Here is a 144,179-nt window from a genome sequence, read left to right as displayed (position 1 = left end):
TAATCTGAGAGCTGAATGGATTCCTTGACTGGTTTTGGCTTCCTTTACCACAAATAGAAACATAAATAGTCCTGCTTTTCTACCTCTTGGGCAGATGTTGAATTTGTAGTCACCTTCATCCTTCTCCATTCTTGTTCTTGCCCCAAAGTGCCCCATCACAAGCTTTACTTCTTTGAGATACTTAAGGCAAAGGTAGACATTACTGTCTCTTACTTTACTGGCCTGATTTAACTGAATTTCATTTTCTTTTCTTTCTCAAAGACCCATTTCAAAAAATCTAATTCCCAATATACCTTAAATATGTGGAGGTATCTGTGGAAGGGTGCCCTTTCTGTTACTACTGCATAAAGGTAACAATCAGACTCTCAGCAATGGCTGATTCTGTTTCTTTCACCTGACAATTTCTGCAAATAAAGAAGAACTAAGATGTGGAGAAAAGAGGCTCTTTTCAGAATCCACATTCAGAATATTCTATTAGTGTAGCAGTGTGATATAGTAGGAGTGCTAGACAGAAAATACCTGAGGTCTAAGTCTACCTTTGATGGTAGACTCAAGATGAAGAATGACACATGCATTTGGAACCTGGTTAAGACAAGAACTTGCCTTCCTTCACTATGCCTATTTGTTGCTATGGTTTTTGTTTTCTTTTTTTTTAATTGTTGTTGTTCAATGTTGGATGGATGAGAAAATTAATGCTGTTAATCAAAACAGAGAAAACAACATTTAAAATAACAACAAATCCTCTATCTGACATATTCTAATTACAAACAGCTAGATTGCACAGTGGTTAGAGCACTAGACTTGAAATGAAAAGTATTTAAGTTTACATCTTGCCTCAAATCAGTCCAACTAGACTAGTCTAGACTAGTCTAACTAGTCCTAATTCTCTGCATGCTGATTGCTAGATATATTTTCTCCTTTGTTCAACCTAACAAAATGAGCTTTTGTAGGTTCCAATAAAATAAAACTCAAAAAACCTCTTACAAACACTAGAATAAGCTAGAGCACTCCATATCTTACTTAAAACAATTATCAAAATCCATCATTTGAAAATAACCTAAAAATTATAGTAAATGTGTCTTAGGAGACAAGAATATGAGACCAGGACCAAGTATTTACTTGTGTCCTGGATCCATTTTATTCCTCTTTCTGTTAGAAATTAGCTCATTCAACCATCTATTGTACATTTTTTATCTCTCCCAACTACTTATTTCTTCCCTGCTACCTATCTGCCTAGCTATCATCCTTAAAAACCCTTCGTTCATAGCTGCACTCTTTGTGGTGGCCAAAAATTGGAAAACGAGGGGATGCCCATCAATTGGGGAATGGCTGAACAAATTGTGGTATATGTTGGTGATGGAATACTATTGTGCTAAAAGGAATAATAAAGTAGAGGAATTCCATGGATACTGGAACAACCTCCAGAAAGTGATGCAGAGTGAAAGGAGCAGAACCAGGAAAACATTGTACACAGAGACTGATACATTGTGGTACAATCAAAGGTGATGGACTTCTCCATTAGTGGCAATGCAATGTCCCTGAACAATCTGCAGGGATCTAAAAAATACTATCCACAAGCAGAGGATAAACTGTGGGAGTAAAAACACCGATGAAAAGCAACTGCTTGACTACAGGGGTTGAGGGGATATGACTGAGGAGAGACTCTAAATGAACACTCTAATGCAAATACCAACAACAGGGAAATGGGTTCCAGTCAAAAACACATGTCATAACCAGTGGAATCGTGTGGCTATGGGAGAGGGAAAGGTGGTGGGAGGGGTGGTGGGGAGGAAAAGAAAATGATCTTTGTTTCCAGTGTTTTCCAATGTTTGGAAATGACCAAATAAAATAATGTTTAAAATTTAAAAAAAAACCTTCATTTAACTCTACTCCTGTTTGGCTTATCCCTTTCAAAGCCAAACTCCTAGAGAAAAAAGTTGTCCATGGTGCTTGATTATGATATCGTTGATCACAATCCTTTTGAAAACTATATTATCTCATATAGGTATATCCAAGTGGAATTGCTTGTCAGCTCCAGGATGGGGGAGACAAGAGGGGAGGAAGACAAGAAGAATCATATAACCATGGAAAAAAATAAAACTAAATAGATAGATAGGTAAAATTCAAAAAGAGAAGAAAAAGGGAAGAAAAAAAAAACTATATTATCCCTAGGTTTGGGAAACATAGTTCTCAATAGGTTTTCCTCCCACCTATCTAAGCTTTCATCAGTCTTGTTTCAAAGATCATAATCAATATTCCATTTCCTGCACATGAGTGTATCCCATTGTTCTGTCTTGGGCTCTCTTCCTTCTCTATGATTTCTTTCTCTTGGTGATCTCATTGTTTTCCATGATTTTGATTGTGATTTCTATGTAGATAACTCAAATCTGCATGTCTACTCTTTATCTCCATCTTGAGCTCCAGTAACATATTGATTACCTGCTAAATATCTCCATCATAAGGGTGCATATAAAACTCATCACCTCTCTTAATTGGTCTCCTTGCATCCAGTCTCTTTCCTCATGAATTCATTCTCCATTTAGCTGCCAAATTGATATTCCTAAAGCAAAAGTCTAACTCCATCTTTCTCCAGCTCAAGGAGCTCATTTTTATTTCTCAGAAGCAATGAAACTCCTTTGTTAAAGTCTTCACAAAATGGTTCCATTCATATAATTGACACTGACCCAAATTGGTCTACTTGTTGTGCCCTGTACAGAATATTCCATCTCATTGGTGTCTGCTTTTGTACAGGCTAGTCCACATTCTTTAAATGTTCTCTCTTCTTGCCCTTGGCTCCTTTTAAGATAGCATAAATGCCTCCTCCTTCAAGAATGCTTCCCTGATTCCCCCAGATGATAGCATCACTGCCCTCAAAAATCACCATAAATAAACATACCTTCTGTGTAGAGGCAGTGTTGAGTTATGGAAAGAGAACTCTGGGGTCATGTCTTGTCTCTGATATATGTAGCCCTAGGCAAGTCATTCCACCCATCAGTACTCTTATGTAGGTTTCCAAGGCTATATAAGTTGCAGAGAAGGTAGTTACTATACTCTTAGCAGTTTCCTCACCCAGGAGGTTCCTTTACCAATGAAATCACAGATCCAGTCTTTATCCTCTATCCCGTATTTACTTCTTTGTGAACAGACTGTATCCCTCCACAATGGAAAGCTCCCTGAGGACAGAGAAATTAACTTTTCTGTTTTTATTCTCAATATCTAGCACAGTACTTGGCAGATGGAAGGGCCATTAAAATAAATACTTGCTTGATTTATTATTTTTTCCTTTAGGGATTTTTAATTTTTTTTGAAATTTTTATTTAATCAGTTAATTTAGAATATTTTCCTTGGTTATAAGAATCATGTTCTTTCCCTCCTGAAACCAACAAGCAATTCCACTTTGTTTTACATGTGTCCTTGATCAAAACCTATTTCCATATTATTGATATTTGCACTAGGGTGATCATTTAGAGTCTATATGCCCAATCATATCCCCATCTACCAATGTGATCATTGCTTGATGTATTATTGATATCCAAAAGGGATCTCCCCAAAACATATCCTACCTCTTAACTTTCTTCTCTTTCGAGAATATGACCATCTTTTAAGTCATCCAAGTTCACAACTCTAAGACTGTCATTCTCCCTCATCTCCATATCCACTTGCCAAGTGTTGTTAGTTCTATATTTATAAAATCTCACATCTGTCCCCTCTCAGAGACCCATCACCTCTGATTGGGTTCATTATGGTAGTCCCCTAATCTTGTGACTCTTCTTAGTCTCTCCCCCTTTCAATCCATCCAATATTCTAAAGAATCCTCCAAAAACACAGGTCTAACCATGTCACATCTATTCAACAGGCTTCAATAACTTCCTGTTGCCTCTACTATGAAATCCAAACTCAATGGCATTTAGGTCCCTTCACAGTCCGATTCCATGAGCTTTCTATACTGATTTTATCTTAATCTCCTTCATATATACTATGTTCACAACACATTGGCCTCTTATCTGATATTTTATTTTTTGACTGCACACATGAAGCTGTCTGACTGACCTCACAGGTTGCCCCCACCCCTATATTTTAGAAAAATTTAGAATGTTCTCCATTTATATCTCAGTGAAAACTGAGCAGTTTTTCAAAAAACAGCCCAAGTGCCACATCCTCCATTATTCCCCCAACTCTTGGTCCTTTCCTCTCCTGATTACTGAATTTTGACTTTGAATATATATATATATTAATCTGCTGTTTCTTTCCCAGTAGCATCTGCTCCTTGAGAGTAGCAGCTAGTTAGTGCTTGTCTTTGTATCCCCAGAATCTAGAGCAGTACCTTGTACAAAAAGAGTGCTCTCTGACACTTCTGTTATGTTTCTGATCTTTTGTGTCATCTTGACTATTATGAATATCACAACATCCTTTGTTTAATCCCACTTCACGACTCCTAGGTGTTCCATCATGCATCCTCCAGTGCTTTCAGCCAGTGCCTTGAAATACATTTCAAGGGATAAAGATAGAGGGGAGAATTGAGACTCTGGCTACCTGAGATCTGTAGGCAATAAAAGAAAAAAAAACTATCTTCTCATGAAGGAATGAACCAAGAAGATTATCTGTTTTTCATGAAAACTTTGGAATCCCTAAATACCTTACCCTCCCCCTACAGTAAACCTAATGGGAAATCAAGCTTTGTTTTGGACAACTACACATCTAACATAGATAGTCAAGAAATGTGCTGTCTCTCTGGAGCTTGTATACAAACATAGATGGAGTTCATAGATATGAGTTCCACACTCATAAAACACATTGTTAATCATTTCTGAAGATTCATCTGGAAATAAGAGATGAAGTCAAAAAGGAAATTAAAATGTATTTCTAAGAGGGAGAAAGGAAATTAATAGATGGCTACATTGAGGGATCTGATTTTCTGGGCTTATGATATCAAGAGAATGGGCTCTCATCAAAGGGAAAGAGGTATAGTAGAAACAGTAGAGAAACAAGTTTAGCAAGAAACTCTATAACTTGGTCAAATGAGCTTTAACCATATTTAAAGGGATAAAGAAAATGCTTAGATAAAACCATATGACTAGACACTTATTAAGAAAACAAATGTGATAGAAGAAGAGCAATAGTAAAAGATGTGCCCAGTAATTTATTGAAGAAAATAAGGACAAAGTAAAAGGGAATAGAGAAGAATTTAAAAGGGAAAATAAGATTCAGGGCAATACACAGTTAGTAATCATAACTCTCAATGTGAATGGGATGAACTTACCTGTAAAATGAAAGTGGATATCGGAAGGGATTAAAAACCAGACTATGACTGTATGTTGTTTATAAGAAATTGATTGTGGCTTGAACACACTTATAGTCTCAGACCTTTACATATCAATGCACAGGGCAACAAACAAGATAAACTTCATATTTTACTTCATGAAGTAAATATAACCCTAAAAGTCATCACCAAGATTTAGTAGGATTAGATCTTGCTATCTCACAGCACTGAAATCATTGGTGCACAGTGGTTAGACTAGAAAAGAGAAGACTAATTGAGGATATGATCCCTAGTTGTCAAATATCAGAACTATACTTGAAAGGGGATTTACATTTATTCTGTCTTCAGAAGAAAGAACTGGGACCAAAGTATAGATGTTCTATGCAAACCTGGATAGACTTCACATGAAAATCACAAAATTATAGAACCTCATTTAGAAGGCAAGATGTAGTTAAAGCCACACCTAAACTTACCTAAGAATCTTTTCTATAACATTCCTAACAAATGGTCATCGATCCTAATTTTGCAAATGGGGCTTATTCCATTCATTGTATTTATATCTCCAACACCTGACTGGAGATACTTAATAAAAGATGCTTAATAAAATTTGTATTGATTGATTTAAAGATCTCAAGTGAAGATAAACTTACTGTCTCCAGTGGTAACCATTCTACTTTTGGATAGTTCTAAATGTAACAAATAACATTTAGGGCAGCTAACAGGCACGATGAATGTTCTGGACCTGGAGGAAGACCTGAGTTCAAATCAAGTCTCTGACATTTACTAGCTATGTGACCCTGGGAAAGTCATTTAACTCTGCCTCAATTCCACATATGGAAAATGAACTGGAGAATGAAAGGTCAAACCATTCCAATGTCTCTGCCAAGAAAATTCCAAATGGGATCACAAAGAGTCAGATACAACTGAAACGACTGAATGAAACAACAGCAAATGTAATGAATTTTTCAGGAAAAGGAAACTAGTTGACTGTCCATCCAAGCACTTGTTCCTGACTCAAAAAGATGCTAAACCAAATAAATCACTTTTAATATATGAACTGGGGGACCTTTAGGTGGCTCGGGGCAATGAGAGCTAGGCTTAGAAACAGAAGGTTCTGAATTCAAATGAGGCCCCACATACTTTCTAGCTGTGTGACCCTGGGCAAGTCACATAACACCCATTGACTAGCCTTTACCATTCTTCTGCCTTTGAACCAATACTTAGTATGGATGCCAAGACAGAAGGCAAGGGTTTTAATAATAATACTAACATATGGGCTGCTGTAAATCCTAAAGTACTTGTCCTGAGACCTAAGAGTGACCACATGAATGAAGTTGCATATGCTCCTGCCTTACGCTTTTGCAGTAAGCATGGCTTAAATGCACTGGTTCAATCCCTATGAGCCAAATTTTCACAAACTTTTTGGTCCACTCATAAATTAAGATTCTGCACTTAACTAAAATAAGGGGCGATTTTATTTTGGAGAGAAACCCTCTACTAAGAACCACGGATATGGAAATGATTGAATTGAGAAAGAAAGCTACCTTCTCCATTCAACAGAACAACAAAAGAATCCTTTCTTCTTTAAATGGGCCTTCTTTTATTATGAAGTTCAATATATGCAGTTCTACTCTTTACAAAAATCAGATTTTGCCTTTTCCTTTATTTTTTAAAAATTGACATGACAATTAGCTCTGATCCACCTGGACAAAAAGTGTGATAAAGTGTGATAAACGTAGAGTTGAAAACCATTTAAAAAAATATCCCTGCAGCCTTGGAAAACATCCTTTCTCCATTGTTTGTCCATAGTCTTTACGTTAGATGTTCTGGAATCAGAGGATTAACACTGTCTGCCATGAACGACTGCCACCGAAGATGGGATTTTGCAGTGAAGGTGGTTTTGAAATGTTGAGAAACACAGCCACCTGTTGGGCTTAGTCTGGTATCACAGATCTTTCAGTGCAATGGAAAGTTTTCCCATGTCTTCTCAAGGAGAAAACGACTAAAAAGCTTTCTTGGTCTGCACTTCATTTGAGGAGTGAGCAAAAACAAAACCACAGAGAGGGGCTTCAAGCAAGGGTGGCATTAAAATGAATCCAGGAAGTCTAAGGCTTTTAAGTGAGCTTAATGATACAATGGATTAGAGTTAATGCAGCTTGGTTAGAGATAAACCTATGGTAGAAAAGAAATACAGTAATCACTTGATCAACCAAGGTTCAGCCAAACAAGAAACAAATCCTGACTCCAAAAGAATGCACAGAGAAAATAAATCAAAGTTAGACATCCAGATGTTGCAACATTCATCTTAACTCAACTTCATTTGAGAAAGAGACTCCAGATAAGTAAACTGCTCCAGAGGATGAAGTCAGCCTGATAGATGGATGCTAAAGACCTGAACAAATCTGACAGAGCTGATCACACTTGTCGCTGTAACTAAAAGCCGTGAAGGTAGCAAGGAGTGAGGAGGACAATTTGAGGCTTTGCTGCTTCCTTTCAAGACAGACAGCATTACCTCTTTTAGCAGTTTTCATGAAGCATTCAGAAATATTGACTAAAAAGGAGTTTCAGTGATTCAGCACTCTTTTAAAGTATTGATCAATCATTGAATAGCTCCTATACCCTTAATACTTGGCTAGACAGTTATGTACATTCACCATTGTAACACCATCTGCCTTCAAGGGGCTCACAATCTACTTGGGAAGATGACCTATATGTCAAAGTAGAGAAATATTCATTGCTAAACTAAGTAATACTGACTATAATGCAACAAAAATTCAGAGAAAGGAAAAGTCTCTAGGCTACAACAGTTGAGAAAGTGATGGAAGGACATGAGATTTGAGCTGAATCTTTAGGATATGAATAAGGGAAAAGGGCAGCTAAATGGTACAGTGGATAGAGTCAGGAAGTCAGGAAGATTCATCTTCCTGAGTTCCTATCTGGTCTCTGACCCTTACTAGCTGTGTGACCTTAGGTAAGTCATTTAACTTTGCCTCAGTTTCTTCATCTGTAAAATGAGCTGGAGAAGGAAACGACAAAGCACTCTAGTATCTTTGCCAAGAAAACCCCAAAATGGAGTAATGAAGAGTTGGATACAACTGAAAGTTTGAACAAGAGCAAAGTAAAAAGAAAGAAGGGCAATATACTGAGCAAATAAAGGAAGATATGTCATAAAGCTGACTGAGGAGATTGGTTGGAGGGTAGATGTTGAGAGCTAGTGGTAAATAAATGAGACTGTTGTTTCTATAATATTATTTTGTCTCTTTGGAGGTTCAAGGGCTTCTGATGTTACACAAAAGGAAACAGTTTGTAAGCCACCATCAGAAATGCAAAAATTGTTTCAATCTTAAAAGAAGGAGAATGGAGAGGAGGGTGGTCCTGGAATAGATGGCTTGTCAGAAAGCATTCTTGACTCTAGAGATCAGGAGGTTTTCTTCTGAGGTTCATGAACTAGAGCAATACAGAGACTGGGAGAGAGAGACAGAGAGGAAGGGATGGGGCAAGGAGAGAGGAAGAGAAGAGAGGGAGGAAGGGAAGGAAGGAAGAAAAAGGAAAGGGAGAGAGTTATATTCAGTATAATTAGATAATTGTTTTCTTTTGTAATGCTAGGTATTTTACTTTAAGCACTTAAAACATTACTCTTTTTGCACATTATTTTATTTTTTTTAGAATAACTATCTATGGTTACATAATTCATGTTCTCTCCCTCCCCTCTCCTCTCCCTACTCCCAAAGCTGACAAGGAATCCCACTGGTTTATACATGTCAAATTACTCAAAACCTACTTCCATATTATTCATATTTTAATAGAATTATCTTTAAAAAAACCACAACCCAAAATCATATACCCATATAACCAAGTGATAAAATACATGTTTTTCTTTTGCGTTTCTACTCCCATAGTTGTTTCCTTTTCCATAAGTTCCTTGGGCTTGTTCTTGAACATTGCATTGCTTTTAGTAGCAATCTATCACATTTGATCATCCCACAATGTTTCAGTTACTGTGTACAATCTTATCCTGGTTCTTCTCATTTCACTCCACATCAGTTCATGGAGGTTCTTCCATTTCATATAGAAATCAAGCAGTTCGTCATTCCTTATAACACAATAGTATTCCATCACCATCATATACCACAATTTGTTCAGCCATTCCCCAATCGTGGGACACCTCCTTGTTTTCCAATTTTTGCCACAACAAAAAGCACAAATATATATATGTATATATATATATGTATATATATATATGTATATATATTTGCACAAACTTTTTCTAAATCTCTTTTGGGAACAAACCCAGTAGTGCTATAGCTGGATGGCTGGATCAAAGGGCATGAAATCTTTTAAAGCCCTTTAGGCATAATTCCAAATTGCCTTCCAGAATGTTTGGACCAATTCACAATTCCCAGCAACAATGCATTAGTGTCCCAATTTTGCCACATTCCCTCCAACATTTATTATTTTCCTTTATCGTCATATTGGCTGATCTGCTAGGTTTGAGGTGGTGGTACCTCAGAGTTGTTTTGATTTGCATTCCTCTAATCAGGAGAGATTTAGAACAGCTTTTCATGTGATCATTTATAGTTTTGATTTCTCCATCTAAAAATTGCCTATTGATATCCCTTGACCATTTGTCAGTTGGGGAATTAAAAACATTATTCTTTTAAAGTATCTGTAGGCTTCACAACTGAAGGAGTTCATGACACAAAAAAGGGTTAAGAACTCTTGTCCTTGAGTCAGAAATCCTGGATTCTCTGGTATTTTATACTTATTTGACCAGAGGCAAGCCAACTAAGCTTTAATTTCCTCATCTATAAAGTGAAGGAACTAGACTAAATAGTCTCTAGGGTCCCTTCTAGCTATAGAACTATAGTTTGATAGACAGAGATCTATATATTGGACAGGAAGTCCCTAGAAACAGTGGAAGCACAAGAGCAGGACATAGGAAGCATCTAGGATTGAGGACCTTTTTCCTTCCTCCCACTGATATTGATTTTAAGACTTGCCTGTGGTAAGGTGGAATGTTGAAGTAAGATCAGTGCTATATTGAACCATTGGATTTGTGGGTTGTCATGCTCTCCACAGGCAAGGAAATTCACCTGCCACAGGATTGAGACTCCCAAGACACAGGGAGGCAACAGGGCTACCAGGGTTTCTGTAAGCAGAGACTGCTTACAAAAACAAGTCAGGCAGCTCCAACAAGGGAGTTACCTAACTCATTCTCTGATTTGCCTGGTATACTCCAAGATACAGACCTAGAGTTCTGGTCACCCATCTCCCTCATCCTATTCCCTGTCCATACTCTGTAAGTGCATATATGATTCACAAATTCCCTGGTTGCACCTGAAAAATGAAAAGGGCAAACAGGAAGAGGTCTTAGAAGATGGACTGATACAGATGGCCCTATGAAGCAACAATCAATTTTTTTCTGTTTCTTCCAGTTTTTACTATGTTCAATAAACTATGTGACTGCAATACCCATTGAGTATCAGAGTACATATTATAAATTATTGGGAGGTAGAAGAAAGGGAACATGACAAAAGAGGGAAAAGAACATACAGGGTGGATACTCTAGATTTATAGATTTCTTAATTTTTGTAATATAATATATCCCTTGGGCAATTTGTATGACTCTCCTCACACGTGGAGATTGATTACTCAATGGTCTGAACTTGGGGAAGGAGCCCATTTGATGAGAGCTTTAAAAAAGATTCTGGGCCTCTGGCTTCCAGAGAGGTCACTCTGTTCCAAATTTTCTTCAGAGCCATAAGAAAAATATTCTGGGAAGAAGCCAACATGCAGAAGACCCAGCACATTGATCATGTAGTTAATTCCAGTTTACTACACTTTAGACTTTTGAGAGTTTCTCCTTGGATGAGATCTGAGATTCTCTCTCTCTCTCTCTCTTTCTCTCTCTCTCTCTCTCTCTCTCTCTCTCTCTCTCTCTCTCTCTCTCTCTCTCTCTCTCTGTCTGTCTGTCTCTCTCTCTCTCTCTCTCTCTCTCTCTCTGTCTCTCTCTCTCTCTGTTTCTCTTTCTCTTTCGCTCTCTCTCTCTCTCTCTCTCTCTCTCTCTCTCTCTCTCTGTCTGTCTGTCTCTCTCTCTCTCTCTCTCTCTCTCTCTCTCTCTCTCTCTCTCTCTGTCTCTCTCTCTCTCTCTGTTTCTCTTTCTCTTTCGCTCTCTCTCTCTCTCTCTCTCTCTCTCTCTCTCTCTCTCTCTCTCTCTCTCTCTCTCTCTCTCTCTCTCTCTGAGTTATTTCTCTCCCAATGGAACAGTTCATTCTTTTCTTATTTTTTTAAACCTTACCTTCCATCTTAGAATCAATCCTGTATATTGGTTCCCAGACAGAAGAGCTGTAAGAGCTAGGCAATGGGGGTTAAGTGACTTACCCAGGGTCACAGAGCTAGGAAGTATCTCAGGTAAAAATGTGAACCCAGGACCTCCCATCTCTGGGCTTGGCTCTCAATCTTCTGAGCCACCTAGTTGCCCCTTCATTTCCCTTTTATGTTGTCTTATATACTTTAATTTCTGTTTTGCTTTGTTTCAATTTGCAGAAATAGGTTTGATATTTACTATGTGTATTCATTATAGAACTGGCATTTGGTGACAAGCCTTGGGTTTAAAGCTTGGGACACTCCTCTGTTAAACAATAATAATCAGGTGCACAGCTTGAACCTAAAAATTATTTCCCCAAGACTAACAATATTTAAGGGAACATATAGATATAATTCTGCCTAAATCTGACCCCTCTCTCTGAGGACAGCAAAGCCCAATTTCCTGGCGGGAATTAAAACCTCCCCTGGGGAAGAATACAAGAGAATTCTAAAGATAGCTTTTCTTGCTTCCCTGTGAACCCCATATAAATAGATTTCATGTCAACATACCTGGGCCACACAGCACAGCACCCACACGTACCCTTACCATAATACTCCATTTCAAACCAAACCATACTGGATTTTTAATCGCTTCTTTCGAAGAGGTAATAGGAAAGAGCTGGAAGCAGCCTAATGCTTGTAGGTAAGCACTCTCTGGCAACCAAAGGATAAGCAGAAGCCTTTAAGAAAGTTATAACTCACATGTGCCAAAAAAAAAGGACTGAGGTGACTACTAGGATGAATGTTCAAGGAGGGCACCAACTGTTCAATTACTTAAATAATACAATTCCATTGGATATGTAATATACCAATATGTTGCATTTCTCTAGAGCAGCTAGGCAGTACAATAGTACAACAGTGCAGGGCCTGGAGTCATGAAGATTCCTCCTTCATTCAAATTTGGCTGCAGACACTTACTAACTGTGTGACTCTGGACAAGTCCTTTAACCCAGGTTGTCTGTTTTGTCATCTGTAAAATGAGCTGAAAAGAAAATGGCAAACCACTCCAGTGTCTTTGCCAAGAAAACTCCAAATGGCGTTCCAAGGAGTCAGACACCACTGAAAAATGGCAGAACAACTAACATTTCTCTAAGCTAAAGGAAGGCAGTGAAGACCAATTTTGAACTGTTCATATGACCAAAGGCCACTAATGTGTACTCCAAGGCACACAAATGTCACAAAAGGTTGAAAAGTTAGAACAAGACCCTGGAGGGAGTTGAAAATCAGGCTAAGCAGTTTAGACTTGATACAACAGCAGAACAAGAGCTTTTCTAAGGTCTTGGGCAGGGGACTGATGGATGCTAAGTATAATAATTCTCTTCCATCCCCTGGTGCCTAAAAGAAATATTTTATTTTTCAAAAAATGTGGAGCTCTGAGCTCTTCAACTCAGTGTACACTTGTGCATTTGCCTACCCCCTAACTCCACTCTTCTCTCTGTCTCTTTTTCAGTCTCTCTCTGTCTCTCTCAGTCTCTCTGTCTCTCTATCTCTCTGTCTGTCTCTCATTTAAACTTGCAACTTCTAAATTTACCATTGTGGATTAAAAAATTAATAATCCATAACTACATATTATATTTTAAGAGTTTTATTAATAATAACTATGGCCAAAGAACTAAATAACTAGATATCACTTATGTCACTTTATTTCTCTAAATTTCAGTTTTCTTATCTATAAAATGAAGGTATTGCATTAAATGATGCCTAAGGTCTTTTATACACCTTATACTATTTGAATTGATGCAAGAGACAAGTATTGGTTTACTCCTAATAAAATATTTTCTTTAGATAAATTCAGAATGGGTGAATGACTTGAATGTAAAGAAGGAAACAATAAGTAAATTATGTGAACACAGAATAGTATGCATGTCAGACCTTTGGAAGGGAAATATTTTAAAACCAAGCAAGACTTAGAAAGAGTCACAAAATGTAAAATAAATAATTTTGACTACATCAAATTAAAAAGCTTTTGTACAAACAAAACCAATATAACCAAAATCAGATAGGGAATCAACAAATTGGGAAACAAACTTTATAACAAAAACCTCTGACAAAGGTTTAATTACTCAAATTTACAAATAGCTAAATCAATTGTAAAAAAAAAAATCAAGCCATTCTCCAACTGATAAATGGGCATGGGACATGAATAGGCAGTTTGCAGTTAAAGAAATCAAAACAATTAATAAGCACATGAAAAAGTGTTCTAAATCTCTTATAATCAGAGAAATGCAAATCAAAACAGCTCTGAGGTATCACACCTCACACCTAGCAGATTGGCTAACATGACAGCTATGGAAAGTAATGAATGTTGAAGGGGATGCGGCAAAGTAGGGACACTAATGCATTGCTGGTGGAGTTGTGAACTGATCCAACCATTCTGGAGGGCAATTTGGAACTATACCCAAAGGGCAATAAAAGACTGTCTGCCCTTTGATCCAGCTATAGCACTGCTGGGTTTGTACCCCAAAGAGACAATAAGTAAAAAGACTTGTTCAAGAATATTCATAGCTGTGCCCTTTTTTGGTGGCAAAAAACTGGAAAATGAGGGGATGCCCTTCAATTGGGGAATGGCTGAACAAATTGTGGTTTATGTTGGTGATGGAATACTATTGTGCTAAAAGGAATAATAAAGTGTAGGAATTCCATGGAGACTGGAACAACCTCCAATAAAGTTAGAGGAGAAGAACCAGGAGAACATTGTACACAGAGACTAATACACTGTGGTACAATCGAACATAATGGACTTCTCCATTAGTCTCAATGCAATGTCCCTGAACAACCTGCAGGGATCAAGGAGAAAACAAACACTACCCACAAGCAGAGGACAAAAGGTGGGAGTAAAAATAGGGAGGAAGGACAACAGCTTGACTACAGGGGTGGAGGGGATATGATTGAGGAGAGACTCTGAATGAACACCTTACTATGGAAACCATTAGCATGGAAATGGGCTCTGGTTGAGGATGCATGTGATACCCAGAGGAATCATGCATCACCAATGGGAGGGGTGGGGGTGGGGAGGGGAAAAAAAAGGTGATCTTTGTTTCTAACCAATAAAGTTTGAAAATGACGAAATATTTAAACCAAAAAAAAAAAAATCCTCTGCATCAGTTTTCAGATATATATATGTATATATTTGAAGATATATTTAAATTAAAATATATATAAATCAATATATAAAAATATGTGTGGGCATACATATGTGTGTATATATTTTACTTTCTTTTTTTAGAAAAGCAAATTTCTGGTAGTTTAAAAAAAATTAAATAAATGATAAAAAGCTACATCTGTCTATCATTTCTGCTCACCTACCAAATCTCAGATGTCTTCCCAGCTATATTTTAATGACTTAAAATACAGCGAATCATGAGTGAGTCAGCCATTGGTAGAATTTTCATAATTTCAGAGGCTATATCTATTTAGATTTGTTTTAAGGTTACACTTTGTAAACCTTAAAGTTCTATATAAATGCCACTTATTGTTCATTCTTGGAGCCTTCTAGTGCACTCTTCCACAACTTAAGCAGTGATTATAGAGTAATAGAAGATGCGCTGGTAAGTGTTTAACAACCTAGTTGCTGGCAATGGTAGTGGTCAAATATGCGCACAGATACTTTAAAATGTTCCCTGCATTATTAATACTTTCTTAAGTCTCCATAGTAAATAAAACAATAAATCAAGCCTTGAGCTTTAATCCAGTTGTTTTTAAGATATTAACATTCACCCTAAACATTTAACAATGGGTTTTCCAAACCATTTAGTACAGTACATCCCAAGATTCTTATTCATTCCAGCTGTTTCTAATCAGATGCCTTCCCTTTCCCTCAGAGAGGAACTCAGTATAGCCAGCCCTTCTTTGTTTTTATTTTTTGCCTAACAATCTCACATTATGTAATGTGAATCCATTTTCTCTTGCTCTAACTACAGAGTAACTGCAACATACCTGGTTGGTTTCCTTTGGATAAATATCTTTCTTTAAAAAAAAAAAAGTCTTAATGATACTTTTTGTTTTTGTTGAATCCCTCATTTATCCCAATAAAGAAAAAAATGAGCAAAGACAATGGATGCAGTTACCACATATGATAATGCAAGCAATATTCTACTCTCATAGATCTCCAAATCTCAGCTGAGAGTCAGGAGACATGTTTGACTATTTTGTTAGTTAAGATTACAGGTGGTCTAAAATAATTTAGAGTTTAGCTTCCTTTTAGTGGTATTCCTTTTCATTTACATGATTATGTACATATGTTGAATGATTGATCAACACAACAAAAAATGTATACATTCGTTTCCTAGTATACTTTTATATGTTGTTTTTCTTATTCTAGTTATTTCACTCTATCAGTTCATACAGAACTTCTTATATTTCTCAGAATTACTTCTATTTGTCCAGTCTCACTACGCAAAAATATTTCATTGCTTTTCTATTGCACAAGTCCTTCAGTTTTTCCCCACTATAATGTAACTACATTATATTTTTAGAATATCACATTTTCTTTGGTGGTCCTGATATGCAAAGCTGGCTTAGACAATATACTGAAGTAAGAGCTTTATCTTTTGTCCTCTCCAGCCTCCCTTTTCTAGACCCATCTCACTCATCTCTGTCATCCTAACTCCTGTCTTAATTCTTCTTCCCTTTCAGAAAATAAAACTCCTGGATCTAGCATTTTAAAGCTCTAACAAACAGGTTCTTATCTACTTCTCTAAGCATATGACCTACTTTCTTGGGGGAAAAAATGGTCTGATCCATTGTTGTCTAAATATATTTTTAGGTCTCTGACCAGGCCCTCAGTGCCTTTGTTCATCGCTGAATAGTAAGGTCAAAAGATCTATGATCTACCCAGACTAAGTAGTCCTATCCAAAAAAAAAAAAAGAAAAGAGATAAATCTGACCTGACCTATTCTTGATGCAGTCATATTGGCTCTGCTTCCTTTTCTAAATACTTATTAACAAGGGGGCAGCTCAGTGAATTGAGAGCCAGGATGGGAGGTCCTGGGTTCAAATTTGACCTCAGACACTTCCTAGCTGTGTGATCCTGGGCAAGTCACTTGACCCCCATTGCCTAGCCCTTACCATTCTTCTGCCTTAAAGCAATACACAGTGTTGATTCTAAGATGGAAGGTAAGAGTTTTTAAAAATAAATAAATACTTATTAACCAGCCTTCCAATAATATCTTCTGGAATTCTGCCAAGAATTAGTAAAATCCTACATAGGCTTAGATCTTACAGGTTCTTTTCTTTGCCTTTTTTAAAAAAATTGGGACATTTTCCCAAGTCCAGTCTTTTTTAATATTTTATTTTTGCCAATTACATGTGAAAACAATTTTTAACATTCTTTTTTAAAAATTATTTTTAGTTCCTAATCATTTCCTTCACTCTCTTCCATCTCTCTGCTCTCCCTGAGATACTAAACAATCTGGTATAGCTTTTACAGGTACAATCAATAAAAACATTTTTCCATATTAGTTATTTTGTGGAAGAGATGACAAATGAAAAAGAAAAGAAGAAAGAATATAAAATATACTATGTTTCCATCTGTATTCAGATTCCATCAGTTCTTTCTCAGATGGCAGATGGCATTTTTCATCATGCCCTGGAATTGTCTTGGATCACTGTATTGCTGAGAATAGCTAGATCATTCACAATTGTTCAACAAAAATTATTGCTATTATTGTATATGGTGTTCTGGTTCTTCTCACTTCACTTTGCATCAGTTCATGACTTTAGAGATTTTTTCAAAATCATCTTGTTTATTATTTCTAAAAGCATAATAGTATTCCATCACAAACATATGCTACAATTTGTTTAGCCATTCTCCAATTGATTGACAGCCCCTCAATTTCCAATTCCTTAATACCACAAAAAGAGTTAAAATAAATGTTTTTGTAAAAATAAGTCCTTTTCCTTTTTCTTTAAATGTTTGAGATACAGTGGTGGTATTGCTGGATCAAAAAGTATGTACAGTTTTAGATGCCTTTAGGGTTAGTTCCAAATTGTTCTCCAGAATGATTGGATCAAATCAGAACTCAACCAACAGAATATTAGTATCTCAATTTTCACACATCCTCTCCCACATTTATTATTTTCCTTTTCTGCCATATTAGCCAATCTAATAGTTGTGACATAGTATCTCAGAGTTATTTTAGTTTTAATTTCTCTAATACTTATTATTATATTTGTTCAGCCTAGTCATAGCTTTCCAGTCGTTTAGATCTGACTTTATTAGTGTGAAAAGTGTTGTATAATTAAGTTCATATAATTCCGGTCTTGGCAGGTAGATTCCCAAGTATTTTATATTATTGAATGTTAAATTAAACGGAATTTCTTTTTCTACCTCTGCTTGCTATGCTTTAATAGTAATATATAGAAATACTGATGATTTGTGTGGGTTTATCTTATATACTACAACTTTGCTAAAGTTGTTAATTATTTCAACTAATTTTTAGTGACTTCTCTGTGATTCTCTAAGTATACCATCATATTATCTTCAAAGAATTATTATCTTCATTTTTTCTAATTCCTTCAACTTTTCTTTTTCTTCTATTATTGCTATAGCTAACATTTCTAATATAATGTTGAATAATAACAATAATAATGGACATCTTTGTTTCACCCCTAATCTTATTAGGAAAGTTTCCAGCTTGTCCTCTTCATAGATAATTCTTGCCAATGGTTTTAGATAGACACTACTCATCATTTTAATGAAAGTTCCTTTTTTCCCATGCTCTCTAATATTTTTAATAAGAACGGGGGTTTTATTTTTTCCAAAGAATTTTCTGCATCTATGGAGATAATTATATAATTTTGTTGGTTTTGTTATTTATATAACTAATTATACCAATGGTTCTACTTATATTAAACCAGTCCTTCATTCTTACTTGGTATAAAGTTCCCTTGGTCATAGTGAATTATACTTGTTACATATTTCTGTAATCTCCTTGCTGGTATTTTATTTAAAAACTTTTCTCATCAATATTCATTACAGAGATTGATCTATAGTTTCCTTTCACTATTTTTGCTCTTCCTTATATAAGTGTCAGCACAATATTTCTATCACAAAAGGAATTTGGTAGGACTCTTTTTTACTTATTTTTCAGAATAATTTATATAGTACTGGAATTATTTGGTCTTTAAATGTTTGGTAGAATTCACTTACGCATTCATCTGGCCCTGGCAATTTTTTCTTAGGGAGTTCATTGATGGTTTGTTCAATTTCTTTTTCTAAGATAGGATTATTTAAGTATTCTATTTCCTCTTCTGTTAATCTAGGCAGTTTATATTTTTTAACATATTTATCCATTTCACTTAGATTATCAAATTCATGTTATGTAATTGGGTAAAAGAACTCCTAATAATTGCTCTACTAGTGGCAAATTGACCCTTTTCATTTCTTATGCCGGTAATTTGATTTTCTTTCCTTTTTAAACCAAATTAACCAATTTTTAATTTATTTGCCAGTTTATTATTCAATCTATTTTTTTCTTCATAAAACATTGAGTTTTTAGTTCAATGTTTTTCTTACTTTCAATTGTATTGATCTCTTTCTTTTTCAGGATTTCCAATATGGTGTTTAATTAAAATGTTTTAATTTGTTCTTTTCTAACTTTCTGGTTTCACATCCAATTTATTAATCAGTTCTTTAATGTATTGATCTAAGCATTTAGAGATAGGAGTTTTCCTCTAAGTACTGCTTTGGCTGTATACAATAAATGTTGGTATGTTGTTTCATTGTTGTCATTCTCTTGAATGAAATTACTGATTGTTTCTATGATTTGTTTTTTGGTCCACTTATTCTTTAGAATTAGATTTTTTTAGTTTCCAATTGATTTTTAATGTCTTTCCATGGCCACTTGCTGAATGTAATTTCTCTGCTTTTCTTCATTTGTTCATGATGTTTTTATGCCCTAATAGAAGGTCAGTTTTTGTGTAGTTGTCATGTACTACTGAGGAAAAGGTATATGCTCTTCTATTTCCATTCAGTTTTCTCCACAGATTGGTCTATCATATCTAATTTTTTTAAAATGCTATTTACCTCTTTAACATATTTCTGGCTTATTTTTTTAATTAGATGTATCTACTTCCAAGTGAGGAAAGTTGAAGTCCCCAAGTAGTTTAGTTTTACTGTCTATGGCCTTCCATAAGTCATTTAACTTCTTTAAAAATTTGAATTCTATATCATTTTGGGCATAATTATTTAGTACTGACATTATTTCATTGTCTGTAACACCTTTCCTAATCTCTTTTCATTAGTTCTATTTTTGCTTTAACTCTGTCTGAGATCATGATTACTGCCCTTGCTTTTTTTACTTCATTTGAAACATAAGAGATTCTGCAGCAGCCCCTTACTATTATTCTGTATGTGTCTCCCTGCTTAAAATATTTTTCCTGTCAACAGCATATTGTACATATAGTAGGATTTTGATTTTTGATCCATTCTGCTATCTACTTCTGTTCTGTGAGTGATTTCATCTCATTCACATTTATTGCTATGATAATTAACTAACTCTTCTTACATTTACCCTTTATTATTTCCATTTTCTCCCCTTTCACTTTGTTCCTCCTAATAAGTAGTTTATTTCTGAGCACCATCTCCCCAAAAACATTTTTCCCTTCTAGCACTCCCTCTGCCCCTTCCCTTCTCCCTGTCCTTTTTTACTTTCTCATATAGGAAGATAGATTTCTCTGTGCAACTGAGTGTGTATTCCCTCTTTGAATCAAATCTGATGAAAGTAATATTCAAGCATTGTTTGCTACCTCTTCCCCCCTATTATAATAGTTCTTTCATGTGTCTTTTATTTGAGATCATTTACTCCACTTATTGTCCACCTTCCTTCTTCTCCCAGCGAAGTCTTCTTTTGCCTCTCAAATTTTTTTGGATAGCATCCCATTGTAGTTAATTCTAACAAGTATCTTCTCTCTATGCATATTTCTTCTAATTACCCTAATATTGATAAAGTTCCAAAGTATTACAAGTATTATTTTCCTGTGTAAGAATATAAACATTTCAGTCTTATTGAATCCCTTATGATATCTCTTTCATGTTTGTCTTTTAATGTTTCTCTTGAATCTTAGGTAAGAATGTCAAATTGTGGGGGCAGCTGGGTAGCTCAGTGGATTGAGAGCTAGGCCTAGAGACAGGAGGTCCTAGTTTCAAATCTAGCCTCAGACCCTTCCCAGTTGTGTGACCCTGGGCAAGTCACTTGACCCCATTCTGCCTTGGAGCCAATGTACAGTATTGACTCCAAGACAGAAGGTAAGGGTTTAAAAAAAAAAAAGAATGTCAAATTGTCCATGCAGTTCTGATCTTTTCCATAGGAATATATCCAATTTCATTAAATATCCATTTTTTCCTCTGAATAATTATACTTATTTTTGCTGGGTATGTAATTCTTAGTTTTAATCCTATCTCTTTTCCTCTCTAGAATATCATATATGATAAAAGCAAGTAAACTTGTGTTATCTTGATTATGTCTCCATGATAGTTGAATTTCTTCTTTCTGACTGCTTAAAGTATTTTATTCTCAACTTGGGTGCTCTGAAAATTGGCTATAACATTCCTGAGATTTTTCATTTGGAGGGGTCTCTTTCCGGAGGTTATTGGTGGATTCTTTCAATTTCTATTTTACCTTCTGATTCTAGGATATGAGGATAATGTTCCTAGAGAACTTATTGAAATACAATGACTACATTCTTTTTTGGATCATGGCTTTTGGGTAATTCAGTATTTTTTTATTTCTCTCTCTTCAATCTATTTTTTTAGATCAGTTGTTTTACCAATGATAAATTTCTCGTTATCTTCTTTTGGTTTTATTTTATTGTTTCTTGATATCTCATGGAGTCTTTAGCTTCCAGTTGTCCAGTTCTAATTTTAAGAAATTACTTTCTTCAATTAGTTTCTCTAGCTTCTTTTCCATTTGACAAATTCTACTGTTGAAGAATTTATTTTCTTCATTGAATTTTTGTATAGCTTTTCCCATTTTTGTGCTTTACTTTGCCAAGCTAATGACTCTTGTTTCATGATCTTCCTGCATTGCTCTCATTTGTTTTCCCAATTTTTCTTTTAACTCTATTATTTGATTTCTAAAGTTCTTTTTTATCTCTTCCAGAAGTTCTTTTGCGACCTGATTCCAATTCATATTTTTCTTTGAGCTTTGACTTGTAGCCATTTCTGACATTGTTCTCTTCTAAGTTTGTGTTATCACCTTCCTTATTACTATCAAAACTTTCCATAATTAGGCCCTTCTTTAGATTTTTGCTCAATTTTTTTATTATGTAACTTTTCACTCTATATTAAAGTTCTGCTCTATTTCTGGGTTGGAGAAGTCACTGTTCCAGGCTTTTTCTTGTGGGGCTCAAGTCTTTGTTTCTTGTCTGTAGGACTGCCTCAAAGTCTGGTTGCTGACTTGAATTGGTGGAAGAACCTTACTGTTTACTTGCATAGTTGAGGGCCTCACTGTTGGCTTACAACAGTAGAGGGTCCTCACTGCTGGCTTGTACAATGGGAAAGGGGGGGAGTCTCAGCTAATTGATTTGGATGGAGGGCAACCTCATTGATTCCTAGAACATATGGGGGCCTCACTACTTGGCTTGCCCTGGAGGTGAGGCCTCACTGGAAGCTTGTGTGGGGGTGAAGCCCCACTGCTTTGGAGGTTGGGTTGCCCTGGAAGTGAAGCCTCTCTGCTTATTTGTCCTAGGGGTAGGGTTGTACTCCTGGCCAGAACAGTGTGAGAACTATGCTGGTAGCCTGTACTGGGTGGGAGAGGTGGCCCGAATGTAGGCCAATGTTCAGTTGAGACCTCCTTTAACTGCTCTGCTGCTGGCTTGCTTTGGATCAAAGCTTCTCTGGTGTGGGAGAGAGTTCTTGTCTTTACCCTGCTGAGATGGGGGCCTGCCCTTGCTCAAGCTGCATGACTCAAGGAGACAAATCTTCTCCTGCTGGTTTTCTGAGCTTTTCTGTGTTGGAAAACTGCCTCACTGTTCCAAAATTCGGTAAGAGGTTTTGTTTTAAAGAGGTTTGAAAGGGAATTTGAGAGAGATGGAGCATGTTCCCTCCTTACTCCTCTATCTTGGCCACCAAGTCCATTATTACAGCAATTTTCCCATCTTCCATGATTTTTCAAAGGTCATTGACAGTAGCTTAGCAATGAGATCCACCACTTATTTTGGTGTCCTGGAATATAGATCATTTGACCTGGCAAACTGAATTCACTGAAAACTGCTAGGTAATCATTAGTTCCATAAAAGCAATGTCTCATGTTGCTAACCATATTCTTTTAAAAATGCAGTTTTCATTAAAGCAAGTTGAGAATTTATTAACTGATCTCTTTGTGGGGAGTTGAGAGAGACAGAGATAAAGTGATAGAAAGAGTGTCAAAGAAAATAAGAGAGATACAGAGACAGAGAAAGAAAGACAGAAACAGAAAGAGAAAAGCAGAGAAAGTGACAGAATATATTTAACTCATATCTGAACTTCATTATCCTCACCACCCCCCAAACTCCCCATTTTTCCATTTTTTAATTTCTCTATGACTGTCATGAGTATTATATCCTCCAAAGCATCATCTAGGGTCATGATCTAGTACACTCTCTCTCTCTCTCTCTCTCTCTCTCTCTCTCTCTCTCTCTCTCTCTCTCTCTCTCTCTCTCTCTCTCTCTCTGCCTCTCTGTCTGTGTGTGTGTGTGTGTATGTCTGGTCTCTCTCTTTCTTCTCTCTGTGTCTTTGTCTGTCTCTATCTCTCTGTCTCTCTCTCCATACATAATCAATTGCCAAGTCCTGTTACATAAGCCTTCTTTTCTTCTCTCTCTCTTCTTTCTTCTTTCTTTCTTCAAACACTGCTGACATGTGCTGCTATGCAGACAGGTTGCTAGGTGGATGTTTATGGGCTGCTATAAGGACATAGGCAGGAGCTCTGTAACCAGCCAATCAGCATAAAGCACAGTGCACTTGGGACTTCCCTTCCCTGGAGCTTGCCCAGAACTAGGCAAAATGTGACTGAAAGTTATCCCAGAGAGGCTAACATATCATCCTATTTTCACTGTAGCTTTTCACCCCCCAACTGAGTAAATAAGGTGACCTTGAGTTAATGTCAGTTCCTTGGGTACAGCAAACAATTAACCCCTTCAATGACAACCAAGCAAGATCCAAAGCATTCCTGAAAACCCCTCAGGGCCTTTCCATTGCCATGGCCAAATCACCACGTGCTCAACATGGAGATTGTCTGAGTTGTGAATTCCTTGGTCAAGATCCTGGTCTTGCTGCCCACATCACTGCCATTGCCTACTATGCTGCTACTGCGCCCCTCCCATCATACCTGTATTATTTCAATAGACTGCTGTCTGGTCGTCCAGTCTCAATTCTCCTCCTCTGTGATCTGTCCTCTACACAGCTACCAAAACAAGCTTCTTAACATACAAATCTGACTTCAAGAACCTGGCTCACTTGTTTTAATTTTGATTATTTATAATACTTATTTATCATGTATTTGTTTAATAATATGTTACATTATTACCTCCAGAATCAAATATGAAATTCTCTGCTTGGTTTTTAAACCCCTTCCTAACCTGACCACCTCCTACCTCTCCAATCTTTTTAGACCTGGTTTCCATCCACATACTCTGTGAACCAGTGGCACAGACCTCCTGGCTGTTCTTCATATTCAGCTGTCTTTCTCCTACCTACTAGGCCATTTTCCCCACCTTCCCCCCATAAATGGAATTCTTTCCCTCTTCAAATTCATCTTTTGGCTTACCTGTCTTTCTTCTGATCTTGGCCAAAATCCTACCTTTTGCAAGAAGTCTTTTCTATTTCCCCAAATGCTAGTGTGTTCCCTGTGTGCTCATAATGAATTTATTGGGGTTTTTATGCTATACATATTTACATAGTGGTTTGTGTGTCTTCTCCTTTATCTGATTGTGAGCCTCATCAAGGCAGGAACTGTTTTTGCCTTCCCTTGCACCCTGAGTGCTTAGATTAGTGCCGGTAATATGTTAAGTGCTTAATTAAATGATTGGACATGAGATTGTTTGGCACTTAGATCTCTTCACAAACTTGACCTTTTCCTTTCTTTTCTGTCTTCTTTATTTACTTCTCCCTAACATATGCTCTATAATCCAGTCATACTAAGCTACCTCAGACATCCTATGAAATTTGCTAATCACATACAACACCCCATACCTCACCCAACACCTTTCACTAACTATCCCTTGAATACTTCTTACTATCGTCTCTTCAAGATTTCAAGATTCAGCTCAAATGCCACCTGCATCCTCACATATATACTTACACATGATAGGTACATATGTATATGTGTTTATACATATATGCTGTCTCCCCTGTCAGAATATAAGAAAGAAAAGGCTGATTTTTCTTTTTCTTATTATCCCTAATATTTAACACAGTGTCTGTTGATTAATTGATTGAACAACAATCTACACATTTTGTTTCAAAATTTAAAATTCTAATCTTTGGTATATTTGAACAGTCATTACAATGGGAAGAATAATGGTTCTAGTCAGAAAATTTTGGTTCAAATCCCACTTCTGCCACCTACCCAATATGATCCTTGAGCAAATCATTTAGTCTTCCCATATATATTCTCTTCTATAAAAAAAAAATGAGGTGGAGCAAGGAAGCATCTGAGAGAAAACTGTCCACAGTAATAGCAATAAAATATAACGTCTTAACTATTACCAGAAATCCAGCTATTTTGGAATTACACACAAAGTATTTAAACTGTGTGTACCTTTTGACTCAGCAGTAACTTATTGAGTTTATTTCCTAAGGTGAACAGGAAAAAAAGAACTTAAAATATTTATAGCTATTATTTTTGTGGTGGTAAAAAACTGGAAAGTAAAGGGATGCCCATCAATTTGGGAATGGATAAACAAGTTGTAGGCATATGTTTGTGATGGAATACTATAGGTCATAAGAAATGATAAGCAAGTTGTTGTTTAAAAAAACATGAAAAATCCTATATGAAGTTATGAAGAATGAAGTGAGCAGAACCAAGAAAACATTATAGACAACATCAGAAATTTTATTTGGAGAATGATTTGTGTATATCCACCTCCAAAGAAAGAACTGAGAAAAAGAAATAAGTAAAACATAGTTTTATGTGTACATTTATCTGTCAAATGATGCTTTAATGGGGGAGATAGTAAACTGGATATTTTAGGGAAACAAACGAACTAATTAATTACATCTTTTAAAGAAAGAAATGCAAGGATCCAGGACAATCTCATGCAGCTCATGATGAAAAAGACTAGGTACTACTATAGAAGGAATTGATAAAGTCTGAATTCACATTGAAGCTTGCCATTCTTAACATTTTTTTCATTCATGAATTTTTCTCTAGTATAAGATATATTATATGTCTTCTCTTACATGAAGAAAGAAAGAAAGAAAGAAAGAAAGAAAGAAAGAAAGAAAGAAAGAAAGAGAGAAAGAAAGAAAGAAAGAAAGAGAGAAAGAAAGAAAGAAAGAAAGAAAGAAAGAAAGAGAGAGAGAGAGAAAGAAAGAAAGAAAGAAAGAAAGAAGAGAGAGAGAGAGAGAGAGAGAGAGAGAGAGAAAGAAAGAAAGAAAGAAAGAAAGAAAGAAAGAAAGAAAGAAAGAAAGAAAGAAAGAAAGAAAGAAAGAAAGAAAGAAAGAAAGAAAGAAAGAAAGAAAGAAAGAAAGAAAGAAAGAAAGAAAGAAAGAAAGAGAGAAAGAAAGAGAGAAAGAAAGAGAGAAAGAGAGAAAGAAAGAGAGAGAGAAAGAGAGAGAGAAAGAAAGAAAGAAAGAGAGAAAGAAAGAGAGAAAGAAAGAAAGAAAGAAAGAAAGAAAGAAAGAAAGAAAGAAAGAAAGAAAGAAAGAAAGAAAGAAAGAAAGAAAGAAAGAAAGAGAGAAGAAAGAAAGAAAGAGAGAAAGAAAGAAAGAAAGAGAGAAGAAAGAAAGAGAGAAAGAAAGAAAGAAAGAAAGAGAGAAAGAGAGAAAGAAAGAGAGAAAGAAAGAAAGAAAGAAAGAAAGAAAGAAAGAAAGAAAGAAAGAAAAAAGAAAGAAAGAAAGAAAGAAAGAAAGAAAGAAAGAAAGAAAGAAAGAAAGAAAGAAAGAAAGAAAGAAAGAAAGAAAGAAAGAAAGAAAGAAAGAAAGAAAGAGAGAAAGAGAGAAAGAAAGAAAGAGAAAGAAAGAAAGAGAGAAAGAAAGAAAGAGAGAAAGAAAGAGAGAAAGAAAGAGAGAAAGAAAGAAAGAAAGAAAGAAAGAGAGAAAGAAAGAAAGAAAGAAAGAAAGAAAGAAAGAAAGAAAGAAAGAAAGAAAGAAAGAAAGAAAGAAAGAAAGAAAGAAAGAAAGAAAGAAAGAAAGAAAGAAAGAAAGAAAGAAAGAAAGAAAGAAAAAAGAAAAAAAGAAAAAAGAAAAAAGACTCTGTTCATTTGTGGTTCCTTCAGCATCTAGTTGTTCTATGTAACAGGTACCTGATAAACATTTGATGAATGAAGGAGTGAACAAAGCGCAATTTCATTTTGTGCCCAGTACACCGTTCATGCTTAATAAATGCTTTTTTTAACTTATTTACTGTTATGTCCAAAGACCACTCAAGTCACATACAACAAAGGCACCCCATCTTTTCAGATACATTAAATGACCTATTTTGTTTACAGAAATAGAAGATCAGACAGAAAAGAAAGGATCAAAGAATCATAGAATCCTAAAACTGGAATAGACGTTAGATATAACCTAATCTGACCACTTCTGATTGGTGAGGAAACAGACCTAGAAAAGTATAGTGACCTGTCCATGGCTACTCAAGTTAGGAAGCTGTAGAACTAGGATTCCAAGTGAAATGCTTTGACTTCATACAGAGCATTCCTTCCACAGCACATTCTCTCTGTGGCCCTGCCTCAGGCATAAGCAGAAAGCAGCAAATCGATGGTACCTGAGTGGAGTTTTTTGCCTGGAAAACATACCTTTCTTATTTTGAATTGCAGACCTATCTAAAAAAGCAGTTCCCTCATCTGGTGACTTGTAAATAACTGCCAAGCGAACAGAAATGATTCAGTGACTCTAAATGCATCCCAGCAAATGCCATTGTAAGCATTAGTCAATAACCTCATTCTGACTTTGGTACTTTGACAAACTGTTAAAGAAAATGACAGTAAACTTGTCTAGACTGTGAAAAGGCCACCTGGTGTCCTCAAACAGTGCTACACCATGGTGGCTTTTTCAGGAAACACCACAAGTTGGAACTCTGAACTGAATGGCAACAAGGCCAGCAATCACTCAAGGGGATGGAGGGAGAAGAAACATTCTTTCCCTTGCTGGACAGTTGGCAAGGCCAGGCACTAATCACTGGTAATGCTAGGCCAGCTCCATCTGTAACCTCCCTGGGTGTTCCTGGGGTTATGTGTGCATATTTGCTCGCCTCTGTAAGACTCGTTAGAAGCACAGCTCCTCAGTCTCATGTCCATATTTGTTCATGGAACATTCTATTACTTTCAGCACCTCAAACAAGAGAGGAAAAAAATCCTCTGCCTCTGGGACAAGCCCACAGTCTCTCACTGAGCAGGAAACTCAAATCTGAGAGGGAGTTATTCCTCTCTGACAGAGAAATGGTAATGATAAAGTCTTGCACTTTGTTTGTCTCACAGTCATCCAAAGTTTATCTCCTCCACTGCCTGAGAAAAAAATTGACAGAAGAAAAAACAAAACAAAGCAAAATTAAGTTTAAGTGATTCACAGTCAATGAACCAGGTATAGAATAAGAAGGCTAAGGATTTATTTTTCCTCCATCTTTAAACTGAGAGTACTGAAAAGGACCAGATTATTCAAATACAGGGTTATAATTTAAGGATTATATATAAATTTTCATTTTTCTTGAATGAATAAACTATATGGGAGGGAGGCAGTGTGATACAGTGAAAAAAAGCACTGACTCCTCTGAAGTCAGGAGACCTGAGTTCAGGTTCTGAATCTGACTCTTAGAACTTGTGTGACTTGTGACAAGTCATTTAACATCCTTGGGCTTAATTTCCTTATGTAATAATAATAAGTTTGTAAAGTATTTTACAATTATCATTTCATTTTATCCTCACAATAATTCTGGGAAGTAGATGCTTTTATTATCCCCACTTTACAGATGAGGAAACTAAGGCAGAAGTTAAGTGGTTTGCCCAGGGCCACACAGCAAGTAGGTGACAGAGGCTATATCTCAGATTTTACTAACTCCAGATCTAGTTCCCTGTTCATTGAACCACTATATGCTTCATGTATAAAATGTTGGAGTGGAATTAAATGACCTTCAAGATCTATGATCCTATCTATGTTCTTTCCACATAGCTCTTTAAATAGAATCTACTATGTGAACATGCTATTATTTCTCAGAATACTTGAGATGGTTCTGGTTGAATGTGTGTGAATAATAATACATCAATATTGGTTTTGCTGTCTAACTAGAAAAGGAAAAGAAACTATATAGTATTATAGTTCTCAAGAATTGGTCCTAAGGTATCCCTAAGCAGCATAGGGATCATGGATAAGGGGCTAACTTTAGAGACAGGAAGATTTAGATTTGAGACCTACTGTGATATATACAGGCAGAGTGATCTTGAATAAGTCACTTAACCTAAGTTAGTTTTCTAAGATTATAAGTTACAGGTGAATTTCCAGTCTACACTGGTAAAGGCCATTTACAGATTGGAGTTCTGAAAACATATGAAATTACAGGTTTGAAAAAGGGAAAATAGCCCCCCTAAGGTATCCCTGGACAAGCCCATCCTCCATATGACCACAAGTCTGAGATTTCTTATAATAATTCTGAATACAAAGGTAAATCAAAACTTTAAGCAAAGAATTATATGTAGACCATGTGTCCTCATTTTTTGGTTCAGAAATTTTGTTATCGAATCCATGCTTTACATTAATATTCATCAAAAGAAAAATAAAAAAAATTCTGCCATGAATTCCATACTGATGAAAAGGGGAGTTTTGTGAGTTTTTGAAAAATGTGGAAAATATGAGATCTCATTACACTTACTTTTGGTTGATTATTTTTCATTGATTTTGTAAAGCAAAGCTTTGCCCTAAAGCCTTTCTTTCCAACAAGGTATTTCACATCCATACATCAAACTTATTCAAGCTTGTAGAACAGTGGAGATGACCTTGATGTCCAACTCTTAGATCATAAATATCAGGTGATACATAAACAAGAAAATCAAGCTGGTCAAAAGAGTTTATCACTGTCATGGAGATCTAGCAGAGGTGTGGGGATGGTGAGGTCCTCCTGATACTCCTGTTTATGGGTACTAGTTACATCCTGCCCTGGAACATTCAAGGAATTTGTGGAAGAGACTTAGCTACTTACCCTATAACTGGGAGAGCACAACTCCTTAATATACTTGGCTCTAGGAATGCCACTAAACTCACTTTGAAAAATGCAGATCTGGTCTAAATATCTAATTCCATTACGTGTAAGTTAATGTTCTCTAACCCTGTAGATTTATTGAGCTAATAAAGCATATAATGATGCTCTAAGAACTATTTATCTATACTTGATTATGCCAGAAAGGTTTTGGTCCCAGGAGTTTCATTCCTTAGTTCCTAGTTATATGTTTATCATAAAATAGACTTTGGAGAGCTAGTATCAGTAATATAAACATCATTCTGTAAAAGTAAGTAATTGAACAAATGAAGAACTACTTTTTATCCATATGAAATTTAGAATAGAATTAAATCATGATAGAATATAAAAATAAAGTAAGATAGAGTCAGCCTCTCTTTGGCTGGCTTACCAAAATCAGAATTCCTACTTTGTGACACTAAAACTACCTTAGTCTAGCAGAAGCTACATGTGTGATTTAATATCTTGGATGAGATACTTTAGATTTCACTTCTAGTAATAATAATCAAAGACTGTACAATAGCATCCTCATCTCTTGGCAGAGGTGGCTCTGTCCAAGATTGGGAAGGGAGTCAAGTTTGTCTTTGTCACTTAACTCCTGCTTTATCTTGTCTATCCTATGTGCCTCGGTCTCCACATCAAAAGTTCTGCCTGATTGTGCAGATACTTTCTGTAGCATACCCCACCAACCACTGATATATGCATATGATAATTGTGGACTTTTTCTTATCAAAATTTATCTACCCAATATATCCTATCTCCAGAAGTTTCTGCTGCTTAACTGACAATTAGTGGTAATTGGCAGCTTTTAGTAGGATATAAGCATGACTGAATACCAAAAACACTTATTTGTGAATATCTGTTTGCCACATTGTATAGTCTTTCCCATTTTTCTATATCCTTTTCCAATAGCAAGACCAGTAGATTAAGGAGAGGGAAGTAGACTGGAAATATTTCTCAAAAAGAATCGACAACAAATCTATATTTAGAGCTGGAAGGGACCTTAGTGGCAATTCAATCCAATCTTCCCATTATACTGATGAGGAAACTGAGGATTAGTGAGATAGATAGTAGCAGATGTGGGTTTCAAACCAAGATGATGGAGTGAGTTACCCTCCCAGTTTTTTTCAGTCCCTTAGAGAGTAGCAGCCTTATATTGAAGGACTAAATAAATTAACTATGGCCCTTCACTAAAAAAGTAATATTGACTGACCATTTTCAGTAGCTGTCTCAGCTTCTTGGAACTCTCCCTCTCCTCAGCTCTTCCTTTTATCATTCCTGGCTTCCTTCAAGTCTCAAATAAAGGTCTATTTTCTACAAAAAATGTTCCTAGTCCTCCTTAATTTTAATGCCTTTCCAGTGAGATTATTGCCAATTTATCCTGCATATAACTTATCTGTGCATAGTGGTTTGCATGTTGTATCTTCCATTAGACTGTGAACTCCTTTAAAACATTGGCTAGGGTATTTTTAGTAGAGAGGAGAGGTCCAGATGATATTAGAAATTTGAGGAGCTGGATAACAGATTCATCTGGGGAGGGGTATTCAGGGAGGATTGTGTGGAGGAGATGATATTGAACTAGACCTTAAAGGAAGGGGGGATTTCAACAAAGAGGGAGAAGTGTAAGGGAGTCCATTCCAGGGATGGGGAACAGTATGTATCTTTGCATGGGGATGAAAAAATGTTGAATGAGAGTGTACTACAAAAGGTAGTCTAATTTGGCTGAAGCATAGAAGAAGGCAAAAAGGGGAATAATATGAGAAAATGGTGAATCAGGGACAAATATTGGAAGCTCTAAATGTCAAGATTAGAAGTTCCTAATTGTTTTTAGTGTTTAAGTAGCACCATGGTGAGATTCCATTTGGAAGATGTAAGGTAGAATCCTGCCTCAAACATTCACTAGTTATGACAGATACCATGGGCAAAAATACTAGAGGACAGTGTGAAGATGAAACAAGAGAGCAAACGATTAGACAGATCTTCCCTGAATCAATACTGAAAGCTCCACAATTCAATCCATAGTCAAGAAAGTACCTGGGGAAGGCATTCCAGAACATTAGAATTCCAAATATTATTTATTAATTCTGCTCATTTAATAACTTTCTTCCTTAAGGTCTGCTGGTCAGTCTCACTTTTTTAAATGAAAAAAAAAAGGTCCACATTCACCTCCTGAACTCTAATTCCACCCTTTTCCTATCTGAATTTATCCCACGGTGTCTTTGGGAACCTCAATAAATTCTCAATTAATTCCTCTATGCAGGTAGTTGAGTGGTAGAGTGGAGAGAATACAGATCTTGGCATACATTCACCACTTCTGGGGAAATGAAAGGAAGGAAAGGAAGTAAAGGAAAGAAGGGAGGGAGGGAGGAAGGGAAGAAGGAAGGAAGGAAGAGAGGAAGGAAGGAAGGAAGGAAGGAAGGAAGGAAGGAAGGAAGGAAGGAAGGAAGGAAGGAAGGAAGGAAGGAAGGAAGGAAGGAAGGAAGAAAGGAAGGAAGGAAGAAAGGAAGGAAGGAAGGAAGGAAGGAAGGAAGGAAGGAAGGAAGGAAGGAAGGAAGGAAGGAAGGAAGGAAGGAAGGAAGGAAGGAAGGAAGGAAGGAAGGAAGGAAGGAAGGAAGGAAGGAAGGAAGGAAGAAAGGAAGGAAGGAAGGAAGGAAGGAAGGAAGGAAGGAAGGAAGGAAGGAAGGAAGGAAGGAAGGAAGGAAGGGAGGGAGGAAGGGAGGAAGGAAGGGAGGAAGGGAGGAACAGAAGTTGAATTGATTAGAAAATATTTTGGAGTAGAAAGTATGAAAGAGAATCAGAAATTCAGGGTTAAATTGAGGAACTCAGTGACTTGGTTTTATGTAACATTAAAATTTAGGAAATGCTTTACATACATCTTTCCTACCTCTGTGAAAGTTCAGGACAAATTGATTCACCACCACCTCTTTCGACATCTATTTCCTTTTCCAGTAGGCCTGGAGCTCTATTCATTAAGCTCCTTGAGAATAAGTATTGTTTTATTCTTGTCTCTGTATCCCCAGCACCAATCACAGTACCTTGTACATGGTAAACACTTCTTATATTCTTGTAGAAATTAGTATAATCTGAATTAGATTATTTCTAATTTAGAATTTCCTTTAATTAATTTATTTGAAACCTTATTTCTAAATTTTCTTCTGTTCTCAATCATTTGATTAGAGGGGAGAGAAAGGTATAAATTAGACAAGGGAAAAATTCTTACCTCCATGTTTACCATTGAGGAGACTCTCAGGTAAAATACAGGATCCCACAACTAGTAAGCAGTGGGTCCAGAACAGCACCCTAAATCTTGTTATTCCAAACACAGTGTGTTCTTTCTCCTATAACAGACTTCTTTTTCCCCCTATAAGGAAGGCAGTATTTTGTAGCATAGTGAATGGATAACCTATTAAATTTTTAATCAAGAAGACCTAGGTTCACATCCCACATTTGACACTATCATCATGTCACTTAATTTCCCTAAACCTTGGTTTCCCCATCGATAGGATAACAACACATGTAGTATCTATTTAAAGGATGGTTATAAGGCTCAAAAGAAATGACTAGTAACCTTTAAAGGTGGCTAGATGGAACAATGGACAGAGCACTAGAACAATAATCAAGCAGATTTGACTTCAGATCCATCCTGAGACAGTTGCCAGTTGTCTGACCCTGGGCAAATCAATTAAATTCAGTTTCTTCATCTGCAAAATGGGGACAATAATAGTCCCTATTGTTCAGTCTTTTCAGTCACGTTTGACTAGTCATGATTCCTTTTAGCGTTTTCTTTGCAAAGATATGGGGGTAGTTTGTCATATCGTAATACAGCTCATTTTACAGATGAGAAAGCTGAGGCAAATAGGATTAAGTGACTTGTCTAGGGTCACATAGTTAGTAGGTGTCTGAGATTCTATCTGAACTCAGGTCTTCCTGATCCTAGGCCTGGAGTTCTATTCACTGTGTTGCCCAATAATGTTCCTTATCTTTGAGAATTTTTATGAAGATGAGATAAAATTTATAAAACATGTTGCAAACCTTAAAACACTATATAAATGTTAGCTATTAAAAACACTACATAAATGTCAGTTTTTTGTTATTTCTTTGCCACTATCTGAACTTCTGCTTAGGTTTGTTATAAATTAAAGGAAAATATTTATTATTCCTTTAGAATGATACTCCTCATAGCAATGCAACTCCTTTTCATGGTGTAGAATTCAGTTTCTTTACTTTCCATCTTCTGTGGTGAATTTCTAAGTCACAGTCTCTTCAAGGAGATGCCTCTCTTTCCTTGCTGAATTCTCATGTTCTCTCCAGGGATCCAGTCTAACATTCTTTCCTACTAAAACTCCACTTAATCACTGAGGAAATATTTGCCGTACCCATGGCCTAAAATGATCATGTCAAAACAATTATCTGCTGCTCTAGGTAACTGACTCAGCTTCTTCATAGTCCAAGATCACACTGAACAGCATAACAATGGAGGTTCTGCATTGTGGGGTATTTTTGGTTTCTTTTATTTTTTCTGGTCATCAATCCTCTGAATATATTTTGCTTTTCTGAATACTAATAAGGAATGGTTCATTCTTAACCTCCCTACCACCAACTGTGAAAATGAATATAAAAAAGATTTCATAGGAAGCACATGAATATTCTAAGAGTTATTTAATAGTTACCAGTTTGTGACTGTACTTATAAAATCAAAATGCTGAGATATGTTTTATTTCACTTCATCACATCAAAAAGCTCCCAAGGTACTTTTGATGACTAAATTAATTAAGTGCATGGAAAAAAGGACAGACTTATTCTTCTTAGATTTATTTTACATTTTATTACTCCTCCCTTCTATATAAACATTCAGAATTTAATTTAGCAATGAATATTTCATCTTAAGTCTGGAAATAAATGTGCAGTCTATTATCCAAAACTTTTAACATCATGCAGGAATATGTGATTAATCCCCTTCCGGTTAAAATAGCATACTCAGTTTTTTCCCAAGATTGTTATTCAAGGCCTTTAAGTTATGTCCAACTTTTTGTGACCCCATTTGGGGTTTTCTTGGCAAAGATAGTGAAATGGTTTGCTATTTTTATTCCAGTTTACTTTACAGATGAAGAAACTAAGGCAAACAGGGTTAAATGACTTTCCCAGGGTCATATAGCTAGTAAGTAAAGAAGGCCAGATCTGAATTCAGCAGGATAAGTCTTTGTGACTTTAGGCTGGGCACTTTATCCACTGTACCACCTAGCTGACCTTTCTTAAGATAGACTGCTTTTTTTTCTTTTTCTTTTCTTATAATAAATTATTGTTGTGTCTACCTGCTTTAACTATACCTCCTTACTTAATTCTAGAATGAATTCAGTGCTATTTCATCATCTCCCCACCATCTTCAGTTAGAAAAGTAAGATTTTAGCCATCAAAACTGGATGGTCAACTTTCTTCAGGATCAAAAGTGATTTCCCACCCATCCTTATTCAATAAATTCTAGTATCTCCTTATTACCTCCAGTATCAAATATAAAATCCCTCTGTCTGACCTGTAAAACCTTTCGTCCCCAGTTTTCTTCCTATCTTCTTAGCCTTTTTATACTTTATTCCTCAGCATCTTCAATGATCCAGTGACACTTGCATCTTTGATGATCCTTAAACCTGACTCTCTGAGATTTTTGCAGTTCAGGAAGGTCTAAGTTCAAATCTGGTCTAGATACTTACTAGCTGTGTGGGAAAATGACTTAACCTGCACCTACCTCATTTTCCTCAGAAGTAACATAGGGATAATAATAGCACCTACCTCCCAGGATGGTTGTGAAGATGAAATGAAATGTCCATAAAGAATGACATGCAGTGCGTGGTACATAGTAAGTGCTTAATAAATATTTATTTCCTTCCTGCCTGCCTTCCATTCCTAGAATCCTCTCCCTCCTTACCTTTATCTTCTTATTTCTCTGAATTCCTTTTATGATTCAGCTCAAATTCTGCCTCAGTTCCTCAAGATATCTAAGTGCTAAGTGGATATTTTCCAATATTATCTTCTATTTAAATAGCATTTATTTGTATGTGGTCTTCCTCTTTAAAAAGTGAGCAACTTGAGGGTAAAGACTTTGTTTTTGTCTCTCCTTGGCTAGTAATTGATTAACATATGTCTATTGACTTGGCTTCATTGCTCATCAAAACCTGAGTTATCTAAAGCTACCCTTGGTTTATTTTCACAGCCAATATCATTTATTGTGGGAGGGAGGATAGGGGAGGGAAGGACAGGTATAGGAATAAAAGGTCCAAGAAACTGATATAACCATTACACTACTTGCAATATGGTTGATCCTTTAGCTTATCTCACAGTGGATATTGACTCCTGTGGCTGTAATTGTATTACCATATAAACTATGCCACTCAAAGTGACGAGAATGATTTGCTGTGATCATAAATAGCAATTGATCCAAAACAGAAATTTTGACTTTAGGGGATTAGTCAGATCTGGAATAGTTGTTGCAACCAGCAGAGCTCAATGTAATCCTAGCTGACAAGAGCATCAGAGCCTAGTAATTCAGGACCATCTGTCATTACTGAAATTTTGCCTGACAAACAGCTGGAAATTGAGGAGATGTCCATCAATTTGGGAATGGCTGAAGAAGTTGTATTATATAATTGCAATGGAATACTATTGTGCTGTAAGAATGATAATCAGGAGGATTTCAGGAAAACCTAGAAAGACTTACCTAAACTGATACAAAGTATAGTAAATAGAATCAGGACAACATTGTACACAGTAATAGCAATATTGTACAGTTATGTCGACTATGAATTACTCAGCTCAACAATACAATGATTCAAGACAATTCCAAAGGTTTCATGAAAAATGTTCTACATAGTCAGAGAAAGAACTAGTGAAATCTGAATGTAGACTGAAGTATCCTATTTTTCACTTTATGTTCTTTGTGATTTTTTTCATGAGTCTTCTTCCACATCATGATCAATATAAAATATGTTTTGTATGATCACACATCTATAAACTAGACTAAATTTACTTATTGTCTCAGGGAAAGGGATGAGGCAAGAAGAAGAGAGAGAATTTGGAACCCAAATTTTAGAAAATGAATTTTTAAAATTATTTTTACATGTAATTAGAAAAAAATAAAATCTGTTAAAAACGAAGAAGGAAATCTGTTTGCAAAGAAGGTCAAAATACCCTATCTAAGATAAAAAGAGAAGTAAGCTAAGTACCAGAATATAAGTTTATGGAAACAAGATTATGGAGGATGATAAAAGGGAACAAGCCAACCAGTGAGAGCCAGACCAAAGTCCAGAAAAACAAAAGAAGCCTGAATCAAAACCAGGGTGGAAATATTGGAGGAAGAGGTTTGGTCAGGAAGAAGATGAAATTGTCCAATGATAAGACTATGTGGTTTATGACAACCTCACATCCCACCACCGCCGTTTAAATGAATGAGACAATAAGGTGGTCATGCTCCTTCTGGCGTCTAAAGAACTCCTATTTCTATGATTTTTTGGATCTGATTAAGGAATAGTACATCTGGGAAAGAATTCATTAATTTTATGCATATAGTTCAAGCCTTTTCTTTTGGACAGAACAGAGTTAAAATGGCAGTCATTTTGTTATCACTATAATGTGTAGTTTTCTTAATGAAGAAAATGTGTGTTTTATTTATTATATTTGTATTCCCAATGTCTTGTCTAGGTTCAGACACTTAGGAAATGCTTTTGATTGACTAATAGAAGTACTGAAACAGTTCCTTGAAAGAATAGTTCAGGATGATCTTTCAAAACAATAAGTATATGATTTGTATAATATTCCAACGCCCTTTAACTTATTCTCCAGAAATTTTCTAAAACAATCGTTAATTGTCCCAAACATTCAGGTCTCCATAAGGATTTAATCCACCATTTTATTGTTTAATTTAACTATATGGAGAAGCAGAATTATATTGCTGACTTTGTGGCATGACATATATTCTCAAGATTACCCAACAACTAAATATAAGACAATTTTTTAGATCCACCTTCTCTCTTATCCCAGCCACATATTCTCCCTGTTTTGGGGTAAAATATTATCCCCAATAGAGGGTGAAGATTCCAACATCTAACAAATACTACTTTCTTTCCCAACTCCACTCTAACTACCTTCAGAAAAAAACTTTTTAAAGTAATATCTTTAAAGTATGTGCTTATACAATTGTATGAAAAAATTAATGCATCAAAATAATTTAAAAGTTCCCTTGCTGTACTGAGGATCTAATTCAATGATAAGAGTTAATGCCAGAGACCAAAGTGCCACTACAATGGAAGGATTTCCCATTAGAATAGAAGTTTCTTTGTGTACCCAGTTGATTCTTCCTTGTACTCCTTCCATATTTCTAAATACAGATGTTTCCTTTTCCATGAGAACCTAGGAGAAAAATGGAGGGGAAAGTCTCTCATCTCTAGAACTATTGTTTTTTGTAAAAGTGTTCAATGTTTGAAGGCTTTTTTGCAGGATAGGAAAGGAAGATAAATGAAGATAGAATTTCATTTATAAGAGGTCTTTTTGGTCATTATATTATAATAGGGGGTTGCCTTTTTTATGAGTTTTCTTTAAAATCTATAGCATGTGAGGAATATCTAACTTTGCAATGCCACCCTACAGTCATGTGAACTAAAGAAATATATGATCTCTTACTTGTGCTCTTTTTATGTTACAAGTACACTATTCATTATATGTAGTATTTGATCACATTTTAAGCCAAAACCAAGAGAAAATGAGAGACATATAGATCATAAAAAGTAATCTTCTATTTCTAGCTTGGACTTACAAAGAAAGCCAAAGTCCATCTTAGAGCATGAAGAATGAATTATGAAAAATGTGAAGGGATTGTTGGGGATAAGAAATTCTGCTCATCTTTGCAAAGATTAAAATTTAGGGGAAACTGCTGCAGTAGAAATTCGTTTCTCTCTGCAAGGAGCATTATATTTTTTAGAGGTTTATTAAAGGTTGAGAATTTAAGAAAATACAAGTAAGAAAGGCACATGCTAGGTGGGCCGGGAAGCCCAATTCAATTTCACTCATATCATGAGAGACGCATCTGCTCCGAAGCGGAAGTAGGAAAGAGAGGCCCTCAGTAGGCAGAGAACTTCTTTAAATAATAATTTGCTCTCGGCTGAGGTGAGAATTCAGTGAGATTACAAAGGATTCTGGGGAAGTGGAGTAAAGACTTCTGGGAATTGAAGTCCTGGATTCAAGTCTCCATTTTTATATTTTGCAGAGATCCACTGTCAACATAATATGTGATGCTCTAAGAACTGTTGGACTATCTAAAAGTCATAATCAAAAAGAGTTTAGACAATATCTTTCAAGAAATTTTCGAGGAAAATTGCCCTGATAATCTAGAACCAGAGAGCAAAATAGAAATTGAAATAATTCACTGATCATCTCTTGAAAGAAATCGCAAAAGGATAACTCCCAGGAATATTCTAGCCAAATTCCAGAATTCCCAGGTCACAAAAGAAACGTTAAAAGTTGCCAAAAAGAAATAATTCAAATATCATAGAGCCACAGTCAGAATAATATAAGATTTAACATTTCTGCATTAAATTATCAGAGGTCTTGGAACATGATATTCCAGAAGGAAAAGTAGCTAGGACTTAAACCAAGAATTACTTACCCAGCAATACTAAGCATAATCCTTTAGGAGGGAAATGACTATTCAATGAAATAGAGGACTTTTAAACATTCCTGATGAAAAGAACAAAGCTGAGTGGAAAGTTTGAATCTCAAATACAAGACTTAAGAGAAATCAAAAAGACATTAAATGAGGTTAAACTGTGTACATCCCTACTTGGGGAGGTTATTTTTGTAATTCCAAAGAACTTTATCATTTTTAGGGAAGGTAGCATAGATAGAGAGTGCAAGCATGAGTTAAATATGATGGGATAATATGAAAAATTTATATTAAATTAAGACATGAGAAAGAGTAATGCATTGGGAGAAGGGGGAAGGGAAAACAGAATGGGATAAATGTTCTTACTTAAAAGAGGCATGAAAGAGCTTTTACAGTGAAAGATGACAGGAAGCACATGAACCTAAACTTCATTGGAATTGGCTCAATGAAGGAAGAACAAACACAATGAATATCAGATTGGCTATTATCACAGAAAAGGAAAATGACAAAATTTGGAAGGGATATGAGAAAATTGAGACACAAATGCACTGTTGGGGGAATAGTGAATGGATGAAATCATTCCAGAGAGCAATTTTGACCTATACCCAGGGGCTATAAAATAGAACATACCCTTTGATCCAGCAATATTATTGCTAGGTTTGTATTCCAAACAGAAAAAAATGAAAAAAGGAAGGGCATTTATGTGCAAAAAGATTTAAGGCATCTAATTGGAAATTGCCCATCAATTAAGGAAAGGCAGATTAAAAAGTATATGATCATAATAGAATACTATTGTGCTGTAAGAAATGCCAAGCAGGAGGAGCTCAGAAAAACCTGGAAATACTTACATGAGCTGAAGCAAAATGAAATAAGCAGAACCAGGAGAGCATTGTACACAATGGCAGAAATATTGTACAATGAACAACTGTAAATAATTTAGCTATTCTCAGAAATACAAAATGATCCAAAACTACCCCCAAATGACTCATGATAAAAATGTCTTCTACTTCCAGGAAAAGAATTGATGGAGTCTGAATCCAGAACAAAGCAAACTTTTTTCACTTTCCTTCTTAATTTATTTTATTTGTTTACTTCCACAAAAGTACTAATATGGAAAAATGTTTTCCATGATTGCACATGTAAAAACTATATGAGATTACCACCTCAATCAGACAGGGGGAGGAGGGGTAAACGAGGAGAAAATATTCTTTGAAAAATGTTGAAAACTGTTTTTAAATGTAATTGGAAAAAAATAAAATAAAACTTTTTTTTTAAAGGAAGTAATGTGTGGCTTGAGAGCTAAAACTTTATTCTGTTTAATTCCAAATGTTTTCAAGGGATTTTCCCCCCTCAGAAGCCAGTCCAGATTTAGCTATCTGGAAAATTTTTTTCTTATTAACTTCAAATGACCTTCTATGGCTCTCATCCATTAATCTCTAAATCTAAAAATGTTCTGTTCTTCATAGTTTATATCTCTGTCATATATATTCCTTATAACTTCTAAGAGTAAGAAGACCTGGGTTCTAGTCTCAATTCCACAACATGCTTGGATGGCCTTGAGCAAAATAATCTCCTAAGACTCTGATTTTTTTTTTATATTTAAAGTATAAACAAAGACTCTAGCTCATTTCTTGAATCAAATACTACATATAAAAGCAATATGCAAATTCAAAAGTTCTAGCAAATGTAAGATTTTCTTTTGCTATTTTCTGCCACTGCAATGCCTCTTCCAGGGTATCATTACAGAGTACAGAGGACTGTTTTCTAAGGAGATTCATTTGGAAACATTTCAAATGAGGGATAAACTGTATCTGTTATCCCAGGACCAACAAAGCTGAGTTCAAAAAGACTCAACACTATCAGATCTATAATGAAGTAATGATATAATTGGACACAATATCTTATGAAACTTTTTCTTAAGGTGTCCTATGGTCTTGTCATCATGTCAGGCATGTGATACACTGAAAAGGGTGCAGAGAAGGGCAACCAGAAGGACAAAGCATCTCAAGTCTAAAAGATGAGGATTACTTAAAGAAAGAGAGCATGTTTGTCCTAAAGAAGAGAAAGAATGTTCTAGCTGTCCTGTACATAATAGTATTAAAAAGGCTGTCATGTAAGAGAGGGATTAGGCATGACTCTGAACAGTAAAACTAAAAACATTGGGGAGTGATTGCAAAAGACAAATACTAAGATAAACTGGCTAGAAAACAAGACACTCCAAAAGTAGAATGGATGGCCTCAGGAAACAGGGAGCTCCTTTTGGAGGGAGCTAGACAAGTAAGCTGGACAGCCATTTGTTGAGGTGTTAGAGTGATGAGTAATAATTTGATATGAGTTAGACCAAACAATCTTTCAAGTCTCTTCTTAATTCTGACATTCTGTGTGGAGGAGTCACAGTCAGCAGCAGTGGCAGAACTATCAATGCCACTGTAATTATAATTCTTTTAATTAAGTGCTGCAGTAAGAGTTCACATTTACAAAATGCCTTGAAGTTTCTAAAGCTCATTCTCCACAATAATACTATGGATTAGAGAGTGTAAATATTATAATACCCATTTTTTTCTAGATGAGGAAACCATCTCAGAGAGAACAAATGACTTGACCAAGGGTATGCAGCTAGAAATTATCAAAGTCTGCAATTGAAGTCTCCTCTTTCTCTAATTCTAGAATTCCTTCTATAAAACCTTGCTTTGTATTCTTCTCCTTATAATTATATTAACACTCACCTCATCCCTAAACTAGCACATGAATTTTCTGTAAATTTTTCCTATTTCTATAAATTTTTAAAATAAGTTTCTGTTCTGAGTTTCATTTAGTTCATGCAAATTAATACCAGTGCTTGCTTAGTACATACAGTGCCTGACACTTCATAAATGTTTGTGACTTGGCTCCCCAAACACAGCTTAACTCCCCTTTTAGGTCACAGGGGTCTGATTTTGCAAATGCAATTTGAAATTCAGTCCTCAACCTCTAGCTGTCTCTTCCTAATTTGGAATAGAAGAACAGCTCATTTTCTCAGTCAGCAATTCTCAAACTTTTTGAGCATAAGACTATTTAAAAATTTCTTCTTAAAAATGATTGAAGACGAGAAGTTAGATGGCCGAATGGATTAAGAGAAAGGCCTGGAGATAGAAGTTTTAAGTTCAAATATGGCCTCAGAAACTTCTTACCTGTGTGACCCTGGGCACTTCACTTAACCCCAATTACCTAGCCCTTGCCCTTCTGTCGTAGAGTTGCTACTAAGAAAAGAAAATAAGAGGACCAAATTGGGGGTTTGTTTAGGTGGATTATATCTACTAATATTTACCATGCTAAAAATTAAAACCAATAAAAAATTTAATGTTTTCTTTGTTAATTCATTTAGAAATAAAATAACATGTTGACATAAATGGCATTTTTAAAAAATAACTATTTTCTGAACCAAAATTTTAGTGAGAATTGAGACTTTTTATATATTTTTGTAAATCTCTTGGATTTGTGACAGTAGAAGATAGCTGGATTTTCACATATTTCTGCATTCAATTTCTTGCAATAAACTGTTTTTGTTGAAGTATGTAAAGATGGGAGCAGGGAAGATTTGGAACCCTGACCTGCCCCCCATCCTTACAAGTATTTAAAGAAAATTCTGCCTCAAACCCATATATAGTTGAAAAAGGAAGGAGGACTCTATCAGGAAAAAGTGTCATCATCGGCTTTGGGAAACAATTTTCCAAGGAGATGAAAAGGAAGGGCCTTCTCCCCAGAGTGAGAAATGCAAACTCTTCCTAGCTAGAGAAAATTTAGTTTGATCCTAAGACACAAGCAGTTCCTAGGAGTGAGCTGCTCATTTATGTAAACAGAGGGAACTCTCCAAGGGCACAAAGACACTAGGATATATGGGGCTGTGTGAAGAAATGGAATGATGAATGTGGAGGGGGTAGGGGGGATGCAGAAGAGGGGGCAGGGTGACTGAAATTCTAAAAAACAAATATTCCGTACAAGAAGAGCCATCATTTTCCGTCCCCATAATAATAGCTCAGTCTAAAATCAGGAAAACAGGGAGTCCCTAAAAGTTTCTTTTATTTATTTTTTATTTGTTTGTTTGTTTCTTCATTTCTTTATTCCGGGGAGGGGAATGAACAGTTCCACACTTTCCCCAGCAGAGGGAAGCACTATCCTAGAGAAGAAGTGCATTTTAGGACTCAGACTTCATCAATTTATTCATCTATTGAGTAGGCAAAAGAAAGAAATCTCTTTCTTTATTTCATTCATTCATTGAGTATCCAACTCCTGCTTAATATTCTGTACCTTGAATGGAATCTCTGGAAAGAGAAAAAATAAATAGGGAATGGGGGAGGAGGGGGAGGGGAAAGGAGAACTAAAAAAATGGCGGGGGGTATCAATGGAAGGACTTGGTGGTATCAAAAATCTGGAGTGGAGAGGGATTGCGTGGTCCATCCGGCCCAAGCTCTCTCATTTTTCAGATGAGCACATTTAGATCCTCCTACATGGCTTAACACAAGGTCATAAAAGTAGTACCAATAAAAGGCTGTTCGACTGAATATCATACAATGGCTAGGAGTGGGCTGAGACTAAGGTGAGAGACACTCATAAGGCATAAAGTAAGCCTCCACATGTTTCATATCCACTCCAAACCTCTGGAGACAAAAGCCCACTCAGAATTATAAAAAGCCAATCTAAATTCTGCCTATCTCTTATTCTCCACAGAAGGCCATTGCACTGTATTTCTCTTCACCATCAACCCAAATCTTTCTTTCTTTCTATAGTGCTTAGGAGGAATGAGGAAGTATATCTTTCATTTCTTTTTCATGAAATATGAATTTGGAAATTTCTGTTCTGGGACATTGGCTCTGGGCTTGGTGATGTAATCATTCAGTCATTGTGACTTCTATCCTTAAGATCACCATTAGGTGTTATTGAGACTAATTTTAGCATTTCAAGTATAATATAGTTATCAGATTTTAAACTCCTTAAAGGCAAAGACAAGGCTTTATTTGAATTTCTCTATAGTGCTTTTTCCCTACTCAGAACCAAACTTTTGCTGTTGATGTTGTTTAGGTGTTCCTGAACTGTTAAAAATTCTCTGGGGACTGGATCTTAATGTATAAGTATTTATTAAATAATAAAAAGCAGGCCAGAGAAAGAAAAGGCACCAGGTACATGTGGTGGAATATTCCCTTGTGCCTCCTCCCTCTGACTTCACCAGCTTCACAGCCAGACCTCAGACACACTAGTGCTCCTCCTGGTCAGCACCAAGCCTGACCCTGGGTGAGTCAAGACCCCCCCAGCCAGCACTCATCCACATATGGGCAATCTCCCCAGCCACCTCCCCTCTCAACAGTTCCAAGGCAAAGAAGCTCTAATTCCTTTCCATGGTCCAGTGATGGCAAACCTATGGCACTGGTGCCAAAGAGGCATCTTTGTGGGCATGTGTCCACCCCACACACATAGTTCTTTACTAGAAAGGCAGAGGAATTTGGGCAGAACTGCTCTCCTCCCCTCAAACCAAGTGCTATGCCCAACTCCACCTAGAGACTGCCTGTTGTGCTCCTCCTCCCCCACTGAGTATTGGGCAAACCCTGCCCCACCTTTTACCCTACACAGGGGAGGGAAGAAGCGCTCCCATTGGGCTGCTGTGCAGAGGGGCAGGTGAAGTAAGGAATGTCCTCAGTGAATTTAGAGAGGGGAAAGGGAATGGCCTGAGTGCTCCACTCCCCTCCAGCTCTGTCACTTGTGAGCTACCCACATTTCTTCCCTGTGCACTCCCATTGGCTGCTAGGCAGAGAGGCAGGGGATGTGAAAAATATCATTAGGCACTGTGGAAAGGGGGAGGGGAGCAGCTTTGCCTGAGTCCCTCTGCCTTTCTAGTAACAAACTGGGAAGGGAAGAGGGCTCAGTCACATGCCCACAGACAACATTTTGTGTGCCACTTTTGGCACCCATGCCATAGATTTTCCATCACTGTCCCATCTCTATCAATGTCTCTATCAATGGCTCAAAGTCTTTCCCCAAATTGAGCTGTGTGCTCCTAGATCTGAATTTTTCTCTAAGAATCTCTAATTCTTGTTCAATTGTGTTTACCTTAAAAAGTTGATTTAGAGGCACTTTTCATACACTTTACTCCCTAGCATGTTTTGCAGTGGGTTGCCCAAGCCTGGGACAAGAACTGCCACAATAGCAGTACCTGGCAGAATATCAGGACTTTGCTATCAGGCTTAGACAAATGACCTCCTGCATCACTGACCATCAGGGCTAAGAATTTCCCACCCTTAGAGATCAAGGTTCCCAACCCTCTTAGGGCCACCCAATCAACTGAACCCAAATAGGTTACCTCATTCCAGACAACCATCCTATAAGATATTTCCCCCTTCTCCACCCCAGGTGAGACTCCTACCCATCCACAGGTTTTGGGCTCCCCCCCACTTTCCCTCCCCCACCTCCACTGCCACTTCTACTGCCATCAGCCTCCTATTCCCCTTTGCCCCGTCCTTTCCTCCATATAAAACTTTGCTGTATAACTCAACTCTCTGTCTCATTTGCTGTGGGTTGGACCTCATTAGCCAGGACTGACAGTTAACAACATCTGTGTGGGCAGAGGGAACACCCACATCAATGACATTGCTGAAGTCCTGATATTCTGCCAGGTACTGCTATTGTGGCAGTTCTTGTCCCAGGCTTGGGCAGGTACTGGGGGAAGGGGGGAAAGAGGGGCTTTGGTCCCAGGATCTATCAGTAACTTGTTTCTACCAGCTGGTACCCCCCACACACACACACACACATACGTAGACTTACACCTTTAATGGAAAGCTTCATGCATTGCTGTGGCTAAAAGCATTGTCCATTGACCAGCCTATTGGTGAGGAGCTTCTAGTAGACTGGCTACTTCTCAGATGACACTCTACTGGCAAGCTCTTGACCTGCTTCCTGGACTTGTCCTTCTCGGTCCTGATCCAAACCAACATAAAAGAAACAGAAGACCCCTTCCTCTGGAACATATGTTTCTTGAGGGTAGGGATTAGTTTGCCTTTCTTTGTGTACCTAGCAGTTAGCACACTGCTTGTCAAATAGTAATGCATGCCAACTGATACAAAGAGCCCCTTTAGTCTCAAAGGAAAATATCTCAATACCTAAAACTGAATTCTCCCTTCCCTAACTATAGAACATTTTCTCATTGGAGTTTCCAATGGAAATGATGTGCCACTTCTCCATTTTATATATATGATCTCAAGAGAATCACACATCCTGGACCACAGCCAACTACACATTAAAGAAATTCCACTCATTATGGCAGGGAGTGAGGGATTAAATACAATTTGAGGATATTATTTCATAAATAAAGTATATTATTTCATAAATAAAGCGTCCTGAATAGACCACAAAATTCACTTGAGCTCCAGTCCAAAATAAAAATACACTTGAACTCCTTCAAATCTAAACCTTTTTAGAGGTTCTTGAAAGTTTAAAAGTTTAATGGGCTGTCTAATCATCATCATTTTCTCCTCCCTGCTCCTTGCATTTCCTGATTTCAATGGAAATAGCATAAATATTCTTTGTCTAGTTATACACACCTTATCTCAATTGACCTTTAACAATAACCCTATAATGTGGGTCTTATTATTATCCCCATTTTACAGATGAGAAGATGAGTCTGAGAGAGACTTAATTAACTAGCCCAGATGACACAGCTGGAATGTGACTAAGGTCAAATTTGAACTCGGAATTTCCCAGCTCCAAGCCCAGCACTCCTCTCCACAAGAGCACCTCACCACCTCTCAACTCCCAACTAAGAACCATAGAATAACTGATTCCCAGGAATTTTGGAGCAGAAAAGAATTGAATAGAGCATCTGTTGTTGTTTAGTCATGTCTGACTTTTCCTGACTCCATTTGGGATGTTCTTGGCAAAGATATTGGAGTGGTTTTCCATTTACTTCTCCAGCTCATTTTACAGATGAAGAAACTGAGGCAAACAGAGTTAAGTGTCTTGCCCAAGACCCCACCACTAGTAGATGTCTGAGGCTGGATTTGAACTCGGGAATATGAGTCTTTCTGATTCCAGGACAGATACTCTCTTTACCGTATCACCTGGCTGTCCTGAAGAAAGCATCTGAAACATGAATCCTCCCTCACAGCATCTCTGACAATTGGTCCTCTAACCTCCACTTGAAGACCTTCTTGGTTAAGATCTTGAAACTTAAGGCAGTTCATGTCATTTTTTAATAGCTCTGCTCTTTAGGAAATGCTCCCTTATGCTGGGTTTTTTAAATCTGCCATACTGTAGCTTCTAGCCAGTGGTCTTAGCTCAGTTCAATGAAGTGGTATTATTACAATTAATAATAAATAGCTAGCCTTTATACAATATTAGTGGTCAGAAAGGTAATGCAATGGAGAAAGTATGAGGCCTGGAGTCAGGAAAGCCTGAGCTGAAATCCAGCCTCAGGTACTTACTAGCTATATGACCCAGGGCAAATCACTTAACCCTATTTGCCTCAGTTTCCTAATCTGTAAAATGATCTGGAGAAGGAAATGGCAAACCATTCTAGTATTTTTGCCAAGAAAATCCTAAATGAAGTCACGAAGAGTTGGACATCACTGATATGACTGAACAACAAAATATAACACTATAAGGTTTTCAAAATATTTTACAAATATTAAGTCCTTTTATCCATACAGCAACCTAGGGAAGTTGGTGCTATTGCTACCCTTACATTTAAAAAGAGGAAACTAGGGGAAACAGAGGTTAAGTGACTCACCAGAGTTATACCTCTATTAAGTGTCTGAAGTCAGATTTGAAAAAGGGTCTTCCTAACCATAGTGGTTCCTAGTTGCCTACTCTAAATATTTTAAGATATCAATAATGTCCCTCCTTTCTTCCATTCATAAGAATTTCTGTCTCAAGGCTAGATAGGTCAAGTTTTTCCAAACAAATCATCCCTTTTCATAGTTTGAAGTCATTAATTATCCTGATCAATCTACTCTGAGAAGTAGTTTAGAAATGTCTTTCTCTAAATGCCAGCCTCAAAACTGATATGGTTTTATCATGGCATAAAACAGAAGGATCACCATTCCAGAAACTGAGCAACCTAACATCACAACAGAGAGGCAGCATGAGATAGTAGACAGAGTTCAAAATACAGAGTTAGAGGAGGGTGGTACTTTAGAGGAGATCTAATCCAGCCTCCCTTTTTTATAGATTGGAAAACTAAGGCCCAGGATGGTTAAGAGACTTTCTCAAGCTTCCGCATGGACTTGAACACAGATATTCTGATTTCAGGCCCCATGATCTTTCTAATGTACCTTTCTATTTCATTCTTTCCACTCTGCTCCTCTGCTAGCTTTCAAACTAGGATTAGCATCAAAAAGGCCTAGATTAAAGTCCCACATCTGACATATAACTGATGTGACATGGACAAGTTACTTAACCATTCAGTTCCCCTAGACAACTCTCTAAGACCCCTGCATTGACAGCTTCCTTATAGGGAGTTTCTTATGCTGATGAAATCACAGATCTCAACAACAACAATAAAAACAAATCATATGAGCTTCTTTTTGGTTTTGGGGTTGTTGGGTTTTTTTGTCTTTTGGGGGCTTTGTTTTGTTTTTTTTTTTTTTTTGGTTGCCATGTCATCACATTGACTCATTGAGCTTTCTTTCCACTGGAATTTTTTTTTTGTAAACCTTCAGGAATTTTTCAAATGAATTGTTGTCTGGCCATATTTCCTCATCTTATAATTGAGCAATTGATTTGTTAAAAACAGGAATCCAGGACTTTATACTTTCTCATGTTAAATTTCATCTTATTAATATACTTTTCCTAGCATTTAAAATCATTTTTGAGTCTAACTTTGGAATATAACAGGTTAACTATCTCCTTGAGCTTCATGTCATTTGTAAACTTGATAGGCCTTTGTCCATCAGACCAAATAACTGTTATCATCCAAGTCATATATTTCAATCTCATTCAGAAGGCTATTATGGAATACTTTAATAGATGCCTCCCTGAAAAACAGGTACACTCTATCCATGGCACTTCCTTGACCAAATGATTAATAACAGACCAAAAAAAAAATAATAATGAGGCTAGCCTAGTTTAACTTGTCCTTAAAGAACTCACTCTGGGCCTCAATGATTATTTCTCTTTGCTCTAAGTGTCTTTAAATCACCCTTTCAATACTCTAACATTTTCTCAAGAATCAATGTCAAGACCACCAGCCTATGGTTTGATAAATCTGCCTTCTTTCTCTTTTTGATATGTGGCACAGTATTTTCATAGCTTCAGACCTGTGACACTTCTCCCATTCTCAATGATTTTCCAAATTACCAACAACAGTAAAGCATCACATCTACAAGTTCTCAGTAAACTAAGATATTAATTAATAAATCTTTATGAAGTGCCTACTAAGTGCCAGACACTGTACTGTGAACTAGGGAAGCTAAAGAAAGCAAAGATAGTCCCTGTCCCCAAGTAGCTCACTATCTAATGAGATATAGTCTCAATCAGATGACTTGAACTCATTAAGGACACCTAGACCCTTTCTTCATCTCTTCACTTTTCCTGTGTTTGTATTTCTTGCTAACCATTATAACATTCTTGTCACTCTCCACTTTGTAGTTATTCAGTCATTTCAGTCATGTCCAATTTCTTCCTGACTTCATTTGGGGTTTTCTGGACAGAGATACTGGAGTGGTTTGCCACTTCCTTTTCCAGTTCATTTTCCAGATAAAAAAACTGAGGCAAACAGAAGCCAGGGTCACACAACTAGTAAGTGCCTGGGGCCAAATTCTAAATCAGGTCTTCCTGACTCCAGGTATGGTGCTCTATCCACTGAACCACCTAGCTACCCTCTACTTAACTCTTCCTACCTACTGAAATTGAGATAGTTCTCTGTGACTCTTACAGGCTACTCCTGAAACTTACTTTGAGCAAATCACCTGTTTTTCTATCTCTTCACTATACAGCTCCCATTTTTTCTATCTTCTCTTCCTATTTTGAGCAAGCACATTTGAGAAGTGGTTAGAATCTTTCTGTCCTGCTGTAAACAGTAGCCATATTTGCCAGTTATCTGTGAAGTCTTCTGAAAAGAACTCTGTTTCCAACTACTTTTCATCTTTTTATCTCCTTTTTTCATCTCCCTTCTCTCCCTCATGTCCAGACAAAACTGTGTCTAAATTACATCTTCTTTTTCATCAATGACTTTTACCACCCCTTTCACAAAAGAATTTTGCTTTGGTTAGAAATGATCAATGATTAGAAGATTTCTGCCAATGTCCTGACATAGATAGTAGCCTGCTTTGGCATTTATCTCTAAAAGGTCTTAGGAAAAAGAAACCCATATGGGCATCCTCTGACCATTCTCCTCTTACCTTTCTTCCTCAGTCTCCTCTTTCCTCAGACACTAAGACTTCTTGTTGACTTGTGCATTCATTGTACTACAACCCACTAACTTTGAACCTTTGAATTGAAAAGTACCTTAGAGGTATCTATCAGTCGATTCAGGAATTCCTTCTCCTTTACCCAATCCTTACCAACATTATCAACAAATGTCATTAAGCCTCTCTCCTTCTCCCTCACTCTCTCCCTCTTCTTCCTTCCTTTCCTCTCTGTCTCTGTCTCTGTCTCTGTCTCTCGCTGTCTCTGTCTGTCTGCCTGTCTGCCTGTCTGCCTGTCTGTCTGTCTGTCTGTCTGTCTGTCTGTCTGTCTCTCTCTTTCTCTCTCTCTCTCTCTCTCTCTCTCTCTCTCTCTCTCTCTCTCTCTCTCTCTCTTTCTCTTTCTCTTTCTCTCCTTGAACACTTCTGGGGGGAGTGTAGAGGCTCAGTGGATAGAGAACCAGGCCTGGTTCAAATCTGGCTTCAGAAATGTTCTAGCTGTGTGACCCTGGGCAAATTTGGCACATATGGCACTTACTCTTCTTCTACCTTAGAACTGATTTTGTTTTGTTTTGTTAAGGGAGTATGGGTAAGTGAACAGAACCAAGAAAATGTAAAAAAAATTATATCATGTTATTTGTCATCTTGAGGAAGGGGGGAGGGTGGGAAGGGGGAAGACAACATGGTTCACAAAATGACGGAAAATGATTATTAAAAATTATGTCAACATATAATGGGGGAGAGAATTTTTTAATATATATTTAATATATATTTAAAGACAGCAATCATGCCCAAACCTTTTGGCCTTTTCTTCTTCATGTCATTGCTGTTCAGTTATGTCAGACTCTTTGTGACACTTTTTGGATTTTCTTGGCAGAGATAATGAGTGGCTTGTAATTTCTTTCTCCAGCTCATTTTACAGATAAGGAAACTGAGGTAAGCAGGGTAAGGTGATTTGCCCAGGGTCACACAGCTAATAAGTATTTGAGGCCAGATTTGAACTCAGGAAAATGAGTCCCTCAATCTACTGGACAGCCTAACTGCCCTTCAATCTAAATACTACAAATCCCTTTTAACAGACAACTTGGTTTTAAGTGTCTGAATCATGTTGTTCTCCCTCTTCAGGGCATACTTCAGCTTATCAGTGGCCTTCATAAGATATGTCATGGAGAATTGAATATAATATTCCAGATCAGTTCCAACAAAAGTACTACACAAAAGACCACCCACCTTCCTTATTTCTATGCTTGACTTCTATTAATATAGCTAAGGAGTGGGTTAGACATGGTAGTTTATAGATTTCATAGAAATATAGCAATACCAGATTGTTGATTGACATTGGTTAACTAAATTTGCATTGAACAACTAAAACCACTAGGTCTTTTTCACAGGAGAAGCCTTCAAGTGAGATTTCTTCTATCCTTTTTGAGTCCATTATTCTACTCTATCAAACCATTTTAACTCTTAATTCTCTCATTCATTCATTGTGTTAGCTAGTCCCCCCCCCAACCAGTTTTATGTTATCTGCTAAGTAGATAAGGATTCCTTTGATTTTTTTTTTATCAAAATTGCTCATTTTTTAAAAATGTTGACCAGAACAGAGAAAAACACAGAGCTCTGAGCTATCTCATTTGGAAGAAACTGACAGAGAAATATTTCCAACAGGAAATGTGGCAATAACTTACATTTTGCAACTTTTACACAAGATGAGCCAACTCCCTTCCACTAAGCTGCACCCCCCCTCCACCCCCAACAAAGACCTGGATAGCAATAGTTACAACCACTTCACATTAATATGGAGACAGATCACCCACAGAGGTCTGGTTCAATCAACCAATTCATCAACAAGCATTTGTTAAGTATCCATTTATGTGCCTGGCATCTGGATTTGAGTTCAATTTGGTGAGGAAAGCTTAAGATTACTTTCTGTGTCTCTTAGCCTGACACATAGTAGGCATTTACTAAAAGCTTATTGATAGTGGCTAAATCCAGCAGCAGTCTACTTTTGCTTAGACACAAACTCGGAAACTTATAGAGCTGAGGGTATGGAGGCAGCAATAAGACTTTTCCCTGGGTCCGACATTTTTAGGAGTGAAAGATTACAAGTCCCCAGGCTATCCTTGAGATCCTAGAATAGCATTATGCTCACTACCCCAAGAAAGTATTGACAGGACCAGCTCAGACATCACTAACTCAAAGCCCAGTCTCAATATCAAGGCCAAAGTCAGAAAGTAAAATGGAAGAATGGGCAAACAAAAAAATATTCCACCATAAAGAGCAATTGTGGCAGCAGGAAAGCTTAAGACACATATTCAGAAAAAGAGAGTGATTCCAAAACATCTACAAAGAAAGCCTCAGAGAAAAAGATAGTTGGGGCACAAATTCAAATCGAATTCCTGGAAACAACTAAGCAAGATTTTTTCTAAGAAGCTTAATTTTTTTAATAAATGAAATGAGAGTCTAGAAGAGAAAGACTGTAAAAGAAATAGGAGTTAAGGGAGAAAGAATTAGAAAAAGATTTAGCAGCTTGGGACTAGGTAAAAAAAAAATCTTATCCAAGCAACAAATTCTTTGAAAATCAGAATGGACCATATAGAAACCAATTATTTCATAATATAACTATATATATATATATAAACAAAGCTTTTAAAAAAAAACAAAAAAAATAGAAGAAAATGACAAATGTCTTATAGCGAAAAAAAAAAGACCTGGAAAATAAAACAAGGAGGAAAGAATTGATTTATCAGACTCCTCAAATCCAGTATCCAAAATAAATAGCTTAGACATCATATTTCAAGAACTATTAAAAAGAAAATTGCCTTTATCTCTTACAACCAGAGGGTAAAGTGTAATAGAAAGAATCCACTGATTCCTCCTGAAAGAAATTCCAAAATGGAAACTTCTAAGAACACAGCTAAAATCCAATTTACAGGTTAAAGAAAAAATAATTCAAGGAGTCAAAAAGAAAGAATTCAGATATCAGGGATCTACAGACAGGATCACATATGATTTAGTAGACACCACTTTAAAGGATATGAGAACTTAGGATAAAATATTTCAGAAGGCAAAGGATATAGGCTTACAGCCAAGAATAACCACCTAGCAAAACTGAGTATAATGCAACAGAGTGGGAAAGGGAGGAAGGGATTGAACTTTGAATGAAATAGAGAACTTCAAAGTGTTCCTGAAGAAAAGACCAAAACCACATTGAAACTCTGAATTTCAAACACAGATAAGAGAAACATAAAAAGGTAAACATGAATCAACAGTGATAAGAGATGAAGCAATGATAAACTGCTTATATTCAAATATGGGGAGATGATGTATGTATCCCCTCTGAAACCTATCTTCATCAATAGTCATTGAGGGAATCCAAGTAGATGAGGTTTGGAGTGGATATTTTTTAAGTCTTGATAACAGCAAGAGAAAAATAGAATGAATGGGGAAGAATACTTTGGTTTGTTGGTGGAGAGTTGAAGAAAGAAAGGTTAGGGGAAATTATCTCACATAATCAGTGTGTGAAAGTAGACGGCTATACAAACAAAAAGAGGCCAGTCTGGCCCTTCAACTTCACTCTCATCTGAACTAGTCAAAGAAGAGAAGAATACACACAAATGTGCAAGTCAGGTATAAAAATGCATTTTTCTGAATAAGGAAATGGGGGAGGTAGAGAAGGGGGCAAGAAAGAATTAGAGGTAGAGAAGATTAAGGTAGGCATTAGTCCTAAGCAAAATAAATTATAGGTAAGGTACAAAAATGTTTATAGCTTTTTTTTTTAGACAATAAATCTAAAGGGATGATCATGAGCTGGCATCCTACAAATTGGGGAATTGCTGAACAAACTATAGTTCTTAGTGTGTTAGAATACAATTGGGTAGTGAGAAATACTGAGGGAAATGGTTTCAAAGAAACCGGGGAAGACTTGAATGAATTGATGGAGAGTAAAGTGAACAGAACCAAAAGAATAATTTATACAATAACAACAATATGGTAAAGACAAACAACTTTGAAAGAATTAGAAACTCTGATCAGTTTAATGACCAATCATGATTCCAGACAACTAATGTCAAAACATGCTACTCACCTCTTGATAAGAGTTCAAGTGAAAGGACTCAAAATGAAGAAAGAGCCATTTTTAGCATAGTCAATGAGGAAATGAAGACCAATTTTTGATGATTGAAGGAAAAGCATAATTTTTTATTTTATTTTATTTTTTCACATTATTTTATTTGGTCATTTCCAAATAGAAAAAACATGATTTTTAAAAAGAAAAGTAAGTTCTGACTACTTATAAAGGAAAATGATGATGAATAAGCCATTTAAAATTAAACATGAATGAGTTCTGCCAGACTAATTGAATTTATTTTTTTCTTTTGATGGTGGGAGGGGCTAAAAGGGGAAGAGAGTTACTATTACACCAGTAAATTATGGGAAAGCCTATACATCTTATAACTAGATTTCAACAATTTGACAATATCTCACAAAAATGTTAATCAAGATGGAAATGTAGGAGTTAAATGATAGCACAGCTAGGTATATTCTGAGATGATCAATCCCAAAGAGCATTCCTTATTCAGTCAGCAAATTTTTATTAAATATTTTTTCATGTGTCAAAAATTGCACTAAGTGCTGGGGATACAAAGAAAGTCAAAGATATGATCCTTGACCTAAAGAAGTTTGCAATCTAATGGGTAAAAAGACTAACTATGCTCAAACAAAATACATATACTGTAAATGGAAGTTAATCTTACAGGGAGGGTAAGAGCAGAGGGATGAAGACATAAGATTTGCAGATTTGGGATTTTATTCTTAAAGGAAGCCAAAAGGTAGCGAAAAATAAGGAGAACATTTCATGCATTGGGGACAGTCAATAAAAAGGCATGGAGTTAGGATATAGAATGTTGTATGCAATCAACACCAAGTACCTCAATGCATCTGGAAAATAAAATGTGTAGAGGGAATGAAGAATAAGACTGGAAAAGCAGGTTGTAAAGGTTTTTAAATTCTGAACAGAATTTATATATGGTCCTGAATTTGATAGGCAATGCTGAGGAACTGAGGATAAGGAGGTAACATGGTGAGAGTTTCACTTCAGGAAAAGCACTATGGCAGCTAAGTGGAAAATGGATTCAAATGAGTGGGAAGAGCCTTGAATCTGGGAAGAACTATTGAAATAGAGCATATTGGGAATGATGAGGGTTCAGTAGGGTGGCAGCTGTGTGACTGAAGAGAAGGGAATTTTTATGAAAGTTGTTCTGAAGATATAAAGACCAAAGTCTTGGCAACCAGATTAAATATGTGGAGAGAATACTTTCTAAGAGTTGAAGATAATGTCAGGTCATGAACCTAGATGACTGAAAGCATAGCTATATTACTTGATAGTAATACGAAAGTTGGGAAGAGGGAAGAGATTGAAGGGAAAGTTTGTGAAGTTATGTTCAGGGAAGTTTACTTTTTGAGATATCTGTGAGACATGCAATAGGAGATGTCTAAAAGGCAATTGGTGACATGAGACTGGAACTTAGAAGAGAGGTTAGGACTAAATACTTATATCTGGGACATATATGAATAGATGATAATTAAATCTATATTGAAGACCTCTATTGGGGAGACCCAGAGATCTGTTCTTGGTATTATTCAATATTGATAGCAATGACTCCAAGGAAAGGATAAATGGAATGCTTATCGAACATATAGTTAATATCACCTCAATTTGTCTAGAATGGTAAAAACTGTTTGTTTTTAATCCAGTGTGGATGAGGCTATATAGAAATACCCTTCTTGAAAGTCTGATTGCTGACTGGTACAAATATTTAGAAGAATAAGGCAATGTTACTCTTTATATCTAGTGATTCCATATGCTTGAATTACAAATCTTAACTGCATAAATATTTGAAATAGCAATTTTAATAGCCAGTCCCATAGAGATGAAAGGTACTAATAGTTGACTTTGATTGATGGCAGAAAGAAACTGTACAAGGCACCATGAGACTATTGTTTAAACTTCACAAAGATAATGACTGAGATATAACTGTCATTTGTAAGGAGTCTTTGAGAAGATTGAGAGTTAATTTTTTTTGGTGAAATTTTGGAATAAAAGTTCATTGTAATTTTGGATAATCTGTGAGAGGAACTGTCATCTTGTTAATAGAATATGGTAGAAACATTGTGAGAATCTATAAAGTAATATTGTAGATGATTCTAGAGATGAGAATTCCTGAGAGAATTATGCTTCCAAATTTGTGGAAGGATCAGTGTCAGCCTTAGGGAGAGTATTGCCAGGATTAAGGCAAGATATGTGTATGAATCTATGAGGAGTAAAAAGAGGACCCATTAGAATACTGAGAAATTGCCCCTCCAGTTATCACAAGTTTATTTTTCTTTTGAGAGGAACATGAACCACATGGTGGCACTATGAGTCTAGAGGAGTATATAGCAAGTACTAGGGGAAAGAGAGTACTTGCTTGGTACTGAGCATTTTATCAGTGTTTCAGGAGTTAATGTGAATCCTTTATGTGGAATGTGCCTTTCTGATGGGTAATATAAAGACTATTCAATACTTGTAAGAAATGTCAGCTTCAATGTTTGTATAAAAGGCCTTTAAAACACTTCTTTGTAGACCTACACATGATCTATGTCAGAATTATATTTGGAAGTTCCTCCAGTCCTTTGTGGGAGGGCACAATGAGACAAAGAGAGTTGCCTCTTTGGGGAGTTTGGGGGTTCTGCCTCTATAATGAACCCTACTCAGTAAAAGCTCAGAGTCTAGAATGCTAAGACAATAACCATTTATTGGGGGTTCTCAAATGGGCCAAGTACTGTGCTAAGTGCCAAGGACAGGAAAAGAGATACAATATTGTCCCTGCCTTCAAGCCATTCACAAACTAATGAGAGAGATAAGAAGCTATCAAATATGTACATAAACTATATAACAAAGTATAAGAGAGGAACTGGACTTAATCTGCCAGCAGAACAGAGAGAAGCAGATTCGGGCAAGCTGGAGAATTCTGCAGGAACTGGGGAAGGGCAGGAAGGAGAGAGAATTCTGGGGAAAGAGAAGTGAGCTGGTCTATACAGTTGGAAAGATTCTTCTCCTCTCTGAGAAGCTACTACAAAGGTGGATCTCTGAACCAGCACTTATCTCCTCCTCTGAAAGCTTGACCCAATACCCCAAGAAGACAATTAAGGGAATAGGACTTCAACTGGAAGCTGTTCACCAGGAGAAAGATTTCCTCCAGATTCCCTAAAGTCTTGGACTGGTTACAGTTGCTAAGGCAGTTAGAGCCAGGACTTCATTCAGATCAGCAAAGCCTGATCTGCCAGACTTTTGGGAGAAGGGGTTTCAGTTATTCTAGGGACCCCCTGCTCCCTCTTCCCTTCCTCCTCATTCCTAAACTCATCTGTCCTATCCCTTGCCTTGTTCCCTTAGAATAAACAGTTTTAATAGGAACAAGTGACTGACTCCATCACATCTAGAGACTTGAAGTTGGGGGGAGGGAAGTGACATTCTTCACCTCAGGGAGAAAGAAGCTAACTGTTCAAGCCTGTTTAGCTAAGGTCTCTGAGGAAACAGAAGTTAAGATCTTGAAAGGCAATCAGAGTGCGGTTTGTCAGGGAGAGCTGAGAGGGAAGACAATCCATCCTCTCTCTACTTGACTCTACTCCATCTATACCTCACTCTGATCTTGACTCAGAAAGGAGGGAAGACTCCATTCTCCCCCTGCCCTCATATTACAATTAATTTACAAAGGTAAATAGGAAACAATTAAAAGAGGGAAAACACTAGAATTAAGAGGGATTGGGAATGGCTTCCTATAGAAGAGATTTTAGTTGGAACTTCAAGGAAGCTAGTAGGTGGGGATGAGGAAAAGGAACATTCTGGACACAGAGGATAGCCAGAGAAGATGTCCAGAGCTAAGAAATTGAATGACTCATTCTTGGAAGAGAGGAAGCAAGTGGCACTGGATTGAATAGTATATGATGGGAAGTAATGTGTAAGAAGACTAGAAAGCAGGTAAGAATAGGTAAGGGAGGGTCAGGGCTAAACTATGAAGGGCTTTGGACACCAAATAAGAGTATTTTATATTTGATCCTGGAGACAATAGGTAGCTTTTGGAGTTTATTGAGTAAGGGAATGATATGATCAGATATGCTCCTTAGGAAAATCACTTTAGTGGCTGCATGGAGAATGGGTTGGAGAGGGGAGAGATTTGAGGCAAGCAGACCAACTCTCAGGATAATATAATAGTCTCAGTGTGAAGGCTGACCAAAATGGTGGCAGTGTCAGAGGAGAGAAAGGGCCATTGGGTCTTAGTCAAGATATGTTGCAAAGGTGAAATTGACAGGCCTTGGTCAGAAACAGTGAAGAATTAAGGAAATCATTGGGGTTTGGGGCCTTCAATAGAAATAAGGAGGGGGCAGCTGGGTAGCTCAGTGGATTGAGAACCAGGCCTAGAGATGGGAGGTCCTAGGTTCCAATCTGAACTCAGACACTTCCCAGCTGTGTGACCCTGGGCAAGTCCCTTGACCCCCATTGCCTAGCCCTTACCACTCTTCTGCCTTGGAGCCAATACACAGTATTGACTCCAAGATGGAAGGTAAGGGTTTAAAAAAATGTTTTTTAATTTTTTAAAAAGAAAGAAGGGAAGTTAAAAGGTTTAGAGGTTTAGGGGCAAAAACAATGAGTTCAATTTTTGATGTTTGAGTTTAAGGCGTCTATTGGACATTCATTTCCAGCTATCTGAAAGAGAATTGGAGATATGGGATAGGAGCAAGAGGTTATAAAAGGATAGATAGACAAGAATCATCATAATAAGAATGGTAATTAAATTCATGGGAGCAGATTCAATCAGCAAGTGATAAAATATAAAGTCAGAAGAGACAAGAATCCAGGACAGAAGCCTTGGTGAACATGTAAGATTAGATGGTCTAGTCTGCAGGAGGGCACCCAGCAAAGAATACTATGAAAAAGTGCTCTTATGGGTGGGAGGAGAATCAAGAAGAGTGGCGTTCTGAAAACCTAGAGAGAACAGCTTAACAAGAACAGAGTTATTGGCTGCAGAGAGGTTAAGGAAAATGGAGATTGAGAAAAGGCCATTGGATTTGACCATTAAGAGGTCACTTTGGAGAGAGCAATTTTGGTGGAATAATGAGGCTATTTTAAGAAGTTAAAACAAGACTAAGAGGAAAGAAAGTGAAGACATCTATCATAAATGACCTCTTGAGGAGTTTAGTCACAAAGGGTAGAAGAAATATAGAATAACAGGGATGGAAGGATTAAGTGAGAATTTTTTTTGCAGACTAGGGGAGACACAGCATGTTTGTAGACAGTAGGAAAAGAGCCAGTAGACAGGGAGAGATTGCAGAAAAATGAAAGAGTAGCAATAAGAGAAGGATCTCCTCTGCTGTAAAAAAAACAGTATCACATGGGATCTGGGATCACTTGCACAGGTAGAGGGGTTGGCCTTGCTAAAGAAGAAGGTCTCTTCTTTGAGTGAGATGAAGGTGAAGGAGATAGTGGAAGAAGGCATCTGAATGAAATGAGATGAGGAAGAGGAGAAGACAAAGCTCATAATGAATGACCTCAATTGTTTTTGGTAAAGATGAGATAAGATTCTCTGCTGAAAAGGTAGAGAGGGTGGGAGAACCATGGAAAATTTGAGGAGGTATGAAAAGGTTTGGAAGAGCAGCTATGGAAAATGGGATAACTAGTTGATAAGTGGAGTATAGGAGGATTGTCTAGCAGGAGTGAGGGCCCAGTTAAGGCTATATAATGGACACAATCAGAATGATTGATTTTCCCCATTTTTGTTCAGAAGCAGGTGTTTAAGATCAAAGGCAGCAGAAAGAGAGTGTGCACCAATACTGAGGTTCAGCAGTATGCAATCAGAGATATGATAAGGGAATAAGGTACTGAAGAGGGCAATATAGAGTTAAAATGGTTCACAAAGAGTTTGAAGTGGGGAAAAGAGAAGAGAGTGACTAGTAGAAGGTACGTAGCCTGGGATTGGAGGTCATGATATAAATCAAGAATAGGATTTGGCAAGAGAATGGAAGAGAAATGGATAGCCAATAGACTGCGCCAGCAACTGGGGGCTTCTTAAACATGGAGGTGATACCTTCATAGGTGATAGCAAATCGAGGGTGTATCTATATTTGTGTGTGGTTTGGAAGGATAAGTCATAGGAAGTGAGTAGGCTGAAGAACTGAGTAGTTAGGGTATTTGAGGAGTCAATATGTAGGCTGAAGCCCTCAAATATGGGGGAGAGGGAGTTGAGAAGGAGAGAAAAATTGTAAACCACGTATCAAACTCATTAAAGAAGGAATGGGAATAACCTGGAAGTTAGTCATTAGCTTGGGAATTCCTTGAGAGAAAGATTGTCACTTGTCTTTTGTTATTTATAGCAGAGTGCATAGCATATAGAAAGTCCTTAATAAATGCTTATTGACTGACTCAATCAGGGGCTACATATGTAAATATCCATTCTCACTGTAATACTTAGTAAGGCACTTCCTAACTTCTATCTCCATCTACCAAATGTAAACCCACTTTTCTATTTTTGTTGCTCCATTGTGTTTACATAATTTATTTTAAAATACCCTCCAAGTCACTTACAGATTTGTTAAGATGATAAAGGCTTCCCCCCCTCCCCCATGTTTGGTTCGTTATAAGAGCAGGAGAAGAAGAAATGTACCTATGGTAGCCCAGTATGATCTCAAAGTAGAATTGAAGCAGTTCCAGAACCTGGGGAGATCATTGTAGCTGAAACATACAACAAAGGGAGTGGGGATTGAAGCTAGCTGTAAATATCAATCCTTTCCTACCTGGGCATTCTGAGAAAGAGGACTGTCTCATATGTAGAAATGACTTCACATATTTAAATCTGGAGAGGTTTCTACCTCATCCTTACTTGAGCATTTGTAAATATTTAAAAAGTTATTGGCACTCAGCAGTACTGTATTTATATATTTCTAGAATTAATTGGAGGCGGAGAAGCTAAAGAAAGAAGGGTCATATTTCCTAGGCATTCCTCTCCAGTGCTCTGAATGCATTTTCCTGTTAGAAACAGTGTTATGAATAGTGGTTAAATGTCCTTGAAGTAGTCAGTACAACTTTCCTTGGACATCGCAAGTTAAAGTGACTTTTGTAGGCTGACCTGGGAATCTGTTCACCCTTTGCAAGAATATTTAATGGGAAAAAGCATTGAGTTACAAATTGACTTGCAATGTACTTCAAGAATACAACTTGTTTGTAGGAAAGAGACTAATTCTATAACTATGTATAAGTTTGTTGCTGAGTAAAGACTCCTTACCCTAGAAATTTAAAAACAGACATTGCCTACTTAATAGGAAAACAATGGCAAAAATCTAGCTATGTTCAAATGCTTGCTTGGGATTTTCCATATATTCACTCTTAAGGTTATTGCATAGTTATTGCTAAATTCTTTAGCTTAGTAAACTATGGTTTAAAATATAGATGAAGTTATGGAGATATTAGTTCCTAATCAGTAATGGTATAAGATACTTTGCGATGCAAATTTCTATCAACTTTGAAATGATGTTAACACATATAGGAAAATGTACAGAAAATAAAATTCTACCCCAAGCAAGTTTGTTCAGTTATTATTGTGTGGTTTTGTTCTATTTGCTTTTTCTGGCTTAAAAACAATATCAAGAACTAATGCAGGACTCTGTAAGTCATTATTCATATTCTGTTCCTACTAGCAAGTCATGTCCTAGAGGTTGTCAATATGTTGGCACCTCCACAGGATGGCAACTCAAAGTTCTAGAGCTACCTCTGAGAAGTTGGAGTATCTTTCTAATATTATTTACTTAAGCCTTCATTCTGGTATATTCCTCCCAAAATTGTTTCAGTTAATATCTCCTCATTATCATTAATATCAGTGATTAGCATCTTAATATAATTTTTACTCCAAAATAATTTTAACCAGCTTATATCTTCAGGATGTTGTTGACAATCAATTAACACCAATTAGCTTTTACAAAGGGATATTGGCTGAGAAGACATAGCAAAACCAAAGTGCTAAAACATTGCCTAACTCTGGCACACTTTCTCATTTATTATATCAGGTCTTGGGGAATGCTCTCAAATTAAAAGTAATTATTACTCCTTTACTTGCAAAACAGTGTGTCATCAGGAGCAGCTTGGTGACTCGGTGAAATGAGAAGTAAGCCTAGAGCTGGGAGGCCCTGGATTTAAATCTGGCCTCAGACATTTCCTCCTAGCTATGTGATCTTGGGTAGGTCACTTAACCTTCACTGGACTAGGAGGTTAAGTGACTTATCCAAGGTTTCTAAACTCAATATTGGTTTCAAAGACAGGTAAGGGTTTAAAAAAACAAAACAAAACACAGTCTTCCCTGTGAATTTTAGATTTACTCCACCCTGCTTAGTCTAACAAAAGAGGAATGTCTACACCCCTACTTAAGGATTAAGTATTGAGGAGGATGGCCTATGACATGTGCTAGCAAATGACAAATCAGAAACAACTGATAGACCCCTGGGCTGTCCTAAGTCAAGCTTATGGTACATTTGAGACACAGGAAAGTGATGTAAAAAATGGTCTATATATTTCACATTACTTCCTCTCTTCAGTCACTTTTGGCAGAGAGGTGGCTCTGGTGGCAGCGTGCTGAGCTTGGCATCTTGGCGTGGCGGGAGCTATTGTCTGGGTTTGGTGGTGAGTTTCCTTGATACAATACTGGGAAAAGCTTAGTAACCTAGTTCAGGTGAAGAATCTTCACTGAGCTCTCTCTGAGTTTAGGCTGATTCTTTTCTCCTTTACCTTCTAAACACTATCCTCTTAGGAAAGCCTCTAATCTTCTTCAAAGACCTCATGGTGGAGGTCTTTGAACTCCCCCTGGCAAAGGCCAGGTGGGAGAAATCCTATACCCTTTCCCTCTCTCTTCTTAATTCCTTTCCTTTATATTAATTAAACCATCATAAAATTTCCAAACTGACTTGGGTATTTTATTTGGGATATTCCCTGGTGACCAAATTAATTTAGATTAAGTCACAACCCTAAAATTACCCTTACATCCCTACTTGGTTAATCCACTCCTGGGCTGGATCACACAGGTTGTTCCTCATGGCATGGCCGTGCTGCCTCTCTGGGCTCTCTTCCAGCCTTTCAAAATTAATGAATTCATTCTGTCTATAATACTCTTTCATCTAAGATCGGAAAATAATAAACACAATGGGACAGAAGAAAAAAAGTAATGCCATTACTTGACAGAATCAAGTGTCATTTCTAGTGAGGAAAAGAGGCCACTGGCATGACTTCTCCCCCCACCCCCCGAGGTTTACAGCAGTCATTGTCTCAATTACCACTAGAAAATAGAGAGTTCAGTTTCATCAATTGGTGTATTTTATACATACACTCTGTTTTGACGCAGCAGTCATTTAAATACCTTTTTACTATCACTCAGTAAGCGGATGGGTTTAGTCAGTCAATAAACATTTTTAAAGTGCCTACTATGTTCCAGGTACTACATGTGCTAGATGATCAAAACAGAAATAAAAGCAAAAAGGAGTTGCTGCTCTTGAGGACCTCGTGGTTTAATGAAAGAGATAATATGTAAACTATATACCAAGAAAATTGATCCAGGGTAAATTGGAAATAATCAACAGGAAGAAGGCACCAGAATTAAAGCAGATGAGGAAAGGCTTCCTACAGAAGGTAGGATTTTAGCTGGGGCTTGAAGGAAATATGGGAAGGCAGAAAGCTGAGATAAGGAAAGGGAGCATTCCAGGAATGGAGGATATCCAAGGAAAATGCCCAGAGTCAGTAGATGTAGTCTTTTTTGAGGAAGAGCAAGGAGGTAATTGTCAATGGATGACAAAATATGTGGGGGAGGCAGAATTTTAGGTATAAGAAGACTGGAAAGAAGGTAGAAGTACAAGTTATAAAGGACTTAGAAAACCAAACAAAGGATTTTATTTATTCCTGGAGGTGATAGGGAATTTATTGCAGGGTAACATGCTCAGACTAAGGAATGCTTGCATCAGGGTGGTTCAGCACAGTGGCAGTATCAGAAGGAGTAGAATGCAAAAAGTGTTACAGAGGTAAAACTAATGGGTCTTGACAACTGATTGAATATAAGTGATAAGAGAAAGTGAGAAATCAAGTGAGGAATGATGCTTAGGTTGCAATCCTGGGTAACTGGGAAGATGATGGTATCCTCCTCAGTAATAGGAAAGTTAGGAGGGTGGGAAGGTTGGAGTGGGGGGAAATAATAAGTTTATTTTGGGATATGTTTAGTTTAAAATGTCCCCGAGACATTCATTTCAATATGTCCAATAGCTGGTTAGTTGGGAATAGGGGACTAGAGTTTAGGAGATAAATTAGAACTGAATAAGTAAAGAGAGAAATATAGAGAGAATAATTAAATCCACAGAAGCTGACAAGATCAACAAGTGAAAAAGAAGAGAATGTGAAGAGAAGGGCCAGACCAGAGCATTGGGTTATGTATATATATATATATATATATATATATATATATATATATATGTAGCCAGGGTTAATAGACATTATCTGGATGAAGATCTAGCAAAGGAGACTAAGAGGGGGTGGCAGATAAGTTAGTGAAGAACTGGGAAAGAAGAGTGTATGAAAACCTAGAGAGAAAAAGAGAAATCAGAGAGAATTGGGGGAATGACTGTGAAAGGCAGCAGAAAAATCAAGAAGGATAAAGGTTGAGAAAAGATTGAATAAATTAAGAGATTTTTAGTAACCTCAAAGAGAACAATTTTGATAGAATGATGAGGTAAAAAAAAACAGAATATAGAGCGTGAAGGGAAAAGAAAATTGTGGTACTAATTGTAGATGAGTTTCTCAAGATTTAGCCATTAAGGGGAAGAGACAAGATAGCTTGTGGGACTGGAAGGGTAAAATGAGACTATTTTCAAGGATGAGGGAGATATTTGTATATTTTTAGGCAGTAGGAAAGTAGCTAGTAGACAGGGAAATTGAAGATAAAGGAGAGAGGAGTTTAACGGGGACAATTTAGTGGAGATGGATGGACCAAGATGACTGGTTCATGTTGAGGCATTTGTCTTGACAAGGAGAAGGCCCGTCTCAACATGTGAAACAGGAGTGAATGTGAAGATAGTGGCAGAAGGCATCTAGGAAACCTGAGATAAAAAGGAGAGGTGAAGAGGAAATTCTTGGCAAATAGGCTCAGTTTTTCCAGCCAAATATGAGAAAAACTTTTCTACTGAGATACTTGAAGGAGAAAAGTTATGAGAGAATTGAAGCAGAATAAAAAGGTATGGAAGAGCTAATGTGGTAAGTAGAGGAGTGAGTTAAATTAGGGAGTTATAAAAGGCTGGTCTTTGTGGCACCGAGAAACCAGTTAAGCTTATATAATGTAAATTTGTAGTGCACCCAATCGGTATGATTTTTCTTATTTCCTTAAGATCTACTCAACAGCATGTGTGATGTGAATATAGAGTGAAGAGAGTAGAGAGAGGGTTCTGAGGCAGAGCAAAATCATGGTTACAATAGAGGCATAAGGGGCACAAGAGAAGACAGTATAGAGTTGAACCGATTCACTGGGAAGTCAAGATGAGAAAGAGAAGAGAGAGGATCTAGTGCAGGGAAATGCCCTGGGAAATAACTGAGGGTTGGAGGGATTGGGGGTCATGGTAATGAAAAAGAACAGTTGGGGGTTATGTGGAAAAAGAAGAAGTGGAATGACAGTACACTGAGATCAGAAAAGGTAATTTCACAGTTCATGAATATGGGAATGGTTCACTTTGGGTTGATGACAAGATCAATGGTATGACCATTTTGATATGGCTGAAGTTGGGGAGTAGCAGGTCATGAGAAATGAGTAGGTTGAGGAATTGGGAAGTTAAAGTATTTGAGAAAGAATTAAGATAGAGAGAGAGAGAGAGAGAGAGAGAGAGAGAGAGAGAGAGAGAGAGAGAGAGAGAGAGAGAGAGAGAGATAGATGTTAAAAGCCCCCAGCATAAGAGCAGGAGTCTGTGTGACCCTGGGCAAGTAACTTAACTTTTCTCAGCTTCCAGTTGCTCTTCTATAAAATGAGGATAATAATAGCACCCATCTCCCATTATTGTGAGAATAAAATGAGATACCATGTAAGGAGCTTTGTAAACCTTATTGTGCTATATTAATACTAGTTATTGTGATTAATGTTATACTAGGCATAATAATGCTACAAGCTGCCATTTATACACCTCTTTAAAGTTTGCAAAGCTCTTTACACAAATTGTCTCATTTGATCCTGGTGACAACTCAGTGTGGTAAGTGCCATTATTATCCCTCTTTTACAAATGAGAAAATGGAGGAAGAGAGGCTAAGACTTGTACAGGTTCACAGAGGTAATAAGTGTGTGTGAGGTAGGATTTGAACTTTGATCTTCCTAAATCTCAGTCCAACATTTTATTCACAATGTCAATATAGTATATATATTGAATTCACTGTAATATCTGCAACCCAGTGTATAGCACCAGCTCCTTGCCATCCCAGAGCAGCCATTAGGCTCTTTTCCACAAGGCGTGTTTCCAGTGGGATTCATGCCTGAGATCCCATGGATAGATGGTCAAGATACCCTGTAGCAGTTCACTCAGAGTATGGCTTATGCTTTTACCAGGCAATCGATTCACTCCTGGGCAACTTGAAATAATCTGATGTTAGGATTAATGCTAATACCCCTTCAGAGGTCCAAACTGCCTCAAGACTACGGGTTTTGTAGTTTAATTTTTTTTAAAGCAGATTCCCATGTTGTTTTTTTCTCACAAAACAAAAAAAAACAAAAAAGTGTTTTGCTAGGATTATCAAGAAATGCCAAGGAACCCATTCAACTCCCAAGTGGCTTCTCATTGTCTTCTCATTTAATGGCATTTACCTCATATGCAAGGTCTGAGCAGGGCACTTAACACATGCTCACTGAATTCTGCAAGGCAAAGAATGCTTGTCTATTTGACATTCCTCAGGCTGCTAACCATTTTTTCCCTACTTTGCATGCCTACAGGGGCAAAGGTCAAACCTACTCAGCTGCAGATGAGATCATCCCTGCTGATTGTCTGCAGCTGATCACAGTAAAAACACAGCCTCCCATGCGACTGGCCCTTGCCAGTTAGGAGCAATGATATCATCTCTGGTGGGACACAGGGAGATCTATAGCTTGCTTTAAATTGAACTACACATATTTCTTCTCTCGGTCCTCTGCATCCTTAAATTTCGCTTAGTTTGATTGGTAAAGGTTGAAAGTTAAAGCAATCAACTGAAATCTAACAATAGGAAATAGAAAACCTTTTTGCCATCACCTGCATCTTACACACTGACAGGACACCTTTCATCAAAGCATCTCCCAAGTGCTTTGTAGGAAATGTCCGGTTCCAATGATTGTGACTCATTTTATGAATGGGGATGAAGAGTTGAATTAAATTAAGGACTGGGAGTAGGATAGAGTAAGTTGGACTGGAAGCTCCATCTTTTTCTATTCCAGAATGACCTCTTACTATATTTCCTTTCACTTTAACCTCACCATCTGCTCTGTCATCTTTTAGGAATAACAAGGGGACAAACTTGAGGGAATAGCATGCTAAGACACGGGCACTTAAGTTCAATACTCAGTGTTGGCCAAAAGAAGAACAACTATTTGGCTTCTCCCTCAGTCGCCCTTCTCCCATCTCCTACTTATAAAACAAATATCCTCTGACCTAGAGTTGTAGTTTACTTGACCTTCTAATAAGTATCACTCAATTCTCTTCAATCTCAGGTTCTGTACTCTTCCTATTTTCCTGAAACTACAACTTCTTTAGCTTTAATTCAATTAAATAAATACTTATTAGTGCTTATTAAATATTATAATAGTGCCCAACAAATGTTTATTGACCATCAACTACCAACCATAAATAGAATATGGTGCCAAGTGAGGGAGAAATACAAAGATGAATAAAAGAGCCTTGATCTTGAGAAGTTAGCCATTTAGTAGGCGAGATACCATGCAAATAATAAATAATATAAAGTATAAGTGGTCAATTAAAGTCTAAACACCATAAGCGCTTCCAGAAGCATAAGGGATTGAGAGTAGAATATATATATATATATATATATATATATATAGTCAGACCTTAAGGTCATAGAATCCTAAAAAGTTTAATCTTGCTGACTGGCCATGACTTCTCTGTACTTGTTTCCATATAATCGAGTCTCTCTGTATTTGACCTCCCCAGTCCTCCTCCTCTTTGGCATATCATGCCACTTTGTTGGAAAATCCTGAACAAGCTCCTCCTTGGTTGTCTTACAGGCAGCTGTCTTTGGTAGGATTTCTATTATAAAGAAAGACACAATCCCAGCAAGGACTATTGAGAACATCTAAGATTTCTCTTCATCACCAGATATAAATAGAGCCTCCACTTGGCTACATCTGCAAAGGACCTAAAGACTTGGAAGAAGGGACTTGATTCTCTGGTATCAATAGCCATGCAGTCTCCTGACAGGCATGCAACCTTTGTAGCATGCCCAGATTGCCTAACATAGAGGCATTCTGCATCCTCTCCTCTATGGGTGGGAGTAGCTTCCTTTGACTGACTACCTAAACAGAACAGGTGAAGTCTTTAAAACTATCAAGAATAAGACAGTCATTGTTTCTGGCTTGCGTTCCTTTTGGTTCATCTCCTTTCTGATACTTGTGGATTGCAGTTCATCTTTGGCATTGGCACTAGGAACTGAACTAGAGAGAGGGAAGGACTTCCTTCCCCTGTTCTCTCTCCCCCAGGTAGAGAAGGGGGCTGGGGTGTTTGTTTCTTTTCTGAATCTTTATCCTTGTCAGTTCCAAGTACCATTCCTCACCAGATCAAGGAGTTCTATTCATAGGGACCTTGGAGTCAGTATCAAGATAAGATGGCATGGCCAATCAGTCCAGCAAGGAAATCTGGAGAAACCAAGGTGTCTTAGACTCAAATTCAAGTAGGATTTTGGATTTTGAACTGGAATTATATTCTATGGGAACCAAGTTTAGCTATTAACTTGATTCCCTTCCCTTCCCCAGAGTTTGAGGTGGTATGTTTCACATGTTTGGGAATATATATTGGTGATTATACCTTTGAAGAAAAATTCCTTTGTAAAAAATTATCTGACCATTATTAATGGTCAGATGGAACTGGAGCACAAGGGAACCACCCCCTGCACTTGATGGGGTCTGGATCCAATGGCAGAGAGACTAAAAACTTCCCTGGTCCCCTTAAGGGTGGAGGGAAAAACTGGGGGAGAGGTGAAAATTTAACATACCTAGCCTTCAAGCAACAGAAGGCAGGGTAATCAGCATTAGACTTGGTAGTTTCTCATTTGTTAAAAGTATAAATTGGTGGTGAATAGGATATATGGAAAAACTATTCCTCCTGATTCTGGCAACCCCCTTTGAGATAACTCACTGCTAGGATGCTCGGGAGATGATGAGTACCCTATTTGCTTCCTGCTATGTGTGACTCAAGGCTGACAGACTAGCCCTTTGAGACAATGAAATAACTTCCATTTTAGCCACTGAATATATGGCTGGCCAGGATCAGAAGGGCAATTTAATATACATGCTTTCCCAAAATATGGCCAAAGGATATGAACTCAAATCTATCTATAGAGAGGGGGGAAAAATTCCATATCACCAATAATTAAAGAAGTTCAAATTAAGGAAAATTTGAGACCCTACCTCACATCCAAATTGCCAAAATTGACAAATGAAAATGACAAATATTAGAGGGTTTGTAGGAAAATAGACACATTGGGGGCACTTAGGTGGCTCAGTGGATTGAGAGCCAGGGCTAGAGATAGGAGGTTAGAGGTTCGAATCTAACCTGAGACACTTCTTAGCTGTATGATCCTGAGCAAGTCATTTAACCCCCATTGCCTGCCCCTTCCTAAGCTCTTCTGCCTTAGAACCAATACATTGTATTGATTCTAAGATGGAAGGTAGGGTTTTTTTAAAGTTACTAAATTATGTCTATTCTTTGACCCAGCAGTACAATTATACTTCTAACCTAATGAGATCAAGAAAAAAAGTTCCTAGATGTCCAAATATATGTGTGTATCTAGATAGATAGATAAATCTATCCATATCCATATGTATACATTTATATGTATATTTTACCCCAAAAAATCATTTTATTGCTATATAGATGGATGAATTCAAAGAATAATCAATTCATTAACAAATGTGTCTATACATATATAAATATATGCACATACACACATATACCAGCTCCTTTTTGTAATGTCAGGGAGCTAGAAATCAAAGGAGTATCTATCAATTGAGGAATGGTTGAGCAAATTATAATATACAAATGTAATAGAATATCATTGTGTCATAAGAAATGATAAGGAAAAGTTTCAGAGAAATCTAGGAAGACCTTTATGCATGATAATAAGTCGTGAAAAGATTCAAGTGGACAATGTATATGACATCAACATTGTAAATATTAACAATTTTGAATGACTTAACAACCCTCATGAATTCAAAAATCAACCATGATTCCATGAAGAAGTATTCTATCCATCTTCTTATACAGAGCAAGGGAGCATTTTGGACATGGTTAATATGGGAGTTTGTTTTCTTAACTATTTTATTATAAAGGTTTTATTTTTCTTTATTTTCTTTCATTTTTTTTTCATTAAGAAGTAAAGTGAAAAAGAGAAAAAAGTTAATGCTTAATAATTGAAAAGGTAATTAAAAAACAAAAGTAAGAAAGACTTTAAGTTTAGTAAGTTATTAACACCACCATATATCAATTTTATCTGAGTTAAAATTTCATTTATTTTTATAGTTGTAGTTTTAGTGTAGTTTGTTCTTTATAGTATCACTGATTTATAGCTGGAAAGGACCTCAGAAGTCACCAGTTCAACACTTTTCACTATACCTGATGAGACTGAGACTTAGAATAAGTGACTTTACTATAGTCACAGCCAGGATGACAACCCAAATCCTCTGATTTAGAATTCAATGCCCTTTCTACCTCACCACAAGATGTATCCCATATCTATCTGCATTCTTTGTATCTGTTGTTCCTCCCAGTTACATTTAGATAACGTAATTTATCCAACCATTCCCAGTGGCTGGGTCTAGTTTATTTTCAAAAGCACCCCAAAATCTGATTTCAAAGGCGATCAGCACTATTACTAATAGTACTGCTATGCATGTGTAATTGGGGGACCCTGGCCAATGAAGGCCCAGCAGTGTTTCCTCCCTGCAGTATATCTACATGGTCACTTGGTGGTACCAACGCCAAAAATGCATGATGGAGTGCCCTTCCATCTTGCTTCATGAGCCTACTCCTTCTACTCCTTCTGATACTGCCACTGTGCTGAACCACCCTGATGCAAGCATTCCTTGGTCTGAGCATGTTACCCTGCAATAAATTTCCTATCACCTCCAGGAATAAATAAAATCCTTTGTTTGGTTTTCTAAGTCCTTTATAACTTGTACTTCTACCTTCTTTCCAGTCTTCTTATACCTAAAATTCTGCCTCCCCCACATATTTTGTCATCCATTGACAATGACCTCCTTGCTCTTCCTCAAAAAAGACACTACATCTCTGACTGTTTACTGTTCACTTACTGTGTTGTGACAACACACCTTTTAACTGGCTGTAGAACAAAAACTGAGTACATACAAAAGACAAGACTTGGCGAATTCTCTTCCCTGATACCATAGGAGGAAATAGACTACCCTGTGATCTTTGATATTCATATTGAGTCATCCTTCCATCTCTGTTTTAAATCTACTGAGGGATAGGAGGGTACCTGGAGCTGTGATATAGAGGAGAAGAGGAAGAAAGAAAAATAACAAGGACAAGGAGAAGAAGGAGCTGGAGGAGGTGGACGGGGGGGGGGGGGGAGGACAATAATAACATATAGTAGTTTAAAGTTTGCAAAGTCAGCAGTCAATAAACATTTATTAAGTGCTATGTGCTAAATAGGACTAGAGATACAAACACATAAAAGGGAAAACAAGTCTTGCACTCAAGGAACGTACAATTTAACGTGGGGGAAGACAACTGAAAAAGAAGCTGGGTGGGGGGAGCTTGGGGGGAAAAATCAGAGATACTCCAGAGTTGAACAAGCAGGTCAGAGATAAGATCTTCTGAGCTGAACTTTTGATTAATTATGTTTTACTTTTGCCATCTATCCTGCCCAATTTTTCTATCATTTATTTTGTCTCTTTCATAATTCCTTCTTGGTAACATGTTTTAGCCTGTTCATATCCACTTCCCTTTGCCCTTTAAAGTACTTTACTTGACTCCCAACTTGAATCATTCAGAAACCACCATGCTCCTTGATGATGATGATGGTGATAACATAGCACTTGCTATTTGTCAGCAGGTACCATGCTAGGCACTGGTACAATCATCATCACATTTGATCCTCACAACCTCCCTGGGAAGTAGGTGATATTATTATTATCCAAATTTTACAGATAAGGAAACTAAGGCAAACAGTGGTTAAGTGACTTCCTAGAGTTATACTGCTTTATACTTGAGTCCTCCTAACTCCAGACCCAGCTTTCTATCCACTGTACCATATAGCTGAAACAACATGCTCCATGACTTGTGATAACACATCTTATATTCCACTTATATAGTATAATCAAATTTCTCATTATAGAGAGGTTTTTAGTGTGCATATTAAATATTGAGCTAAAATCTAATTAAGAAATGAGTATTTAATCTTCTATGAGTAGTTTAGAAACAACTCCCTATTCGCAAAGAAATCTGTGTTACTGATTGGGGTTGCAGACTATGGATATACAGAATTGCTGATTGAGCTCCTGGGGTTTATAAAATTATTTTTGCCAGAAGATGGGGAACAATTTTGTTTAGAGATGATAGGGTCCCTCAGTAAAACCCAAGCAAATTTTGTTAACAAGGAAGTGATTAATTTTTTTGATGGCGTTTGGGTAAACCATCTCTGAAGAAGTGTGCAACAAAATTCTGTAACTGTATAATTGTTTCCCCAAGGTGGCTTGTTAACAAATTTCAGTTCTGATAGGCATACTGAGAAAAACTGTCTTCTAGAATCTTTGGCTTTCCATCTAATAAACAAAAGAAAGATCTTTTTTTTTTTTTTGAGTCAGAAAGATCTGAGTTCATAACCTGCCTCAGATATTTATTAGTTGTACAATCCTGAGCAAGTCACTTAGCCTCAGATTTGGTTTACTTATCTATAAAATGAGTAGTTGGATTTAATGGTTCTAAGGTTCTAATTGGCCTCTAAATTCTATGACCCTGTGACCATTGCCTCAACTGGAAAAGAACTAACCAGATATCCTTCACTCACACTACACATTCCACTTGAAAATCTCATGTATTGAAGCTTCTCAGGCTAAATGGACTATTCATGCTTCATACAAATTTTCATAAGGGACAATATGGCTTAATGGATAGAAAACCAATCTTGGAGTTAGGATGTCCTAACTTTGAGGGTTAGTTATAGGTCAGTTATTTATATATGAACACTAGTTATAATTATATTGGACAGATAGATATATTCCAAAGGTATATCTATAATTTGGGTTGGATTTATAAAATCATCAACTAGAAATATATATATATATATATATATATATATTAAAGTTTATCCACTAAATGTTTTCTTAAACCCTTTTTTCTTAGAATTGACACAAGTATTGGTTCCAAAGCAGGAGAATGGCAAGGGCTAGACAACTGGGGTTAAGTGACTTGCCCAGGGTTATACAGCTAGGAAACATCTAGCTTGGTCTGGTTTGAACCCAGGACTTCCTATCTCCAGGCCTGGCTGTCTATCCACCGAACCACCATGCTGCCCCTCCATTAAATGCTGTGTCATTCACTGGTACCCTGCCTAGTACTTCTAAATACCCACTAAGAAGTATAAAGTTTCAATCTCCTGGCTGGAAACTGTAAATCAATATTAATCCAATGAAAAAGTTTATAGGAAGCAAGATCCCCATCTATCTAATTGAAATGGTGGAGACCTGCCAAAATTATTCCTAAAATGCTGAACTCAGAAATATGAGAAATACTTCATGCAGGTGAAAACTTCATTCCACTATCTACAATCTATCTGGGCAGTTATCCAACATAGAAAGCCAAATCCTTTATTTCTTTCCAGTGATTCTGATCTCACCCTCCACATCTTTGTGCCAAATCAAGTGGACTCCATAGCTGCTCAAGAAATGTCTTACTTATTGTGACCCTTGTTTAGTGTTTTCCTGCAAAGGTACTGGAATCGCTTGTTGTTTCCTTCTCCAGATCATTTTACAACTAAGGAAACTGAGACAAACAGTTAAGTGTCTTGCCCAGAGTCACATAGCTAGTTAAGTGTCTAAGGCTGGATTTGAACTCAGATCTTCCTGATTCCAGACTTGTGCTCTTTCCACTGAGCCAGTTGCCCAAGATACCACATGAAGTCATACCAAAAAACCTCTTGTTAGTTTATGGGCTAAAAGATAAAAAGCACGTAAGAATTCATCAAGTAAGTGAAGTATGGTAAATTTTCAAGTATCAGGATTAAAGACTAGAAGAATATGTTTATTTGAGTATGCTAACTGGTTTTCTTTTTATCTCTTTCTCCTACTTATTTAGCTCCCTATTTTGTTCCTGATCCTTGCCCTCCTCTGCCAACCTCAAGTAGTTCTCAAAGCCTATTCAAGAAGAGTAAAATCTCTGGTCTTATACCAAGCTGAAAATGCCTCTTGTGCATTTCCAGTGATGGACCGTGTGTGTTTGTCATCTGAAGCTAACTTTAGAAAGATTCATTATTAGGTAGTTGGCCACTAGGTAATGGGTTTTTTCTCCCATAGCAAATCATAAACTGTTTGATATTGAGATCTGAGACAGTGGGAGAAGTAGTCACACTAATGAAATCATGGTAGCTGGCTTTTTGTTTTTCCAAAATATACCTAATTTAGGGAATCAAGAATTGGAGACTGAAATAACTAAGCATCAGCAGCACAGCACAGTGGAAAGATTAGGGATCTAGAAGAAGACTCATTTTCAAATCCCTACTTACTACTTCTGTAGCCTTGGGCAAATATTATCTGTGTACTGCATGTTCCAAAATCCCATTTAGCTCCAGTTCCAGACCAGGATCATTTTTCTTTCAACAAATATTTGTTCAACACATTAAACAACATTAATTCCTTGGCTTACCTATACTAAAGTGGCAGTCCAGCTTCCACTTTGGTAGGTTTCTTACCTGAATCCCTAGGATTGAATGTTGATTCTTCCATTAGTAGTTCAGAAAATTCAGCATGTATGATGAGGGTAAAACTTTGAGCCCTCAGTCAGTTCCCAATCCAATGCTCTTTCCTCTTTTGATTTCAGTCATTCTTGCATTCAATCTAGCTTGACAGAAAAGCCAGAAAAGAAAGCTAGAGTGAAAGATCGGAGAAGGAGCAGAAGAATCAAGGGTAACTAGCAAGATGACACTGGTTACAGTCCAGATTCCATGAGACACTGGGAAACCTTTCTCACATTTTGTTTCCCTCTCTGAAAGGCAGAAAAACAGATGGAGATCATTTCTGCCCTTAATTATGTTTCTGAGCAAGCATTTCAGTTGTCCTGAGCTTTCTGAATGGAAAGACATACTTTTTTAGCCTTGTTCCCCTGGGTCTGGTGTAACTTGGTTTGATAAAATCTCCACCTGTTTCTCCATCTGTCTCTTTGCAAAAGAGGGGGCTGAATTTTACAGCTGAGTACCAGTGTACAATGACTTCAGGCCAGAAAATAAAAAAAAAATGATGTTTATTCTGATTTAAGTAACTCTACATTTATGAAACTGAGTCATTGGAGTACTCATATATTACCTGGTAATATATGAAGCTTATCCCTGATGGGAACTCCTAAAAATATTTTTAGTCAATACTGCATGGATTTTAGTTCATTTCATCTAGTAAGAGTATTTGAGGAAGTTTGATGTAACCCTGGGCACATGGCCACTTAAGACTTCTATTTGTGTTGCTTCTATGCAGTTTATGCAGAAGCACGTCCAATCTCTCCATCCCAAATTCCCACAGGTTTTACAGGATCATAGTTCTTAGAGCAGGAAGGGACCTCAGAGGCCATCTAGCCCAGAGGTTATTAACCTTTTTTATAACATAAACCCTTTTGGCAGCCGAGTAAGACCAATGAACCCTTTCTGAGAATGAGCCAAAAGGACTAAAAAAAGCCCACCCCTCTCTTTTAGAGGTCAGACCCTGCCAGGACTAAAGCTAGTCTATAGGCATGGGTTCAGAACTAAAGGGAGTTGTTTGATGTAAAAGGGTGAGAGCCCAATTCTCCCTGGAACTAGAAGACATCTTTTTTATTATTATTATACGTGTATCTCCGTTCTTGGTACCATGTCTTGAACACAGAAGGTGCTTATTAAATGCTGCTTGCATTAAATTGGATTCTGTCATGAAGTGGCTCAAACTGGAGGAGGCAGCATAAAAGAGTAGGATGAGCACTAGCTATAGAGTCAGAGAACCTGATTTTAAGTCCTATCTCTGCTGCTTACAAACAGTGTGATTTAGAACAAGCCAATTAACCTTTCTGGGACCTACTTTTCTCATCCCTAAGTAGGTTAGACGAGAGCTATGGGAATTGGTTTTTTTGAAAAAATATTTTAATAACTGTATTTCAATAGAATTCCTTTCCTTTGCAATCTTGTGGACATTTATGCATGGAATACTATGCAAGGGATTATGAAGGAAACCTGAGCAACTAATTTAATCTCCCTGCATCTATAAAATAAGGGGGTGTTTGATTTATGAGGTTCTTTTCAGCTATAAATCCCCAATTCTATTCTACCTCTGAACCCAAGATGCCTTATGAGTTACTCTCTTCATTTTTGCATGAAACATCTTGATAAGATCATGCCCTTCTTTCTCAGAATGACCCAGAACATTCCAGACACTTGGTAGAGACAAGACAACATAGGGAAAAGAAATGGGTTAACGTTTCAAGATACAGATTTACAGATTTAGAAAGGTGTAGAAAGTGAATTAGCACCAAAGATTGAAGAAAATGAATTGAAAATATAAGGGGTTTAAAACTGTTTTTTAAGAGCCTATTTGGTATTCATGGAAAGAGAATATATTTTCTCCATGATAATTTCAGAAGCTTCAACAGTGTAGAGAAACATTTATTTGCATCTTAATGAATACTAAAGAATAAACATTCCTGCTCCTCTTACCCTTGGTAAGTACTTAGATTCCATATCAAATAAATCTTTGCAGAACGATGTTTATAGAACTCATTGCAAGAAATGAGTAAATCTTTATGCTTCTTGCTGGACTCATGAACAAAGAAAGGGATTCATTGAGTCAAACACTGATCCTTCAATTGCATCGTATGCCCCTGTCTCCCTTTGTAACCTCAGACAAACCCCTAAATGTCTACTTTGTTTCCTTCATCTATAAAAAAATGACTGAAATAGTCTAGAAAATGGAAATCTCAGCTTTCAAATTAAGGAAATCAAACTGGTGATAAAATTAAATAGAAATGAAAACTATAGCCTAATGCAACTATGAAAACTTTAAATGAATGCTGGAATATTCTATAGCTTGTTGTTGAAGCATATTTAGAGTTATTCACAAAAAGCAATATAACTTTCCTATGACAGAGTACAATCAATAATATCTTACCATTGTTGACATTATTCTTTGAAAGCAGGGAGATACCTTCCTTTAAAGAAAATAAATTTGATAGGTGGGATTAATAAAATACTAAATGTCCTTAGAGTAAGCATAATGAGATAGAAAATCTTATAATAGGATATGCAGCTTTAAGGCACCTTAGAAATCATCTAGTCCAATGTTTCCTTAACCTTTTTCTATGGCATGGTACCTAGTTGACCCAGTGGATGTGCCTGGAACCAGGAAAACCTGAATTAAAATCCACTCTCAGACACTTCCTAGCTGTGTGATCCTGGGCAAGTCACTTAACCTCTTTTCCCCTCCATTTCTTCATAAGGCTGTTGCGGGTCTTTAATGAGATAATATTTGTAAGGTGATTGACAGTTTTTCATTTTTCAATTCTGTCTGATTATTGTGACTCCATTTGGGGTTTTCTTAGCAAAGATCCTGGAGTGGTTTGCCTTTCTTTCTCTAACTCATTTGACAGATGAGGAAACTGAGGTAAATGGGGTTAAGGGACTTACACAGTGTTACATAGCTCATTTCTGATGTAAAATCTAAACTTGAGGAGATGTCATCTTTACTCAAGATCCAGCTCTTTATCCACTGAGCCATAGCCATCCTATGTGAAAATAGTAGGTTCTATACAGCTACTTATTCTTTTTCTGCTCTGATCAACTGGTGAATGGGTCTCCTTATCAGAATAATGTTTTTAAAATGCATAAAGTAAAAGGATACCAAGGAAAATTAATTCCACTAAAATACAAGTATTAACACAATTTTTTTTTCAATCACAAGCTCATGGACCCCAGGTTAACAACTCCTAATACTAGTCTAATGTTTTTGTTTTGCAAATCAGGAAGCAAAAGCACAAAGAATTGAAGTGACTTGCCAACAGTTACCCAAGGAATGTCTTTAATGAGATTTAATTTTTTGGAATTTTTTTTTAAATTAAATTTTGCTTTTTAATGCATCCATAATCCTGAGAATGAAACCATCCATGTGCTGAATGAACTAGGAAAGTGAAAAGCTAGGCTTTAATTCACTTTCTGCTATGAACTCCCTTTGTAACATCAGACTTTTCACTTCCATTTTTATGGCTTCAAGAACTTTAATTTTTGAAGAAAGCATTTTGGAAACCTTCAAGTATTATACAAATATAAATTGTTACTATTACTATTTTTAAAAATTCTCCCTAATGTGGTTGACTCATCAAGGGACCAAGATGGTAAAAGGGGAAATATTTTTCCTTTATTTTTTTCCAAAGTCATCAGAAAAGCATTTATTGCTTCTCAATGGAAATATAAATACATATTTCCTGACCAGAGACAATATAGGTCAAATGTTATCTCTTTAGAAATTTTTTTTCTAATACACTAGATATTCTATTCAGAATTATACTTCCATAGAATGTCAGGGTTGGAAAGGCTCTCATAATACAGCTAGTCCAGCTCCTTCATTTTATAAATAAGTAAACTGATTCCTAGGGCAGCAAAGTAGCACAGTGGATAGAGTGCCGGGTCAGGAAGACAAGTTCAAATCTAACCTCAGACACTTACTAGTTGTATGATCCTGGGCAAGTCACTTAATGTTGTTTGCCTCAGTCTCCTCATCTGTAAAATGAGGTGGAGCAGGAATCTTAACTAAGAAAATCCCAAGTGGGATCATAAAGTTGGAACACAACTGAACAACAACAAACTGAGATCCAAAATATTGAAATGAGCAGTTAGTCAGAGAGTCAAAATTTGAAGCTAATTATATCTTCAAACTTTCTATTCAATTACATTATTCTCATCAAAGACAATTCAAAGAAAGGAAAATATTTCTGAAATGACAAAGTTAAAGTTTAACATAAGCATTGCCTTCTAAATGAAATCTTTCCTGTTTACCATAGCTGTTATGGTTGCTCATTGCCTTCTAAATGAAATCTTTCCTGTTTACCATAGCTGTTATGGTTGCTTTCCCTCAAAAAAAAGGGGGGGGGGGGCTTGGATTTATTTTGCATATAGAGGAGACAAGGCAACAAGCATTAATTAAATACCTACTACGTGTCAGGCACTGTGCTAAATGTTGAGGATACAAAAACAGACCCTATTCTAAAGGAATTCACAATAGACAGATATATCTACTGAAGAAGCCTAATATACCAGAGCTGATTTGTGACTAAGTAGAAACCGTAAAATGCAAAATGCCCAGTCAGTGGTGATCTGTGAGCATTGCAGTCTACCTCATCAACAGTGGAGAAAACTTGGTACAGCAAGTGATTCAATCCTTCCACAAAGGGAGAAAAGGACTTGTACAAAGATACTACTTGGTCACACAAGTTCTCTCTCTGTACATCTCACTACAATTGTACCATTAAACCAAATCTCTCCAGAGACTTACTTTCTAGTGGGATCTACTAGGTTTTAAGTGATAACTTCAATGTGGTTCCTTGGTATTTAAACTGCTTCTTTATGGATGTTTGTGGCATTTTTTTTTCATTTCATATGAGAGTCCTGTATTTTGACTATGAGATTCCTGGGACTTTCCTTCTGAAATTTCTTTCAGGAAGGGATTGGTGGGTTTTTGCTATTTTTATTTTGCTCTCTTGTTCTAATATATTAACTCAGTTTTTATTGGTGATTTCCTGAAACATAGCATCTAGGATTTTTTATCATGATTTTATGGAAGTTCAATTATTCCATAATATATAGACCTGTTTTTAAGGTTACCTGGTTTTTATATCAACTATCTTACATTTTTTTCTATTTTTTCTCCTTTCTTAATGATATTAAAATATTTCTTATTGTCTCAAGAATTTACTGATTTCTTCCAAACTATCAATAATAACATGAAAAAGTGTTCTAAATCCCTTCTTATTAGGGAAATGCAAATCAAAACAACTCTGAGGTACCATATCACATCTAGCAGATTGGTCAATATGACAGTAAAGCAAAGTGATAAATATTGGAGTGGATGTGGCAAAATTTGGACACTAGTACACTGTTGGTGGAGCTGTGAATTTATCCAACCATTCTGGAAGGCAATTTGGAGTTATTTCCAAAGGGCTTTAAAAGAATACATATCATTTGATCCAACAATACCACTACTAAGTTTGTACCCTAAAGAGATAATAATGAAAATGTTTGTGCAAAAATATTTATAGCTGAACTCTTTGTGGTGGCAAAAAAATTGGAAAATGAGTGGTGTCCCTTGACTTGGGAATGGCTGAACAAATTGTGGTATATGATGGTGATGGAATACTATTGTGGTATAAGGAATTGTGAACTAGAGGATTTCTATATGAATTATAAGAACCTCCAGGAATTGATGCAGAGTGAAATGAGCAGAACTGAGAGAACACTGTACACAGAAAGTAAAACATTGTGGAACTGCGAAGACAAAATTTAACTCTCCCCTGATTATAACAATGAAATTAATTAACTCTCCCCTGATTGTGAAGATTAAATTGTAACACCTGACTATTTTTAGAACACCCTACTTAAAGTTGAGTATGAAGATCTGCCCATTTTTAGATCTAATCACCAAAGTGTAAACATCCCACTTAATCATCTAGTGGAAGGTCTGTGACCCATGTGCACAATAGTGGGTGACGAATCAGAATCGACTGACTGTCTTCTGGGCAGTACTAGAGCAGAGCATCAACTGTGATTGGTAGACATGAAATTAGAGAAAGACACAGAAAGTGTTGCAAGAGAAAACGTCTTTAAAAGGGAGTGATAACTTCCTGAAGGAATTCAGTTCTTCATGCTTTCGAGTTGAGGCTGGTGAAGAGGGACAGATAGATCTGCTGACTGGACCTGAGAACCTGTTCCTTAGACTGACACATGGTGAGTGAAAAGCTGACTCTTACCTGATGGATTTTTCTAAAAAGTCTTCCCCAGGTCTTGAGCTAAAAGGGTTGAAGCCTATCTGGTTGAGGACTACACTCCCATGCCTGGGTTGAGCCAGGGGGCTGGAGATAAATTACTTAGTGTTTAGGCTAGATATATTACCTTATCCTCTCTCTGATTTCTTACTTCACTCTTTCTAAAATTTGCAAATAAATTGTAAATAAATCTCTTTAGAATTAATTAAATTCCTGGCAACCACACTCTTAAATAATCCAGTCCAACCTTTTTATAAAATAACCTCTTTTCCCCCTTACAGAACAATCTAATGTAATGGACTTTGCTACTACAAGATAATCCCAAGGGTCTTATGAGAAATATTGCTTTCCACATCAAGAGAAATAACTGTGGGAGTAGAAGCACAGAAAAAGCCAACACATGATTTATCATTTGCTTATATGGGTATATTATTTGGGGTTTTGGTTTTAAAAGATTGCTTTATTAAGCGGGTTAGGGTTAGGGAGAAAGAAAGAAAGAAAGAAAGAAAGAAAGAAAGAAAGAAAGAAAGAAAGAAAGAAAGAAAGAAAGAAAGAAAGAAAGAAAGAAAGAAAGAAAGAAAGAAAGAAAGAAAGAAAGAAAGAAAGAAAGAAAGAAAGAAAGAAAGAAAGAAAGAAAGAAAGAAAGAAAGAAAGAAAGAAAGAAAGAAAGAAAGAAAGAAAGAAAGAAAGAAAGATTAAGTTACTGATTTCTGCTTGGTCTATTTTAGTTTACAGGCAGTCTGATTATTCAGGAAAGTAACATTCTCCTTCCTCCAGGGCTTTTATTTCTTTTTAAAAAATATTTTACTTAATTGATTTTTGGTATTTATGTAGTCTTTGTAGAAAAAAAAAAACTATCTTTTTTTCTCCTTTGAGTCTCTGCTAGTGACTTTTACAGTTACTTTTTCCTTTTGTGGGGGGATCTCAAAATTTGCAATAATTTTTATTACTAGTTGATGTTTTCTTTGACTTAAGATTTTCTTTGATTAACTCACATGGCCAGCTTTAATTTATTCCTGAATTGGGGCTTCATGCCAGAATCAGATTTCTCCCCCTACTGTACTTTTGGATAGGCCTTTCTCCCCAGCTTGCCTTTACCCTAGTTTCCTCAGTTCTTAAGCCAACCTTCAGTTCTCCCTAAATCTTTGTAGTTCATACTGCCATATCCTTGGGGCCCACCCTGGAATTTCAGGACTCAATGTTAGGACTCTGGAACCTACAGCACATTGGCTATACTGTTTCAGGTCCTGAAGCTCTTTACTGGGGCTTCTAACATTCTCAACCTGGGACTTTCTGACCACCTTGAGATTTCCTCATGACAGCCCTCTGCTTTGATTGCTTTGGATCACAGAGACTATACTTATTCTGTATTGTCCCATCTCATCTTTTGCAGCACCCCAGAGCTGCCTCTGACTTTGCTTGGAATAAATTGTTCTTATCTGCCAATGGTGGGGGGAAAGGGGAGGGTTCTTCACATGCTTGGGATAGACAACTTCTTAATTCATTGATGTGTTTAAGGCCTGTTGGTTACCTTCAATCTGGTTTAGCCCTCCTGGAGAGTCAGTTTTCTGGTATGTGGCACTGTACCTGCTATGATTTCTTAAAGCAACAGGTAGGAGTTGGGGTGGGTGGACACCTAAAGTAAATGAGGAGCCCTGAAAAGGGTTCAGCAAGCTCTCACATCAGAGATGCCAGTCCTTCCTGAACAGTCCGTACACACCACTCTTTAATAATGCGCTAGAATTTTACCAATAATTAAGCTATGCTTTTTAACCTATAGAACATCCCAACCAATAAGTAATATCACAGAGGATACTTTCACCTTTCCTCCATCCTTTGCTAAAACCAAAGTGTTGGACCAGTTGTGTAAACCTGACCAAAAGATCTCTTCAATAATATAAGACAGCAAAAAAATTTTTTTAATATATACATACATATATATGTATGTATATATGTCATATATATATATATATATATGACAGTAAAGAAGATTAGGTAGCTATTCCAAACACAAAAGGATTAAGGTTTTAGGAGTAGTGAGTGAGATAAGACAAGATCATTATCCGCCCAGTCCTTTTCTACAATAAGCACAAAGACTGATAAAAACATCTAGGCTTTAGAAAGGGCTTTTTCTCATTAGGAAAATTCAAATAGGTATCAGTTAATTTATCACAACTGCTTGAATTTTTTATTCATTATCTTTCAGATCTCTTCATGGGAAGACAGATCAATGAGTTGTTCTGGGGATATTGTTCACATTTCATTTTTCCTTTTACTTTGGGCTAGTGACTCTTTTCAAGGGCAAATTAAATTCAAAGATAAGATACTCATCTTTTGTTTTTCACTGCTCTTAAGGCATTACCCTCTTTGTTTGGAAAAGTTACCCTTCTCCTTTTCTAGACCCCCATTACTAGAGAGATCAGCTGGTCTTATTTTCCTTTCAGGCTACACATCCTCACTTTTGTGATGATCAGTAATGTTATTCTTTACTGGAAAGGGAAAGTCCATTTAGCAATGTCCCTTGTTAACTGTAAAATGATACAATCAATGGAAAATATCTTTCTTAGTTCTAACATTTCTTCACTATACACAAGAAAACATAGGAAATTAAACTGTATTTGGAAGAGGGCAAAGTTAATCACATTAGTCACGGTTTCTCATCTAACTATGAGTATTCTCTTATGATGATGCTACAGTTAAACAAGGGGATTACAAGGGTTACCCTTGTCCCAGAGGTGAGTAGAACTAAACTAGAATTCACATGCAAGTACTTTAAAATATCTTAATTAAAATTAAGAAATTATTTAGAGAACATTTATAGAAATTTGTAGGAGGAACATTGGTTATATTAGAATTTTTACTTGATAGCTTCCATAGGACTTTGTTTTTTTCCTATTTAATTGAGAATTTATTTTCCTCAAGTTTGGGAAATAATAATAGTAATAATCAGTAGCATTTATATAATCCCTGCCATCTGCTAAACATAGTGCTAAATTCTTTAAAATTAATCATATAATCTGATCCTCACAATAATGCTAGGATTATTATTATTGTATTATAATAATATATAGGTATTATTATTATTATCCACAGTTTATAGTTGAGGAAACAGTGCAACAGGTTAAGTGATAATCTTTCTACTCCCTTTCCCTGGATCCAGAGAGCTCATCATTCTCTGGGAGAATATCCAAGGGCATCCATTAAGCCTATAATCCTATAATCCCCTATGCTTGAAAACATGAGACTTTGCTGTAACGTCCTGCTCCTCAATAGATGGTGCATAAAGTGGAAATTGAGGGACCTCAAAAATTTCAAGATAAACTCTCTTTAACCTCCATAAAAAAATATGACCAGGGGAAAGCATAACTTGAAATATAATGCTTTATTAAGAGAGAAAAAGTAATGGAGAGGGCTTGTCCTTCCACAACATCTCCTTATTTGTCATCTTTGCCAATAATATGGTGTAAGATCAGAGAATTCTGGGCTTGGAGTCAGGAAGTCCTGAGTTCCAATTTAGTCTCATTCACTATCTGACTCTGAGCAAGTCACTTAACCTCTGTTTGCCTCATTTTCCTCATCTGCAAAATGGTTATAGCACCTATTTCCCAGAGGTGTTGTGATGAGAGATAATAATTGTAAAGCACTTAACACATAGTAAGTTCTATATAAATCTTAGCTATTGTTATTTATGCTTTTTAAAGTCAGATTATAAAGTGAACACAACTTGTATTGTTGATGAATTTAACTGGTATAGATAAACTTCTTGCATTATTTGACATTGTATTTATCTTTCACTTATCTTATGTCCCTACTAGACTGTAAGCCCTCTGATAGAATAGCCTATGTTTTATTTAAATTTATCCATTTCAGGATACCTAACATGGTGCTCTGTGCAAAGGAAGTATTCAATAAATGCTTTTGAATTGAGTTAAATTGTATCAAATTTGTTAACATGGATGTAACTGTGGATGTTAAAATATAATCATGTAGAATATGACTGTCAGAAATGTTTCATGCCCCTGCTAAGTCCAGCAGCAGAGATCCATTGCTCAGACCCAGAGTCTCCTGGCAGCCCTGATAGGATCAGGTAAACCTGTTCCAGACAATGCTGGACCAAATATGTTAATAAGGAAACCTGAAAGTGTCTGGCCCAAATTCCTGATATATTAAAAGTGCTACCCTCTGCTGGCCACTTTGATAAGCCCCAAACTGCATCTGAAGATTACCTATAAAAGAAGACTGCTCTATAATCCAAATCAGAACTTGCTCTTACCTTTACTGAAAACCCTACAGGACTACAATCTACTTGGGGTTACTCAGTTTCTTCCATTTTCCTACTTCCGTTATTCTATCCAAATTTTTTAAAAACCTGTCACAGTGAAAGGAATACTATGCAACTACTACTGTCCTATAATGCATGGCTTTTTCTTAATTTTAGAAATCTTTTAGAGATCTAAAAACAATTCAAAACAAAAACATGGACAACCCTTCACAGAATCTTAGAGTATTAGGGAGAACCAGCAGGACCTTTAGAGGTTATATGGTTGGTTTAGGGTCAAGAAGGTAATTTCAGCATTGGAATGGAGATCTCCTTTATTCTTTGTTAACTTTTAGCAAGAAATTCTCTCTAAATAGATCATTATATGCTGTTTCCAACCAAGCCAGTGAAAAGTGAAGGCAGAACAAAAATCCACATTTAAGCAGAATTTCTTAAAGGATATATTATAACTAATCAGATGGATAACCCAAGATGATGGAGAAAGATGCTGGAATCTGACTCTGTCTGATGTTCATTCTGGACCTGAGATAAATTTTCATGTCTTATAAGTTCTTAAATTTGTGAAGGGCAGGCAGCAGCATTGCTGAATCATTGGTCCAGTACCTCCTCAAGAGTGTACAATTTGAAGCTGTGTTGTACATAGTAAAGAAAATTCTTATTTCTGAACTAGCATTTGCAAAGTATAAAAGTTTGAGGAATGCTGATTAGCTAGATTACATGAGATTGAATTCTTGGACAGGCTTTCTGACCCTATGTATGGAATTTTGTGCAACTTAGCTTCACATAAATTTCATACTCTCAGAACTCTTAGACTGAGAGGTGTCTTTTATCTGGCTAAAACATGAATATTAAGCAGTTTCTTATAATTAGTCTTAGGAGCAGGGGGTGGGGCAGCTAGGCAGCTCAGTGGATTGAGAGCCAGGTCTAAAGACAGAAAATCTTGGGTTCAAATCTAACCTCGGACATTTCTTGTGTGAACCTGGGCAGGTCACTTAACCCCTCCACTATCTAGCCCTCACCTTCTTCTTCTACCTTGGAACCAATACACAGTATTGATTCCAAGACAAAAAGGGTTTAAAAAAAACTAGCCCAAGGATGATATTTATTGTTGTTGTTTAATTGTTTCAGTCATGTCTGACTTTTCATGATCCCCTTTGGATTTGTTTGGTATTTTTTTAGCAAAAATACTGGAATGGTTTGCTATTTCCTTTACTAGCTTATTTTCTAGATGAGGAACTGAGGCTAATAGAATTAAGTGACTTATGGGTCACACAGCTAGTAAACGTCTAAGGCTGGAATTGAACTCAAGAAGATGAGTCTTCCTGATTCCAGGCCCAGGACTCTATCCTTTGTGCCACCTAGCTTTCGAAGATGATATACATCTAATGACTACCCAATTTTTGCACCAGAAATTTTTCTGAGAATGGCTGAGAAATAATTGACTGTATCAATGATGCAATTGCTTCAATGGCTCCAGAATATGAGAAAAAAATGTATCTAATTCCAATAGGGTTTGTTCTATCAATTACTATCAATTTCTACAGGCAGAGATTCCCCTATACTGGTACCTTAAGCCAGATTTTGACGGGTCACAGTAGTCACATGATCTTCCCCCTAAAACATAGGGCCATTCACTAATCCCCAAAAGCACAGGAAGAAAAAAAGACAATCTCCTACACTATGCTTAAATAAAGTGCTGCTGTGTTTACCAATTAACTAGTCCATTCAACAAATGTTAATATGGATTTTTTCAAGTAATAATTCTCTCCTTATCCATAAGAATTAGTCTTTTTTCCCCTAAAATGTGGGTAGAGTCAATTCTGGAGAAAGACCTATGTTCATATCTGGTCTCTGGTACTAGTTATGTGACCTTGGGTATCAGTATTCATAGCAACTTTCTAAGGATATAAGATTCAGAAAAAGTTGCAACCTGTTATAATAAAGGTAGTTCCACTCCCTCTACCACCCCCCCAGGAGTTTGGAATATTATTGTGATAATACTATGATATCAATGAAATCACTCTCTCTCCTTATATTGAATTATCTGAATATTCTCCTCTGTTCTCCATTTTACCCTGCCTGTGAAAAGAAAGCTTTATGATGCTTCAGGTAATTGAATTAAATCACTCATTCTCTTTGCCCGGTTAAAAAAGTTCACAGACACTTTTTTTCCCTCTAGGGGTGATTACACAAAAAAATGTGTTCCACCATTTGTTGATGAAGAGGCTCCTTGGACTTGGTAGTCTTCCAGAGCATTGCCTTCTCTATCTCTCCATTCTACAACACTAAGAGAATGGGATAGTCTTTTTTAGCAAAAAGTAGCAAAAATGATTGGAAACTGAAAGGATTTCCATCAATTGAGAAGTAGCTGAATACATTTATAAAAGAAATTTATAAAAGAAAAATAAATTGAAGTATATGATAGTGAAGAAATACTATTGTGCTATAAGAAATGATGAGTAAGATGGTTTCAGGGAAAAAAAACAAATGCTCAAAGGGCTTTAAAACTGCAAACCCTTTGATCTGGCAATACCACTACTGGGTCTCAATCCCAAAGAGAAAATAAAAAGAGAGAAAGGGTTTTGTACATGCTTTGTACAAAAATATTTATAGTAGCTCTTTTTGTAGTGGCAAAGAACTGGAAATTGAGGAGATGTTCATCAGTTGAGCAATGGCTGAACAAATTGTGCTACATGTTAGTGATGGAATGTTATTGTGCTATAAGAAATGATAAGCAAGATGGTTTCAGAAAAAAGTTGGAATGACGTGCAGGAACTGATGCAGAGCAAAATAAGCAGAGTTGGGAGAACACCAAGCATAATGACAGCAATATTTTTTAAGATACTTTATTTTCCCAATTATATATGATAACATTTTTCTACATATGTTTTCTGAAATAATGAGATCAAAATTGCCTCCTTTCCTCCCTTTTATCCATTCTCTGGGTAGTAAACTATTCGATCAATAACATCAATATTTTACAATGATTATCTGTGAAAACTTGACTACTCTCACCAATGCCATGATCTGGGACAATCTTGAAAGAGTCATGATGTATAATACTATCCATCTCCAGAGAAAGAACTGTTGGAGTCATCTTTTATATGAGTGTATTTATGGTTTTATTTTGGGGTTTTGTTTATGCATGAGTGTGCTCTTACAACAATGATCAATATGAAATGCATTTTAAAAAAGAAAAGAAAACACTTACATGAGCTGATGCAGAGTAAAATGAACAGAACCAAGAGAGGTAAAATGCTTTGCACCTTCAGAGAAAAACTTATGGAGTCTGAATGCAGAGCACAGCATGCTATTTTACACTTGATTTTATTTCTGTGTTTTCATTTTGAGTTTTTTATTTGAGATGATCATTCTTTCACATGACTAATATAGAAATATTAAAAATTAAGACAAAAAAGATTAGAAGCAAAACAGAAATCAGAAACTCTATACACAGGAGAATATATACCAGAAAATACAGAGTGAAGGAGCTGACCCACGGAAATGAGATAACTCACCTCACTGGGAGAGAGAATCCCTAGATTTCACCCAAGGGGTAATTCCCCAAAATTGTTTCTTTCTCATTTTCTTAAGTCTCAGTCATTAACAAAACTATAAACCAAGTTTTGATTTGTAGTATTTGCTGATTTCTGAAATATAAATGTCAATACTGAATATTCAATAATTAACTCATGAGAGATGGTTAGAGCTGGCTCCAGCACACCCCTGAATAAGTGAGAATGAACTTACAGTTGCCAGCAGGTCGTAGTCCTTATGGGGGAGGAGGGGGCGAACTACTTGTGCTTGGGAAACTCACTTGGGGCTAGCTTGTCCTTTTGAGAGAAGATCATACTTTTCCTTTTCCTTTTTATTTTATTTCACTATTGAGAGCTGTTTGTTTAATTTTAACTTTGTTCTCTAAACTATTTTGTTCTGGGAAGAGCTGCCCTCTCAAATCTTTTAATGGAAGGATGACTTTTACCCTTTCTTTCCCTGTGTGGAGGGTTTCAGGACTTTTCAGGCCTCTCTCTTGGACTGCAGTCAAAGGAGAGGGAGAGGGATAGTGACTATTGGACAGAAAGAGGCAGAGACAAATAGACACATAAGGCATGCTTTAATTTGAAAGTACAGTGCAATCATAACCTTTTAATTCCCAGGGAATAGCCACTGGTGTTTACATTCCTATCCAAACCCACTGTCCCCAGTGTGGGATCACAGCTCATTCTGTTCTCTCATTATCTCATGCATTTCTTTTACTTTCACCCACTCCTCTTTTCCGTTACTCCCCCTTCTCTAAAAACATACCTCAGGAGAGATCAGTAGGAGCTGGGAAAGGAACTTTGTTTTCTGTAAATCATGCTGAAGAAAGACTGCCCCAATCAGTTATCTTTTAATCACATTGAAGGACAGGCAGTTTTGTCTTAGCTGAGGCAGCCACATCATTGGAAGCCCCTTTTAGTTCTATGAACGTTCAGCAGAGTCAGAGCTAAGAAAGAAATGCAAGATTAAATAGAAACACGCAAACGGTCAGAAGGAGGAAACATGGAGAATATTGTTCTTTTTGTTTCAAATCAAGAATTTCTCAACCCTTTCACAATATATCAGTCTGAAAGCTTCTCTGCTTCTGCTGGGTTCCTTCTATCCCAGGTACCCTTCTCTCAAATAACAGTGAGATATTTTTGGATGGGTGCTTCAGATGGTATTTTATACAGACAGAGCATTTTATTCCAAAGTATATAACACACTTAACAGGCTTGGATTAATTCTACATAATAGGAGGGTGATAGTAAATATTAAAACTTCCTATTTTCTTCTGTGAATATTCCAATTAGAAAAGAGGGAAAATAATCAGACATTCTAATATTTCCTTTTTACCTGAAGCTTAAGCATGACTCTGAAGGAAGGCAGATAGATGGCTCAGTGGATAGAAAATCCACTGAGTTGGAAGGTCCTGGGTTCAACTCTGGCCTCAGATACTTCCTAGCTATGTGGCCCTGGGCAAGTCACTTAATCCCATTTGCCTAGCCTTTATCACTCTTCTGCCTTGGAACCAATGCTATGATCCATTCTATAATATTCTTAATATTCTATATATATATATATATATAATATTCTATAATAGAAGGTAAGGGTTAAAAAAAATGGATCAGTCCTAGTTATCCATCTCCTAGCTCTGAAGCTTGCAGATATAGAAGGTCTCCCTGTCCCCTTTGTATAGAGGAGCCACACATACAGAGAAAATAATTACTGCCAAGAATGTAATATCATCTACTCTCTAATAAGTTCATTTCTCTCTTTTCAGGAGAGAGCTGAAGAACAGAAACAGAAAAAGGTTTTCCTTGGTTAAGGGATCTTCAGATTCTGAGCTGGAATGGACCTTAGAGCTTGCTGAATCCAACTCTTTGCTCACAGTTGCTGATCATGAGGCTAAATTAAATCTGGAACCTAAAGCATCTGTTACTTAGGAAATAAGCTGTCATCCAAGCCACACTGCTCGGTAGATAAATGCATTAGAACTAAGTAATACATGAAGGGGAAATGTTTTTTTGGATGGGAGCCCTATTATTTTATGAGTTCCATCAAAGGAAGTCACTAATGATTCATTAATATCCAAGTCAAGTAAAAGGAATTGCTGGCATGAAAATTAACTGTAAATCCTGCCTTAATTTATAAACTTTTCTGACTAAAAAGTTTAAACATTAAGGTGAATAGCAGAAAGGAGTGATCAGTTTTTCAAAACTATGTCATCTGATCAAATGGGATAAACTTTGCTACTAAAAGCAATGCAATGATTCTGAGGTTCTTTACGAAAAAGAATATTATCCATCTCTAGAGAAAGAACTGTTGGAGTGGAGATTTGGAAGAAAACATATGATCTATGTTTACTTGGACATATGATTTGGGGTTTTGGTTTTATAAGATTATTCACTTACAAATAAAGTATAATATGGAAATTGGAAAATGAGGGGATGCCCTTCAATTGGGGAATGGCTGAACAAACTGTGGTATATATGTTGGTGATGGAATACTCTTGTGCTCAAAGGAATAATAAACTGGAGGAATTCCATGGGAACTGGAAAGACCTCCAGGAATTGATGCAGAATTAAAGAAACAGAACCAGAAGAACATTGTACACAGAGACTGATACACTGTGGCACAATTGAATGAATGGACTTCTCTACTAGCAGCAATGCAATGATCCAGGACAATTCTGAGGGACTTATGAGAGAGAACGCTATCCACATCCAGAGAAAGTACTATGGGAGTATCACATGGATCGATGGGGATATAATTGGGGATGTAGACTCTAAGTGATCACCCTAGTTCAAATATCAATAATATGGATAGAGGTCTTGATCAATGACCCAAGTAAATCCCAGTAGAGTTCCTCCTTAGCTACGGGAGGGAGGGTGGAAGATGGGAGGAGGGAAGAAAAAGAACATGAATCATGTAACCATAGAAAAATATTCAAAATTAATTAAATAAAAGTTTCCTATTCAAATTAATTAATTAATTAATTAATGGGTAATATGGAAATAGGTTTTGAGTGAAAACACATGTATAACCCAGATTGAATTGCTTGTCAAGTCCTGGAGAGGGGAGCGAAGAAGGAAGAGATACAACATGAATCGTGTAACTTTGGAAAACTTATATGTAAATTTGTTATTGGAATAAAATAAAGTTTAAAAAAAATTAAATATATGTCATCGGTCCCTGATAAATGTTCTCATTCAATACAGGGAAGAAGAGGGTTATATAATATGTACAGAGCAGCTAGGTGATGCATGGGATAGAGTGCCAAGCCTGGAATCAAGAAGACATAATAAATCTAGCCTCAGACACTAGCTGTGTGACTGGACAAGCCACTTAACTCTGTTTGTCTCAGTTTCCTCAGCTACAAAATGAACTACAGAAAGAAATGACAAACCACTCCAATATCTTTGACAAGAAAACTCCATACAGGGTCACAAAGTCAGACACAACCAAAATGACTGAACAAAAATTATATGTAACACTGACCATGAGGTTGATCTCCCAACCCCTACTAGCACCCACAGACTGGGTCCCCAGAAGCCAGCTACTGTCTCCTTTGGGGTATAGGGGAGTTCTGAAGAGGTGACAGTATCTTTCTAAAGCTATAAACTCAGAGATTCTTAACTTGAGGTTTAAAAACGTTCTTTTTTTAACATTTTGGTTTAATTTTAAAATGTTAATGTATACTATATTTCAGTATGATTTATTTAATTTCCTATATCTAAAAATATTATTCATTAGCTTTACTAGATTGCCAAAGTAGGTCTATGACACTAAAAAAGGTTATAAACTCATAACTTAATTTATAAGACCCAAATAGTGTTCTACTTCTATTGACTTTCAAGTGATATCAATTAATCAGTCAAATTGAATTATCTTTTAGAAAGGAGTTTTTACTATAGTACTACAGTAATAAGACTTGGTACAAAATATCCCCCAGAAGTTTGTGCCACACTTTTTCAGCAGTCCTTATAGAGTCAATGAAATGTAGACTCCATTTTAAAGAGAACAGATGGCAAAAGGGTAGCTCATTATTCATAATTACTAGAAGTTCTTTTATCTCCTTCATGGAGTACTTTTAGAGTCTTGATGCTGCCTTCCCTCAGTTTGTCTTTGGCTATGTTTTAACTGTTTTATTAACAGTTTTACTGTTACTAATACTGTTAATAAACAGTATTAACTGTTTCTGGGACTAGAACACTGATTAAAAAAAATTTTTTTAAAGCCCAAATCTATGAGCCCTCCCAAGGTCAGGCTAGGTAAACACAAAGGAAAAAAAGGAAACACGTTTGAAAATTTGTCCTTTTCCATGTCCATGAGGCCTTTCCTCTGGAAAGTAGTCAACAAATTAGGTTTCTCCACATGACCATGTTGATAATGGTTTTTACTTCTCTGGCAGAAGTGGAAAAAGCTACATTAACAACAAGAAAAAAAGTTGTTCTTCTCTACTCTAAACTCAACTAAATGAATAGTTGAGGAAGAAAGTTAAGTACAATGTGTCTTCCAACCAGAACCACCAATGCCAAATTCACAACATCCAGATTCTTCCATTTGAAAAGCAGAACAATTCCTCTCTTCCCTAATCATTCACTATATTGTTTGTTTGTTTGTTTGTTTGTTTGTTTTATTAGTAGCATCCAATTAAGGTCACATTTCAACTATTTGAATCTTGTAGAATGTTTCCCTTGGGAAACATCATAATGTATTTTGGAGTCTAAATAAATGAGTTTCAACTGTAGACCATGTGTAAAATGATCTGGGAATACCATCACCTAAAGATCACTCTCCTATTTTCAGAAAGAACTATAACAAGAAAATGGTGGTAATGGTGGACAACAAAAAGCTAGTTAGTCGTAACAGCATAACAGCAACAAAATAATAAAATGTATTACCTTATGTAGAAAAAAAGGAGGAACTGGTTAAGATGAATATTTTTTTCAAAAGAGAGGATATAGTTAGATAAATACAGCAATAAAAAGAAGACTGCATTAAAGGTAGCATGGAAATTCTAATTACTTACTATAAGTAGAAAACCTTTTATAACATTGAGTCCTCACTCATAAGATCTTTCCTCTGGATAATCCAGTAGGCTGATACCATTTCCACTAGTACATAGAATTTATATAATATTTCAAAGGAAAATTTTATTCAAGAAAATAAAATGTATTCAACATAACCTCAAGTCCTGTGTAATATCCTTGAGAATGATTCCTCGGAGCAGCTAGGATAGAACTCTGGGCTTGGAATCAGGAAGATTCCTCTTCATGAATTCAAATCTAGCCACAGAGATTTACTAGCTGGGCAAGTCACTTGACCCTCTTTGCCTCAGTTTCCTCATCTGTAAAATGAGCTGGAAAAGGAAATAGTAAGCCACTCCAGTATCTTTGCCAAGAAAAACTCAAGTAGAGTCACAGAAAGTCAGACAGGATTGAAATGACTTAACAACAACAAAGGATTCCGCAGTGTCATTTACAGTCACTGGACATATCTTCTCTGCAGGCAACATGGCATTGGTCCTCTGTTGAGGTGCTTCTCATTTCATGATGGTATAGCCATTTCCCTAGAATAGTCTGATCAGTATTATTCCTCTGCTGGCATGATAACTCCATTGGCACTATCTTTTGTTGACAAAATTGTAGGCTTCCCTCTCTGGTATCTTCTCCCAGTCATCCAGGGCATTCCTAGCTCCCTCTGTACTACAGGAGGGATGGCCCATCCTGACCTGACCAGGGATGCTGAGTTTTTCAAATGAACCCATGATTCACTCTATAAAGTTCCAGACTAGGGGTTCCCTTATTGCAAATGGAACTTGTTTAATTGGACATCTTGTGCCTTTAAACTACATTTCCCAGGAGCCCACTAATTTCCTGTCGTTATCTGCTGACATAGACAGGGTATAAATTGGGTGGGGTTTCTGGTCTTGTGCTCTTTCCTTCCTGGGTCAGGACATTGGTGGGGTGAGCTGTTTGAGCAGGTAGATTAGCCATGGGCACATGGTTTTATTTGTTACCTTTTTATTTTGTTACTTCTGGTGATTATTAATAAATCTAATAAAATATAATATTTTAAGTTATTGTACATTAATTTTAATTTTTATAAGCTCTTGCTCACCACTCAATTATTTCTCACCTTCATTCAGGGGCTAGATTTGTTTTCTCACAAAAGGAAGCTACCTGCCATCTCTTTCAGCCTTAAGCTACCTGCCAGGAACCAACAATGCCTCCATGATAAAGTGACACAACCTCATTCCTTTCCTGGTATCTTTCCTACTTGACTACATTAAGATTGGGTAACCCTTCCATTTACATGGTAAGCCCCTTTTATGTAACTAGCTATTTATGTCATGAGTATACTCTGGTCCTTTCCCAGAGCCAGGATGGTACAGTAGTCCTCAGGACTCCAGAGAGGGAACTGGGGATAAGAACCACTTATTGACTTGACTCTTAAATGGCTTCATCTGATATGGACTTACAACTAAACCCAGTTCCATTTGATCACTTAATATCAATTAGCTTTAAAAAAAAGATCTTTTCCTCAAAGATAAAGCAAGAACAAATATATAAGTACTTTCCTTAAGACCTATAAGTTATGCTCTTCCCTATAACTCCTTGGTTTCTAGAGGAGTAGGCTCAACACTTGGTTCACGTCCCACATAATGTCAGTCCTTCCAAGATCATGTTCAGAGGCATCATTAATGCTAGATGAGTCCCTGTTTATTTCATCTGTCCCTGAGCTGGGCTCCTGAGGGTCACTTCCAAAGGTCACCCTTTATTCCTTGGAAGCAATGCTACACTAGATGTAGCAATGATTCATTGATCTGGCCAGAATTCCCCCACCCAGGTTCCTATAACTTCCTTCTTCAAGTCACAGTTGGAGACTACTCTATTCACCTATAATGGAAAATGAACAGAAAAACCAACTACAGAGACCGATTTTTCAGGGTCATGTGGCTCTAGAAGGGAAGAAGGTCCTAAAATATTTTCCTTTATAAGCATGATCTTTTACTTGAAGCCATAAGCAAAGGGATCACCAAATAAGGGCGAAGAGAAATAGTTCAAATAAATGGGTCTTTTTTGAAGCCCACCTTCGACACATCATTAGCCAACCAGAACTAATTATAGAATGTCTCTCCATGAAAAGAAGAAAATTAGAATTTATTGAGTCTTCTATTTGATAAACTCTTTACAAACATTATCTCATTTAATTCTTACAACAACTCTGAGAGGTGTTATTATTATCTCTATTTTACAGTTAAGGGAATTGAGGCAAATAATGTCACTAACATGTCTAAGGTCATTCATCTGGTAAATCTCTGAGTTGGATCTTCCTGACTCCAAGCCCAGTGCTCTATTCCTGGCACCACCTAGCTGCTTCTCCAAGGCACTTCCCTTACATGCCATCATGATTTTCCCAGAAGCTCACTCTCTCATATCCTCCATTTGGCAAGATTTCATCAGTGAAGGACTGATGATGTGATGGGTTCTGTGCATGTGCAGACACATTTGCATTTAAATTTACATTAAAATATTCACTCTAAATGTTCTAGACGTTCTACATCTACATCTAAAATGTTCATTAAAATAATAACAGGGACTTTGCTGTGTCTTCATTTATATTTCTAGTGACTATCTCAATATCTCCCACATTGTTGCTATTCAGTTATTTCTTCAGGACCTGGTGGACTACTGTCTGTGGAGTTTTCTTGGAAAGAATATCAAAGTGGTTTACCATTTCCTTCTCCAATAGATTAAGGCAAATGGAGGTTAAGTGACTTGTCCAGGGTCACACATCTAATAAGCATCCAAAGCCAGATTTGAATTCAGTTCTTCCTGTCTTCAGGTCCAGAGTTCTATCCACTGAGCCATCTAGCTGTCCCTATATTCCTTGTAGTAAGTGTTTAATAGTAATAGACTTCCCCTAAAAGATTTCCATTATTTGTTCAGGAATTGACAAGTCACCACAAATGTTACTGAATTTAATTTTGGCAACAAGTAGGAATAGTCACATTTCCTGATTCTCTCAGTGACAAAAATTGGCCACCCAATCCCTTTCCAGAAAAAAAAATGTAAAACTTTTCCTCATTCATTGGCTCTTCCCTCTCTTCCTACAACCATGTATGACTTCTTCTGTTATAAAATAAAATAAAATAAAAGTACTTTTTTTCCCTTGAGCAACCAACCTATTTCTCTCCTTCCTTTTACTACCACATTTAAAAATATTTTATACTTGAAGTTCATTGCTTCTCCTCCAAATGAAATAGTGGAAATAACAGTGAAGAGGCCTAAGTACTTGTCCCAATAAATCATTTCACCCACCCCCTATACCTGGTAAATTCTTACCCTTTCTTTAAAACTAACTCAAATGTCATCTCTTCAAGGAATATTTCCCTATTTCCTCAAGTTAATAATTTATACAACCCTCAAAACTCTCTTAGAACTTTGCATTTGCCTTTCTTGTACACTTGGTGTGGATGATTTGTATTATAATTACTTGCATATTGTCTAGACACAGCTGAGTGGTACTGGGGATAGAGTGTTTGCCTTGGAGTAAAGATGGCTTAAAAGTTCAAATCCCACCTCACACACTTCCTAGCTTCATCCTTCTCAGTCTCAGTTTCCTCATCTGGACAATAAGAATAATAATTCCACCTGTCTCCCAGGGTTATTGTGATGCTCAAATGAGCCTTAATTATGTCTCATTTGCCATATGTAAAGTCCTTCATAAACTTTAAAAACTGAAAGAAATGATAGCTAATATCCTACAATAAATTCCATGAGCAGCCTTCCATCACACTCCAAGTACCCAAGGTTCGCTTCCATATTGGTTGCCTCCCTTTTGTCTGGACACACTTTATGTTCCCTCCCATTTCCCCATTTTCCAGCCTTACATAGACCTGGGACAACCGAACTTGAGATGGATTTCTATGGACAGTGGCAACCTACCTAACTCTTTCTTCAAAGATTAATAAATCCCTAATTGATTAATTAATTAGTCTTCCCCATCCCTGTGATTCTGAACTCCAGATTGCTATTGTTTAAACCCCCTTCTCCATCTACCATTGGCCAATGCCTTATCACCAGTCTACGCAATTACCCTCCTCCCCCACCCAACATCCCACTCTAAAGCTACCCCAATTCTTCCACTGTACCATTTTGAACGTCTTCTCCAAAGGCAATAGCAAACTGGCTTTCATCTTAAACCTTTTCTTTCGTGCTCCATCCATCCTCTCCCACTCACTGAGACCTGGCTGCCTCATGATGACACAGATTCCCGGGATGTTCTTTCCCATACTCACTACAGTTTTACTCATTACTTAACCCCACACCCTGCAACCCAACTCATTGATAGTGGTAGGGAAGTTTTAAACCTTAAAATTCCTTATTCCCCATTGGCCTTTTCAGGTTCTCCTACCACCATCACTCATACACCTCTCCTTTGAAGCTTATTCCATCCAGATTTTTCACCCAATCCCGTTGCTGTTACCTATAGATCTCCAGGATAATCGGGTTCCTTTTAAATGAGTTAAATGCTCAGCTCACACTCTCTCCTCCCAACTTCTGCCCTTATACTAGAGGACTTCAATATGCCTACTGAGACTCCCTCATCCACTCTAGCCTCTCAATTCCTCTACTTAATTATTTCCCAATACCTATTCCTCCACCCCACCACAGCTATACAGATTGAAGGTCATACTCTCAATTTTGCCATCACCTACAAGTATTCCACATTCATGTTCACAAACTCTAAAATTCCTTTTTGTGATCATGATCTGTTGTCGTTCTACCTCTCCCTCAGCTTGAAACATTAAACCATATTCTTCATCCTTACCACAACCTCCAATCCCCCCACCCCTCAGTTCTCTCTAGAACATCACCCCCTCCACTGGCTAGACTCTTTCCTTTCTTATCATCACCCTGTGGTGAACCAGTTCAGCTCTACAATGCCCTCTTCTCTAGAGTCCCTTGCCCATTTATCCTAAAATTACCTTGACAAACCTCAGCCTTGGATTACTCGAATATCCAGAATTTTTTTTAATTGACCGTCTTTATTTCTAACATTTGGAGGGGGAGGGGGGAAACTATCTTTGTATAACTGAAAAGAACAGCAAATGCCACTTGCAACCTACTCCCTGCCTGGCATCTGTCCAGCCTCTAAGAATATGCAAAATAAGTATACAATATGGAGCAAAGGCAATATACATCATGCCATGCTTAAGTAGAGACCGAAGCTATGGCTGATCATTGACTGGCTGACCAAAGAAGAAAGATCTAATGTACAGAAGGGAATGCACTAAGTCTGAATCAGATTTGTGGTAGCTGGTCAAAGCAGATGTTCTGGTGGTCAATGTCAGGGTCATACTGCAGGATGGATATATCTTCTGCCTTTCCTCCTACTTACCTACTGCTCAACAAGGCTAGAGAAAATCCAGAATCCATGCTGGTTGGACCCAATACAAATTTATGTTGCAAATTTGTCCACTACAAACTTATGTTAATCTCAACTGGACCCACATTGCTACAAAGCAATTGTTTTACACATCCTTCCGTGATTGAACTTGGTTTGGGGGCATCTAGGTGACACAGTGGACCTGAGTTCAAAAATGAGCTCAGATACTAGCTATATAATTCTGGGCAAGTCACTTAATCCTGTTTGCTTCAGTTCCTCATCTATAAAATGAGCTGGAGAAGGAAATGACAAACCACTCAAAAGTATCTCTGCCAAGAAAACCCCAGGAGTCACAAAAAGAATGGGATATGACCAAAAATGACTAAACAACAATTCAATGCACTATCTCAGCATTACTGTACCTTTTTCAAACTTCTTCATCCCTCCTTAAACTTCCCATGGTTTCCCCTATCTCCCACTCTCTTATTTGAGAATATTGCTTCTTATTTCACTGAAAAAAATTCAAGGCAAAAAGTTCCTTAAATCCTGTTCTTCTTACATTGTCCAAATACCTTTCATAACTGTCACTCACTCCATTTTCACATGCAAAAGTATTTCTTTTCCTTCAAAGGTAAATCCTTCTACATGTCCAAGTAATCCCATTCCATCTTGTCTTTCTCAGGGATCTCTTCCATCATTCCCCACTCTTTCATTGATCTTTCATTTCTCCTTGTCTACTAGCTGTTTATCTCCTACCCACAAACATGCTGGTGTCTCCCCTATCCTCAAAAACAAAACAAAACACAAAACATCCTCACCTGATGCATCCATCCTTAGCTATTGTCTTCTTTTTTTTTTAAACCCTTGCCTTCTGCCTTGGAGCCAATACTGTGTATTGGCTCCAAGGCAGAAGAAGAGTGGTAAGGTAAGGCTAGGCAATGGGGGTCAAGTGACTTGCCCAGGGTCACACAGCTGGGAAGTGTCTGAGGCCAGATTTGAACTTAGGACTTCCCATCTCTAGGCCTGGCTCTCAATCCACTGAGCTACCCAGCTGCCCCCTCTATTGTCTTCCTGAGAAAGCAATTTGCAAAAGGTACTTCCACATCCTTTCTTTTCTCTCTTATTTTAATTCTCTGTAGTCTTGCTTCTGATTTCATAACTCAACTGAAACTGCTCAATGATTTCTTAATTGCCAAATTCAAAGATCTTGCCAAGAGTCTGGAAGACTCATCTTTCTGAGTTTATATCTGACCTCAGACATTTTACTAGCTATTTGACCCTGGACAAGTCACTTAATCTTATTTGTCTCAGTTTCCTCAAGTATAAAACAACCTGAAAAAAATAGCAAACCACTCTAGTTTCTTTACCCAGAAAATTCCAAAGTGGAGTCACAGAGAGCTAGACAGAACTGAAAAAAATGACTGAACAAGATAAGGATTGGCTAATCTTTAACATCTCTTTCCGCTCTAACATTCTAAGATCTTATTACATCATCAAGAATGAATGAAACTGTATATTGACAAATGTGAAGTATTCCTTTAAGACAGTGGTGTCAAATTCAAATAGAAACCCAGTGTGGACTGCATACTGCCTTAGAAAACCACAAGTTAACATTATCTATGTTGTATGATATATATATATATATATATATATATATATATATACATATTTGTTGTTGTTAAACATTCCCAATTACACTTTAATCAGGAGTCTGACACTTTAGCTTTAAGAGAACATAAAAGAATATTTCAGATGTTAGGTTAGAATTTCACATTTAAATTGTTACATTTTAAGAATAACATAGACAAGATGAACTGAGAACAGAAAGCAATCATGATTCTGAGAGAATTCAAATCATGCTATGGAAGAAGGCCATTTAACCCATGGGCTAAATCCAGTCCACACCCTATTGTTATATGGCCTGTGAATTAAAGATGGTTTTTACAAATTATGGGAAAACCTCATTAGAAAACTACTCCTTCACAACACCTAAAAATTATATGAAATTCTAAATTCAGAGTCCATTAATAAAGTTTTATTGGAACATTGATCATTATTTGTGTATTGTCTGTGACTTCTTATTCAGTACATCAAAACAAGAGAAAAAGTGAAAAGTGGACCTGGACTGTCACATTTTTAAGGCACAATGGATTATTTTGTTATCAAATTAGGTAGCAAATCATTGTGCTTTTTTCTGCAATGATACTATAAAAGGTGCTAAAAGAATGCAATGTAAATTGACATTACCAGACAAAGCACTCATCACAGGATTTCCAACTCACAAGAAAGCAACTGTCAGAAAAATTAGAAAATTTAAAGTCTATTATCTTATCTAAATAGAATTTCTTTAACTAAATGAAGCTGCAATCAAAATAAATTTCTGAATAGTTCATTTGTTAGCCAAACAAGGAAAGCAGTTTACCAATGATGAGTTAATTAAATTGTTTGAAGCAGCTGAAGAAATGTGTCCAGAGAAAATAAAAGTATTTAAGACTATTAGCCTTTTTCAGCTCAATTAAAATCAAATGCCAACCAATCTATAAGATTATTTGGCAATACCCATATGTGTGAAAAGACATTTTCAAATATAAAATATGCAAAATCTCATTACAAATCAGCATTAACAGATGAACATTTACAATAGATTCTGATTATTATGTTGAGTCATTTTTCAGTACATGTCTGACTTCGTGAGCCCTTTTGGGGCTTCTTGGCAAAGATACTGGAGTGGTTTGCCATTTCCTTCTCCAGCTAATTTTACAAATGAGGAAACTGAGACAAAGGGTTCAATGAGTTGTCTGTAGTCATATTGCTAGTAAGGGTCTGAGAGCAGATTCAAATTTGGGACTCCCATCTAGGAACTCTATCCACGAAGACACCTAGCTGCCCATAGATGTTTGTGATAAGGAATACTAACTTTGAGTTTCACAAGAGTGAATTGGACAGTCTTCAGAAACAGTGAACTCCCTCCTCTGTTTATCTGCAAACAGAGAACAGATTACCACTTGCCCATGTTATTGTAGAGGTTAGAGGAGATAAATTTGAGGTTCTTTCCAACTCTGATAGTATCTTATTGAGCCTTCCTAAAAACACATATTTTTTGGACATGGGAGAAAGTTGTTTTCATGTCTTTCAGTCATATGAGCATTAGAGAGGAAAGTGGAAACAAAGAGAAGGATTCCTTACTTCCAGGATGCAGAATCCTCCAAGAGCCCCAAAATTATTTACGTTCTTTTTTTTTAACTTTCCTAGAACTCCTATTCATTTGTTTCACTGGAAAATATTAATAGTCATCCATTTCCTATTTTTTCTTAAACTATTTGCAGCCTGGTGGGAGGATGGGCACCACAAAGAGGCAATGTAGCATTTTTTAAAAGGAATCTACTATTATAAAGACGAGCAAGATACACAACAGTTTCAGAAATGGAGAAAATCTCTGGCTTTTCCACAAGGTAAATGTCTGTGCTTTCTTGCCCACAAGATCCTTCCAAATGATTATTCACTCATCTGTCCAAACCATATCCTGATTTAGTAAGTCTCTGTCTGAAGGTTTGGCATAAAAAAGACACTGACTCCCACTCACATCTTGGTCCAGAGGCTAGCAGGGTCAAAGAATCATAGATCTACAACTGAAAGAGTTAATAAATAGTATTTGTTTGATAAGTGTTACCCTATTTACTCATTTAGGACTGGGACTATCTTGAAAATAGGATTTATTTATGGTTTTTTTTTGGAGGTGAGGGGCAGTCTTTGTATCTCTACTATTCAGGACCATGTGTGGCAGTTACTAGTCACTTAAAAGGTCTTGGTTAACTTTCTTTTTTAAATTGGTTAATCAAGAAGCATTTTTTAAGCTTCTCTGTATACCAAGCACTGTGCTAAGTGCTGGGAATGCAAATCCAAGATAGAGAAAAAGAAGCAGGCAAAAAGAGCAGAGACAGGTATTGAGAGGAGGAGACAAAAAGAAATAGAAAGTCTCTGCTTACATTCTTTTTTTTAGCCATTCAAATACCTTGAATTGATCATTCTGTACTCACCACCACCACCATGGGACAGTTACTTCATTGATTCTTTTTGTAATTGTTTTATGATTTCAGGCCATATTCTATCCCAAATTCTCTATTATCCCTGGGCCCTCAACCTAGCATGTTTCCTCACCTCTGAAGTCCTGGAAAATGAGGCTAGGCACATTTTTAAAATTTAAATTAATTTTTTATTTATTCTTTGACATAAAAAAAATAATTTCTACCCTCCCTCTGCTTACATTTTTTACTTTTTAAAGCTTATTTATTTAATTTAGAATATTTTTATCATTTCATTGTTGTCTTGTCATCTTTATTTTTTAATTTGAAAAAAAATTATTTAATTAATTAATTTAGAATATTTTTCCATGATTACATGATTCATGTTCTTTCCTTCCCCTCCTCCAGCCCCTATCCCATAGCCAATGAGCAGTTCTGTTGGATTTTATATGTGTCATTGATCAAGACCTATTTCCATATTACTGATGTTTGCACCATCAATCACTTAGAGTGATTGCTTAGAGTCTACATCCCCCATAATATCCCCATCAACCCATGTGATCAAGCAGTTGTTTTTCTTCTGGGTTTCTACTTCCACAGTTCTTTCTCTGGATGAGGTTAGTACTCTTTCTCATAAGTCCCTCAGAATTGTCCTTGATCACTGTATTGCTGCTAGTAGAGAAGTCTGTTCTCCTGGTTCTGCTCCTCTCTCTCTGCATCACTTCCTGGAGGTTGTTCTAGTCTCCATGGAATTCCTCCACTTTATTATTCCTTTGAGCACAATAGTATTCCATCACCAACATATACCACAATTTGTTCAGCCATTCCCCAATTGAAGGGCATCCCCTCATTTTCCAATTTTTGCCACCCCAAAGAGCGCAGCTATGAATATTCTTGTACAAGTCTTTTTGTCCATTATCTCTTTGGGGTTGCAAGCCCAGCAGTGCTATGGCTGGATCAAAGGGCAGACAGTCTTTTATCACCCTTTGGGCATAGTTCCAGATTGTCCTCCAGAATGGTTGGATCAATTCACAACTTCACCATCTGCTTACATGTTAATGGGAAGGGAACAAGCATTTATTTAACACTCATTCTGCCAAACACTTTGCAGATAATAACTCACAACAACCCTAGGAAATAGTGTTATTATTATCTACATTTTTTATAATTGAGAAAACTGAGAGCAGATAAATAGCACACTCTGTCCATGATCACACAGCTAATAAATGCCTGAAACTGAATTTGAACTAAGGTCTTCCTGGTGCCAAATTCAGCATTCGAGCTACTATTCTATCTGACTGGGAAAAGTCCACACATAAAAAGAGGCTAAAAAGGGTAGAGATTGTGGAGGGAAATGAAGATAACAGGCAAGGGGGCAAAATGGAGGAGATCAGAATTCAGCATAGTAAGAAATTAAGAGATGGATGGCCTGAGTAGCTTCCTTCAAAGTAGATTACAGGAAGATTTATCCTATCAGTGGAAGGGTTCCAGGAGCTATGTGAAGTCTAGGGTAGAAGTGATCTTCCAGGATAAAGAGCATCCTAAGGCATGGTGGAGAAATCTGGAGCCAGTTGGAGGAGAAATGTAACTGAAGAATTATAGAGGAAAGTGAAAACTCCCTTTAATCAAGTCGGTGCTGTGTCTCCATGGCACCTTTGAATCCTAGGACAAATCACTTAACCTCTCTAAGGGTAAACTCAAAATCTACCCTTGGCTGACCCTGTATGCAAAGGAGAGTTATCTTATTATTTAAAGAGATAAGAGAGACAATGGCCTTGTCCCTTGATTTTTTTTTGTTTTGTTTTGTTTTTTGTTTTTTTAACTAGGACAATTTTCCTTAAAATGCTTTTCAGTCTAGAAAAAGGAAAGGGATTTGGAGCAGAAAAGACTGTGGACCCAGAAATTCCAGAAATATTGCATAGTTATTAGACAAATAGTCCAGATATGGATGTTGACCAGGTATATATAGTCTGATTTTCAAGGATTAAAATCAGAAGATCTATGTGTTATATAATCTATACCATATTGCTTGCCTTACTCCAGGGATGGGAGAGGGGTTGCAGGGAGGGAATTTGGAACTAAAAAAATGTTTTGAAACAAATGTTAAGTGTTTTAGTATATTGGGAAGTATTTAATGAAATAAATAAAATATAATTAAAAGAAGAGTATATATGTGTGGCTGATTTTCTAGCCCCTACTGCCTTAAAGACCAGGGAAGTTATATTTCATGCTCCTTCCCCTCTGCCCCAGGAAGAATGGATGTATCCTAGTATCTTGAACGAGTTAGAAAAGGAGGAGGAAAGAAAGAGGGTCTTTCTCCTCTACCTTGGCTAGAGTCCCTGTGTTCCTCCAAATTTACATGTCTAACCACCACAATTCATTTTACTCACTTAATAGGTTAATTTTTACAAAGGAATAGTTACTTCAGATGCATAAAGCACAAACATACAAATGTTTCGACCCTCCTCTTGACACCTGGGGGCATAATCTGCCAGAGTGTCAGGGAGTGGATTGGGTTCACTTTTTAACTCAGTTCCGATGCAGCATTAATCCCACCAAGTTTCAAAACCCAAAATCTCCTGGGTTAGTTTACTAGAACCCGGCTTCTCAGGATTTCCCTCCTGGACTGATTCTCTTCCTCCAACATTTAATCAACAGCATTATTACTACATTGAGCTGGAGAAAAGGAAGGAGGCAGAGGAGGACGGTTCCCATCCTTTTGTCAAAGGCACTAATTGTGGCTAAAATGAAGTGCAGGAGGATTTCACATCCCAAAGACATCAGTGTTAACCTTGAACCATTTAGAACAGTGGCTATTTCTCATGGCGATTGCCATTAGCCTGACTAAATCAAGCCATTAAAATGGGAGCCTGTTTATAAGTGCATTAGGAGAAGAGAGTCATAATCAATCAGTAATGAACCCATAAGGTCCTAATTTAGTGGGATGATGTTCTCTAGAAAAGATTCAGACTGTCTGATGAGACCAGATATATATGATCAGTAAATTTAACATCAAAGATTTAGAATCAAGTAGGATAAATTGAGATTCCCCCTTTCGTGAAAGTTTTCTAGATGAAAAGCAAATCCATCCAGCTTAAAACAAGTCATCTTATCTTTCTCTGTTAGCTCTAGCCCTGACATCAGGACAATTTCAAGATCTTGAGGCAATTTTTCTTGTACCCTGTAATGGGAACAACTGATTCTTCACAGAGCTACTGAACATCTAAGAAATATACAGAGGATTTCATTACAGGTGGAAAAGGGGTCAATGGCAGGGAAGATGGCAAGATATTTGGGTAGGTAAATTACTCTCCATATGCCTCTACTCTTGCCATCATCTGTGGTTACTTCTACATCACTAATCTGAGAAAAGTCTAGTATTTAGGATACTTTTACCAGTCATTTAACTTTTTAATTAGATCTATGATTTCTTGGCATAGAAAATTCCTTCAACTCATGAAGCTTGTCAGCTATTGTTCAACTTAGTCTTAAAGAGCTGCCCAAGGGTTACATCATCATCATCATCATCATAACTGACATTTATACAGTTTTTTCTAGTTCATAAAATATTTTACCCATTTAGCTAGATGGCATAGTGTATATAGTGTCAGGCCTGGAGGCAAGACAGCTTATCTTCCTGAGTTCAAATTTGGTCTCAGATACTTGCTAGCTATGTGACCATTGGCAAGTCATTTAACCCTGTTGGCCTCAGTTTACTCATCTGTAAAATGAGCTGGGGAAGGAAATGGTAAATCATTCCAGTGTCTTTGACAAGAAAACTCCAAAAGTGTTCACGAAGAGTCTGACATGACTAAAGCAACTGCACAATCATCTCACCTCAACCTCACAACTCTATAAGGTACAAACTACCAATATTTATTCCTATTTTAAAGATGAAGAAATTGTGCTTCAGATTGTCTCCCTCATTAGACCATGAGCTCCTTGAGGGCAGAGGCTATATTCACCTCTTTTGGCATCTCAAGAACTTAGCATATAACAAGTAATTAATAAATGCTTATTAACTTGACTTGTTGACATGATCAACTTGCTCAGACATACCTAGTGATAAAGGTAAGATTTGAACCTGGGTCTACCTGGATATAATTACGGCACAACTTATCCTTTCTAGTCCAGTGACTCATCTCTTTACCATTCAACCAGAGAGAAGAATTAATATCTTTGAGGTAAAAGTGGTTCCTTAGTGAAAAGACATTTTTTTTCCATAGTGAATCTAAGCAATAGCACCAAGGGCTATGAATTGATCCTTAATTCATGGAGAAGAGACTGGAAATGATTTTTGTAGCTGGCTCACACCTCAACTTCCCAGTTCATTGTATTAATGAATTCTTGTGAGCTCCACAAATCTCTGCTCTAACTCTGTCATTCAAAAGGATGATTATTTCATAGACCTCATCATCACCCAAAACTGTGAACCTCAAGGATCATGAATTCTAAATCTTTTCTCTGGTCACAACCTGCTTCCTCCACTATCTTACTTCCTCTAAATATGTTCTTTATAACTTTGGGAGTAGAAACACAGAAGAAAAACATATGATCAATCACATAGTTCAATGGGTAAATGATTTGGGATTTGGACTTTATAAGTGATCATTCTATTACAAATGTGAATAATATGGAAATAGGTTTTGAACAATGATACTTGTATAACCAGTGGAATTACTCATTAACTCAGGGAGGGGGAGGGAAATGGGGAGTGAAAGAACATGAATCATGTAACCATGGAAAATATTCTAAATTAATTAATAAAATATGTTCTTTGTTCTCTTATTTTCTCTTTTTTCTGTCAATGGCACCACTATCCTCCCGGTTAACCACACTTGAAATCTCTGAATTACTTTCTATTTCTCCCCATCCTTTACTGCCCTCCAAATCCAAGTCATTGCCAAGTCTTTCAGTTCTACCTTCACAATTCTCTCATTCATTCTTCCTCTTTTCTCTATTCTCTGTTCGACCACATTAATTCTGGCCCTCATTTCATTTTGCGTGAACTGCTGTAATTGCCTCCTGATTGATCTCTCTGCATCTAATCACCCCTCCTCAACTCTCTTCCAATAGCTGCCAAAATAATCTTTCCAAAGCATGGATCTGATATGTCACTCCCCAACTCAATACATTTTCCTAATTCCCTGTTGTCTCAAAGACAAAATATAAAACCTTTAGCTTTGCATTTAAAGCCTTCCTTAATGTACCTCTAAACTACCTTCTGAATTTGCTCATTTGTGTGTCTACCCCTTCCTTCTATCTTAAAGTTAATATCGGTTCTAAGGCAAAAGAGTAGTAAGACTCTGGCTCTCTATCCACTGAGCTACCTAGCTATAACCTGAGATTTGTTTGTTTTTTTAATTGTCTTACATTAACTCCTTTCACGGGCTCTGTGTGTTCTAGCCAAATTGGCCAGAAACTGATCCCTGAATTCTGTACAGATTGTCTTACCACTGTGCATTTATTCAAGCTATATCTCAGATCCACAATGTACTCTTTTCTCATTTCTGCCTTTAATATCTATTTATTCAAGGCTCAACTCAAGTATTGCCCCCTTCATGAAGCTTTCCTTGTCCTGTCCACTCCTTTCTCCATCCCAGATAAAAGTTATTTCTTCCTCTTGAATTTCCTAAAACACTTTGTCACTCCTTTTCCCTCTATAATATTCCATCTACATAAAATACTTATCTGTGTACTATCCCCCTCAGAAAAATGTAAATTCCTTAAAGACATTTTAAAAATCTGTCTCTCCAGTGATATAGGAGGCCTTTAATGTTTGTAAAATAAATAAGAAGGATATGGGAAAATGACTCAAATTTCCTATCACTAAGCTTGAATGATGGCCTTAAATGTGAATTACTTATGTTCATGTGGCATTTTATAGTTATAAAGTCCTTTACGTACATTATCTCAGTTGAGTCTCATTACAGCATTTTGAGGTAAATAGGTCAAAATTATGATCCTGAGGATAAATATGTTGGTGTTTTTTATAAATAAACCTTATTTCTACCTTCATATCAGTTCTAAGAAGAATGGCAAGGACTGGTGCAATCAGGGTTAAGTGACTTGCCCAGGGTGATATAGCTAGGAAGTATCTGAGGCTAGAACTGAGCCTAGGTCTTCCTGACTCTAGACTGGTGCTCTATCCACTTTGCTACCTAGCTGCCCCCAAATGATGTTTTTTTTTTAATTTAAGTTTATTTATTTATTTGTTTTAGAATATTTTTCCATGGGTACATGAATCATGTTCTTTCCCTCCCCTCCTCCAAACCCCCTCCTGTAGCCAATGAGCAATTCCGCTGGGTTTTACATGTGCAAATATGTTTTGATCCAGGCCATATGACCAGTAAATGATAGTGGTAGAACTTGAAGCAAGGTTTTCTGATACAAAGACAAGTGCTTTTCCCATAATGCTTAGTCCCTAAACTAACCAGATTGTAGAGCCTGAATTTTCCCTGAGTTATTCTTTTCTAGTCAAGTTTTTCCCTTAACTTGGGGATTCTAGTAATGAAACCATAGGTCCTTGTGGGACCATTCTACTGATACATTTCTACTGCAGTATAAATTATTCATATCCTATTTGGCATAGCCATTAAAGCATTGCCTTACATTTCCCTCTTAGAAATCTATCAGCTGCTCATCAATTGGTGTCCAATGGATTTATTAATCCATTTCTTTCATAGAGCACAAAATCAAGTTCTCTTTGTGCAATCCTCACATATTTCTCAAAAGAAAAATTCCTGTTGTCTTCAAGGAGGTGTACTTCAATGAACTCTACAAAGAAAAAATGCAGATATCTCAGGAAGACTTTTATAGGTGAAAGTCATTTTAAATTTGCTGTTTCCACAATACCTTTCCATTAGAAACTTACTTTAGGGCTAAACTCAGAAAACAGGCAACTAATCAACAAGAATTAATGAAGAACCTACTATGTGTCAGGCAGTAGGAATACGAAGACAAAATTAAAATAATCCCCTCCTTCAAGAAGTTTGTAGCCTGCCTGACCTTGGACAAATCACTTAATTCTTAAGTGATTCTTAATCCTCAGTTTCCTCAACTATATGTCCTGGGATTTTTGTGAGGATCAAATATGATGATATTTGGGAGATAAGCACAGAGTGTGGCACATGGTAGCCACTATATAAATGCTAGCTATTATTATTGTTAGCCATTATCATTATAAAGTTGGAGGTCATACACCTATATAGGTAGATACAGAATACACACAGAAAAGAGCATTTGTGAGGTGAGAAGGAATGAAGGCTCTGGAACTAGGGGTGGAAAGTTTTGTAGAGAATGGGTAAGGTTTCCTGCAGGTGCTAGTACTGGAAGCATTGGACCTTTTGGAAGACACCAGAGCTTTTGAAAGGTAGAGAAATAAGGGGGGAAATCAGTTTTAGGAATGAGAAACAGTCAATGAAAGGCATGATGAGAAGAGATGGAATGTCTTGAATGAAGAACAGGAAGAAAGTTATTTTGGTTGGACTATAGTGTATGTGAAAGGGAATAATGTGTAATAAGATTAGAAAGGCAGATACAGGGCCAGATTTTTTGTTGTTCAGTCATTTCAGTCTTATTTTACACTGAGTCCCCTTCTGAGGTTTTCTTGGTAAAGATACCGGTGTGGCTTGTCATGTCCTTCTCTAGCTCATCTTACAGATAAGGAAACTGAGAGGAAAAGGGTTAAGAAACTGGCCCAGGATCACACAGGAAAGTGTCTGAGCCTAGATTTGAACTCAAGAAGATCAGGCGTCCTGGCTCTGGAAGCATTCTATTGTCTCTGCTCCCTAGTAGCCCTAGGAAAAGCTTTCTGTTTATATAAATGGCTCACATACCTCTATTTTCTTTATTCTTCTACATACCTTTCTGTACATTCCACATGTCACCCTATTGGAGTCATTTTCTTAAACTAGCTCAGTCATCAATAAAGGTCCCTTCAGATCTGTAAGAAAGAGCTTACTTTCAAGTCAAAGGTTCTTGAATCAGCTTGATGTTTGATTTGCTTAGACAAGCTGATGAATGGTGTTAGCTCAAAGAATTTGCTTCACCCTGCTTCACAAGACTGGTAGACGATGCACTGACTTACTTTTCTGCATTACCTTCTCCGAAATACATCCAACTTCAATGTGAAATCAAATAAATACAATAGCTTCCCAGTAGGCGTCTCCATGGATCAGAGTCAAGGTGTCCTATTTCATGACTATCCCCACAGGCACATGGGTGAATCATTGCTATTTCTTCTGACAATAGCTCTAGCTAGAAGATAAATGGTTCTCATACATAATTGCTATTAGTATTAAGGAAGAATCAAGGTGTAGAGGGAGGGAATTTGTTTTTGTTTCTTGTTTCCCTTTTTATTTAGAATATTTTTCCATGGTTACATGATTCCTGATCCCCACCCCACCCCCATTTCCTCTCCCCTCCTGAATCCAACAAGCAGTTCCACTGGGTTATATACATATCATTTTTCAAAGTCTATTTCCATGCTATTCATATCTGCAGTAGTGTGATCCTTTAACATCAAAACCCCATTCATATCGCCATCACATTAAGTGATTGATCATACATTGTTCCAATGCTGTTCCATTTCCACAGTTCTTTCTCTGAATGTGGATAGCACTCTGTCTCACAATTCCTCTGGATTGTCCTGGATCACTGCATTGCTAATACTAGAGAAGTCCATTACATTTGATTGTACCACAGTGTATTAGTCTCTGTGTACAATGTTTTCCTGGTTCTGCTTCTCTAGCTTTGCATCACTTCCTGGAGGTTGTTCCAGTCTCCATGGAATTCCTCCACTTTATTATTCCTTTGAGCACAATAGTATTCCATCACCATCAGACACCACAATTTGTTCAGCCATTCCCCAATTGATGGGCATCCCCTTGTTATCCAAATTTTGGCCACCACAAAGAATGCAGCTATGAATATTCTTGTACAAGTCTTTTTCCTTATTATCTCTTTGTGGTACAAACTCAGCAGTGCTATGGCTGAGTCAAAGGGTAGGCAGTCTTTTAAAGTCATAATTCCAAATTGCCCTCCAGAATGATTTAATTAATTCACAACTCCACCAGCAGTGCGTTAATGTCCCAATTTTGCCACATCCCCTAGGGAGGGAATTTATCCTTTGAAATTCAGTCATGTGATCAAGAAAATAGGCTGATTAATTCATAACATGGCAGCTTGGTATACCAGATAGAGATCTGGCCTTGGAGTCCTCCCTCTGAAACATAGTTGTTTGACCATGGACAGGCTGCCTAACTCTCAGGGTTCAAAACAACAATCTAAGGCTAAGAGCAGGTACTGATCTGCTTCTGTTGGAGTTTCCATAATAAGATTTCCTCATTGCAATTAAATCATAGATCTAGACCAAAAGTTCATAGCATGGTAACCTGGCATAGGGGATAAAGAACCACCCTAAGGAGTCAGGAGAACCTGGGTTCATGATTTATTGTACCAGCTATATGACTGAAGAGATCTTTTAAACTTTTCTGGGCTCCAGCAACCTCTGAAAGTATCAGCCACAGGAAAGTCGCTGGTCTGTTTTACTACAGATTGTCCTCGCTGGGATTTGCCTACATGAATGAAATCATAAGTCAAGGAAAAAAAAACTTCAAAATCAAAATTCTCACATTTAAATGTGTTTTAATACTTACACAGGACTCTCGAGGTATGTGGTATATAGCAGTCAGTACCAATATCATGATCCCTATTTTGCACATGAAAATACTGACATTTGGAGAGATCATGCCCAAGGTCCAATGCCCTAATTAGGAATTTCTGCATCCTGGGAAAAGTCGGTGACCCTCACCAAAAGCAAATGACATGAAGTATCCCCTCATTTAATGAAGGGCTCAGACAAAGGATCTGAACATCAAAGGAAGTCTGAGGAGGGAAAAGGAAAAAAGGGAAGAGGAGCGAGGGTGTATTTTAAATACTTTTTCTCATAAAAGAGTTGCTAAATTCTGTTGCTTCTCCCCTGATGAAAAGTCCAAAATTCTGTTAGCAGCCTTGAAATTTGCTTCTCTGGAGCAAAGCCCCTTCCCTCTCCTCCAGTTACAGCTCTACCAATGTCCCCAAGCTAGAAAATGCCAAGGACGGATTCAAATATGCATTTCTCCTGTCTGGTGAATTTCCATTAGCCCTAAATCCCAGGCAATGAGTAGCATAAATATCTCCTCCATTCTTAGATATATAAAAAATTAGTAAAATCTCTTTTTAACCTACAACACTAATACGAGCTAGTTATATATAATCATACTATTAACATGTCTCTGCCAACAATCCACAGTAACAGTTCTTTGCTGATGCGTATATAGCAAATTCTGTTGGCAGATGCTTTAGCAGGTGTCCAGTAATTAAATGCCTTTTCTAAACATTCTGAAGCCTATTTGCAGCATATCCTTTGGAAATGTTACAAATACATGGATATATATTACAGTATTTATCTTCAAGTTTGGAATTGACAAAAACATCTCCTATTAACAAATTCCTCCCTTCATCCATTTTAGAATATATTTCTAAATACAGGAGGTGCTTAATAAATATACTGAGTATGGGTTATACTTAACCTATAGGTTAAGTAAATTGCATACTCAGTATTTATATATATATATATATATATATCACATATATAGGAATATTTGTGTGTATATATGTCTACATGTATAAAGTATACAAGTATATTTCTGTGCAATGCATTATTAAATATGCATATAATGTGTGTATATATGTGCATGTGTTGTCTCTCTTATACCATCTACTGTTCCTGAAACTCTGAGTTCAGTTTTAAGCTTTTATATATGTATAAATGTGTATGTCTTATATATAATGTGTACATACACAACACATGTAATATATGTGTTATAGATAACCTACTTATATATGCATGAATAGACAAATAATGGGTGAGGCAAAGGCATATATGTGTATACATGTAACATGTATGTTATATAAAGTACATGTTCAGTGTCAGTCCTTTCTCTCAAAGAGGACCAGTGGTGATGACTTGCTTGTGAATTGGATTTCAATGAGGTAGAGTTGCACAAAGTCATTGGTCTCACTCTCTTCCAGAGTCATAAAGGTCCAGTGGCAGGGCAAAATGGCTGGTGGTGGCCCAGGATGCAGTGGATGATCTTAGCATCTTTGATATATGACATGGTCAAGTCCTAAGTGCTCCACATCACCTGCTTCAGTGGCTTTCATGGCCATTAGAAAAAAAAATGTTCTCATCCACCCATCCTTTGAGAAGGAAACATCTTCCCATGCTTGGAATGGATGCTCCCCTACCTCATCCATGGGTTTGAAGCCCATTAGTTACCTCAGTCTGATTTGTGAAGGTTTCCCAGGCTATAGCTTAGCATAGCACCTGGCACACAGTAGGTGTTTAATAAATGCTTACTGACTATTGACAGACCAGGGGTCAACTAGCAAGGCCAGCTCTGGGTATTATTTTGAAACTGACACTCTAGCTCTTCCCTATCAGCACTACTTTCCTTTGGTTTCTTGTCCTTTCTACTCAAGATGACATCCGGGTTTCCAGGTTAACTGTTTATTTTATTTAAACTTTTACCTTCTATCTTAGAATTAATCCCCTCTAACAAAGAAGAACTATAAGAGCTAGGCAATTGGGGTTGAGTGACTTGCTCAGGATCACACAGCTAGGAAGTATCTGAGGTCAATTTTGAACCCAGGATCTTCCATCTCCAGATCTGGTCCTCTATCCACTGAGATACCTAGCTACTATTGTAAGTTTTTGCTTTTACATGCGTTTACCATGAAAGAAAACACAAAAGAAGAGGGAACGAAGGAAGGGCATATTGATCCTTTGGGTGAAAAATCAGTTCTGGCTCTGGATCTCTTGTCCTTCTGGTTCCTCACCAGTCCTTCTGGTTCCTCAGCAGACAAAAAATCTTCTATTTACATCGCATCAGCCCTGAGACACTCATGGTCAGAAGTAGGCTCACCAAGTATCCCTGTGTTGGATTGGAACCAGAAAGAGAATATTGTAGCTGTTTATCCACTAGAAAGGGGAAATCCAATCATGTTCTAAATACATGACCCTCATTAAAAAATCTTCCCATTGTAGAGCCAAAGAAAAATAGTAGACTTAAGTGTGGAATGTTACCTTGCTAAATATTTTACTATGACTATTTTTTTATTAAGTTTTTTTTTCTGTGTTAGAAGATGTGTGACCATGGGTAAGTGACTTAAATTCTTGGTTTCTTATTCTATATCTTTGAAAGGAGGAAGTTGCAGGAGATGTTCTGTAAAGTCCCTTCCAGCTCTCACTCTAGGATTTTATGGAAAGGTTCTATGAATGGGGCAAGGGAGAGAGAACAAAGGAAGTGATAGTTGTGTAACAAACAAAAATTAGTCATAAAAGATTTGAGCAAAAAAGAAAATCAAAGTAATTCTAATATTGAGGATTCAGGCCAGGCTTTAAGAATTCAGGAGCAAGGATGGAAGAGGTATTTTTTACAAGAAAATGCCACCTGCCCACCTACTACATGTCATGTGTAGTCTTATGTGTGCTATCCCTATACATGCTCAGAATTGACAACTGAAAGAGCAACTAGCCTGCTTCCACCATCTTTTCCACTGAAGACTAGGAGAGGTACTAAATGGAAGACTCTACAGTCCTGTTTTGTCCTGGAAGAACACAGTCTAAGCTTACAGATTTTTAAGCTCAGTTAAAAAGGAGGGAAAAAAAGAAAAAGAATACATTGACTGTAAGATGGTTTTCTCCTTAGGGCTGTTGGACAAGGCTTTTCAATTTTCTGATAGTCTTTTTAATAAGTATTACAGGAATGATAAGGTCTCAGTTAAACTTGACTTTATTGCAGAAATTCATATGGTTTCATATATTAACGTAAAACAATGAATTAACTAAATCCACTAATCTTGAAGAATTATATGTATATACTGAATGTTTAATATAAAGTCTGATATAAATGCATGAAATATATTGTCACCAGTAGATTAAAGATCCCCAATCTTCTTCCTTTCTGGAACATTCCATACAAGTCAATAAATTTGTTTGATATTTATTTTCTAACAATGTACTCATTTTACCTGTACAGTGTGGTTTTTAAAATTCATATTCAATAACTAAGTATTATATTTTAACAGTTTTATTAATAATAACTAAAGTAAAAGAACTATCTAAACCCAACCTGGTCACAAGAAAAAAAAAAGAGAGGGAGAAGTTACAGGGAACCATATACAAACATGACCAAGCAAACATGGTAGAGAGAGGAGAGGAATTCTGGGAAATACTAAAGGACTTCTGGGAGATGAAGTCCAAGGGTTCAAGATTCTAATTAATACAACAGTGAGGAAATATCGATAATGTTAATAAATTTTAACTGTAATAAATTATTTGTACTACCAATTCATTTACAAGGTAGCAAGTTATCTTCAGAGAGGAATAGATTCAAGTCCTGACTCTGATCTCTGATACATAGTGTCTATAAGATCCTCACCAGCTCATTCCTGTTCTCAGACCCCAGATCACATAATGTGGGTCACTTGAAACACAAACATTTATTAAGGTCTACTATGTGCCAGAAAACAATCCTTGTTTTATTTTTTTAATTTCCCTATGTTCCCTATGTTAATGGCACACAAATTTATATAAAATCATCATTTACAAATGTATCCTCATTTTACAGGTGTTTTTGTTTAATAATACACCACCTGATATGTTATGGACTTTTGAAGTGAGATAGCAGGCAATCCAATGAGCCACATGAATCATTTTAGGGTGTTGAAACAAGAGTGGGTTTGTTTCAAAGGTGTTATAGGAATTTTAACTTTAAACAAAGAATTCCTCATTCCTATTTGAGGTTGTTTATACCGAAGCTGCTTAGTACGAGGACAGGATCCACTGGAATGTAGCTTTCTTTTCACACTCTATCATCTGGCTTAAACTGTAATAGGAACAAGATGGGATACACAGTTCTTTTGCAAACAGGGAATTCCTTCTCTCAAGAAAACTGAATGGTTTGTGGTTTGTTTTGTGTATTAAACTGAGGGAAAATAAGACTGGATTCCAGATTCTCTGTAAGTCTGTTGCTCAGACTATTCTTCATATCCCTGTGGATGCCTCTGCAACACAGGGTTTGTGATATTTCTCATTCCAAGATTTTTAAAACTATGTTTAGAAGCAATGCTCAGGCCTGGCACTGCTCCATTTGGCTACGAAAAATGTTTTTTTTTTTTACATTATACTAGTCAATTTTCCAGAAGAATAAAGAAAAAGAAGCACGTCCATTCTTTGTAGAGGTGAGAGACTATGCCATGTAACATTACTCATACTGAGATACACACCTGACAAGTTGATTGCTGTGGCTAAATTGTTTTTCTCTTTCTTTTTCTTATTCTTTATTACAAAGAACAGTCCAATGGTAAGGGGGGAGAGAAGAGATGTAATCCGAAAAAGAGAAAATATACTAAAGTAATAGATAACAAGAAAATATATTCAAAAACTAAAATGACAGGCTAAAAAACAAAGTTAAAAAAAGGAAAAATCTTTTACAAAGGATAGGAGTCTCATTTCTATACTCCTTCACTCTCCTTTGACAAAAAGAATTCTATTAAAAACATATCAACATATCAGAAATGTTTCTAGCCATAATATTTCCAAGTTTATTTGAAGTGGGAAGGGCAAAACATTCATTCTTTGGGGGAAGGGAGAAGCTTATAGGGCTTGCCTTAAGAGCCAAAATATTTCACAGCTGTGCTCACTCTGCTCCCACACCTGGAGTCACATTTTCTTGGCTCAGAGCATCTCAGTTTTTTTTTTTTTGGCCTTCATTTCCCTTTATGGATATGGAAATCTCTGTAGCTATTGGCCAACTCAGAGACAAATAAAAGGAGGATTACAGAGCCTGGGCAGACAGACTCTTTTGTCCCCAATCATGCAGATCAAGAGAGTGAAAAGTTCAGTCATCCAGAGATTTGGTTTTTGATTAGGCAAAATATCTGGTAGGTTGATTACATTTTTTCACTTCTCTGGATTGGGAGACATCCTATAAATTATCTATCAACTGTGCCAGGCTTTCTCTGGTAACCCAGATCATTTAGCAACTTAACCAGTTTAATGGTTATTAATTAATTAATAAATTAATTAAACTTAAACAGCTTAATGGAAATATCCATGGTATCCATTAAGTAGACATTGATTAGTCACTTACTACCTTTGACCCAACAATACCTCTAGAAGTTCTGTATCACAGAGAGATTAAAGATAGGGGGAAAGGGCCTGCTTGTATAAAAATATTTATAGCAGCTCTTTTTGTGGTGGCAAAGAACCAGAAACTAAAGGGAGTGGCCAAATAAGTTGTGGTATATGATTGTAATAAAATACTATTGTGTAATAAGAAATGACAAACAAGATGATCACAAAAAACCTGGAAAGACATATGAATGAAATGACGCAAAGTGAAATGAGCAGAACCAAGAGATTGTTGCACTCAGTAATAGCAATAGTTTACAATGATCAACTATGAATGACTTCAAATATTATCAACAAGACAAGGATTCGGGACAACTCCAAGGGACAGACTCCTGATGAAAAAAGGCTATCCACCATCAAAGAAGGAACTAATGGATTCTGAATGCAGAATGAAGCCTTCCATTCTTCACTTTATTTCCTGCATGAATTTTTCTCTATTGAAAGAAATATTTTCTTTCACATCATGATGACCATGTAAATATACATTGTATGATAACACATGTATAGCCTATATCATATTACGTGCCATCTTGGTGAAGGTGGAGAGGCGAGAAGGAGGGAGAGAACACAGACTGCAATGTGTCAAAAAATAATGATTAAAAATTATATTGACATGTAATCTCAAAAAAAATTTTATTTTTTTTAATTTTGAAAAAAAAATGCCATTTGGAAAAGACTAGCCTGGTTTGGGACGGAGACAGGAGAGAATGGTATGGGAAAAGGAAAGAAAAGAATATCTTAAGCCTAAAGAATAGTGTCAGCAATGGCACAAAGTTAGGGGAAGGCAAAGTATATTCAGTCTAGCAGCCTAACTGGACAAGAAAATCTGTCTCATGTAGGATTATAGTTGTAAGCATATGAGTAGGATAAAAGATTTCATAAGAAATATTGAGAAAAAATCCAAAAGATTTTTTAAATCAAGAAAATATAAGAAATCTAATATAAAAAAAACAACCTAAAATGGGTCAAAGAGAAATCATTTAAGAATCATTGAACTCCCAGAAAACCATGAATCACAAAACAAAAAACCTGGAAACCATATTTCAAGAATTCATAAAAATGTATATACCGATTAGAACAAAACGGTAAGGTCAAAATAGAAAGAACTCTTAGTTATGACCTTAAAGTAATGCCAAAATTGAAGACTCCCAAGAATTCTATAATAAAAGTCTAGAGCTTCCAGGTCAAAATAAATAAATAAATGATTCAAGCAGTTACCAAGTCAGAATTTGTATATAATGAACCAGTCAAGATCACATAAAATATGGCAACAACTATAATAAAGGAGAGAGAATCAAAAAATTGATATTGCAAAAGGCAAAAAAGTAAAGACTTTTACAACAACAAGAACAAAAAAAAACAATTTACCTTGCAAAACCAAAAATTATCTTACAGAGAAAATAAAAATATGGGAGTAGTAAGTGGGGAAAAGATAAAAAGTATAACTCTTAAAGGTAAGTAAAAGATGAAGAATACACCTAATCTAAACTCCTCATTTTATGCTAGCTATGATGAGGATGAGGATGCTAATAATGACAGAGAGGAGATAAAACTCACGATGTAGAATGAGTCACACATTTTAGGACATGATCAATGTGGAAACTTGTCTTGCTTGACTATACATATTTGTTATGAAGGTTTTATTTTTATTTTGTTTTTTTTAATTTAGGGAAAGGAAAAAATAAATGCTAGTTAATTTAAAAAAATAAAAGGAAAAAAAATAAACTCCTTATTTTACACCTGAGGAAGCAGGTTGGGAAAAGTGAATGGATTTATCCAAAGTCATACAGCTAGTTAATAGCAGAGTACAGTCAAGTAATCCATGCCTGGGTATACTGAGGCATCTCCTTCCAAATATTAAAATTTCAATATGAATATTTATGCCTCAGAAAGTCAGCAAATGCTTCAAACAGGGTTCAGTTTATTCTGATGATTGTCTTGTACATTATTAACACTTTTAAATATCTATACATGCTATCTTCCCCCTCCACCCAAGGCCTGGTTAGTAAAAATTTACCAGCATATGAGAACTTAAGAAAGTCAACTAACCTCTCCAGTCCTCAGTTTTCTTAACTGTAAAATGAGGGAGCAGAATTAAATTACCTCTAAAATCTATTCCATTCCTGGATTTGTGAATATCACTTCATTTTGCCATAGAGTAGTATTTCCCAATATTAAATTATTGATTCAAAAGTAACATATCATTTATTACATTGATGTGTTCTAAAAGCATCTTGGAAATCAGAAAGAACTAGAAAAAAATCCACACCACAATTACAATTTTAAGGAAAGTAAGTGGAAAACAAAACATCCTATATAATAATATATGTAACATAACACACTTTTCTAAAGTTAAAAGACTATTTGAACTTTGATGGTTTTTTTCAATTTCTTTCTCTATAATTAGGCTTAGTATTCTATTTCATCTTTTGTTAATCTGGCAGTTTATTTTTTAAATATTCATCTGTTTCATTTAGATTGTCAGATTTATTGGCATATAATTAGGAAAAATAATTCCCAATCATTGATTTAAATTCTTCCTCACTGGCTGTGATTTCACCTTTTTCAATTTTGATATTGGTAATTTGGTTTTCTTCTTTTAAAAAATTCAAATTAAACAATGCCTTATCTATTTTACTTAATTTTTATTAAATCAGCTTCTTGTATTATTTATTAATTCAATGACTTTAATTTCAAGTTTATTCATATCTCCTTTGATTTTCTAGATTTCCAATTTGGTGTTTAACTGAGGATTTTTGGTTTGTTTGTTTGTTTTTCTAGCATTTTAGTTATATGTTCCATCCATTAATCTATTCTTTCTCTATTTAATTGATTTAAGCATTTAGATATAAAATTTAACCCTAAGGAAAAGGCCCAGTTGTATAAAAATATTATAGCAGCTCTTTTTGTAGTGGCAAAAAATTGGAAAGTGAGGGGATGTCCATCAACTGGGGAATGGCTGAACAAATTGTGGTATATGGTGTGGTAATGGAATGGTATTGTATATAAGAAATGATAAGCAAAATGACTTCAGAAAAAGCTGGAACAAAAGATCAAGAATATCTAGAGAACTAATAAAAAAAAAGTGAAGGATGGAGGCCTAGCAGTAACAGATCTTAAACTGTACTATAAAGCAGTGATCATCAAAACAATATGGTACTGGCTAAGAGACAGAAGGGAAGGTCAATGGAAAAGGAAATGGAATGGGTAAATGCCCTCAGCAAGATAGTATACAAGAAACCCCTAAATCCTAGCTTTTGGGACAAAACCCCAATATTTGATAAAAATGCTTGGAAGATTAGAAAACAATATAGGAGAGATTAGGTTTAGATCAACATCTCACACCCTACACCAAGATAAATTCAGAATGGATAAATGACTTAAATATAAAGAAGGAAACTATAAGTAAATTAGGTAAACATAACATAGTATACCTGTCATATCTATGGGAAAGGAAAGAATTTAGGATCAAGAAAGAGATAGAGAATCACAAAATGTAAAATGAATAATTTTGATCACATTAAATTAAAAAGGTTTTGTACAAACAAAACCAATGTAACCAAAATTAGAAGGGAAGCAACAAACTGGGAAAAAAATCTTTATAACAAAAACCTCTGACAAAGGTCTAATTACTCAAATTTATAAGGAGCTAAATTATACCAAAAAATCAAGTCATTCCCTAATTGATAAGTGGGCATGTGGTGAATAGGCAATTTTCAGATAAAGAAATCAAAACTATCAATATGCACATGAAAAAGTGCTCTAAATCTCTCATAATTGGATAAATGCAAATCAAAACAACTCTGAGGTACATAACACCTCAAACCTAGCAGCTTGGCTAATATGACAACAAAGGAAAGTAATAAATTCTGATGGGGATATAGCAAAATTGGTACACTAATACATTTCTGGTGGAGTTGTAAATTGATCCAACCATTCTGGAAGGTAATTTGGAACTATGCTCAAAGACCTTTAAAAGACTGCCTTCCCTTTGATCCAATCAAACCACTGATGAGTCTGTACTCCAGAGAGATAATAAGGAAAAAGACTTGTACAAAAATATTCATAGCTACACTCTTCGTGGTGGCAAAAAATTGGAAAATGGGGGGATGCCCTTCAATTGGGGAATGGCTGAACAAATCGTGGTATCTGTTGGTGATGGAATACTATTATGCTCAAAGGAATAATGATCTGGAAGAATTCTATGTGAACTGGAATGACCTCCAGGAATTGATGCAGATGCAGAATGAAAGGAGCAGAACCAGGAAAACATTGTACACAGAGACTGATACATTGTGGTACAATCAAATGTAATGGACTTCTCTACTAGCAGGAATGCAATGATCAAGGACAATTCTGAGGGACTTATGAGAAAGAATGCTAGTAGTGTTAGGGTTAGGTTTAGTAACACAGAAGAAAAACAAATGCTTGATCACATGAGTCGATGGGGATATGATTGGGGATGTAGAATCTAAATGATCACCCTAGTGCAAACATTAATAATATGGAATTAGATCTTGATCAATGATATATGTAAAATCCAGTAGAATTGCTCATTGGCTATGGGAGAGGGGAGGGAAAAACATGAATTATGTAACCAAGGGAAAATATTCTTAATTAATTAAAAAGAAAAAAAAGAAAATGTTGGAAAAATCTGCAGAGCAAAATAAGCAGAACCAGGAGAACACTGTAGTGACAGAAATATTGAATGATGATCAACTGTGAAAGGCTTATCTACTCTCATCAATAAAAATGATCAGAGACAATATTGAAGAATTATTACAAAAATGCTATCCACCTCCAAAGAACTGTTGGAGTCAGATGCAGATCAAAACATAATATCTTTCACATTAGTTTATTTATGGCTTTATTAGGCAGTTTATGTTTTATATAAGTATTTTCTTACAAACTGCTTGATCACAAGTGTCAATGGGGATATGATTAGGGTTATAAACCTTAAATGATCACCCTAGTGCAAATATCAATAATATGGAAATAGGTCTTGACCTATTATATTGACATGTAAAACCCAGCAGAATTGTGTGTCGGATATGGGAAAGGACTGGGTGGGGGAAGGAAATAACATGATTTTTATAATACTGGGAAAATGCTCTAAATTAAGCAATTAAATAAAATTTTTAAAGTATTTTCTTACAACAATGACCAATATGGAAGTATATTTTGCATGATAATACATGTATCCAGATCAAACAGCTTACCATCTCTTAGAGGACGGAAGGAGATCATTTGTATGTTATAATTTCAGAAAACATATATTGAAAATTATTACATATAATTGGGAAAGTAAAATATTTTTTAATTTGAAAAAATTTCCTCCTAAGTACAAGTTTGGCTGCATTCCATAAATTTTGGCATGTTGTCTCTTCATCATTCTCTTCAAGAAAATTATCAATTGTTTCTATGATTTGTTCTCTGGCTCATTCATTCTATTCATTCTTTAGGATAAGATTACTTAATTTTCCATTAATTTTTGGTCTTTGCTGTCCTTTGTTGAATGTAATTGTCATTGCATTATGGTCTGAAAAGGATGCATTTAATATTTCTGATTTTCTTCATATCAATGTAAGGTTGTTATGCCCTATTGTATGGTCAGTTTTTGTAAAGTTGTCATGTACGCCTGAGAAAATGTATATTCTTTTCTATTCCCATTTGGTTTTTTTTTCCAGAGGTCTACCTTAGCAACCTTTTCTAATGTTCTATTTACCTCCTTAATTTCTTATTTATTTTTTTGGCTGTATTTATCTCCTTCTGAAAGGAAAAGATTAAGGTCTCTTATTAGTAAAGCTTTACTGTCTATTTCTTCCTATAACTCATATAACTTCTTTTTTAGGAATTTGGATGTTATGCAATTTGGCACATACATGTTAAGTAGTGATATTGTTTCACTGTATGGTACTTCTTTTATCAAGATGTAATTGCCATCTGCATAATTGGAAATCTATTACCCTAAAAAAGAACTACATTTCCTGGGAGCCCCCTGACTTCCTGTCATTACATACTTCCTCTAGACAGGAGATATTAGGCAGGGACTGAGAGGGCCCCCGCTTCTCTTTGGCTTGATGACAGTGAGCATGGTGGTGGTAAGCGAGGGTTTGAACTGGATGATTAGCCATGGGCACATGGTTTTGTTTTTAATTTTGTTAATTTTGTATTCCTTTATTTCTAAGGATCATTAATAAATCTTTAAAATATAATATTTTTATTATTGCCCATCAATTTTAAATTTTATACACCCTTATCTTCATAAGAATCTTTTTACAAATGCTTCATTGATAAAAACAAGTTTTAAAATTATATTTTATATTTCTCTGTCCTCTCTTCTTGGCATAGTATTGAGGATACAATAGATAATTAATAATTGTTGACTGAATAAAAAATTGAAAATTAATTACAAAAAAAGTATTATGTACTTATTGGATGCCAGGAACTGTGCTAAGTACTTATGATAGAAATACAGAAGTGAAATATTCCCTGCATCCAAGAAACTCTCATTCTACTTAGGAGATAAAATATATATGGAATAGTTTAACCTTGGGGTTATTTAATATTTTTATAATTTACTTTAATATAATTGGTTTCCTTTGTAAATTTGATATGTTTTATACATTCTAAAATATTTTTGAGGAGTTCATTGATTGCAACGGAGTCTATAACACAAAAGAGATTAAGAACCCCTAACCTGGTTACCCTAAAATGTAATTGTGGAACAGACACAAAGGGATCTTGAGGATATATTGGCAGGTCATATGGCAATACCTAATGACAGGGTAGGTGCTAAAGTCTGCTGGTAGTCCTCTATTTTACCAATAGGACTGAATTGGTGACTCCCTCTTCATCTAAGTAGTAGAAACAGCTTTGTTTGCCCAACAGGTGTGTATATCTGTGTGAGGGGGATGAAGCTTGGTGGGGAGGGAAGTCTGACTTACCACCTTGAGGAGGATGAAACAATCCTGAGTATTAGAATTGAGCAGACACTGCATTTTTTCAGAGGAGTGGGGAGAAGGGGGACATCTAACATCCATTTAAGATAATGAAAAAGGAAAAGTACATTGACAAAAAAAACATTGTTTGGGAGAAGGGTTTCCTGCAATGTCATTTCCTACTGAGCCTCTGAATGAAAGTGAATAGATAAATGAATAAACAGGTGGGAAACAAAAATGGTTTTCTGGAGAAAGGGGAAGAAGGAAGGAAGGAAAGAAGGAAGGAAGGAAGGAAGGAAGGAAGGAAGGAAGGAAGGAAGGAAGGAAGGAAGGAAGGAAGGAAGGAAGGAAGGAAGGAAGGAAGGAAGGAAGGAAGGAAGAAAGGAAGGAAGGAAGGAAGGAAGGAAGGAAGGAAGGAAGGAAGGAAGGAAGGAAGGAAGGAAGGAAGGAAGGAAGGAAGGAAGGAAGGAAGGAAGGAAAGAGTTTGCAAAATGATGAGATACACTCTAACCTTTTAATTCTCAGATGCAAGATGCCAAACCATGGCATTTGTGACTTCTTTTTACTCTAATGATCCATATAACCAGGTGAACTAAAAGTCTTAAATTCATCTGCTACATTTCTCCTTTTTTTTCCAGTATCAGTGAGTGATTTGTTTTGATTTTTTTTTCAAATTTCCTTCTTGAATCTATTTTACCTCCTGAATCAGCTATGTATTTGAGCCTCAGCTTTAACCACTTCATGGTGATAAAATAGGAAATCAAACATGACATCCAGGCTGTACCAAAATCTTTATCTGCTCCAGACAAAGTTGTTAGTCACTAATGTTTATAATGGTTTAAAACACAATTTCTGAGTAGACTAAATAGATTGACCCTGACTCTCCCTCCAATTATGAATAGGAAAGGAATGTGTCACCCTCTCAAGTATATGTATTCCATGCTGGGTCTGGAGTCAAGAATAAATGAGTTCAAATCCATTCTCAGACATTTAATAGCTGTGTGACCCTGGGCAAGTCACTTAACCCCTACCAGCCTCAGTTTCCTGTGGCAGATTGTAAAATGGGGAAAATACTAGCACCTACCTCTAAGGGTAGTTGTGAGGACTTAATGAATATGTTTTGTAAAGTTCTTAGCTCATAGCCTGCTATGGGGATGTTGAATAAATCCTTATTCCCTTATGGCTGCAATTCATGTCTGACAAGGCTCCAAAGCACAGAATTCCAAGAAACATAACCAGACAAAAAAATACAAAGAATATGATTATCTAGTATTTACTGGAGCGTTTCTTTTGCCTACCCACAAATGCAAAATACATTCAAGTCAACTAGTTCAATTGAACTGCATTTTCATAGATAAAGCTAATACACAAAGGTTCTATGATTTCAGGATGAATAAGAGAAAAATGCTAGAAGCATTAGCCTGTAGCAGCTAAGTGTCAGAAGTGAATTTGAACCTAAACATTCCTAAGGCTGTCTAGTAGTCTATGCACTGAGGTATAATACATCTATCTATATGGATAAAATATCACATACATAAAACATCAATGAATAATTTTTTTCATTCCAATTATCTGTGTTAGAGAGAACAATAGACCTGGAGTCAGGATGTCCTGGCAGGAATCTTGCCTCAGACACTTCCTAGATAGGAGATTCCAGGCAAGTCATTTAACCTCTCTTTGCTTCAGTTCCTTATCTATAAAATGGGGATAAATATAAGACAGATTTCCCAGGGTTGTTGTGAGGATGAAATCTACAAGATAATATTTGTAAAGTCCTTTTCAAACCTTAATGTGACATAGAAATGCTAATTATTGTTACTCTTTTTACTCTGAATGAAAAACTCAATCAATCAACTATTTCAGGGGTTCCTAACCTTTTTGGGTATCATGGGCTCTTTTGGCAGTCTAGTGAAGACTTCTTATTTTTTAATTTTATTTATTTTAAAATATTTTCCCATTGTTACATGATTCTTGTTGTCTCCCTCTCCTATTCCCTTCCCCCCTCCCAGAACTGACAATCAATTCCACTGGGTTATACATATATTATCACTTCATACCTATTTCCATATTATTCATTTTTGTAATAGAGTAATCTTTTTAAAAGCCAAAACCCCACATCCTTTACCCATATAAACAAGTGATAAATTATGTTTTCCTTCTTCATTTTGATGAAGTCTTCTTCTATCTCTTCTCAGAATAATGTTTTAAGTGCATTAAATATATAAATGCATATTTATATGTGTGTATGTAGGATTACAAAAAAAAATCAATTATATTGAAATACAGTCATCAAAAATTTTTTTCAAACAAATTCATGAACCCCAGACTAAAAACTCCTGAGCTACTTTTTCTGTTACAAAACATCAGTTAAAGAAGTGACTTTATTTTGGACTGAACTGTACTTGTTTCACTATATAGGATGATTGCGGAAGAGCAATAAGGTCTTGGCAATTGGACTTAAGTGACTTGCCCAAGGTCACATAGCTAGGATGCATCTGAAAGTCAAATTTGAACTCAGGTCCTTCCAACTTCAGGCCTGGCTCTATATCCCCTGTGCTGCCTGGCTGTCCCAATTGTATGACTTTTTGCAAATCACTGAACCTTTATGGCCCTCAAATTTTTCATCTTTAAAATGAGACAGTTCGATTGGAGTCTGACCTAAAATATATTTTAATTGTCTTTGAACTTCTATGAAATAAAATGTGATTATTCAAAAGTTAAGGATAACCCAGAAGATTGCAAATGTAATATACCAAATCAATAATCCAATCAGACTGTGTAGAGGTCAAAAACTAGGAAGTTTTTTATTTCAATTATTTTCTTCTAAGAACTTCCAGCTCAGAATCTTGCAAATGAGTTTCTGATGATACTGTTAATTGCACTCATTGTCATTCATTATGCTCAATCACAAAGACATTAATGTGCCATGAAAAAGCCTCTTTATTATAATCAGAGCTAGTATTTTGCTTTGGTTTCCTTGGTTTTTTTTTTTTTCCAAAAAGTATCAGAGGAATAATAGGATAAAATTGTGTTTTTAAAGATGAAAAAGCTAAAAGCAAATAGAAGATTAGAAATAAATTAATGTAAAGGACTTAAGACGATGCAAGATCGTAAAGAGATCTACAAGGGTAAAGGACACATGTACATATCTATTCCATTTTGCCTTTGGTACTCATATCCACTAAAGAGAAATTATATCTTAATATAGTATAACTCATAAAAGCAACTAGTTTTCAAAACAAGAAAGGCAAATAACCATGTAAAAGTATTCCAGATCACTAACAAAAAGAGAAATAAATGGAAACAACTCCAAGGTTTAATTTACAACCATCAAATTAGGAAAACTGATTCCAAAAATGGATATTACTAACATTAGAGAGACTGTGAAAAGAAAGGAACACTGACACTATGAATGGAGCTGTGGTTTGACCCTATTATTCTGGGGAAAAAAAGGTTAGGAATTCTATAAGCTAAATCATTAACCTGTTCATATCCTTAGGTCCAAGGTAAAAGGTCCATTTAAAACAGAATATTCTCAGTATCACTCTTTGAATTAGCAAAAAACTAGAAACACAAGGGGTTCCCATAGATTGGGAAATGATTAAACAAATTATAGTACATGGATTAAGACAATATTATTATATTTAATAAACAAAAAATGTAAGGATTTAAAATAAAAATGAGAATTGTATTAAGTGACATTAAATGAGGAAGGGAGGTCAAAAGAGTACTAGATACAACAGCTACAATAATGTAAACAATAATAAAAGCAATTGAGTTCTAATCAATAATAAATAATAACAAATTAGTAAAAATAAATAATAAATAATCTCAGTTCTTAAGAAATGTCTTCTCAGTAGAGGAGTGGGCCCTTTGGATTTGGAAAGCAAGATAGGCTCTCAAATGTCTGTTTTGCCCATCTATATGTGGTCTGGTTGGTTGGCTTTGTTCATATATTTATCTGATAAAGGGAAGGTTCAGTGATGAGAATCTTAAGGATAAATAACTAGAATATAAATTAAAAAAAACCACCACAGTAGTTTCAAAAAAATACCTTCAAGTTATTCCATCCATTTTGAGATGAACTTTTTTTTTAACATTTTAGAAAGATACTATGTAAGGCTAAAGACTATTAAATTAGAATATTAATAACAATCATGGCTTGAGAATTGGTTTTTACTAAATCTTTCTGTTAGCAGCTACAGAGACCATCTCTTTCAGCAAAATAAAAGGAAGGGGGCAAACAGAAAAACTTTCTCCTTTTTTATGCTTATGATGGTATACTTGAGTCCTCCTGGATGGGAAGAAAAATATAACGGAAAAGATACAAGATTTAAGATCAGGACAATTGAGTTCTAAACTAACCTAACAAATACTAATAGTGTGATCTTGGACAAATCACTTCTCTCTCAGATCTTCCATTTTCTTATCTGATTGATATGGATGATAACTCTGGCACTACCTTTCTCAGAGGTTTCTTCTGAGTAAAGCATTTGTAAATATTAAAGTAAGTTATTATTCTTTAATTTGGGAGCTGATTTGAGAGGCAACACCAGAGCCATAACCAGGATTTTTTTTAACCTAGAGCAAACATAATTTGGGGTGATGGCCAAAGAAATGGTAAAGTAGTACTGAGAATAATCAATCAATGAGCATTAATTAAGTGCCTACTATGTGCCAGGGACAGCTAGGTGATACAGTTGATAACCCTTGTAAAAAATAGACTCGAATACAGGACTATAATCCCCACAAGCCTTTGCTCCACTTCCCCAAAATGCTTTGTAATCTCACAGGAATTCTGAGGTGGGCCGAGATCGAGGAAGGATTTAAGCTGGTGGCAAAGGTTTTTGGGTCCTCTTTTTTGGACTTCCGTTTTGGAGCAGATGCATCTCTTCTGTGATGTGAGGTTATCTGGCCTAGGCCTCTGGCCTAGGCACGTGTTTTTTTTTTTCTTATTCTGTATTTTCTTTAATCTTTAACCTTTAATAAACCTCTAAAAAATATAATACTCCTTGCAGAGAGAAACTAATTTCTACCTGCCTCAGTCTCCCCATATTCCTAAATTATAATCTTTACAGTCTGGAGTCAGGAGAACCCATCTTCTGGAGTTCAAATCTGGCCTCATATACTTACCAGCTATGTGACCCTGAGCAAGTCACTTAACCCTGTTTGCCTTAGTTTCTTCATCTGTAATATAAGCTGGAAAAGGAAATGCAAACCATTCCAGTGTCTTTGCTGGATACTTTGCTATGTAATAATAATGATGATGATGATGATAATAATAATGAGAAGAAGAAAAAGAAGGAGAAGAAGATAAGTTTCTCTCCTCAAGGAGTTGACAATCTAATAGGACTTAGGATACCCTTATCCTTGAGAAGACAGTCCAGCACTTTCTCTGGTAGTGGTTAGGCAGAAAAGTAGTTCAGGAAAAGGGATTTGGGAGCAGTCACACTGCCTGGCATATAAGTCTGAAGGGAGAGGCATAAGATGAAGGAACATACCCTCCTGGGAAAAAGCAGTTTCCCTTTCTCCCATCATTCATCCTTTGCTAATTATGCCTGGAGATTGTTAATTTTATGGTTGGACTGAATATATTTAATTGGTCACTAGGGATTTAATTTCTAAATCCCAAAAATGAATTACTTAGGTCAGAATGAGAAAGAGAAGAAAAGGAAGGAGAAAGAGAGCGAGAGCGAGAGAGCGAGAGAGAGAGAGAGAGAGAGCGAGAGAGAAAGAGAGCGCTTCCTGACACAGGTAGGAATTTCTAGGCCTCAGCCAGGGGAAAGGAGTCTCAAGACAATGGCTCATGCCTCCAGAAAGGGCAAGGAAGGAAGTCAGCCTTTACACTCACCACATTGACAGTTCAATCAGCAAATTCTCCACTCCAAGTAGGCTCCTCTCCAAGTGTGTCTCTTTCAAACTCCCAGAAGAACAACCACCAACTCCCAGAAGACCAACCCTCAACAACCAACAACATTCAGGCCCTTGTCTCTTTCTTTTTTCTTGTGTCACTTCTGCTAATTTCTTGTCTACCAATCAGAGCTGACACTCTGCTCTAGGATTGCCCACAAGGCAGTTAGTCGATTCTAATTTGTTACCCACTATCACACAGGTAGGTCACAGACCTCCAAGTGGGAGATTTACAACCTTGGTGACCAGATCTAACACTGGCAGATCTTCCCACTCAACTTCAAGTATTGTGCTTACATTTCTGGGGATTAAATCAACAAATAGATATAGGATTACAATTCAATCTTCACAATCAAGGAAGAGCTAAGTATCTTCATTGTTACAATCAGAGGAGAGTCAACTCCAATCTTCACAAGATACATCATTTTTCACTTTATTTCCTTCATGAGTTTTTTCTGCTATAAGCAATGTGTCTTCTTTCACAATATGAATATGGAAAAGGAAAGTAATGAATGCTGGAGGGGATGTGGCAAAATTGGGACATTAATGCATTGCTAGTGGAGTTGTTCATTGATTCAACCATTCTGGAGGGCAATTTGGAACTATGTCCAAAGGGTGATAAAAGACTGTCTGCCCTTTGATCCAGCCATAGCACTGCTGGGTTTGTATCCCAAAGAGATAATGGGGAAAAAGACTTGTACAAGAATATTCACAGCTGTACTCTTTGTGTTTTGCAAAAAAAAAAATGGAAAATGAGGGGATGCCCTTCAATTGGTGAATAGATGAACAAATTATAGTATATGTTGGTGATGGAATACTATTGTGCTCAAAGGAATAATAAAGTGGAGGAATTCCATGGAGACGGGAACAACCTCCAGGAACTGATGCAGAGTGAAAGGAGCAGAACCAGGAGAACATTGTTCACAGAGACTGAAACACTGTGGTACAATTGAATGTAATGAACTTCTCCATTAGTGGCAATGCAGTGATCCTGAACAACTCAGAGGGTCATATGAGAAAAATGCTATCCATATCCAGAGGAAGAACTGTGGGAAAATAAACACAGAAGAAAAATAACTGCTTGATCACATGGGTTGATGGGGATATGACTGGGGAAGTTGACTCTAAAAGATCACCCTGGTGCAAATATTGATAATCTGGAAATAGGTCTTGATCAATAACACATGTAAAACCCAGTGCAATTGCCCATCAGATACAGGAAGGGGGAGGGGAGGGAAAGAACATGGGTCTTGGAACCATGGAAAAATATTATAAATCATCTAATTAAATAAAAATTTCCCCCAAAATCCACAATGTGAACATGGAAATATGTATTGCATGATTGCACATACATAACCTATATCATATTACTTGCTATCATGGGAAGGAGAGAATATGAATTGCAAAATACCAGAAAATGACTCTTTAAAATTCTATCTACATGTAATTGAGAAAAATAATTTAAAAAAAGAAAAGGAAAGAAAGAAAGGACCTAATGGATATTTTGGTGGAATGTTCAGATAGAGAATAATTAAGAAAGAGAGCATTTTGGTATCTTAATGATAAAAAACCATTATATTTGCATAACACTTTAAAAGATCATGCTGATTACATTAAGCTCTTAGTGTAATTATCATTAAGATAAAAAAAATAGCCCAGGGACCCTAAATTAGAATCCTGTGATTCACTTCAATAAAGTACTTAGGAATATACAAGAAACTAACACTGAGGAATGAGAAAGGAGGGAAGGAAATCAGCACCAGTGTTTTCATCAACAAGGGAACTTCCAGTTTGACAACTCTCTCCAGCAACTCATCAGTAGCTTTTTGTCTTATATATTTGACTACTGTTATTCTGAGAGGTTAAGTGACTAGCTCTGGGTCAAGAGTCTATTTCAAAGGCAGGGATGGAATCCACACCTTCCTAACTCAAATGCTTTTTCCCTTCTGCTATGCCAGAATTACAAATTGTTTTCTAAATATATCATATCTTGAATGAAATCTTAAATCTGGTTGATAACATAAATGCCATGATTAACATAGATGTCTCAAGTAATATCTAGCAGTAGACTGAACTCAAGCTCACACAAATAATGTGAATGAGTAGAAGAGGAAATGAATGGGACAAGCAGAGTATGCAGAGTACCCAGTGATGATAAACAGGTCAGAAGCAGAATCAATAAAGGCACTGTGCAACTTTTAGACATCACTGAAGGGGGAGACAGGAAAGTTTTATATCTTTCTTGGGCTGCTTTGAAAACTCTTGAAAAATGATCCCAACTGTTCCATTATTATTATACTACAACAAAATCAGAGTAAAAAGCAAACCCTTTTCAAGCTCAGCACTCTCAATCTCACACTAAAATACAGTTACAAAAGAAAGAGTGAGTTGCTATTATGCATATAGGTTCAAGTATATAATTCAGAGTTACTTAGTCAGAGTAAAGCCTCCAAATAGACTATGGATAAGAATGTGACTCGGGCTACAGAGGTTCATGCCTCCCTATGGATAAATGCTGAATAGAGGAGAGAAAATGGAGGGACAAAGAATTCTTTTCAAGAAAACTCTCAACACAAAGAGGAAAAAACAAGCTGAATTTGATAAACAATAAAAAGGAACGAGGAAGAGGCAGAAAATGATTCTGTTTTTATTGGCACAATCAAAAAGCATATTAAAAGAAAATTAAGTGCAACAAGTAGAATTATGATGTTTCTTGTTGAAGGATGGGGTAATAAAGGATTATGATTCTGGATATCATGGATATAATTTATTATGGATATAATGGAATCTTTATGAATGTGAGTTGAGGTAAACTTAAGTAAATTTAGAACAATAGCTTGCAATTTTTATAAGTAAACCTACAGCTCACAGCCATAAGCATACCCACATTTTTACAAAGCCTTTAATATACTCCTGGTTTTTTATTAGGCAGTTAGCTGACAAGTGGTTAGAGCATGGGACTAGGAGTTAGGATGACCCAATATTGAATCCTGCGTGATCCTGGACAAGTCACTTAAATATCTAGGTGTCTGAATTTTCTTATATGAAAAATGCATTCACCCCATAGGAGAAATGTAAAATATTAGCCCACAGTATAAATTATTATTAATATTAGTAGTAGTACTTTTAAATGATTAATAGATGATAAATTTTGCAAGGAAAAAAAATTATACCTACTTCTATTTTCTTATTATATGTTGTTTTACTCTTACCAAATCTTTCTTGGGGGTAACTAGGAGGCTCAATGGATGCAAATAATTTCAGGGAATCACATTACCAAAAATCATCTATGTCAGGAGTGTACTGAATCTAGATCCAAGAGAGTGCTGGACCTGGATTTCAGTGTGAGCATTTTTATCTTAGAAACTGTCAAACCAAGGTTTGATGTATTGTTTTGTTAAATGTTTAGATTATAGGATTGGGGTGAGACAGAGCCAAGATAGTGGCTTAGTAATAGTGAAAACAAAATTTTCTGACAATATTTCCAAACCAATCTTTAAAAAATGTCTCAAAAAGACAGGAGTCAAAAGCCAATAAAAAGTTCCCACTGAACACAACTTGAAAGGTAGGCAAAGAGAGTTCATTTTCAAGGGGAAAAGGGGAACTAGAAACAAAATCACACACAGAAGAATTCTGGCTGACCTCATCTCCCCACAACTGTTGTACCAAATTCGAAAACTGGACATAGGCTAACGTTGGGATCCTGGGACATTGGCTACAACCAAGAATCAACTACCCATCAAAACTGACTATATTCTTTCAAGGGAAAGTATGGTCATTTAACAAAATAGAAGAATTCCAAGTATTTGTAAAGAAAAGACCAGACCTGTACAGAAAATTTGATGTCCAAGCACAGAACTCAAGAGAATCATTAAAAGGTAATTAAGGAAAAAAGAAAACAAACTCCACAAAAAAAAAAACCAAGCTTTTTTTAAGAGACCCAATAAATTAAAATGATATGTATCCTTATTAAAAAAGAGGTCATTGGTAACTCTTAAAAATGTTTATTACCACCTGAGCAGCTGGAAGAATGACACTTAGAGGGAACAGTGACAAACTATATAGGATGAAATGCCAAGACATAAATATGTATATAGAAATATGTATGCATAAATGCATATATATGTGTACATATATATGCACAACTAGAGCTAAAAAAGAGGTTAATACTAAAAGAAATGGGGAAAGAAACAAAAAGGAGTAAATTTAGATGTCACAAAGAAGCTCATGGTGGGAGGGGGGAGAACATCAATACACTGGAAGGGTAAAGAGGTTGAAGATAAGAAATACTCAACTATTATGTGCACTGAAATTGACTCAAAGAGGGAAGAACAATCTAATACATTGGGGCAGAGAATTGATTTGTGCCCTATAGGGAAGTAGAAGGGTAATGATGGGAAGGGAAGCAGTAAAAGGGAGGGGGGGTAGTTTAAAAGCACTGTAAGGAAAATAAGAAGGGAATAAGAAGGGGGGATAGAAAGGGAAGTAAAGTAATGGTGGGAATTAGGGGGACTGATTAAAAACAAAACATTGGAGTAGAAGGAAATAGTATAAGAAGAAAAGGCAGGACTAGGAGTGGAAATCAAAATACTGGGAAATATACAGCTGGTAATCATAACTCTAGATGTGAATGGAATGAACTCACCCATAAAATACAAGGGAATAACAGAGTGGATTAGAAACAAAACTCCTACCATATGCTATCTACAAGAAATACACATGAGGAAGGTAGACACACATAGGGTAAAAGTAAGAGGATAGAGCCAAATCTATTGGGCATCACCTGATAAAAGGAAGGCAAGTGGGGGCATCTGGGTAGTTCAGTGGATTGAGAGACAGGCCTAGAGACGGGAGTCCTAGGTTCAAATCTGGCATCAGACAATTCCGAACTATGTGACCCTGGACAAATCACTTGACCCCCATTGCCTAGCCCTTAACACTCTTCTGCCTTGGAACCAATACACAGTATTGATACCAAGAGGGAAGGGAAAGGATTAAAAATAAAAAAGAAAGCAGGAGTCTCAATCAAGATATCTGGCAAAGCCAAAGTGAAAATAAATCTAGTAAAAAGAGATAGGGAAGGCAATTACATCCTGATAAAAGGCAGTATAGACAATGAGGAAATATCACTACTCAACATGTATGCACCAAATAGCAGAGCATCCAAATTTCTAAAGGAAAAACTAGTGGAGCTCAAGGATGAAATAGATGGAAAAACTATACTAGTGGGAGACCTGAAACTTCCTCTATCAAAACTAGATAAATGAAACCAAAAAAAAAATAAGAAAGAGGTAAGAGAAGTGAACGAAATCTTAATTAAAAATTAGAGTTAGTATATATATATGGAGAAAAATAAATAGGGACAAAAAGGAATGCACCTTCTTTTCAGCAGCACATGGTACATTCACAAAGATTGACCATGTATTAAAGCATAAAAACATTGCAAACAAGTACAAAAGAGCAGAAATAATAAATGCAACCTTTGTAGATCACAATGCAATGAAAATAATAATTGGGAAGGATACATGGAGAGGCAAATCAAAAATTAATTGGAAATTAAACAATACAATTCTCCAGAATCAGTTAAAGAACAACTCATAGAAACAATTAATAATTTCATTGAAGAAAATGACAATAATGAGAAATCCTTTCAAAATCTATGGAATGTAGCCAAAGCATTACTAAGGGGGAAAATTATATCCTTGAGTTCATATATTAACAAATTAGAGAGGGCAGAGGTCAATTAATTGGGCATGCAATTTAAAATCTAGAAAGTGAACAAATTAAAAACTCTTAAACAAAGACTAAATTAGAGATCCTAAAAATCAAAGGAGAAATTAATAAAATTGAAAGTCAAAGAATTATTGATATAATTAATAAGACTAGGAGCTGGTACTTTAAAAAAACAAATAAAATAGACAAAGTACTGGTCAATCTAATTAAAAAAGGAAAGAAGAAAACCAAATTGACAGTATCCAAGATGAAAAGGGAGACTTCACTTCTAATGAAGAGGAAATTAAGGCAATCATTAAAAGCTATTATGCCCAATATATGGCAACAAATATGGCAATCTAGGTGATACGGATGAATATTTACAAAAACATGAATTGCCTAGACTAATAGAGGAAGAAATAGACTACCTAAACAACCCCATATCAGAAAAAGAAATTGAACAAGTCATCCTTTGATGCCTTACTCCCTATGAAAAAAATCCCCAAGTCCAGATGGATTCACAAATGAATTCTATCAAATATTCAAAGAATAACTAATCCCAATGTTATACAAACTATTTGCCAGAATAAGCCAAGAAAGAGTTCTACAAAATTCATTTTACAACACAAACATGGTACTGATCCAAAAGCCAGGCAGGTCAAAAATGGAGAAAGAAAACTATAGACCAGTCACTTTAATGAATATAAATGCAAAAATCTTAAATAGGATACTAGCAAAGAGACTCCAGCAAGCCATGCTGAGGGTTATTCAATATGACCAGGTAGGATTCATACTAGGAATATGAGGATGGTTCAATATTAGGAAAATCATCCACATAATTGACCATATTAACAAGCAAAATGACAAAAATCACATGATTATCTCAATAGATGCAGAAAAAGCCTTTGACAAAATACAACGTTCATTGCTATTGAAAATACTAGAAAGCATAGGAATAGAAGGGCCTTTCCTAAAAATAATAAATAGTATATATCTAAAACAATCAACAAACATCATCTGCAATGGGGACATTCTAGAAGTCTTCCCAATAAGATCAGGAGTGAAACAAGGATGCCCGTTATCTCCTCTATTATTTAACATTGTACTAGAAACACTAGCAGTAGCAATTAGAGAAGAAAAAGAAATTGAAGGTATTAAAATTGGCAATGAGGAGATCAAGCTATTACTCTTTGCAGATGTTATGATGGTCTACTTAAAGAATCCTAGAGAAACAACCAAACAGCTATTTGTAATAATCAATAACTTTAGCAAAGTTGCAGGATACAAAATAAACACTCATAAGTCATCAGCATTTCTAAATATCTCCAACACATCTCAGCAGCAAGAGTTAGAAAGAGAAAATCCATTTAAAATCACCCTAGACAGTATTAAGTACTTAGGAATCTATCTGCTGAGACAAACACAGTAACTATATGAACACAACTACAAAACACTCTCCACACAATTAAAACTAGATCTAAACAATTGGAAAAACATTGATTGCTCATGGGTGGGACAAGTTAATATAATAAAAATGACAATCCTACCCAAATTAATTTACTTATTTAGTGGCCATACCCATTGAACTATCAAAAAACTTTTTTTACTGAATTAGAAAAAAAAAACATAAAAAGTTCATTTGGAGGAACAAAATTTTGACCAAGGATATCCAGGGAAATAATGAAAAAAAAATGCAAAGGAAAGAAGACTTGTAGTCCAAGATCTCAAACTATACTATAAAGCAGTGGTCATCAAAACAATTTGGTAATGGCTAAGGAGGATCAGTGGAATAGACCTGGGGTAAATGACCTCAGCAAGGCAGTCTATGATAAGCCCAAACATCCCAGCTTTGGGGACTAAAATCCACTATTTGATAAAAACTGCTGGGAAAATTGGAAGACAGTATGGGAGAGATTAGGTTTGGATCAACATCTGACACCCTATACCAAGATAAAATCAAAATGGGTAAATGACTTGAATATAAAAAAGGAAACTATAAGCAAATTAGGTAAACACAGAATAGTATACATGTCAGATCTTTGGGAAAGGAAAGACTTTAAAACCAAGCAAGATCTACAAAAAATCAAAAAATGTAAAATCAATAATTTTGATTACATTAAATTAAAAAGTTTCTGTACAAACAAAACCAATGCAACCAAAATTAGAAGGGAAGCAACAAATTGGGAAACAATCTTCATAACATAAACCTCTGACAAAGGTCTAATTACTCAAATTTATAAAGAGCTAAAGCAATTGTACAAAAAATCAAGCCATTCTCCAATTGATAAATGGGAAAGGGACATGAATAGACAATTTTCAATTAAAGAAATCAAAACTATTAATAAGCAGATGACTAGGTGTTCTAAATCTCTAATAATCAGAGAGATGCAAATCAAAACAACTCTGAAGTATCACCTCACAACTAGCAGATTGGCTAACATGAGAGCAGAGGAAAGCAGTGAGTGCTGGAGGGGATGTGGCAAAGTTGGGACATTAATGCATTGCTGGTGGAGTTGTGAATTAATCCAATCATTTTGGAGGGCAATTTGGAACTATGCGCAAAGGGCCCTAAAAGACTGTCTGTGCTTTGATCCATTTATAGCACTGCTGGGATTGTATGCCAAAGAGACAATAAGGAAAAAAAGATATGTACAAGTATATTCATAGCTGTGCTCTTTGTGGTGGCAAAAAATTGGAAAACGAGGGGATGCCCTTCAATTAGGGAAAAGCTGAACACATCGTGGTATCTATTGGTGATGAAATATTATTGTGCTCAAAGGAGTAATAAACTGGAAGAATTCCATGGGAACTGGAATGACCTCCAGGAATTGATGCAGAGGATAGGAGCAGAACAAGGAGAACATTGTTCAGAGAGACTGATACACTGTGGTATAATTGAATGTAATGAACTTCTCCATTAGTGGCAATGCAGTGATCCTGAACAACTTGGAGGGATGTATGAGGAAAAAAAAACTATCCACATTCAGAGGAAAAACTGTGGGAGTAGAAACACAAAAGAAAAACAACTATTTGATTACATGGGTCAAGGGGATATGGTTGGGGAGGTAGACTCTAAATGAATATCCTAACGCAAACACTAACAAAATGAAAATTGTTTAGATCAAGGACACATGTAATACCCAGTAAAATTGTGTCAGCTGCAGAAAAGGTGGGAGTAGGGCGAGAGAGAAATAATATGATTCTTGTCACCAAGGAATAATGTTCTAAATTAACTAAATAAATTAATTTTAAAAATAGAACTAGACAAATAGAAACTAATGACCTCAAGAAATATCAAGAAAAATAAAGATAAAATAATTAGAATGCAAAAATAGAAGAAAATATAAAATATCTTATTGAAAATATAACAGACCTGTAAAATAGATCCAAGAGAGACAATTTGAGAATTATTGGGCTACTTGAAAATTATGACCAAAAAAAATAATCTTAGATATCATATTGCAAGAAAGTATCCAAGAAAACTGCCCTGACATACTTGAACAAGAGGATAAAATAAAATTTGAAAGAATTCACAGATCACCTCCTGTAATAAATCCCCAAATGACAACTCCAGGAATGTTATAACCAAGTTCAAAAGCTCCCAGGCCAAAGAGAAAATACTGTAAGTAGCTAGAAATAAATAATTCAAATATCATGAAGCCCTAGTCTGGATTACACAGGAATTTGCAGTTTCCACATTGAAGGACTGGAAGGCTTAGAATATGATGTTCCAGAAGACAATGGAACCGGGGTCACTACCAAGAATCATCTACCCAGCAAAACTGATTATATTTTTTTCAGGGGAAAGTATGGTCATTTAATAAAATAGAAGATTTCCAAGCATTTATATAGGAAAGACAAGACTTAAACAGAAAATTTGATGTCCAAATACAAAATACAATCAAAACATAAAAAGAGAAATAAGAAAGAGAAAAAATTTAAGGGCTTCAATAAGGTCAAACTGTTTGTATTTCTATATGGAAAGATGATATCAGTAACTCTTGGGTGTGGAGAGGAACTAAGGAGAACAAATTAAAAATTAAATGGGGACTAAACAATCTACTTCTTCAAATCTAGTGGGTCAAAGAACAAATTCTAGAAACTGATTTCATTGAAGATGATGACAAGGATTATCCACTATGACCAGGTGGGATTTGTATTAGAAATGCAAGACTGGTTTAAGTAGGAAAACCATGCACATAATTGACCATATCAATAATCAAACTAACATAAATCATATGATTATTTCAATAGGTGCAGAAAAAGCCTTTGACAAAATACAACACTCATTCCTATTGAAAACACTGGAATGATAAGAATAAAGGGGTCTTTCCTTAAGATAATTAGTACTTTTTGGAAACCATCAGCAAGCATCATCTGCATGGGGATTTTAGAAGCCTTCCCAATAAGATCAGGAGTGAAGCAAGGATGCAAAGTATCACCACTATTATTTAATAATCTACCAGAAATGCTAACTTTAGCAGTTAGAGAAGAAAAAGAAATTGAAGGAATTAAATAAAATAGGCTAACTAAACTATCACTCTTTGCAGATGATATGATGGCATACTTAGAGAATTCTAGAAAATCAACTAAAAAAACTAGTTGGAATATTAATAACTTTAGCAAAGTTGATGGATACAAAATAAACCCACATGAATCATCAGCATTTCTATATATTTCCAACAAAACTCAGCTGTAAGAGTTATAAAGAGAAACTTCATTTAAAATCACTCTAGAGAGAACTGTGGGAAGATCGCAGCTTAGAAGCAGCAGAAGTTCAGACCTCTGAAAACCCTTCCTTACCGATCACAAACTGACTGCTCCTAGGAGACTGAAAATCAAACCTAACAACAAGACAAAGCTGGGGAACCCTCATGCTGGACTCAATCCAAAAGGTATGCCTCACAAAATCCAGAATCCGAGAGCACTCATGTGTAAGGGGAAGGCAGAAGTAAGGTCCCAGGACCCCTCCCCTCCCACCCAGTGTGCTGATACCCCAGAGGCAGCGGGAACCTCTGGGCAGGCAAAGGTGCTGGTCTAGAGGGTGTACCTTGTGGGAAGGGCTGTGACAGACTCAGAGCATCCAACACAGGTGGCAGGGAAGTAGCAGGAGAGAGATCAAAGAGCTGGCAGCCTGGGTGGCTAGGTCCTTCCATTTGGCTCCAGCCTTACCAGAGGTTTTTACCTCTGGGCACATCTAGCTCAACCCAACTGAACTTAATCCCATGAGGAGTCCTCAGAGCTCAGGGAGGCCAGGACCTCTCCCACCACCCCAGAGTACTGGGCCTCCAGCAAGGACAGGAACCTCTGGGCAGGCAAAGGCACTGGCCTAGAGGGTGTACCATGCGGACAGGGCTGTGCCAGGCTCAGAGCATTGAACACAGGGGGCAGGGAAGTAGCCAGAGAGAGATCAAAGAGCTGGCAGCCTGGGTGGTTGGGTCCTTACATTTGGCTCCAGCCTTCCAGGAGGTTTTGACTTCAGAGCACATACAGTCCAACCCAGATGAACTTAATCCCATCAAATGCCTCCAGAGGACAGGGAAGCTGAAACTCCTCCCCCAGAGACTGCACTGAATGATCTGACAAAGCTCCAAGAGGGGATACTGACAGAAAGCCCCAAAACCAAAAAAATGAGAGGAGCAAGA

Source organism: Monodelphis domestica, chromosome 4, assembly GCF_027887165.1.
Source record: "Monodelphis domestica isolate mMonDom1 chromosome 4, mMonDom1.pri, whole genome shotgun sequence".
Classification (NCBI taxonomy): Eukaryota; Metazoa; Chordata; class Mammalia; order Didelphimorphia; family Didelphidae; genus Monodelphis; species Monodelphis domestica.
This window is presented reverse-complemented; position numbering follows the sequence as displayed.